This window comes from Quercus robur, chromosome 7, assembly GCF_932294415.1.
Source record: "Quercus robur chromosome 7, dhQueRobu3.1, whole genome shotgun sequence".
Taxonomy (NCBI): domain Eukaryota; kingdom Viridiplantae; phylum Streptophyta; class Magnoliopsida; order Fagales; family Fagaceae; genus Quercus; species Quercus robur.
In genome coordinates, this window is record NC_065540.1 from 5,671,434 (window position 1) to 5,815,612 (window position 144,179).

Below are 144,179 nucleotides of genomic sequence, written 5' to 3' on the forward strand. Positions count from 1 at the left end.
GGTTGGGAGTTTCTGGTGGGGAAAGAAAGAAAAGGCCCGGAAGATTGCTTGGGTTTCGTGGGACAACATGTGCAAATCTAAAAAGGAGGGCGGCATGGGGTTTCGTGACTTGAAAGCCTTCAATCTTGCACTCCTTGCTAAACAAGGGTGGCGAATTCAACAAAATCCTGGCTCCCTTCTCCATAGAGTGCTGAAGGCGAAGTATTTTGTAAAGTCCTCTTTCTTGGAGGCACAGGTGGGGAAGAGACCCTCCTATATTTGGAGAAGCTTGATGGCAGCCATCCCTGTGCTAAGGAACGGGATTAGGTGGTGTGTGGGTGACGGAAAGAGCATCAAAATATGGAATGACGCTTGGCTTCCTTCTACGGGGACAGGCAGAATTATCTCTCCCAAGTCTGCTCTAGTCTGTGGGGAGAATGTAGTAAACCTCATGGATCACGACAATGCTATTTGGAATGAGAGTTTGGTTAGGAGTCTCTTTGTTCCTTTTGAGGCGGAGTCCATTCTGAGCATCCCTATTAGCTCTATGAAACCAGCTGACTCTCAAATTTGGGCAAAAACCCCCAATGGCCTTTTTTCCGTCAAGAGTGCTTATAGGGTGGCAGTCCAACACTTGGAGATTTCTAAGAGCAACAATGGTGGCCCGTGCTGCTCCGATACATCAAGAATGGATGCTATTTGGAAGCTGGTTTGGAGTTTAAAATGCCCAAACAAAGTTAAGCATTTCTTTTGGCGGGCTTGCAAAAATGCTCTTCCCACGAAACAATGCCTAGTGCACCGGAAGGTCATTGAAGAGGATAAATGTGACTTTTGTGGAGAGTGTGAGTCATCGGGCCATGTTTTGTGGGGGTGCAAAGTCGCAAAAGAAGCTTGGAGCGAGACATGCTTCAAGCTGGACAGTGTTGACAGCCCCCTAAAGGAGTTCCTTGATGTGGTTTGGTTGCTAATGACTTCGCCAGGCGAGAAGGATTGGGAGAAGTTTGCGGTTACAGCGTGGATGCTTTGGAACAACAGAAATACTGTCAGGTTTGGGGGTAAATGCAAGAATGGGAGGATCATTGAAGGGGAAGCAAGGAGGTATATGGAAGAATACCGTGCGGCTTGTCTGAATATGAGCAACAAAACCCAGCCAACCACTCGGGACAAACATTGGTCCCCGCCTCCTCAAGGTAAGTATAAGGTGAACGTTGATGCAGCGGTGTTTAAGGAGCAGGGGTGTTGTGGTCTTGGAGTGGTCATTAGAAATGACAGAGGCCAGATGATGGGGGCGTTATGCAAGAAGGTGGCTGCTCCCTGGAGAGCCTTAGAGGCCGAAGCAAAGGCTGCTGAAGCAGGAATTTTGTTTGCTTGGGACCTGGGTTTGAGGGACATTATGGTGGAAGGGGATTCTCAGCTGGTTATGTTGGCGCTAAAGGGCTCCAGTCTCCCTGCTTCGGTTATCCAAAAAGTGGTTGAAGGCTCTCAGCGGTGCCTTAGCCTCTTCAAGTCTTGGAGGGTTGATCACACCAACAGGAATAATAATAGGGCTGCCCATTTTCTTGCTAGGAATGCTTTAAATGTTGATGATTGTGTCATATGGGTGGAGGACACTCCCCCTGTTATTGAACTCCAAATTCAAAATGATGTACTTCTAATGGACCTTGGTCCGAATCAATGAGCTTTGTTATATGTTTGGAAATCAAAAAAAAAAAAAAAAAAGTATGTGGTTAATTTTTGAAAAAAATTACCCTAAAGCTACACACTATTGCAGATAATAATAGTTAAGACGGAAATTGCATAGATGGCCCAGGTAGCGAATTTGAAGTAAAGAGGTAATGGAATGGTAATGGCCATGAAAACCGCAGTAACGGCGAAGAATATGCCAAATTTCTGGAGCACTTGAGCTGTCGCCAAGAACTTGGACTTTATGAATCGGCTCACAAAGAAGCAAGCAAAGGCGAATCCGATTGCTAGAGAAAGCCAGTGGAAGGTTGCAGAAAGCTGTTTCTCGATTTGAGCGGATAATGAAGCCCTCTCAAGGGCAACTGACAAACAAAAACCAATCATTAAATCGGCCCAGTCCTGTACATGGACTGGGTCGACGCCGTCATCCCTAGCTGCCAGATCTGGGTCGACAGCATCACCAGAGGAGGAAGGCTGTGGGTTCAATTTTGACAAGAGTAGAAGCAATTTTGTGATAAATGGAAAGAATTCCTTGAGAATATTCATATCCGGGACAGTTGAAAGCTCGCTTTTTCTCAGTCACTCTGTGGCTGTGGAATTTGATGGAAGTTCATTCACAAGGGAGGAGAATTTAAAGGGAAGAAAAAGAGCCAAACAAAGCTGACCAGCTGAGTTCACTCAGTAACACATAAGTTTTGACAGGTCTAAAATGAGTCATGTATTAAGAAAGAGCTAGCTGTGTAAAATACTTTTCCAATTTTACTATTTCAACATCTTATTTTAATTTTCTATTCAATAAGGGCTTAATTGGAAAAGTATTTTACTTCAATAAGGGCTTAATTTTCCCTTTAAGCTTCTTGGTCTCAAAACCCCTTTAAATTCTCCTCCCTTGTGAATGAACTTCCATCAAATTCCACAGCCACAGAGTGACTGAGAAAAAGCGAGCTTTCAACTGTCCCGGATATGAATATTCTCAAGGAATTCTTTCCATTTATCACAAAATTGCTTCTACTCTTGTCAAAATTGAACCCACAGCCTTCCTCCTCTGGTGATGCTGTCGACCCAGATCTGGCAGCTAGGGATGACGGCGTCGACCCAGTCCATGTACAGGACTGGGCCGATTTAATGATTGGTTTTTGTTTGTCAGTTGCCCTTGAGAGGGCTTCACTATTCGCTCAAATCGAGAAACAGCTTTCTGCAACCTTCCACTGGCTTTCTCTAGCAATCGGATTCGCCTTTGCTTGCTTCTTTGTGAGCCGATTCATAAAGTCCAAGTTCTTGGCGACAGCTCAAGTGCTCCAGAAATTTGGCATATTCTTCGCCGTTACTGCGGTTTTCATGGCCATTACCATTCCATTACCTCTTTACTTCAAATTCGCTACCTGGGCCATCTATGCAATTTCCGTCTTAACTATTATTATCTGCAATAGTGTGTAGCTTTAGGGTAATTTTTTTCAAAAATTAACCACATACTTAATTGGGGTTTGATGAGGATGCGTATGTCATATTATGTTTGAAACTTTGCCCCAGGTAATGATCTCATGCATTGGAATTACCGAATTAGGCTTATTCTTGTTTCAGTTGTCACATGTACTAAAACAAATTGTTAAAATTATTATCTTGTTATTTTCTTGGAGAAGTTATTATACCTGGATGTGAATTTTGCGTACAACTCTTTTAAGCCTCTTGTTATGATGCAACTACTTTCAAAGACCTGCAACTGGTATATTTACTTGGATAAATGATCACACGAATCGCACCACTAAACATGTCCCAAATAATAAATCCACAAGCAAGAAAATTGCTTGATCTGTTTATTGTTCTGCATATGATTATTAGTTCTTGAACGAGGCAGGTAAATATGCAGCAGTAACTGTAGCTCTCTCGCAAGCACACCAAAGTCATTACCTCTCCACTAGGGGGTGTTAAATGAGTAGGTTTGGGGTGGGCATAATTGGGTTGGGTGTATAAAATCCATTTACCTATTAAAACCCATTTAATTAATTGCTTCTAACCCAAATTCAACCCAACCCAATTATTATGGGTAAACCTCAACTCACCCAATTACCCAATTATCAAAATGCCATTTGATGGGAGTGACGAGAATGCATTACCTTGACAAAGTCAACCTAGTGACGAGGTCATCCCTAGCGACGAGCAGCCATCACTGACGAGGGAAGGAAAGTCATTCAATGATGCCAGCAAGTAGCCTGGACAATTACGAAACCAGCAAAACAGACCGTTGGGAGCCTAATAAAAGCCCCATAATTGGGTTGGAGGCGTTACTAAAGAGAGGCATTAACACTTCAACGGCTAGCAATCAAGATCACATATATAAAGCCCTTACATTGGCAGCACAAGGTACACATACTGATACTCTAAGAAAATACCTATTACTTTCTAGTTTGGCGAATTGCTTTATTGTTCTAACTTTAGCATCGGAGGCGTCGTGGCAGGCATCACACCGGTGACCCTTTTAGAGGATACACTGGTGATGACGGGGAGTTCCATCTGTCTATTTCGACTGACGAGTTTACACTTCATTAGTTTGGCGTCGTCTGTGGGGAACGACATTCTCAAATTCATATTTGAAAACGTAGTTTCCATGAACCCTCTACATTCAGATGGAATCCAACCCAGATTCAGCAGCCTTGGCCCAGCAAGTTCAAGCCCTTGCAGCCACCATTGAAGAACTCACCAAACAAAACCAAGAAATGAAGCTACGGCTCCAGCAAGTTCAACAAGAAGAGAACCGATCCAAGGGTAACCCGGAAGGAGAAGGGGATAGCCACCGGAGAGATACCCCTCAGAGGCCAACTACTCCAGACGAGCAGAACTCGGATCTCCTTCGAGAAATGAGGAAGGAAATGGACGAACTAACTTGCGCCATTAAGGAGAAGACGGACCGAAGCGTAGACAAAATGGTAAAGGCTACGGATTCGCCTTTCACCGCAGCGGTACTTGAATGCCCTGTACCGTCAAAGTTTCGCTTACCTCAACTTGAGCCATTCAACGGACTAAAAGACCCTTAGGATCATCTTAATACCTTTAAGACGACTCTAGGTCTTCAACAACCACCTGACGAGATACTATGTCGTTCCTTCCCAACCACTCTCAAAGGAGCTGCAAGAGAATGGTTTATGAAGTTGCCAACCTCGTCCATAGACAACTTCGATCAATTAAGTAGTGCCTTCTTGCGCCATTTCATAGGGGGGCAACGTCGAAAGAGGCCAGAAGACTACTTACTCACCATAAGACAGGGAGAGAAGGAAACTCTAAGGTCGTATGTCAAACGATTCACCCGGGAGACTCTGGAGGTGGACGAAGCCGATGACAAGGTGCAGCTGATGACCTTCAAGGCGGGGCTGAGGTCTAGAGATCTCGTGGCCTCCCTCACAAAGAACCCCCCAAAGACGATGGCAGAAATGCTCCTGAAGGCACAGAAGTACATGAATGTTGAAGATGCTTTAACTGCCATAAAGGATGCCGAGAAGCCAGGCGACAAGGCCAAGAGGGAAGACGACCGTAGGGGGCAGAAGAGAGATCGACCAGATCGTCGGAACAATGACGGGAACAGGAGGAAAGATGATAAAAATTCTCGGACGGTCAAATTTACTTCTTTGGTTATGCCTGTTGACAAAATTTTCACGCAGATCAAGGACGAGCACTATCTCAAATGGCCCAAACCATTGCACTCATCCCCCAATGTCCGTGACAAGAACAAGTACTGCCGGTTTCACAAAGATCACGGCCACAACACGGAGGATTGCAGAGACCTAAAGGAGCAAATAGAGGAGTTAATACGGAAAGGGAAGTTACAGAAATATGTGAAGAAAGGAGAATATAGCAAGTTCAGGGATGACAATAAAATCCAGCATGAATCCTTCTCTCGGGATGACGACCGTCCGTCCCAGCCTCCACACAAGGTGATCGGGGAGATAAACACGATTACAAGAGGGCCGTTTTCAGGAGGATCGTTTAAATCACTCAAAAAGGCATACCAGAGACAGGTGAACAGCGTCCACGCCATACCTCCGTCCAAGCACCGACGAACATACTAGGACATGTCCTTCAGTGAAGGAGACGCCGTGGGAGTGAAGCAGCCCCATAACGATCCCTTGGTCGTAATGCTGAATATAGAAGGGTTCAATACTAAGAGGATCCTCATCGATAATGGCAGCTCCGCGGACATCATTTACCTCCCAGCCTTCCAGTAGCTGAGACTAGATCCAAAAAGACTGCGCCCTTTTGACTCTCCACTCGTCAGCTTCAGCAGAGATAGGGTCTACCCCAGGGGCATAGTGACATTGACGGTGACGGCGGGGGCCTACCCAGTGCAGTTGACCTGACAAGTAGACTTCCTGGTGGTAGATTGTCCCTCATCCTACAATGTCATCATTAGGAGGCCCACGCTCAACAAGTGGAAGGTGACGACGTTAACCTACTGTTTGAAGGTAAAATTCCCAACAAATAATAGCGTCGGTGAAGTGAAAGGAGATCAAGTTCTGGCAAGAGAATGCTATCAAGCCGTCCTGGCTGGGAAGGAGAACCACACATGGATGATTGAAGAAAAGGAAGAAGACAGGATAGAGGCCCTAGAGACGGTGGAATTGGTAGAAGGAGAAGCGAACAAGACGACCAAGATAGGAACGACGTTGAGCCCCGAGATGAGAACAAAACTCATAAGGTTCCTTAAAGAGAATCTAGATGTTTTCGCATGGAGCCACGAGGACATGCCGGGCATATCTCCAGAAGTCATCCAGCATAAGTTGAATGTGGACCCAGAACGGAAACCCGTCTAGCAACGACAAAAAACCTTCGCCCCAGAACGAGATCAAGCAGTTGCAGAGGAAGTTACCAAACTCCTGACGGCAAGGTTCATCCGGGAGGTGTATTATCCTGAATGGCTCGCAAACGTCGTCCTGGTAAAGAAAGCAAATGGGAAATGGAGGATGTGTGTAGACTTCATCGACCTGAACAAGGCATGCCCAAAGGACAGCTTCCCTCTACCAAGAATAGACCAGCTCGTGGACTCCACAGCCGGGCACAAGTTACTGACATTCATGGACGCCCTCTCAGGGTACAACCAGATAAAAATGGCTGAGGAAGACCAGGAGAAAACCACCTTCATCACAAGTCAAGGACTCTACTGTTACAAGGTAATGCCTTTTGGGCTGAAGAATGCTGGAGTTACGTATCAGAGGTTGGTGAACAAAATGTTCAGTCAACAGATTGGCAGGAACATGGAAGTGTACGTGGACGATATGCTCGTCAAGAGCAAGGAAGAGCTCACACATCTGGACGACTTGAAGGAAACGTTTGTAACCCTTAAAAAACACCAGATGAGGTTGAATCCAAGTAAGTGTGTTTTTGGGGTAGCTTCGGGAAAGTTCCTGGGATTTATGGTGTCCCAGAGAGGAATAAAAGCAAACCCAGAGAAAGTGTGAGCCATCATTGACATGGCCTCATCCAAAACCGTCAATGATGTTCAAAAACTCACAGGAAGGATAGTAGCTTTAAATAGGTTCGTCCCCAGGGCTACAAACAAATGCCTGCCCTTTTTTAAGACCTTGAAGCAGGCTTTTGCCTGGACCGACGAGTGCGAAGCAGCATTCCAGGAACTAAAGCGCTACCTGAGCAGTCCACCTCTCCTAAACCCATCTAAAGAAAGGGAAAACCTATACTTATACCTGGCAGTGTCAGCCTTGGCAGTAAGTGCAGCCCTGATCAGAGAAGAGGGCAAGAAGTAGCTCCCGGTTTACTACCTCAGCCAAGCCTTCCAAGGAGCTGAGTCCAGGTACCCAAGGATCGAAAAGATCGCGTTTGCGCTAATAGTAGGCTCGCGCAAGCTAAGGAAATACTTCCAGGCAAATCCCATTCTTGTAATGACGGACCAACCAATCAAGAAATCAATGAACAAGCCTGGAGCAGCAGGAAGAATGGTCCAGTAGGCGATTGAACTTAGTCAATTTGACATTGAGTACCATCCCAAAACGGCGATCAAGGCGCAAACTCTAGCGGACTTCATCGCAGAATTCACTCTTCCAGACGAAGACAGGATTACCAATGAGGTAGATAGATGGACAATACAAATTGATGGTTAGTCAGCCCAGAGGAAGGGGGGAGTAGGGGTCGTCATAACCACCCCTGACGGAGAAGTGCTGAAATATGGGGTCCAACTAAAATTCCCGACCACCAACAACGAAGCTGAATACAAGGGGATACTGACGGGACTGAGGCTTAGAAAGGCATTTGTTGATTTAAAGTGATTCAAAGCTAGTAATTGGGCAAATTAAGGGAGAGTACGAAGCAAAGGAAGAAAGGATGCAGAAATACCTCAAGCTGACGAAACATCTAACTCAGGAGTTCGATATAGTGGAGTTCGTGCAAATCCCAAGGAGTCAGAATATGGGGGCTGACGAAGTCTAGAAGCTAGCGTCATCAGAAGAAGAGGAGATTAGCACAAATCTGGCGATAGAGGTCCAGAAACACTCTAGTATTGAAGAAATTGCAACATTCACCATCCAGAGCACAGACAGCTGGATGACACTTATAATATCCTACCTCTAGGACGGGCGCCTCCCTCAGAACACAGAAGAAGCTAAAAAGATCAAGAAGAGGGCGGCCAGGTTCACGATCCTTAATGACGCCTTATACAAGAGAGGCTTCTCTATGCCTTACTTGAAGTGTGTTGACGAGGAAGAAGCTAGATACATCCTGGAAGAAATCCACGGAGGAATTTGTGGCGACCACGCTGGCTCCAGATCCCTAGTGAACAAGGTAGTACGAGCAGGATATTTTTGGCCAACCATGCAGGTAGACGCTGCTGAGATCGTCAAGAGGTGTGACAAATGCCAGCGATACAGGAATGTGCAACGACTTCCAGCAGAGAGACTGACGACTATAGCTTCCCTATGGCCATTTACATAGTGGGGAATTGACATTGTCGGCCCACTACTCCAAGGTAAAGGTCAGGTAAAGTTCCTACTTGTTGCTATTGATTATTTCACGAAATGGATTGAAGCAGAGGCTCTAGCAACGATCACTGAGGCTCGAATTCAGAGCTTTGTGTGGAAGAATATAATCTGTAGGTTCGGGATTCCCTTGACGATCATATCAGATAATGGGAGACAGTTCGACAGCCAAGGCTTCAGAGAATTCTGTTCAAACCTTGGGATCAAGAATCAGTTCTCGTCCCCAGGGCATCCTCAGGCAAACGGGCAGACGGAAGTGACGAACCGGACGCTACTCAAGATTATCAAAACCAGGCTGGACGATGCGAAGGGTGCCTGGCCAGAAGAATTACCAAATGTCCTGTGGGCTTACAGAACCACAGCCAGAACCCCAACAGGAGAAACCCCCTTCAGGCTTACCTATGGCACAGATTCAGTAATCCCAGTTGAAGTGGGGGTAACGAGCATCAGACGAGGAACATTCAACGAAGGGATCAATGATGATGAACTACGACTCAACCTAGACTGTCTGGACGAAGTAAGAGATAAAGCATCTAGCAAGATGACGAAGTATCAGAAAAAGATGGCTGAGTACTACAATAAGAGGGTTAAACTCAGACGACTGGACATAGGAGACCTCGTCTTGCGCAAGACCACCACAGCAACTAAAGACCCTACCCAGGGAAAGCTGGGTTCTACGTGGGAAAGACCTTACCGAGTCATTCATTACTCAAGACAAGGAAGTTACCACCTGGAAACCATGGACGGACAAAGGCTCCCTTGACCATGGAACATTGAGCATTTATAAAAGTACCACCAGTAGATGTAATAGACGAATGCAGTCATTCTTGAATTTAATAAAAAAATTATTCCTCTGATGTCTTTGTGCAAACAGGTCTAGTCAATCATGAGGCATACAAAAACTAAGTAACAAGATTCCGCATCGACAGATGTAAGTTACTGACGACAACCCCAACGGGTATAAGACAAACTAAAGTAATAAGATTCCGTCTTAACGGATGTAAGTTACTGACGACCCTTATAACGGGTACAAAGTATATAAAAGCTAAGTGATAAAATTCCGCTAAGACGAATGTAAATCACTGACGAAACCTGAAGTGACGAGATTCCTTAAGTGGATGTAAGTCACCAAAAAATGGCCAAGTGATAAGATTCCGCTTTGACGGATGTAAGTCACTAACGAAGACATAAAAGAAGCAAATGTCCCTAGAACAAGCCAGTGACGAAGACAATCCTTAAGCATACGCCAATGGCAAAATCCCGCTTGACGAACTCAGGATACTGACGAATCCGCAAGAGAAAGGATAAAGAGAAAAAGAAGAAGGAGAAGAACCCTCTTTAAGGATAAAGAGTGACGAACAAATCACTGACACAGCTAAGAAATTTATGCTAAGTACAAGGTATGGACGAACTTAAACATCACAAACACATGCATGGTCATAAGCACAAGCATAGTCATAAAAACAGGTAAGTAGAAAATCATAAAAAGCCCAAAAACAACGGGAAATTATCCTTGTTCTTCCTACAGACCCATGAAACAGAGGGCCAAGAGACATTGTTCTGAAAATAGATAAAAAATATATATATATATATATACATCACGAAAAAGCCCAAAACATAACGGGCATACATAACAGATAAATTTTCCTAAGTATCAAGTTCGGGTGTCAGAAGCGTCAGTAACGAGATCGTCAGCATCAGCAGAAGCGTCATCAGCAATAGAGGCGTCATCAGCAATAGGGGCGTCACCTTCAGGTGCCGATGACTGAGTAGCCTCGTCAATAGCCATCTCTTGATCTACCACTTCTAGATCCAAATTCGGCAGATCAACCCCGGTAGGATGCTTGACGAGGTACCTACGTAGGAGCTCGAAGCCCTTGAAGTACCAGCTGAAGAGCACTGTGGAGTACTCCTCGGTTTGCTGGAAGGCTTCGACGGACCTAGCAGTGATCGTCTTTAGCTTCTCCTTTGCCACCTGTAGCTGGTCATCCTTCTCCAGGTTCAGCTGATGCTCGACCCTAAGATCGGAATTCAAAGCCTTGACCTTCTCCTTCAAAGCGACAGCCTCGTCCATCGACTCTATGAGGTCCTTCTTCAGCGTGGATTTCTCCTTCTCCAAAGCCTCCATCCTAGACGCCAAAGAAGCCACTTTAGCCTCTTGAGGGAGACACTCAGAAGCAAGGTGAAGGCTCTCCCCCAACACCTGACAAAGTAAATTAAGTGCGTTAGTAAAAAGAAGGGGTGGGGAAATTTATGTGAAAAGAAATCAAGGAAAATGCATAAGTGGTCTTACCTGCACGATCTTATGAACATGCTAGCTCGCAACCACGTTGAAAGGCACTCTAGAAAAGACCTTAAGGTCCTCAGCCTTCACAACGTTATGTGCCTGCTCCACGGCCACACCCTTGTCGTCCCAAACAGACGAACCCACTCTTTCCTTCTCCTTCTCTTTGGCTGACAGTTTCTGCCTTTTTGATGACGGGGTGGGGATCTCCTCAACTGAAGTGGCCAGCGAAACCACCCGTAGACTCTCAACTCCCGAGACGATGGGAGTGGCATCTGCAGAGGGGAGGACGGACGGACCCTTCCCCGTGATGCGAACTCCCTTTTTATCAATGTTCGCCAAGGGTTCGTCCTTCTTGGATCTCATCTTAGCATACATATCTTTGTTGAACCTGGTCGTCATCTCTAAAAAAAAAAAATTTGATGAGAGAGAGAAACTAAGAAATCCAAAGTACACAAGTGAAGACCAGTACTGACGAGGAAAACACTTACTCTTCTTCTCCTTGATGTTAATGCTGTGCAAAACGTAAGGAGATGGGTCCGGGCCTATGCAGTAGAAAGCAAGTGTCCGTGGGTCAACGAGGTCGTCCCAACTCTCAATCGACTTTGCGTATTCTATTGCCTTCTCAAGACAACCCTGGTACTTGCTCTTTAGTTTGGGGCGTCTTTTAACTGCAAAAGAAAGTGAACAAGTGGTTAGTGACGACCAAATATGCAAAACGAAAATAAACAGACGAGGAGAAACATGGACGCACCTAAGTTTGGGGTTCCCCACCGACGAAGTAACCTTGGGATATCACCCAAAGCCTCACTAGATGGGGTCTCAAAATCATCCCCGGACACGAAAAAGAAACGTGATTTCTAGTACCTGAATGACGAGGCTAAACCCTTAATGATTCTAGTCCTCCTCATCCAAGGGACTAGTTCATAATACCCATACTCTTTCGATTCCTTTAAATGGTAAAGGTGGATGAGCTCACTCACTTTGATCATATCTTTGTTGGCAGCCAGCCAAATCTCCATACAGTTGATAACTATCCTCCAGGAGTTAGGCATGAGTTGCCCGGGGGCAATGCCAAAATAACCCAAGAGCTCCATCACCAAAGGATGGATGGGTAGCCTAAGCCCAGAAGTGAAAGCAGCCTCGTAGAAGCATACTTCACCAGGAAAGAAGTGGCAGGCCCGATCCTCAGGACTAGGCTGACGAACGCGGACTCGCGTAGGAAACTGGAACTTATCCTTGAATCTAGCCACGGTGTCAGCATCCAGCCCACACTCCTCATTAAGAGCGTAAAAAGCCCTAACTTGACGAGGGGTGGAAACGGCCGTATCACCCTTAACCGGGCCGCCACTAGACGACAACCTAGTGTCTAGTTCACTGGATCTCACCTTCGACATCCTCCTCGTCTCTCCCTCAAACCAAGCCAGTGACTGGCCTAAAATTGGAGACAGTTCCCCTAAAACTACACTCAACCCACAACCTTCAAAAAGATAGTCCCCAACCAAAGGAAAAAAGTCCCCGGAAACACCCAAAGCTGCCCTTAAGCGAGCAAAAAAGAAAGAAACTGAGGGGCTAGCTACCCAAACCTCAGAAGAACTAACCATGAAAAGGGGTACACAATCCTAAATGCCCACATATCAAACACAAAAACAACAAAAGCAAAAGACAAAGGAAAAATCAGGAATTTATAAGGGGACCATTAAGAAAAAGGATTTGAAAGAAATCAAAGGAGTAGCGTACCTTGAAAAGTGGAACGGTCGAAGCCAGAAAAATTCGTCGCCGGAGCAAGGTCGAAGTTGCCGGAGCGAAATCAGAATAATCGCAGAAACAAGCAAGAGAGACAAACACTTGGAGCAAAAAAAAATCAAAGTGAAGGAAAAAGAAAAGTTTTTGAAACCAAAAATCTAAGGAAACTGAAAAGTAACGGGAAACCTAAGGGTCATGCCATCAATGCCTTCAATCAACACGTGCCACGTGGCCACATTGCATACCGCGTCGCCATTATGCATTAAATTCAAAACAAAACCCCAAGCGTCATAAACATCTCAGGAAAAGACCTTTCACCTTCTGTGGCCCTTATGACACGTCACTAACGACCACAGAACCTGGGGGGCAACTGATGGGAGTGACGAGAATACATTACCTTGACGAAGTCAACCTAGTGACGAGGTCATCCCTAGTGACGAGCAGCCATCACTGACGAGGGAAGGAAAGTCATTCAATGATGCCAGCAAGTAGCCTGGGCAGTTACGAAACCAGCAAAACAGACCGTTGGGAGCCTAATAAAAGCCCCATAATTGGGCTAGAGGCGTTACTAAAGAGAGGCATTAACACCCCAACGACTAGTAATCAAGATCACATATATAAAGCCCTTACATTGGCAGCACAAGGTACACATACTGATACTCTAAGAAAATACCTATTACTTTCTAGTTTGGCGAATTGCTTTACTGTTCTAACTTTGGCATCGGAGGCGTTGTAACAGGCACCACACCGGTGACCCTTTTAGAGGATACATTGGTGCTGACGGGGAGTTCCATCTGCCTATTTCGACTGACGAGTTTACACTTCATCACCATTAAAGTGAAAACCCCAACATTTTCTTGAAACGTCAAACCCAGAAACCAATAGAGCATAAGCAGTGAGGAGAGACAGAGAGAACGAGAGTGACGGTGAGGAGAGGCGGAGACTGGAAAGCTTTGAGAGAGAGAGTGACGGTGAGGACTGAGAAGAGGCAGAGAGAGTGTGAGACTGGAGAGAGGTTTAGGGTTTTTTTTTTTTTTTTTTTTTTTACGTGTCGGGTTTGGATAATATCCATTCCCTACTCGGTTAACCTCTACTTATGAAGAACCGGGTATTACCCAAAACATTTGGATCGGATAGGGTTGGATATCCATTACCCAATAAGTATGGCCATCCCTAACCTAAACTATCAGTCTTTTCTCTCTCTCTCTCTCTCTCTCTCTCTCTCTCTCTCTCTCGCTCTCTCCTTCAAAGCAAATCGAATTGGTAGAGTCACAGGAAATCACGTCAGTCACTGGAAATCATGTCAGTCACATCTTAAATAAATATAAAAGTGTATGTATGACGTCAGTGGGCCAGGTCGGCTGGATAGTAAAACTCCACCCATGAGCAATGCCAATTTAATTTTTAGTAGGCTGGGCTAATGAGGTGGGCTTAATGGGCTCTACTTATGGGCCATTTTAATGGACCTTCAATGGACTTATAAAAATTTAACCCAAAAAATTATAATTATATATTATTGTAAAATACAAATTATCAAATTGAACAATTGTATCTACTAAAAAGATTATAGAAAAAAACTACTAAAAAGATATTCTTAAAAAGGTAATAAAATAAGATTAATTAGCTTGTATTGATTAGAATAAATAAGTACATTGATATATTTGTGAATATATTAGAGTGAAAACAATTGCGTCACTACAAATTGTGTACATCCCAACTAGGTTGGCACCTACACACTTGTCTATCATATGTAATTCCCAATCTATTTGTGTTGGAACATCAAATAATTTTATCTAAGAAAAAATTACAATAACTTGTTACATAAATTTTATAACAAATTGCTAATCATTTACCTTGAAGTAGTGGATTGTTGGTCATGTGGTGGACTTCTTGGCATCCACTCGAGCCTCACTAATTTCAATCGCTCAAATGCCTCCGCTAATTCTATTTCTTGTTCTGCTTCTTGTTGTCTTGTGCCTACTATATTCCAATCCTTTAAGCACACAAGTGCCTTAATAGTCTCAAGACTAAGACCACATTGCTTGTCAGATACAACTCTACCACCTACAAAAAAATCTACTTCCGATGCTACAGTGGAAACATGAACATATAATATTTCACAAGTCATAATGGAAAGTACAAGATACTTACTTTGATTTGTTTTGCACCAACCCAATAAATCAAATTATCCTTCTTCATTGATTTCAAGTAAATGTTGATTTAAATAACGTTGTAATTTAGATAAGCCACCTAATGTTACTGAAGATGCTTGTTCTCTTCTTCTTTTAACCATGTGATAAGCATTTTGTTCTTCTTGGCCACCTAGAAAACTAGTGGAGGACAAAGAGCTTTTTGTGTTTTGTGTTTGGGCACCAATTAAATAATTTTTATAAGCATTTCCATAACAATCAAATAATCGTGTCATTGAATATTGAAATGATTGTATGGTCTCTTGAATGTTTTTAACATCATCATTATAAATTATTTCTAAAAAGACATTCAAATCTTCAACTTTAAACCTAGGATCAAGAAAAATAGCTATTCCAAAAATTGTAGGCAAATCTCCCCACTATTTGTCAAATTTTTGTCTCATTAATTCTAACATTTCATCAAATATTTCAAAAGTTTGCCCATAAAATTTTGAAAATTTTGCACAGATATGAGTCAACTGAATTATAACTCTACAAGATGTTGGATAATATACACCACACAAGATTTTTGTTGAATCATCAAAAACCTTTAAAAAATCTCTTAACAAGTTTTGCTAACATCCAATCATGTTCTTCAATTTTTTCTAAAGGACAACATGAATTTGGAGAAAGATGAGAATGACATAAATTTAACACATCTTTATATTTTGTTGCCAAATCTAAAAGAAGAAAACTAGCATTCCACCTAAGAGACACATCAATATATATATATATATATATATATTTTCAATTCCATATAACATTTTATATACAACTCATATCTTGCTTGAGAACTATTAATATTAGGAGCAATATCTTTTATTTTTTCAACAAGTGAAGATAAATTTGATAAACCATCTTGAACAATTATATTTCAAATATGTGCACAACAATGTATTCAAAATAATGTACCATATAATTAAGGTAAGCTTAATTTTTCTTTGGGAAAAAAGCATTTTCCTCCCTCTATGTTTGAGGTAGTTCACAATATCCCCCTTATCTTTGAAACTAACTAATTTCCCCCTCTATGTTTGGAAAATGAGAAAATAACTTCAATTCGTTATTTTTTCAATTAAATCTAACGAAATTAAAAAAATAAAATATTAGTTGTACACCACAAAGAAGAGAAAGAGTTGAAGATTGCATTATTGTTTTCTTAGATTGTATTTGTAATCATTGTAATTTCATTGGATTTAACAGAAAAAGTAATGAATTGAAGGTTTTTTTTCTCATTTTTCAAACATAGAGGGAGAAACTGGTTGATTTCAAAGATAAATTGGCAAATTGTGAACTACCCCTATTATTTCTGCCAACTTATTTTACTATTCAACTTATTTTTGCTACTATTCATGGGTCTCACTGCACTTTTTGGTACTATTAATGAGTCTCACTGTACCATTTCAGCTAAATTTTACCTTTATCTATAGTACATTCAGCAAAAAGTTTTTAATTTTAGTAAAATAAGCGGATTCTAAATAGACCTGTAATAAAGAAAAGATGGTGTGTTTGAAAAGTGAGAGAATTCATAGTTATCAAAATGTGAATTGTATTATGGATTGATTTTTTATTTTTTATTTATATCATATATCATATGATATCATGTATCATGAGATGCACAAATACATAATAAAATTTATAGATATGCATACATAAAAAGTATATTTATTATAAATTTAAAATATATTCAACTAATGACTAATTTAATCTTCACTTATATCATATTATTTAACAAAAATAATTAAATTAATATATGATTGTGGGGTCAGAGAATTTGTGACCCCGACCCACTTTACAGTAGGGCGCAAGGCCCGCGCCGAGGAGAGACATTGCTGAGAGCATGCAACGAAAGTCCAAATGGCCTAAAAATGTAGTCGAGGACGATTTTGTCCTCGGCATCCCAAAACCTAGAAGGGAAGAACGGCATGTCATCAAAAACAGCCCCCAAAGCGCTCCCAGAAGAAAGGGCGAGTACAGTAGAACGTGCACGGGAGTACAGTGTAGGATTGGTTCAAGGAAAAACTGTCACTTCCGCATTGAATGCGCCAACAAACGTCTTGGCTGCATTAATGGGAAAGGACCCCTGAACAGTATGATTTTGGTTACTGCAACTAACAGAAGGTGGGGGAAGGCGGCTGATGGGACGCGCACTCAAGTAGTTACCTGCTTGACCAATAGATGGAATGTCAAGATCAAATGAGAAGGGCTATATAACATAAGAATCCCTCCTTAGAAAAGAGGGAGAGGATAGACCCAAGAACCGGAGCCATGCAGGCCGTGTCAAGGAGAAAGTCTTCTTGGCTAAAGTTTAGCTCACTTCTGTGCAAGCATCTTGAACACCATGACCAACAACCGTTCATTCACCAAGGCCTAGCCTTTTAACCCACTCTCTACAAATTTATTGTTTGGGCCTTTAATGTACGAATCCAATACGAATTGGGGATCGTTACAAATTGAGTCCTTACAATGACATATGAGCCAAAATTATTTATTTTCATCACATCCATTATCTTGCCTAAACAACTCAATCTAAATCAAAATTATCACGATGTTCATCATCTTGCAAAATTATTTATTTACTAATATTTTCTTCATCATTATCAATATTTATAATCTTTTCTTGTTCTTTTATATTAATAATTTTTCTTTATACTTCTTCTTGGTATTCTAACTTCTTAGACTTATAACAATAATAACAATAAAAAAAATAATTACTTAATATCTTACTTATAGTATAGAAAGCAATTTACAAATATGAAAGTGTAATGTAGCATGTTGTCCAAATTTTGTAGGAGAAAGAGAGAAGGGGGGAAAACGAACCTCATGAACATGTTATTTTATTGGGTTCAATCAAGTAGCTTAATAATTTCGTAAAAAATCTAGTACCACAAAAAATGTACAATTTTTGCCACAACTCCCTCAAGTGGTTGACTATGATTGGTAAAAATAAGTAATGAGTTTGTATAAAAGTAATAAGCAACCAATTACAGTTGAACATATAGGAAGGTTGTGGCAAAATTTGTGAATTTGTTTGTGGTAGTAGAAGAACTCATAATTTTATGTTAAAAACAAGTCTAACAACTTGTATGACTCAATAAAAACACAAAATTTAATAAAAAAAACATATTTCAAATACATGTGTTTATATATCATATGATTCATGAACACTTTCGATATATCCTTATAACATAAAACTTTTTGTATATGATATGATATGTATCGTGTGTGTACGATACTAAAAACTATGAGAAAAATAATAATAATAAATGAAAAAAATCTTATTTAAATAAATAAGATTCAAAATAAGGAATTTACTGTGGTGAAAAAGAAAAATAGTTTGCTCTTCTTCTTTTTTCTTTTTTCCTTTTTTTCATAGAGAGAAAAGTAGTCAGCTAAAATTGGAAGGTTTTTATCATAAAATAGGAACACATTTTTGTGTAAGCTGATACCAATACTTCAATCAGTCCTATGGCCCCCAGCGAGGTTGTTTGTTGTGTGGAGTTTGATATATTGGAAACTATTTAGTAAATGAGTCAGATACCTTTTACAAACATATCTCATAACTGTCAAACCATTTTGCAATTGAGTTCTATCAAGGATATATACAATCCTATTTTTAAATCATGAAATGGTACAATCGATGGTTTGATCCCTTGAGTATGAAGTTAATTGCAAAATAAGTGCCAAATGCACTTTGAATCTTTGTTTTTAGATATGACCCGATCAAACCTAGCCAAACTCGGTGGGTTTGTGGTAACCGAGTAACTTGAATGGGTTTTTATAATCTCGTTGAGTTTGTGAAATTTGTAAAATTACATCTATAGGTCTACTTTATTGGCTACTTTATTGTTTAATATGTTATAATATGATAATATAAAGAGTAAAAAATCTAAAGATTTTTTTTTATATATAAAAAAATGCAATTCTCAGTGTTTGTTTGGCAAAGATTATTTTTGCCAACTTATTTTATTATTCAACTTATTTTTGCTATTATTCATGAGTTCCACTGCACTTTTTGATACTATTCATGGGTCCCACTGTACTATTTCAGCTAATATTTATCTTTATTTATAATACTTTCAGCAAAAAAATTTCAGTTTCAGCAAAGTAAGTGGATTTCAAACGGACCCTCAATTTGTCTACCTACCTCCAAGATTCACATCCTATCAAAAGTCCACTTTATTTTTGTGAAACCATGATTTTGAATTATAATTGCCAGTTTAATTTAGGCATATACCTATTTTTTTAATTTACATATTTATGTTATGATTTTTCATAGATAGATATATATATATATATATATATATATACACACACACATATATATTTATTTGACCCTATCGTTCAACTAGTAACCCACTAGTTGAACGGTGGTCTAGGTCAATGTCAGAGCCAAGATTAACTAAGGGTTGAGTTTTTTATTTCACAATTTAGCTAAAATAATGTTTTCAAAATACTAATTTAATTGACATGGCACACACATTTCATACACACCAATTTGTAATAGTCAGCGCTCATGATGATATTTCAAATTACATCTTAGGTTTGTGGTTTCGACTCTTTATATTATTTTTGCTTTTTTTTTTTTTTTAGATTGTATGTAAGACCAAAGTGATTTGCTTTCCTGTTCCTAAATTGTGTCTATGACCAAAGTGAGAAAGCTAGAACTATTGTTGCCTATAATTTATTTGTTTGCTTAGTATGCAATGAACAATAAAGCTTTTTATTTTTTATATTGTGTTTTCCTTTTCTTTTAATTGATGCTAAAGTTTAAAACCATGAATAATTTGTTCTGAATTAAGGAAATGTTTATTGGTAAACTTTTATATTTATTATAATATATATATATACATACACCCACACACATGCATACATACATACATACATACATCCATATATATATATATATATATATATATTTATTTATTTATAAATATAAAAAATAACGATAAACCCAAAATAGTACACCGATATTTACCGGTACCGAATATATCGTTCCACTGGTCAAACCAATACAACTTTTGGTACGAGATTGACTCCCTTGGCCTGTACATGTGCTTGCTTGGCTTTAGACTAAATTGATCTATATGTGAAACAAAAACAGTAGTTTTTTGCTTGTACAAGTTAATTGCACAATTGCTGGTGAGATTATGTAAACCGATAAATTTTTAATAGTTGTAGTTTGGGTCCATCACTATCATTGGCTAATTTTTCCATGTGTGAGACTTATTACATCATGACCAGAGGCTTAAAATTGATCTGTTTCTGATTTTCTGTGTTGTATGCAAAATTCACATCCAGGTTTCATAATTTCCCCTAGAATAGAACAAAAGAATACTTTTAGCAAATAGGCGAAACTATAATGTTGGTCCCTCAAGTTTATCCTGTGTGCGTAATTGGTCCCTCAAGTTTGAAGCGAGCATAATTAGTCCCTCAAGTTTTAAAACTGTGTTGTATTAGTCCTTTTACTAACTGTCATTAACGGTGTTACTTACATGGCTAACGGAACAATGACTTGATATTTTTTTTAATGATGTGGCATTTTTTTTAATGATGTGGCATTTTTCTATTGAAAGAATTACAAAATAGATTTACACAAACAATAATTACAACCCAGGTTTTCCTCTGTCCTCGTCCTCCTCCTCCTCCTCCTCAATGTCTCATATGATATCATATCTCTTTCCTTCCTTGTTTAATTTATTTATCACTATACATACATACAATTGATCTCTTATCTTGATTCTTTTGAGTTACAGAAACAAAAGAAAGGGCCAAGTCCAATGCAACGCAATATAAAAGTTAGAAGCGTGGTAGCAAGCTTGTTGTGTTCAAATCGAATACTAGTACTACATAATAATCGTCTCACTCCCAGAGTAGAAAATCCATTATACCCGAGATCATTCCTATCCCAAGCAAAAAGAGACCCACGACGTGGTAAGTTTTGTGTGGTTGCTCTGACTGAAAGTTCTAAAGAGTCAAGCAACAAGAAGACTGAGGAAGAAGAAGAAAGTAAAATCCCTTCATGGGCTAGGCCAGATTCGGATGAGCCTCCTCCTTGGGCTCAGAATGAAAGTGCATCTCACCAGCGGCAGCTTAATGCTTTGTACAGTCAGTAAAAAAAAAAATATATATATATATATATATATATATTTTTAATTTGGTACTGTGTCGTAAATATTGTTTGTGTAAATTTATTTTGTAATTTTTTAATAAAAAATACCACGTTATTAAAAAATGTCAAGTCATTGTTCCGTTAGCCATGTAAGTAACACCGTTAATGATATTTAGTAAAAGGACTAATACAACTCTGTTTTAAAACTTGAGGGACTAATTGTGCTCACTTCAAACTTGGGGGACCAATTGCGCACACATGGTAAACTTGAGGGACCAACATTGTAGTTTCGCCTAGCAAATATTTAGTACATGTGACTGATGTGAGCAACAATAAAAAGAGAACAATGGCTTTGGGGGGCAAGCGAAAGAGTGCGGTACAACTAGAAACAGCAAGGAACCATAATCCGTTCAAAGTTTTATTACACGAAACACAAGACAGTAAGCATTCACGCTGGGGTCTTTCAAAGTTTCAAATGCCATAGGTTGATATATTTTAGCATCTAAGCCCCAAAAACCTCATTAGTCATTACCCAGACTTGTAAACTCAAAAAAATTTACAATTGTGCTATAGTATCATCACAAATTTGTGATGGTGTACAATTGTAAAACTAAATGATACTTTTTTAATGTGTAGTAAGAGAAATAGAGATTAGAGAGAGAAGTGAGAAATATTTTTATATTATTTTAATGTGTAATATGATAAAATAAAAGTTAAGATGTTAGGTGTATTATAAAATTGTATGGTATAAATGATAAAGTAGCTTTTGAGATGATAAAATAAATTTTTTTTTTTTTTTGGTAGAAATCGAATGTAAATGCTACAATAGACATGAGTTTTGTCCTTTAATGTGAATCCCCTTTTGCCAATTTATCAGTACGTGAAGTTAAGCCTGGAGGAGTCACGGTCGACTCCATGTTCTTAATTACCATTGCCCATCAAATACAGGTAACAAAAAAGAAACATTTTTTTTTTTTGGCTAAATTATAAATTGCACTATTTTTTTTTTAGAGAGTTTCAATCTATGGCGTCCGTTACTGATAATAGCTCTTTATTATCAAACCCAGACACTAATCAGTTTTTGGTGTAGACGGGAATTGAACCTCAGATCTCTTATATAACCATCAAAGACTTTACCCGTTGAGTTAACTAAAACCAACATAAATTGCACTATTTAATTGTCTAAAATTTAATTCATTTTTCTAACTTCACTTGCACTTAATTCAATTCTTTGACTTTTGACTTTGTTTAATTTAGTCCTCCAGTTACTCTATCAAAATTGACGAGCCAGTTACTCTCTATTAATAGCACAATTTTGACTAGAGTCTAACAGGAATACTAAATTGAACACAATTAGAAGTTAAAAAACTGAATTAAAAAAAATAGAAAACTGAATTAAATTTTAGACAAATTAAAAAGTACTATCTGTAATTTAGCCCCCTTATTTTTTTTACCACCCGTAAGTTAAAAACAACTGGAGATTAAAATGGCAAGAGCGGAAATGGCACATACATTTCATACACACCAATGTGTAATTGTCATTGCTCATGATGATATTTCAAATTACATCTTAGGTTTGTGGATCGACTCTTTATTATTTTTGCTTTTTTTAGATTGTATGTAGGACCAAAATGATTTGCTTTCCTATTCCTAAATTGTGTCTATGACCAAAGTGAGAAAGCTAGAACTACTGCTGCCTATACATGTGCTTGCCTGGCTGTAGACTAAATTGATCTATATGTGAAACAAAAAATAAACATTTTTTTAAGGCTAAATAACAAATTGAACTATTTGATTTTGTTTAAAATTTAATTCATTTTTCTAACTTCACTTTCACTCAATTTAATTATTTCACTTTTAATTTTGTTTAATTTAGTCCTCTAGTTACTCTTTGTCAAAATTGATAAGCGAGTTACTTTCTATTAATAGCACAATTTTGACAGAGTCTAACCGAAGTACTGAATTGAACACAATTAAAAGTTAAAAAATTGAATTGAAAAAAAAATAACTTAATTAAATTTTTGACAAAGTTAATAAGTACAATTTATAATTTAGCCTTTTATTTATTTATTATTATTACCCATAAGTTAAGAACAATTCCAGATTAAAATGGCAAGAGCGGAAATGGCATAGACGGCCCAACTAGTGAATTTGAGACAGAATGGAAAAGGAATGGTAATGGCCATGAAAAACGCGGTTGCGGTGAAGAAAACGCCACATTTCTCAAGCACTTGGGCTGTCACCAAGAACTTGGGATTTATGAATTTGCTGACGACAGTGGAGGCAAAGGCGAGTAAGATTGCTAGAGAGAACAAGTGGAAGGGTACAGGGAGTTGTGAGTTTACTTGAACAGATAGTAAGACTATATCAATGGCCGAAGCCAAACAAAAACCAATCACAATATCGTCCCATTCCATGTGGTGCACCAGTACCAAGCCAGCTTCTTCATCTGGTTTTTCAGCACCATTCACAGCTGCTTCAGTTGGTGCTTCAGCTTGATCAACAGCGTTGCCCCCAGCTGCCAGAGGAGCTAACCCTTCTGAGTGGACAGCATCAGCAGAAGGTGAAGGCCGTGGAAGTTGTAGTTGTGGGTAAAATTTGGAGACGAGTAGGATAATTGGAACAAAGAATAGCTTGAAAGGATTTGTCATTTTATTTTGGCTGGCAAATTCGTATTTGCTCTTCTTGTTTTAGCTTGTTCTATTGATACTTGCTAATTAGTCTTGAATTATTTATATGGGAACAGGTTACACTTTAATGAATCCCTCCCAGTAAATTATGTGAAACATTTGGCCATAAATTTTCGCAATCGCAGTCATATTATATTTTTCGCGCGGTGACTCTCCCAATTGTTTGACATAAATTTTCGCAATATTCCAAAATATTATTAAAAAAAAGGAAAACGCTAACAAGTATAAAGTATTATTAAACAATAATAACATATATGCGCCTCCAAAACAAATATTATTAAACAATAATAACATATATGCACCTCGGCTTCAAAAAAAAAAAAAAAAAAAAAAAAAAAAAAAAACCAACATATATGCACCTCCCAAAACAAATATTATTAAACAATAATAACATAGACGAACGAATCCCACTTTACCATGATTTTCTCACGAGGTCACATAACTCACATTGCCCCCTCACAGTCCTCCCATCACCTACTACATCACCATCAAATGTTAAAAAAAAAAAAAGTTATTTTGAGATTTTTGAGACACCAAAAGCCTACTTTATTATTTTACCATATCATTTTACAATATCTCATTCATCACATGTTTTATACCTTAATTCTATACATTAAAATAATATTTATAACAAATTAAAATAATATATTAATTCTTCCCTATTATCATCAACAAGACGACAACAACAACAACATCAACGACACAACCACCAGCCACCAATATCCACTATCACAACAACACCAACAGCCACCACTGGCACAAACCCACATCCACCAATGCCACCTTAAAAAAAAAAAAAAAAAACAAACAAACAAACAAACAAACCAGAGAATAAAACGCTGACCCAAACTCAACCAACAATCAGCCTAAAACCCCAGCCCAACCGACCCAAAACCTCGACCCACAAATTAGCGGCGAGATCGGCGACGAGTTGTGGAGAATGAGGCGGTGAGATCAAAGGCAAGGACTGGCAAGATTGGCGGCGAGGACTGGAAAGTGAGGCGGCAGGATCAGCGGTGAAGACTCGAGAGTGAGGTGGCGAGATCGCGGCGAGGATTGAAGAGTGATCTTAAGCAACTTTCTTAAGCAGGGAGGTGAGGGAAGAGATAGAGAGTGACAAAGAAAGAAGAAATGAGATAGAGTCTGAGAGTGACAGAGAGAGAGAAGACAGATGATCGACGATGTCTAGTGGTGGCCTTTGGTGATTGGCGTGCTGTGGAAGAGGAATAGAGAAGATAGAGATGAGAGAGAAGACAGAGCTGAGAAGACGGAGAGAGAGAGATATCTGTGATGAGGAGAGAGAAATATGCAATAAAATAAGAATATTTATTTTTGCAATTGTTGTCCGTACCGTCTCATATTTGAGACGGTACTGTAGCAATGTGCCAACATTTTTGGCATTTGAAACACCTCATGAGGCTCATATTTTAGGGTTTGGTGTGCCAAATGCCAAAAATTTGGCATATGATACACCTGCTATGGATGCTCTAAAGAGCTTGTTTAATTGACCAAAGATTGAATCTCTAAAATAATCACTTGTGAATAGTACCTGATCATTTAAGGGAATGAATCTTCGAGATGTGATTAGCCAGACTTGTTGAGTTTAAGGAAACTGTTCGGACAAATAAGAAATGAGGAGTTTCCTTAGAGCATTGGACAAACTAATAATGACTAATTTAGTATATTATGCATTATAAATTTAAAATACTAATTTAATCATCACTTAAATAATAGTTTTTTTTTTTTTTTTTGGAGAAAACTAAAGTCAAATTAATATATGTTTATAATAGAAACGTCCAAATTGATCAAACCCAAAAGACGACACATGAACCAAAATTATTTATTTTTATCACATCCATTATCTTGTCTAATCAAATCTGTGGGGCCCAATAATTTGTGGCCCTGGCCCATTTTTATATTGGGGCCCAAGGCCCGAGCCGAGGAAGGATATAGCCGAGAATGGGTAATAAAAGTCCAAATAGTCTCGAGATACAGCCGAGGATGATTCTGTCCTCGGCATATCCGAGGCCCCCTAGGAAGAAAGGGCAAAAACGGTATAGGAACAGTTTGGAAAAAATCTAAAATATCTATGTCAATAGAGAAGGAGACGCTGGATAGTATAACAACTAAAGACAAGGGGAAAGTTGTCATTACTGCCATTCAATACTCTGCACCTGATAGAGCCATGCTCTTCAGCTTTTACAACCACCCCCAACCACTCTAGGTATGGGCTGACAGGACAGGTCATAAGTCCTGGGAAGTTGAGCTTGTACGTGGACGCTGGTGAGAGGATAAATGCTAGTATAAAAGGATAAGAGAGGCAGGGTGAGAAAGGGGGGGGGGGGGGGACAACCCGTCCTCCCAGCCATGGTGTCCTAGAAACAAGGAGAATAAGAAGAGCATAGAGCTCCCCAGACTCCTCGGACGAGATTCATTGACCGGAGTCAACCCAAACTACCGTCCGGTGACCAAGACCTAGCCTTTCAAACCCACGCTCTACAAATGATATTGTTTGGGCCCTCTTTACGTACGAACCCAATATTATCTTTGGGTCGTTACGAATCGAGTCCTTACAATTGGTGCCGTCTGTGGGAAATGCTTGTGTCTTGGCACAGGTGGTGGGTTGAGACAATCCCTCACATCATTTCCAACAGTCAGATTTAGTGTTCTAGCGTAAAATTCCACTAGGAGCTACGTTTCTTCACTGGGGGCTGCGCTTCGAAGCGTCAGCAGCACGGATGGTTCTAGGGGCTTGGCCGAGGAGCTAATCCCCCTAAACCAAGGTCCCACGCCATAGCCGAGGGGTTAATTCCCCCAACTACTTAAAAAATCAAGTTTTGGACAGAACCAAGGTATTGCATGGTCCTCGAATTCAAACCTATAGAGAAGCCAACTACTTAAAAAATCAAGTTTTGGACAGAACCAAGGTATTGCATGGTCCTCGGACTCAAACCTATGGGGAAACCAACTACTTAAAAAATCAAGTTTTGGACAGAATCAAGGTTATGGCTATGAAAGTTATTAAGAAGATGGCGAAACGCCTTATTACTCAGCAACCTGCAGAGGATGTTCATTTTGGGTTATATATCCTCGGATGATTACTTTCTACACAGCATCGAGCATTCAGCTTTCATCTCGTTCAAGTTTAGGGTATACAACCCATTTTCAGGTCGATCTTATTGTACACGATACCTCTAATAAGTTCATAATAACATCTTTTTTCTTGGTAAGGGATTTCGACCCTAGGTATTGTTTTCTCAGGTCGGCGTTATTATGCCAGACAGCTCTAATAAGCTCATCGTAATATCTTTTTCTTTTCTTCTTAGTAAGGATTTCTGCCCTAAGTATCATTTGTTCAAATCGGCATTATTATGCCGGATAGTTTCAATAAGCACAGAGCAAGGTCTTTTTATTAACTGGGATTTCGGCCCTAAGCATTGTTCAGAGTATAAAAATAAAAAAGAAGTCACAGGATAGTACGTCTATTCACGGCATAACCATTTCAAAAAGAAGAGATAGAATATACGAAATAAAGCAATGATGACTTTTATTAATATAAAGAGGTATTACAGCGTACAATGAAGGGCTTAAACAGGCCTATATAGAAAACGAATTACAAAAACAATAAAAAAACAAAACAAACAAATAGCCAGAAGTCTTTTTAAAGCTCTGCTCCCAAGTCTTTCTAAATTCTGCCCCAGTAGCACCCATATTGAGAGGAGGACCTTCCTTGGTGGAAGAGGAGAAGAAGAGGAAGAAGGAAAAACACCAGGATGGATCTGGTGATGGGAAAGAAGAAGAAGTGGAGGCAAAAGGAGGCACCAGTGAAGGAAGAGAGGAAGAAGCAGGGATACTTTGTCCCTGCGTCAGTCCTGACTTCTAACACGCTGGTGCCATGTTAGCTATACTCATAAGGGAGCGGCTGGTACTGATAATAGGTGACCCCAGCTCAATCGCACCAATAGTTTGACGCGACGAGTCCCTGTTTTGGATTTTGACTGAAGGGAGGATGAGAGGTATCTTGAGTCTCTGCCATCCCTGTCCTGACCGAGCTATCTTAAGCTTCGGAGGGACAAAACGCTTCTGAGAAGGATATGATCTTTTCATCCCCACTTCTATTTCTAATGTGTCACACTATAAGCTGTGACTATGCTGATAAGTAAGACTTAGACCACAGCTTGAGGGTTGAGGCTTTAGGAAGGTTAAAGAGTCTTTACGCGAAAAGAGTACCCTCTCATTTGGCTTCTTATATGGAAAGTGAATTTAGTGGCATTTAATCTGTATATATCTCCAAGAAGATTTGCAAGTAAGGTAGCGTCTGTTCAACTCCCCAATGTCATCTGTAATTGTGAAATTTGATTGACCTCGTAAAGGCAATTTATTAAAGACGTGCCTCGTACACTGAAACGACGGGAGCGCATCGTGTGTAAATCTAGAAGAATGTCTCGTAACCCGGCGCATTTCTTAAGTAGATGAAGAGACACCAAAATTAATGAAGGGCAGAGCTAAACGAGCTGTAATAAAGGCTTGGCATTACCAAAACCCTCATCTCCGACCAAGAGGTCGGACAACAGGATTTTGAGGGGCTATTGTGGCCCTGGCCCATTTTTATATTGGGGCCCAAGGCCCGAGCCGAGGAAGGATATAGCCGAGGATGGGTAATAAAAGTCTAAATAGTCTCGAGATACAGCCGAAGATGATTCTGTCCTCGGCATATTTGAGGCCCCCTAGGAAGAAAGGGCAAAAACGGTATAGGAACAGTTTGGAAAAAATCTAAAATATCTATGTCAATAGAGAAGGAGACGCTGGATAGTATAACAACTAAAGACAAGAGGAAAGCTGCCATTATTGCCATTCAATACTCTGTACCTGACAGAGTCATGCTCTTCAGCTTTTACAACCACCCCCAACCACTCTAAGTATGGGTTGACAGGACAAGTCATAAGTCTTGGGAAGTTAAGCTTGTACGTGAACGCTGGTGAGAGGATAAATGCCAGTATAAAAGGATAAGAGAGGCAGGGTGAGAAAGGGGGGGGGACAACCCGTCCTCCTAGCCATGGTGTCCTAGAAACAAGGAGAATAAGAAGAGCATAGAGCTCCCTAGACTCCTCGGACGAGATTCACTAACCGGAGTCAACCTGAACTACCGTCCGGTGACCAAGACCTAGCATTTCAAATCCACGCTCTACAAATGATATTGTTTGGGCCCTCTTTACGTATGAACCCAATATTATCTTGGGGTCGTTACGAATCGAGTCCTTACAAAATCCATCTAAGTTAAAAAATAAACCTTCCCCCCTCTCATCGTGTATGCGTTAAAAAATACTTAGTATTCTTAAAAAAAAAAAAAAAAAAATCATCTAAGTTAATGTTATCATGATATTAATCATCTTGCAAAATTATTTATTCCTTGACATTTTTTCATCATCATCAACATTTATTATCTCTTTTTTTTTTTTTATTGTAACAATTTTTCCCTGGTATTCTATCTTCTTAGACTTATAACAATAATAAAAAAGTATTTTCATCTAATATCTTATTCATAGTATATAAAGAAATTTGCAAATATAAAAGTTTAGTGTCAAGTGTGTTGTCCAAATATTGGAGAAAGAGAGAATGAAAAAAAAAAAAAAACTCATAGACATGTTATTTTATTGGGCTCAATCTAGTAGCTTAATAATCTTGAAAAAAATCTAGTACCATAAATTAAAATGTTCAATTTTTGAAAAAATAACAATCCTTGCATCTAGCTTTATAACATCATAATTACCGAACGTCATTAGAAGCATCAGAATGGACAGTGGTTTAGAAACATGGGGAAAAAAAATTAAATATAAAAAGTTCTTGAATGCATCAATAAGTAACCCATTTTGATCTAAACCAAGGTGCAAATCGAAATGAATAATAAAAGGATATCAAGGATTCAAGAATTTATCCAAATGGCTTAAAGATAAAGCAGATTTGTACAGAACTAACATTGAGACAGGCCTACTATTCTTCAGCACCATCAAAGTTCCACTGATACAGACAAATCGATGAAGCAGATAGTACAGAACTAACACTGGAAGTAAGAGTTGAACTATGTAAAATTGAGTCTGCCATATGCACTGGGTTGCGTGTCAGACCATTCAGGGAATTAACTGGCCCAACAGTTTGGCGCATATCAAACACCAAAAGTGAGCCATTCTACAAGAAAGGGAAAAAAAAGTAAAAGATCAGCCCATGTTCGCAAGATACAAAACTCACAAAGTTCAGACCTGAATTCCAGCATTACATGTTCAGACCTGAAGTCCAGCATTTATGTAATGCAAGCTTCTGAAATCCCATGTACACGACCAACCAGCAGCCTGGAAGTACATATTCTTCTGTTTTAGTACCAATAATAACAATTTTTACAGAAGAAAATAGTGAAAGTCCTAGAGTACACACATTTGAGGTGTGTACAGATAGGGTGAGACGAAGAGAGGGTGTTACATAGAGTACATTAAAAAAAGACATTCTACAGATTATGAAAAAGAACGAAATTAAAAGCCCAATTTAGCAGCATCACCATAGCACTACAAGCTCCATTATAGCACTTGAATTAGACAACCCACTAGGGCTGTGCTGGCAGAATCTAAAGACTAAAACGGCTTGCCCAAATTAGAGCCTGTCAACCATTTTGCCTAATTTGGGCTATGCTCAGCTCAAGCTAAACTTTCAGGCTAGAAGGGGCCACCCAGCCTAAAAGGCAATAGTACTTGACTACTGTTTTTTCAATCATATTTCATCCTAGTAGCATTATGCGTTCATATTCAAGCAATGAGAATAGCTCCGTGCCAAGGTTTCATCGTCTAAAAATCTAAGGATCAAGATCCAAGCCTTCATTAAGCCCATTTAAGGAACATGGAATGAATGATGGTTTCAGTTTTGCAAAGGAGATACAGTGAAGGAGCAGTTTACAGTTTTACAAACTTGCTAGAATGATCGCACCTGTCAGTTTATTTCCATTTTAAGTGGCATCATGCCATCATGTATTTGTTCACCTCTGGCCTCAAAGCAGGCTTTATCCAACTCAAATAGATCCATCCGACCAGGCCCACCTTTAATCCCAACTCCTAGTCTCTATAATTGATAGGGATTGTGGCATGCACTTCCACCAGTCCAAACGTACCAAGATACCAGATGGAAACTGAGGTATGTCCAACATATTCAGTTTAAGATATTAGTGTGACATTTGGTGGATTAAAAGATATAAAAAGTGGGAAAGAAGTAAAGAACCCAATGACTAGGTGAGCACCAGTTGAAGAAATACAGAATTTGGGGGGGATGTTGAAACAGGATTTCATGATTAAATAGAACATAATTAAGTCAGACGCAATAGAGATCATCAAGTGATAAATCCTCCCAATTAGACACAATGAAAAAAATTCATAGGGGAACTTACCACCATGCAGTTTGTATCCATGTCCATGTAGAGTATAATGTGCACTGGATCTGTAACTGTTACTGCAACTATCAGCAACATGCCCAGAACCAAGAATATCACATAAATATGTAGCTACCCACTCAACTAAGGAACTCTGTCATTAGTGTTTGGGAGGTTTCCACATAGTAAAGATTTAATAAGGGCCTTTATCTTCTTGAAAGATTTATTTTATCTCCCTTAAGAAGTTCTCCACGCTTAAAATTTTGGGTTGGTGCATCTATACACATGGATATGACACAAAAAAAAAGCTATGTCTATTAAAAAATTGCAAGGCAACAATGAGTTTCAGAGAATTTTTAACAAAACAAGTTTGCAAAAATTACCTAAGAAAACAGTTGCTTGATTAAAAGCACAGAAGATGACGTTAAAATAATTAAATTAATAAAAAAAGAGGGGCGAGGGGAGTAAATCACACCATCTCATAGATTATGTTTACAAATATTATTTACCACCTTGAACAACAAACAAAACAAGAAAGCCCATAAACTTCATGTTTTCAGCATCAATTGCCAGTCCATCAAGTTATTGATTTCAGCAAGGGAAACATATCTTGTGCTTGTAACCTGATAACAGGCAGTACAATTACCATGATGTGCCTCGCAATTCCATACCTTGCAGTCTACTTGTGGAATCTTTCCCATGCTTGAATCCAAATCTTGCATATATTTGAATTTGGTTGTAATTTGATATTTATTCATGTTCTTGGGCTGGATATATTGTGCATTACTGATTCTAAGTTGCTCGAAGAGAATCGATTGGTAAGAATTAGGAAATATGAAACAAGTTCTTATATGACAACTGACAAGCACATACTATATTTCCTAATTTCAATTAATGGCAACTTTGCATATAGATTATTAACACTGAAAGAAGTTGAAGGGATTTAATTGCTGAATTTCATAGACTATAAAAATACTAAATATCACAACCTTAAATAGAAAATTCTGAACATAGCTAACAAGCCACGTAATAGTAGGATTTGCTCCATATGATCGTCAAAAGAGAAAATAATAACAACATTGAAAATGACATAAATACATTTGTCCCATATACATTGGGATACAATGGTTATGCTTCAAAAGTAAGTTTCAGTCCTTATGGCGAGAGAGAGAGAGAGAGATGTCCAAAGAAACATTCCAAAACAAATAAAAGCACAGAAAAATAAAGAAGATGTTATATAAAGATTAAGAAAAATAAAAGTCTGAAAACATTGAAAGTCTGCAACCTGGTCAAATGGAAAACTCCATGTATGTTGAATAAAATACATCTGTAATTTCTTACTAGTTATAATTTATAGTGTAATAACTCTGGTTTATGTTGAAAGAGGATAGGGAACATAGCATAACAGAAAACAAAAAATGGCACACCTGTAATATGAAACTGTATGGAGATCCTAGTCCACAAAAAGTTGAGCCAAAGCTGTATCCTACAAGAAATATTGAACGTACATGTGTGTTTACACAATTCTGTGGATAGAAAGAGAGAAAAATGCTTTTGATACTTGACAGAATGAGAAAGGGTATCCAAAACATAGCTCCAAAAAATCACAATGGCAAATGTCAATGACCTAACCATAAAATTTACATTGGAGAGTGTGTGAATATATATATATATATATATATATTAAACATATAACACTGCAAATGAATTTCATAGATGAATGCCAAAAGATAATTACCAAATACAGGTCTTCCTTGACAGTGCCCACCAACATTTGCTAATCCTGATTCTCTGCTCTGCATATCTCCTAATGTATGCTTCAAATAAGTTGTCCTCTACAAAGCAAAAAGTTTGAAAACATAAGTGGTATAGAACACACAAAGAAATGCCTTTGACAGCACATCTTCACTATACTGAATCCAGTGACACAATGAACCCAAATGGGGTACATATAGGAGGCTAAACCCTTAACTAACCATACAAAAACTATGGTTAATTGACTTGTAGTACAAGTAGCATTCTTTGCTTGCATACCAATAATTGGGCTTGATACCTTTAACATCCCCCTGAAATTCAAGGTGGAAGTTTGAAGACAACTTGAGTTTGGAAAGTGAACTCATGAAGATGCCTAGAAGACCATGAATGACCAACATGGATGAAGAATGGATCTTGTAGAATGAATGTACAAGGTGCAACTTGTTGATAATAACAGCGAACAATGATGATAGATTGTAGATGAATGCCAAAAGATAAAAAGGGCCTAAGAAGACTGCATCAGTTACCAAGGAGGGACCACTAGACAAGGAATGACATTGTGATGAAGCATGAGAATGAATCAACAGATGCATAGGTTGAACCCAATGAGAGAAGGGTCAATTTGTGTGATTGGGTGCCTCAACGGGAAACCAGACCCCAAAATGGAAATTTATGGGAAAAACAAGCGGGACACACCCAATTTGAAAAGTCAACTCTGGTCATATGGCCTAGTTTGATCTGATCAACTGTTTTGGTCAATGGCTGAATCGAGCTATGGTTGACAGTAAGCTACATGAAGGTTAGATGTACATGATCATTGAAGCTTGAATGACGGGCACAATGCATATATACTCGTAGAGACTATTGTCTAAGTAACGTGATTTGAAGATGATGAAGACATGTGATCAGAAAGAAAGCTGATAGAGGAGGCTATCGATTAGTGTGGTCCGTGATACTCGGCCAAGATGATTGAGAACAATTGATCAAATGGAATGCCTAAAACCAGGTATACAAGGAAGATACACGTGCCAGTTGAAACTGCCTAGATTGTCTTGTGAGAAAACTAGTGGATCTTAAAGACTCAAATAAGGTTGTCCAATGCTGCCCAGTCGGGAAAAAACTAAGATAATCCTGCAGGGTGGTTAGCAGCGGTGGCAAGAGAATGAATTGAAGTCTATTTTCCTCAAAGCAGCAGAAGCAAGCAAGCAATATTAGAACTTTTGGATGTCAAAATATTCTCCGAAAAGTTAATGTAAGACTTTTGACCCAAGTTGTTCACTTTGTCCAAATATGGGGAAGGTTTTTTTGTTTTTTTGGTGACAAAGCCAAATGATTTCAAGAACATCTTCTTGAAGAAACCATCATTATATAAATTGCACTGCATAATTTCACGAAGGACTACCACACCACAAAAAGTTTACTTTCAATAGTCTTTCCAAGTCTTCCTAGGAAAACAAATGGCTGAATCAGGTAGCGAACCCAGGCAGTAGAAACTAGAAAGATCAAACAGACACGAAGAGAGAAGAGAGGAGTTTTTGGATAGCTATGTCAATTGTTGGCAGCAGCTAGTTATTTATTTATTTTTTTTTTTTAAGGGAAAAACCTGGCTTTGAGACAGTTGTCTTGAGGAAGTCAATGTTCTTGTGACGGTGACAGCCTTTTGATGACAACAACAAAGTACAAATAGGGGTGAATGTTGTGCCACCCCAACACCAGAAACTTTTGACAGTGGGCAGGAGATGGTGGAGGGACCGGAGAAATGCCAAGGAAGACAAGGACTAAACTTGAGACAACCGAAGATGAAAGTTGTGATTCTAATACCATGTTAGAGTATTTGAAAATATAAAGAGAGCTATAGAGAGTGAATGCAAGAATTTCGTAGTTTGGCTAAATGGCCTACATGCACAGAGAAAAGTCCTTGATAGCTACAACTTCACTATACTGAATCCAATGATACAATGAACCCAATATGAGGTATTTATAGGAGGCTAAATTCTAAACTAACCATACAATTAACCACGGTTAATTGACTAGTAGTACAAGTAGTATTCTTTGCTTGCAAACCAAGGACCGGGCTTAGGCCTTAACTATGATTGGGCTTGATATTTTAACACCTACAAAGAATGGATGAAGTTTTCAACCTCAGTTCTTTTTATTTGAATAGAGTGATACACTCAAAAATTCCTAATATTAAGGAAAAATGCACATAAAAATAGACAACCACAAATCTCACCACAAGAAACATTTAAAATGCATATTGGTAAAAGATGTCAAAATGAAACCAAGGGTTTGACATAACTTCTGCATTTTTCCTCCTTTTGGTAAGTAATAAATAATCATTTTATTAGAAAGAGGAAAATGATCTGTTACTCTAGAAGCTCCTAAAGGAGTACATTCTTTAAGTTTAAAACATCAATAACTTGTATGGAAGAAGTGGAAATGAAAACTGCCTAAGGCAAACATCCAATCATACAGAGTTCTCATGAATAACTGCTTCCTATGGCAATGATAATGATAATTGTTTATGACAAAAACTACAGAAGTATGAAAAAAGAGATGGAGAATTTGGGCAATGCCAACATTGTGATCAGTGAATGCAATAAAAAAAAATTGTGAGTAGGCTAAAGGTTGGAGCAAAATTGGAGTAAAACCCTAGAATTGAAGGAAATGAAAATTCATCAAATATATAGGGCTCAAAGAAGAGTAAGAATTGGGAGGCGAGTACGAACCAGATATAATGATCACCGTCGTTGGTCCAGGATTTCATGCAAACAGGATAAAAGAGACCGTCGATTTCAGTCCGATTCACTCATTATCTTGTGAGCCTTCGACGCTCGTCACCCCATTCGATGAACAAGCTTCTCCTCCGCTTGCAACGCTCAGCTTCTTCTTTTTCTTCTTCGTGTGTGCGTGAGAATAGTGACTGTAAAAAGTTTGGTCGTTTTTCTATGAGTTTAACTTCTGTCCGGAGGTGGCGAAAAAGAAGTGTTTTACGACACCCAATGAATGAAAGCCACGTCGTCATTTGACAGAAAAATCAATATACCTCATAACACACAATCATAACTCATTAAATCTACAATTCACCTCACACACGATAGTTTCAGATCTGGAGAGCTAAACCCCAAATCTCCTATCCTCCTCTCTTCTTAGCACCGGAGCTCTGCGCCGCCACATACGCCGCCGCACGCGTCGTTTCCGGCGTTTGAAAAATTATGTTGGAGCCTTCGCAAGTGTGGTGTCACTACCTCAAGGTGTGTTCTTTGAAGATTTGTTATTTCCCCAAATTTTGGATTTCGAAATATTGATGGGTTTGGGGTATTTTTTGGATATCAATCACTTGATTTGGTATGGGTTTTCCTGGTTTTTGGTATTTTCATGGGTTTTGATGGGATTATTAAGTGGTAGGTTCAAACCCTAATAAAAATCTGATTGTGGTTTTCTGTGTATTTGGTCCCCTGTATTGCTCTGCCATTGTTCTTTTGAAAGGATTCATTGAGTTAGTTGAATTGTTCTTTATGTTAATAGTTAATACTTACATACATACATACCATTCATGTTCCTATAATATATACAGTGGGAAATGATATTTTTTTTTATTCTTATATGTTTTAAAAATGTGATATGAAATTTACTTAAACCAGATTAAATAATAAAAATTTGGTAGAATGCTATGGTACTCCTTTCTTTCTCCTCCTTTTCCTGCTTATCCCAACCAAACCATAAATGGTGCTTCCAGTAACTACTTCGTTTGTTTGAGCATCAGTTTGCTGAGGGGATGTGAGTCAGTAAGATTGATTAAATGCAATGAAGTAAAACCAAGGTAGCACCAGCTTTGGTCTAATTTTGTTTCAGCTCTATAACCACGTTTAAATCGTTGGAGAAAAAGAACAATGAAACAAAATTAGACCACAGGGCAACAAAGGGTATCGAGATTGGTAGAATGCAAATAATGCAGTATATTTAAGGTGGGGTAACTTGCCAGTATTATTGAGCCTAACAATCACATTTGATATCTGTCTTGCTAACACAAAATAGTCTTGCATTGAACCTACTTTCATAATAAGGATGTCCTTATCACTTCATTTTAGTTTCTACAAATGGAATTCTAGATTTGTACATAAAGATTTATGAAGGCTAACTTTTGAGTGTGTTAGCTTATCTACGTCCATGAATGATAAATCATTGACTGAACTGCCAAATGGGTGCTATCATATGGCTTTGTATCGGCTAAGTTCACGAGTTAGCCAACAAAGTTTTTGTTGATGGTTACGCGTGTTCTCAAGATGTATATGACTTCTCATTCCTTTTTTTTTTAAATGACTTCTCAAGATTCAAGTGGGTTTTTAAGTGTTTATATTGTCTGATTTCTTTTGCTAATGTTAGCTGCAACTTATTATGTTTTTCTTTTTTCCCAGCTATGATGCAGACAGGTGGTTTTGAATATTTTAAGGAAAATTTCCCTACTATCTTGATTGAAATCTTGGCGTATGTGGCTAGAGTTAGTGAACACTCTGTCATCCAATGCCAGCATGGAAATGAAGCCTAAAAATCATTTATTTTGGAGAACAATTGAATCAGCAAAAGTCACTTCCTAGATTTGGTTTTCTATTTAAATAACTGTGGAGGGGATAAAGCCCTGAAATGAGGAAATTTTATATTTGAACTTTCTCTACTTCTTGCTCTTTTCTCAGCAAAACCTTTTATTTTTTTAGAACAATTGAATTTATAAATCATGCAAATGGCATATTGCAATTGGTAATTGACTTATTACAAATGTAGTGTAAATAGTACCTTTGGCATCACGGTCTAATCTATTAGAGATCTATCTAGTGGCAACTATTTCTCTATTGAATCTCATCACTAAAATAGACTTCCACCAATAATTTCTCTATATTAAATTGTTGAAGGAATCGGCTAGTTTACAGGAAGGTGAATAAAAGTTGAAATTTTTATCAACACATCTCAAAAACTTTTAATCATTTCTTCCAAGTAATATAATATAAAACCTGTCACAATTTAATATTTAACAGATCATGAGATTGATAAGTACTCAATACAATTATTGAAAAGTTTTTAATTTTATTATTTAATCTAAAATATAACCTATCACATAGGTTTGAGAATATATTTGAAAATAAAACCTACCACAATTCTATTTAACTGTCTCTAATTCAAAATACGTGAAATAAATAAAACATGTCATGATATATTGTACGAAAAGAAGATCACAAGATTGGATATACATTTGAAATGAAACCTGTCGTGATATATTGTACAAAAAGAGGATTACATGATTGGAAATACATTTGCAATAAAACTTGTCACGGTTTCAGTATACAAAAGAGGATCATAAGATTGGAAATACATTTAAATCGAACCTATTACAATTCTTTCTAAAAGTTTCTAATTCACAATACATTCATATGAAAGTTTCAGAAAGTTTTGATGATTCAATTGCTCTCCAAAAAACAGGATTTTTAGGATTCATTTCCATGCCGCCATTGGATGACAGATTGTGCACTAATCCTAGCCACATACTCCAAGAATTCATTCAAGACGGTAGGGCAGTTTTCCTTTGAAGTATTCAAAACTATCCATCTGCATCACAGCTGGGAAACAAATTGAGAATAAGCTGCAGCCAAAATTAGAAGAAAAATCCAGACAATAAAAACACTTCAACACAACTTGAATCTTGAGAAGTCATTACAAAATGAAGGGCACAACTACACAACAAAGCAATAGAAATATCAAACCTCATGGTGAACTTTTAGTCATACTTGCTATCATCAATCTAGTCTGACAATTTTTTTTTATCATCAATCCTAGTTTGACACTCTCACCAATAGATCTGGAACATTTAGAAAGATAGCAGCTTTTTAAAAGTATGTCATTAGCATCTGCTGATGTACTTCAATTTTTGTTATGAAATTCTCACAATCAAATTTTTAATATTTATTAAAATGTTAATTAACTTTTCCTTCTTGTAACAGAATTTTATCAAACATGATTTCTTCGACATTACTGTATGGGGCATAGTACTAAACCCAGATCAATTGACCCACGTTAATGATTTACTAACTTTCAGGATCAGGATCCTTTTTGAGGACATGTTAAAATTTCATTAACTTTTCCTTCTTGTAACACAAGTTCATCAAACATGATTTCTTCTACATTACTGTATGGGGCACTAGTACTAAAGTAAAAGCCCACCCAGATCAACTGACCCACATTAATCAAATCCGCAAGGTCATCATGTTAAACCATGAAATTGTTTAATTAAATTAAAAGAGATAGCATGAAAAAGCAAGCCAGTGAAAATTAAGTCTGAATTAGATGGCATGAAAAAACAAAACTATCCGGCCAGGGAGAGGGGAGTGTGGCCAGTAGGGGGGCATATTGAGAGCGATTACTCATTCAGTTATCCTCTCAAATGAGAGTCCCCTGTATTCCCCAGGCCTTTCCAGTAGAATGCAGTTCAAAATGCAACTTGATAGCAAACTACTTAAGGGCCAAATTTACAAAACTCCTATGGGCTCAGGGGATAGTTAAACACTTAATATCACAGATGTGTAATTGAGAATGAGAGAGAGATGCAAACATATTGACTAATAATTCATATTATTTAAACTGAAGGATGAGTACCATAGCATTCTACCGAATTTTTATTATTTAATCTGGTTTAAGTAAATTTCATATCACATTTTTAAAACATATAAGAATAAAAAAAAATCTCATTTCCCACGGTATATATTATAGGAACATGAATGGTATGTATGTAAGTTTTAACTATTAACATAAAGAACAATTCAACTGACTAAATGAGTCCTTTCAAAAGAACAATGGCAGAGCAATATAGGGGATCCAAATACATAGAAAACCTCAAAAAAATTTCATAAATTAAAAAGAAAGCACACAAGAATCATGATTTGGAGCTGAAACATAATAAGTAAGAACCCAAGCTAGCTGGAAAAAAAAAATGAGGAACCACAATCAGATTTTCTTTAGGGTTTGAACCTACCACTTAATAATCCAATCAAAACCCATGAAAATACCAAAAACCAGGAAAAACCATACCAAATCAAGTGATTGATATCCAAAAAATACCCCAAACCCATCAATATTTCGAAATCCAAAATTTGGGGAAATAACAAATCTTCAAAGAACACACCCTGAGGTAGAGACACCACACTGGAAAAGGCTCCGACAAAATTTTCAGGCGCCGGAAACGACGCGTGCGGCGGCGTATGTGGCGGCGTAGAGCTCCGGTGCTAAGAAGAGAGGAGGAGAGGAGATTTGGGGTTTAGCTCTCCAGATCTGAAACAATCGGGTGTGAAGAGGATTGTAGATTTAATGAGTTATGATTGTGTGTGCTGAGGTGTATTGATTTTTCTGTAAAATGACGACGTGGCTTTCATTCATTGGGTGGCGTAAAACACTTCTTTTTCGCCACCTCCGGACAGAAGTCAAACTCTTCAAGTTAATGTGAAACGTTGAGTTAGGGATGATGGAAATCCTGGAATTAAAAGGTGATTTACAGGAATTTCTTATTAGTTATGTAAGACTACTTTTCCTCTCTCATCTCCTTCTACAGGAATTTCTTATTAGTTATGTAAGACTACTTTTCCTCTCTTTTCTCTTTTTATGCAATTTGAAATGCATTCATTTTTCTTGAGCTCATATTAAATTTTCCATCTCCTCTTTTTCTTTCTTAGGTGGATTCCAATTATTTTGAAGAGGGAAATGTGCAATTAGATGCAAAACATGAATATGAAGATTCAACAACATTTTAGGTTATTACATATTTACATGTTTATCAACATCTTTTATGACATTAGTTTTAGTTATTATTATTATTATTATTATTATTATTATTATTATTGTTATCAAAGTCTATTGCCACATCAATTTACAAATGACCCATGTGGACCTTTTGCTTTTTTCTTCCCCTACTACTTACGACTTCTCATATGAGAAAATTGTGAAAATAGTTGTGGTCTTAGACATACTCTATTTGGGAACAATTTATTTATCTTTTTGCTACAAGTTTGATAAAGTATACTTGTTGTAAGGACACGATTCGTAACGAGCCGTAACAGTGTTGGGTTCGCACGTAAAAAGGCCCAAACAACATCATTTGTAGAGCGTGGGTTTGAAAGGCTAGACCTTGGTCACCAGACGGTGGGTTTTTCGTGGTGTTCATACTTGGTTAAGTCGTTTTCGCCCTAGGAGTCTGTCTTCTGGAGGCGGGCTGAGAGGCTCTGGTTTTTGGCCATTTTTCCCAGCCCCCTGTCTGGACTGCTTACTTTTCCTTTTATACTAGCCTGTGTTCATTATCCTTTGTCCACGTGTAGGATCGGCATTCCAAGACTGATACTTGTCCTATCAGCCCATACCCAGAGTGGTTGGGGGTGGTTGTAAAAGCTGGAGAGTATGGCTCTGTCAGGTGCAGAGTATTGAATGGCAGTAAGGGCAGCTTTCCCTGGTCGTTATACTTCCCAGCGTACCCTTTTCTATTGACGCAGATATTTTAGATTTTTTCCCAAGTTGTTTTTATGTCGTTTTTGTCCTTCCTTCCTGTGAGACCTCGAACATGCCGATGACTGAATTGTCCTCGGCTGTGTCCCAAGGCTATTTTGTACTTGTATTACCGATCCTGGGCTATAACCCTTCTCGGCTCGGGCCTTAGGCCCCAATGAATAAATGGGCCAGGGCCACAAACTATTGGGCCCCACAATAGCCCCTCAAAATCCTGCTGTCCGACCTCTTGGTTGGAGAGGAGGGTTTTGGTAACGCCAAGCCTTTATTATGGCTCGTTTAACTCTGTCCTTCATTAATGCTGATGTCTCTTCGTCTACCCAGGAAACATACCGGACTACGAGACATTCCTATGAACTCATTCACAATGCGCTCCTGCCGTTTGATTATCTGAAACGCGCCTTTAATGATTTCCATTTACGAGACTATTTAAATTCGACGGTTTGTTGACGATGTGGGGAAGTGGAACGGGTACGTTCTCGTTTACAGATTTTCTTGGAAATCTGGACAGATTAAATACCTTTCGTTTTGCCCTTCATATAAGAAGAAAAGCAAGAGGTTATTTCTCTTGCACAGAGACCCTTTTAATCCTTCTGAAATCTGAAACCGTTAGCCTCCTCCAGAGTTTACTTTACCCGCTAGTTACACCTTAAATTGTGATACGTTTCGACACAGGAGTAAGTAATGAAGGAACCATACCCCTCCCAGAAACATCATGTTCTAATGAAGCTCAAAATGGCTCGGTCAGGGCAGGGATGGCGGAGACTTAAGATCCTTCTTACCTTCCTTTCAGCCAAAATTCGAAGCAGGGGCTCGTCACGTCAAACTTTCGGCGCGACTGAGCTGGGGTCTCCCATTATCAGTACCAGCCGCTCTCTCATGAGCATAACTAACATGGCACCAGCGTGTTAGGAGTCAGGACTGACGCAGGGATTAAGTGCCCCTGCTTCTTCCTCTCTTCGTTCACTAGTGCCTCCTTTTGTCTCTTTTTCTTCTTCTTTCCACCATCAGATCCATCCTGGTGCTTTTCCTTCTTCCTCTTCTTCTTCTCCTTCTTTCTCTTCTTCTCCTCCTTCTTCTTCTGAAGAAGGTCCTCCTCTCAATATGGGCGCTACTGGGGCAGAGTTTAGAAGGACTTCAGAGACGAGTTTAAAAAGACATCTGACTGCTTATTTGTCATATTGTTGTTGTTGTTGTTGTTTTTTTTTTTTTCATTGTTTTTGTAATCCACCTTCTGTATAGGCTTGTTTAAGCCATTCTTTGTACGTTGTAATATCTCTTTATATTAATAAAAGTCGTTATTGCTTTATTTCACATGTTCTATCTCTTTATTTCTGAAATAGTTACGCCGTGAATAGACATACTATCTTGTGAATTCTTTTTATTTTTACACTTTGACCGACGTCTAGGACCGAAATCTCAGTTAATAGAAAGATCCTACTCTGTGTTTATTGAAACTATCCGACTTACTAATACCGAATCGAACAAACGATACTTAGGGCTGAAACCCATATTAAGAAAAAGATAATATCTTGAATTTAATAGAGTTGTCTGGCACAATAATGCCGACCTGAGAAAACAACACTTACCCCAAAATAGCCGAGATGACTACTGAATGCTCGGCGCGGTGTAGGAGGTAATCATCCGAAGACATATAACCCAAAAATGAACAGCCCCTCCAGGTTGCTGAGTAATAGGGAGTTTCAACATCTTCTTAACAACTTTCATAGCCTTAACCTTTTTCTGGTATTTGAGCCGAGGATTGAGCAACTTAAAATTTTTATTAAGCAGCCGACCTTTCCATAGGTTTGAGTCCGAGGACCATACAATACCTTGGTTTTGTCCAAAACTCAGTTTTCTCATCTAAGTAGTCGGTTTCCCCATAGGTTTGAGTCCGAGGACCATACAATACCTTGGTTCTGTCCAAAACTCAATTTTCTCATCTAAGTAGTTGGTTTCCCATAGGTTTAAGTCCGAGGACCATACAATACCTTGGTTCTGTCTAAAACTCAGTTTTCTCTTCTAAGTAGTTGGTTTCCCTATAGGTTTGAGTCTGAGGACCATACAATACCTTGGTTCTGTCCAAAACTCAGTTTTCTCATCTCAGTAGTTGGTTTCCCCATAGGTTTGAGTCCGAGAACCATACAATACCTTGGTTCTGTCCAAAACTCAGTTTTCTCATCTAAGTAGTTAGTTTCCCCATAGGTTTGAGTCCGAGGACCATACAATACCTTGGTTTTGTCCAAAACTCAATTTTCTCATCTAAGTAGTTGGTTTCCCCATAGGTTTGAGTCTGAGGACCATACAATACCTTGGTTCTGTCCAAAACTCAGTTTTCTCATCTAAGTAGTTAGTTTCCTCATAGGTTTGAGTCCGAAGACCATACAATACCTTGGTTCTGTCCAAAACTCAGTTTTCTCATCTAAGTAGTTGGTTTCCCCATAGGTTTGAGTCCGACGATCATACAATACCTTGGTTCTGTCCAAAACTCAGTTTTCTCATCTAAGTAGTTGGTTTCCCCATAGGTTTGAGTCCGAGGACCATACAATACCTTGGTTCTGTCCAAAACTCAGTTTTCTCATCTAAGTAGTTGGTTTCCCCATAGATTTGAGTCCGAGGACCATACAACACCTTGGTTCTGTCCAAAACTTAGTTTTCTTTTCTAAGTAGTTGGTTTCCCCATAGGTTTGAGTCCGAGGACCATACAATACCTTAGTTCTGTCCAAAACTCAGTTTTTGATATGGGGCCTTGGCTTTAGGGGGATTGGCTCCTCGGCCAAGCCCCTAGAACCATCCATGCGATTGACGCTACAAAGCGTAGCCCCTAGTCAAGAATCATAGCCCCTAGTGGAACTCTATGCTAGAATACTATAACCGGCTGTTAGAAATGACAAGGGAAGTCTCTCGACCTACCGCCTATGCCAACACACAAGCCTCCCCACAGACGGCGCCAATTGTAAAGACACGATTTGTAACGAGCCGTAACAGTGTTGGGTTCGCACGTAAAAATGCCCAAACTACATCATTTGTAGAGCGTGGGTTTGAAAGGCTAGACCTTGGTCACCAGACGGTGGATTTTTCGTGGTGTTCATACTTGGTTAAGTCGTTTTCGCCCTAGGAGTCTGTCTCCTGGAGGCGGGCTGGGAGGCTCTAGTTTTTGGCCATTTTTCCCAGCCCCCTGTCTGGACTGCTTACTTTTCCTTTTATACTAGCCTATGTTCATTATCCTTCGTCCACGTGTAGGATCGGCATTCCAAGACTGATACTTGTCCCATCAGCCCATACCCAGAGTGGTTAGGGGTGGTTGTAAAAGCTAGAGAGTATGGCTCTGTCAGGTGCAGAATATTGAATGGCAGTAAGGGCAGCTTTCCCTAGTCGTTATACTTCCCAGCGTACCCTTTTCTATTGACGCAGATATTTTAGATTTTTTCCCAAGTTGTTTTTATGTCGTTTTTGTCCTTCCTTCCTGTGAGACCTCGGACATGTCGAGGACTGAATTGTCCTCGGCTGTGTCCCAAGGTTATTTTGTACTTGTATTACCGATCCTGGGCTATAACCCTTCTCGGCTCGGGCCTTAGGCCCCAATGAATAAATGGGCCAGGGCCACAAACTATTGGGCCCCACACTTGTATTTTGAAAAAGTGAAAAAAATATTTTTAAAAATAGTTTAAAAAATTGAAATTTTAAAAAAATGACAAAATTTAGTACAAAATTAGTTGTAGCCTAACACCACAACCTTATTTAATAAAATAAACATTACTACATATTTTAAAAATTTAACCGTTAAATTACATGTTCTTTATATTCTTAATACACATGTCAAGTTTTATGTCAATCGAATATACTTTATTATATGATTTATAAACTTATATTTTTTGCATAATTTTAAATTACAAAAACTTGCAATTTAAACAATTTATTGATGACATAGCTATTGATATTTAATTTTCTAGAAATTTTGCAAGTATGGAGGGTATAAGAAGAAGATGTAATCTAATGACGGATTTGTCAAAATTTGCCTCCAATACAAAGATACTAAGTAAGATTGTAACTTTAGGTTACAACTAATTTTGTACTAAATTAACTTTGTCCTTTAAAAATGGCATATTAAAGCAAAAAAATAAAACAAAAAAATCGCCTATTGACATTTCCTGCTTTAACTAACTTAGAGCACTAGCATCAGGTGTGCTAAATGCTAAATTTTTAGCATTTAGCACACCAAATTTGATATTTGCTACAAGAACATTCCAACTATAGCATTGTATGGATAAGTACTGAAAGGATATTCTCTAACCCACTTCTTTATTTCTCAATTATTTCAAAAACTCTCATATTCAATCCTTTTTATCATCCTCATTTGCAAGACTTTTCAAAAACTTAAAGTCCTCTGCACCTCCATGTATTAACTTCTCAACTATTTTGAATATTTCAAGCTGCATGAGTCTAGAAACTTTTGAAATTACTGCATGTATCTCTTCACCAAAAGTTTGAAACCACTTCATGTATCTCTTCACCAGAAGGTTGTGGTTGTTCTTGATTTTTCTTTGTTGAGAAGTACTCTTTTACAAATGAACAATACTCTTTAAGAGAGGAACCAATATTCGTAACAACTTCAACGTGTGGATCTTTCCTATTCCTTTTTCTTTGGTGAGGCTCAGCTGCAGAACTTGTTGATATAGAATGTTGATGTGGTTGTTGTGCAATGAGAGAATTCACCTTATTTTCTTAAGCAAACTTTGTGTCTTAAACTTGGTCTTCAATTATAACTTTAAGACAAATCAAAACTCAGTAAAAAGACACATAATTTGGCATGGTTTGACAATACCTAAACACATGACCCTAACAATCTCCCCTTTTGTCAATCCATGACAAAACCTCAAGTCCAAGAGTAAGCCCAATACATTAATAGCCCGAATACAATAAATGAACTCATATTTAAATAAATTAGTCTATCTAAAAACAACCAATCCTGAGAAATCTTAGCACGAATTAGGATTGACTGTTTTGATTGATTTCATACCCGTCTTTTCTCAAAGCACCTAACAAACATGTTATGTGCACCATGTGGAAGACAATGACAGATAATAAACAAGTAAAGTACGTTTTATCATAGGATATGCCAATTACATACAAATGTGAACCTAACACTAAAGAATTACATTCTTAAGTTTAAAACGTTAATAAATTGTATAGAAGAAGTGAAGTGAACACTACCTAAGGCAAACATCCAATCATACAAAATTCTCATGTATAACTGCTTCCTAAGGCAATGAGTTATAATGATAATTGTTTATGACAAAACTACAGAAGTATGAAAAAGGAGATGGAGAACTTGGGCAATGACAACATTATGATCAGAATGTGACATAAAGAAAAGTAGCGGAAGCGCAGAAAACGTGACTGCTAATATTTTCTACTCAAGAAGCACCAAATCCATAATGACCTATTCTAATACACAATTTGTTGTACAGTGAATACAATTAAAAAAAAAAAAAAAATTAACTATATACAAAACTGGCTTACTTTCATATGCAACTCAACTTCTCTTTTTTTCGACGAACAAAGCTTCTCTTTCTCCTTCAATGCACACATCCACTTCAATTAGTTTTTTTTTTTTTTTTTTTTTTTTTTTTTTTTTTTTTTTTTTCTATAAATTTTTTTTAAAACTATTTCCTAAATTAATATTCTTAGGACATCCATTAATTTTTTCCTTTAAAAAAAAAAAAAAACTGATACACTACATAATATCTACTATTCATAAATGCCTTGGGGGGTTTTAACGTGTTATAATAATAAAATGTTTTTTAAAATTTTGGATAAATTGATTAATGGGGAAAAACCAGTCACATTACTTTCTTTATTTGACGTTGCCATGTGGCTTGGATACATAGAAATATTATTCGCGGTGAACAAAAGGAAGCAACGCTGCCACAAGCAATAGAAAGCAATGTTTATTAATCCATTTTAGTAGGTGGCGGTGTACACTAGGTATCAAAAAAGGACGCTTTCTCTCACCCATTTCTATGTGAGTCATGGTAACTCAAAGACTTAGCATGTGACTTTATTGTCCACTGTGGACACATCATAAATTGGAAATTAATTTATCACGTATATTTGATAATGATCAATCGGAGTTGTGAATATATCATAAAATTTTGATGTCCACAGTGAATTTTTGGTTGTGATGGGATTTCTGATAGTGGTGTCGTGGTGCATGGTTGGGTTTTAGTTTATTCGATTTTCTATTGAGTTTTTTATTTGGGTTTTGTTGGTGTAGGGTCGCAATTTGGGGCCCAAGCTCAAAAGGTATGGGGTCTTGGTCCAAGGAGCCCAGAAACAATGAATTTGTAGATAATGAGCTGTAGAACTAGGTCTTAACGAATTGGACAGTGGTTAATATTGGGCTATACAACAGTTGAACACAAGTGAAGCACGTTAATATCCATAGATCCTCAGTCCAAGAAGATAAGATGAATATATGCTGGTCCCTGTTCGAAGATTACGGTTGTTTGTACTGCTCCTCTATTCTCCTTTCTTTTTTCTGCCCCCTTTCTTCATGGAGACTCCCTTTCTTATATAGTCTTCTTGAAGCCATCGTGGCGTTACATTTGTTGATCATCTGGACCCTTACTTGAGTGCTTGTCTCATTGGACACCCCCTTTCAGTCTTCTGTGAGTTGCGGTGGCAAGGCAGCACTGTTCACAGGTTCCCTCCACATTAATGCAGCCAGAAAAGTAGCTGCAACGCATTTAATGCGGCAACAGCAGCCTCTCCTTAGATATCTTACGGTTCCTTCTTTCCTACGAGTCTGTGGGACGCATCCCTGCTACTAATTTCTGTTGGGGTGGGTTCTTCTAGTAGATAGGGTGCATATTTGAGTCATACTCATCACGTTCGAGGAGGCATTCCTCCTCGGACCATCCTTTAAATGTCTCCCTATCCACGAGAGTTGGGTTGGAAACCCTTTTGGCATCCACTTCCTCTCCTCAGACATGGCTAATCTTCCCGTATAGGGCCTAAGGCTTGTTACATGATTTTGGGCCTTTGCCCCTACAGTTGGCTTTGGGTTTGTTGGGTTTTTGATGGTGGTGCCATGGTGGTGGTGCTATGATGGATGGGTTTGGGCTTGTTTAGTTTTCTTATAGATTTTTTGATGTGGGTTTTGTTGGGTTTTTTATGGTGGTGTTGTGGTTTTGGTGTATATGGTGGTGGTGGTAGTATAATAGTATATGCTGAAGGAGGGAGGGGAGAGAGGGAAAAATTAATATTTAAATGAAGTAAAAAATAGAGTATTGAGTCTTATATATGTATATGGAAAAAGTAGATAGCTAAATTATAAAAAGTAAAAAATTTTAGGTTAATTTAGCTCAAAATCTAAGGAGATTAATGTGAATGCTCATAAAAGTTAATTACAAACTTATGGGAGTTACACTACCCAATATATATATATATATATATATATTTTTTTTTTTTTCTGAATTCATATTTTAGAAATCTCATCATTGGATTACATTATTTATATGTTCTTAACGTGCATGCTAATTTTCATTCCAATTAGATGCTATTTACCATCTATAAACTAATATTTTATGCATTATTTTAAACTACAAAAACTTGAATTTAAAGAATTGATTGATGACACAACTATTGATTTTTAATTACCTGAAATTTTGCAAACATAGAGAATATACAAAATTAATGTAATCTAACGATAGATTTGTCAAAATTTACATCCAATTAAAAATATTGAGTAGTTTAATATTATTTAAAGTTACACTGAATGTAACTTTACATAGCAGCCTATGAGTGGAGCCCGAAATAATCAATTTGACATGTTGAAGTACCTCCATTAATGATATGATACTACATTGGAAATTTGTTTGTTTGCCAAATCTCTAGTCGAAATCAGGTAGCATAGTAAAGTTCATAGTTAACCTGAAATTGCATATATGTATGTGATGGGTGTTACATTAAGTAGGAAATCTACTGGTTATTAATAACTATTCCTTTTTGGTTCTGTCTATCTATTGTATTGTTGTAAACTATGCCGTGGTTGTGAAGAGGTAATGAGTTTGGAGTGCTTGTAAGGAGGGATTACTATTAATCTAAACCATCCGTGTTAAATACGGGCATACTTAAAAAAAAAATGTGGACAATATATAGGTGTGAAATTATGGACACAGCTAATAACGAATGTGTAAAATAGTATTTGCCAGTGTGAGAAAGTAGAACTACTGCTGCCTATGTGCTTGCAAGGCTTTAGACTAAATTGATCTATCTATGAAACAACAAAAGTTTAAATTTTTTGCTTGTGAAAGTTAATTGCACAATTATTAGTCGGATTATGTAAATTGATAAATTTTTATAAGTTCTCAAATAATTTTATTCACACACGTACAAGACTTATTGCATCATGAAAAGAGGCTTAAAAGTGATCTATTTCTGACTTTATGTGCCGTATGCAAAATTCACGCCCATGTTTAATAATTTCCTCTAGCCTAGAATAGAATAAAACAATACTCTCAGCAAAATATTTAGTACATGTGACAGATGTGTACAACAATAGAAAGGGTACTATCAGAAAAAAAAAATACAATAGAAAGGGTACAATGGCTTGCGGGCAAGCGAAAGAGTATGGTACAACTAGTAACAGAAAGGAGCCATAATCCCTCCAAAGTCGTTATTACACGAAACACAAGACAGTGAGGGACATGAGCTTCATCGTATATCAGTACATGAAGTAAAGCCCGTCTACTCCATGTTCTTAATTTACCAATATTGCTTATCGAATGCAGGCAACCAAAAAAAAACAACTTTTTTTTAAGGCTAAAATACAAATTGCACTATTTAATTTTGTCTAAAATTTAATTTAATTTTCTAATTTCACTTTTGATTTTGTTTAATTTAGTCCACCAGTTACTCTTTGTCAAAATTGATGAGTCAGTTACTCTCTATTAAGAGAACAATTTTGACAGAGTCTAACAGAAGTACTGAATTGAGCACAATTACAAGTTAAAAAACTTAATTAGATTTTAGACAAATTTAATAAATACAGTTTGTAATTAAGCCTTTTTATTTTTTATTACCCACAAGTTAAACACAATTGCAGATTAAAATGGCAAGAGCGGAAATGGCATATACGGCCCAACTAGCGAATTTGAGGCAGAATGGAAAAGGAATGGTAATGGCAATGAAAAACGCGGTTACGGTGAAGAAAACGCCACATTTCTCAAGCACTTGGATCGTCAGGAAGAACTTGGGATTTATGAATTTGCTAACGAGAGTGGAAGCAAAGGCGATTAAGACAGCTAGAGAGAACAAGTGGAAGGGTACAGGGAGTTGTGACTGTTCTTGAACGGATAGTAAAGCTATATCAGTGGCCCAAGCCAAACAAAAAGAGATCACAATCTCAGCCCATTCCATGTGGTGCACCAGTGCCAAGCCAGCTTCTTGAGCTTGTTTTTTAGCACCATTCCCAGATGCTTCAGTTTGATCGACAGCGTTGCCCCCAGCTGGCAGAGGAGCTACCACTTCTGAGTCGACAGCTTCAGCAGAAGTTGAAGGCCGTGGAAGTTGTGGGTAAATTTTGGAGAAGAGTCCAATAATTGGACCAAAGAATAGCTTGAAATGATTTGCCATATTCGGATTTTTTTTGGCAGGCAATTCGTATTCACTTGCTAATTAGTCTTGAATAAATTTGTCAAACTATATAGGAAAAAAAGTTCATTTTTTATTGCCTGACAGAATAATTGCGACACCAAGATCCCTATCACTGATTTTCTTATTATAAATCCTTGTACGGTTTTTTAATAAAACCCAAGCTTCTTACGAAAAAATCCATAAAAAAGTTCTAGGTAATTGAAACAGAAAGGGTGGCACTAACAATTTTTTATTCTTTCAGGCAATTCAATAAAAAATTGTGCTTGGTGGCACAATATTTTAGGCAATTCAATAAAAAATTGTTTGGCACCAATTTTTTTCTGTCAGGCAATAAAAAATGAACTTTTTTTTCGTAGTTTGACAAATTTATTATAGACTAATTAGCCAAAAAAATACCTGAATATGGCAAATCCTTTCACGCTATTCTTTGTTCACAAACATTTTGTTCCTAGGTTGACGCACCCACAATTTTTTATTCTTTGGTACATCAATCTAGGTTTAATTCTTTTCTTCTTCTTCTTCTTCTTTTTTTTTTTTTTTTTTTTTTTTGGGGGGGGGGAAGAAATCTAGGTATATTTCTAAGCCTATCTCAGATTACCACTTCTTGGCGAGTGTCCTTTTGTTGGGGGTTTCTAAGATCCAGTGACTTTCTTGATTTGGGTTGAAATTTTGTTTTAACAGACAATACACCCCACCCTCAACTACTTATTTTTAGAGGGGATGATTTGAATTTTTCCAAATACCACTGGAAGTCATTTTCTACTTGCTTTTGAAATGTTATTTATTAATCTGCTTTTGAAATTTTAATAAGCAGGATTTATTTCTTGTCCTATCTGCTCCCCACTGTAAGTTCTTCATAGCTTCACCCCCACCCCCTCCAAAATAATAATAATAATAATAATAATAATAATAATAATAATAAATTCAGCAAGTTAAGTTTGAATGTAAAAGGGACTGAGATGTGTATGATATCCCATAAGAATTTTTACAAATTTTTGTCAACATGTAAAAACCATATTATGGATGTATGACTTTACTTAATATAAATTAAATAGTCATTTCCTATTTTAATTTTAAATAAAAGGCATTTTTTCCACAGAAAGCTGTTTTGTCAATTAGGTATTTATTTTGTCCAACATTAACATGTGTCTAAGGGTCCGTTCGGATACAGCTGAAAACTGAAAACTGAAACTGAAAACTGAAAATCACTGTAGCAAAATAATTTTTAAATGTTTGAATAGTATCGTGGGACCCATTTTTAATGAAAAAGTTGCTGAAAAGTGAAATTTGTGGGTCCGTGAACAGTACACGATGTGCTGTGATTGGTCCAAAAAAATTTGAAAAGTCAAAGTTTGCGGCTACTGTTCATTGAACAGTGCATGAACACTAGCCGCAACACCCAAAACGCTCCAAAACGCGTGAAAAAAAAAAAAAAAAAAAAAAAAAAAAAAAAAAAAACAGACAAAACGCAAACGCAGTTTTTTTCAGCCGAATCCAAACGCGCTCTAAATGGTTTTTGATTGTTGAAATACTTTGAATTTGATTTTTTATTTATTTATTTTTTATGTTAACATGTATTGGGTTAAACAAGACTGGTTTGAGCAATATCATGAGTGGGTGATTAAGAGCCTGTTTGGGTAAGCCTTTTTTATCACTTAATTTCCGTCATTCAATTTCCATCACTCATCACTCATCACTCATAACTCATCACTCATTTTTTCACACTCATTTGGCAACATCACTTTTATTTTCATCACTTAATTTTTTCACACTATTCATGGGTCCCACACCTGTCAGCAGTACAGTTTTTTTTTTTTTTTTTTAGTACCCAACTCACCGAAGCTAATATATATATATATATATATATATAAAACACTGAACGGCTAACCCAGGAAAAAAAAAAAAAAAAAAGGGAACAGCCAACCCAGGAAAAGAAAAAGAAAAAGAAAAAAAAAAAAAAAGAACAACGCCAACCCAGAAAAAAAAAAAAAAAAAGAAAAAAGAAAAAAAAAAGAAAACACTGAACGGCTAACCCAGGAAAAGAAAAAAAAAAAAAAGTCAAAAGGTGGTCAAAAGTTGCGGCTGTGGGTCCCTTATGTGTGTTTAATTACAATATTGTCATTGAGTTATGAGTTATGGAAATTGAAAACAGCCAAAAGTTGTTTTCAGTTTCCATAACTCATAACTCAAAAATCAGAGAATTAAGTGATGGAAATAGAGTTATGGAAACAGAGTTATTGTTTGCCAAACAAACTTTTTACTATGGGTCCCACCATTTTTGAGTTATGAGTTATGGAAACAGAGAATTGAGTTATCAAAAAACTCAATCCAAACAGCCTCTAAGGTTGAGCATATGATACTGAGTACTCTAAATTTTGAGCTTAATGTACAGCATCCATATGCTCCTCTTTGCTAACCTAATTTGTTAGAGAGGTTTTCTCTATTATTTTGCCTACTAGTTTAGTGTTCTTGTAGAACTTAGGTTTCGTGGAAGAGTTGTAGAAATTGTATGTTACAGATTTTGCTTCTACACGCATATGTTGCATTACTTCTCCTCTAGTTGGAGTGAATTATTTTCATATATAGTAAATTTATTAGCATAATCTATTTGAAAGTGTGTTACATGAAACCTTTTACAAGACATTTTTTTCCCTCTCTCTCCCATATACTTCGTTTCTTATATTTTTAAAGGACAAAATTTGGTTACAAACTTTGATGTAGCCAATAATTACAACTCATAGTATAAAAATTAACATAACTACATACTTTGAAAACCTAACAATTGCATTGCATGTCTTTTTTGTTTTTAAGACACATGTCAAATTTTGTGCCAATCGGATATTATTTACTATTTGATCTATAAACTTATTTTTTATGCATAATTTTATACTACAGAAACTTGTAATTTAAACATTTGATTGATAACATAATTATTAATCGTTGATCTTCTGAAATTTTTGTAAGCATGGTGAGTATAGAAAGAAAAATATAATCTATGGGTAGATTTGTTAAAATTCATATATACTAAAAATATATCGAGTAAAGTTGTAGCCACTAACTACAACCTACTTTGTAGCAAAACTTTTTCAATTTTTATTGGACAAAGTTTGGCTACAAATTTAGTTGTAGCTCAAAGCTACAACTTTCATGAAAAAAATTAACATGACTACCTATTTTAAAAATCTAATAATTAGATTATATGTTCTTTATATTCTTAATATATGTCAAATTTTGTGTCAATCAGACGTTATTTACTATATTATCTATAAACTTATTTTTTATGCATGATTTTAGACTACAAAAACTTACAATTTAACCAATTGAGTGATGACATAGCTGTTGATCTTTAACCTTTTGGAAATTTTACAAGCATGGAGAATATAAGAAAAAAAATATAATCCAATTCAACGGTAGATTTCTCAAAATTCACATCCAATAAAAAGATATTAAGTGTAATTGTAGCCATAATATTACATTATTGTAATTTTAAATTAATGTAATCTCAATACAAGAATACAACATTACATTGTGTAGGAAGGTAATGAGATTAAGGTGATATGATATATTTTATAATTTTAGATTATGATAATGTTATAAAAATAAAATAAACAAAAAATCTTAATGTCATATTATCATTATATGTATCACATCAAAGGCACATAAGAGCAAACCAAACGCCCTTTAGGCTATAATAGCATTACGGAAATGGTATAAACGGCCCAGCTAGCGAAATTAAGGTAAAGGGGGTAATGGTCATGAAAACGCTGTTACGGTGAAGAATATGCCAAATTTCTTAAGTACTGGGGCTGACACCAAGAAGTTCGACTTCATGAATTTTCTAACGGAGGAGTTAGCAAAGGCAAGTAAAGAATGCTAAAAAGAGAGCAGCAAGAGGGGGCAAAAATGGCCCATTACCATCAATTTTCAAAATAATTTGCCCAGAAACACTGTTTCCAAACTATATAGCAATATACCACTTTTTTAGGTACTCGAGCTTGGCAAGCTCGAGTACCATGTTTTTTTAACCCACTATCGCCCCATATTCAAGGAGCCCTATAGTGGCGTTTTTAAGCCCTATAGTGACGTTTTCGGGCCAAAAAACGCCACTATAGGGCCCTTGAACCTGTTATGGGGACTTATAAAAAAATTTTGCAGGAAAACGTCGCTATAGGGTCCAAAAACGTCACTATAGGACTTAAAAACGCCACTATAGGGCCCCTTGAACCTGTTATGGGGACTTATAAAAAAAATTTTGCAGGAAAACGCCGCTATAGGGCCCGAAAACGTCACTATAGGGCCCCTTAACCTGGTATGGGGGCTTAAAAACGCCGCTATAGGTCTGAAAACGTCACTATAGGGCTTAAAAACTCCACTATAGGGCTCCTTGAATATAGGGCGACAGTGGATTAAAAAAACATGGTACTCGAGCTTGGCAAGCTCGAGTACCTAAAAAAGTGGTATTTACCTATATAGTTTGGAAACAGTGTTTCTGGGCAAATTATTTTGAAAATTGATGGTAATGGGCCATTTTTGCCGCAAGAGGGAGTTGTGAGTGGACTTGAAGGGATAGTGATTAAAGGCTTAAAGCTATATCAGTGGCCGAAGCCCAACAAAAACCGATCACAATCTAGGCCCATTTCCCACCTCTTCTTCAGACGGCCCAGATTGAATCTCTGAAATTACCGCGTGTGAAAATTACATGATTAGCCGACTAGCTGAGTTTCCGGAAAAAAGTTTGACCAACAGGAAATGACGAAATAAGGAATTTTCTAACTATGGATAAATTATTAGCCACAGCAGAGTACCACATGGATGTGTTGAGGTGGTCCTTTCAGACAATGATAAAATGCCATTTGGACAACTAGCTGATGTCAGCTTTAACCTCACAATAAATAAATGTGGGCAATATCTAGGTTTGAAGAGCTACTGCTGCTATGCGCTTGCCTGGCTTTAGTCTAAATTGATCTCTGTGAAACAAAGACAGTTTTAAGTTTCTGCTTGTGGAAGTTAATTGCACAATTGTTAGTGGGATTATGTAAATTGATAATTTTTTACTAGTGCTTATTTGGGTTGATATTAGATAATTTTTTCACATACGGGACTTACTACATCATGACGGGAGGTTTAAAAGTTATATGTTTCAGACTTTTTGTGCGGAATGCAAAATTCAGGTCCAAGTGTAAAAATTTCCCCCAGAATAGAACAACATAAATTATATAATTTTTAGCAAATATTTAGTACATGTGAGTAACAATACAGAGAGTCCAATGTCTTGGGAGCAAGTGAAGGAGTACGGCACAACTAGTAACAGCATGGAAGCATAAATTTTTAACTTCTAAAGCTAAGCTGCAAATTATAGTTTTTAACTTTACTTAAATTTCAATAAGTTCTCTAACTTTACTTTCACTCAATTTAGACCTCTAACTTTTAACTTTCTTTAATTTTGTCTTCCAATACTCTCCATAAAAAAATGAGCCATTAATGACCTCCAAAACAACGTAATTTTATAGTGAACAAAGTTGAAAGTTAATAGTGTAATTTTAACGGAAATTAAATATTTATTAGGTCCGAGTGTGAACAACCTCCTCCAATCAAATGTAAGGGGAATGAATTAATCTTCAAGGAACCAAACATTACTTGATTAGCTGCCTTGCTGAGCTTCAGGAAAAGGTTCGACCAATAAGAAATGAGGAAATGTGGAATTTCCTTTATCTATGGCCCCCAGTGAGGCTGTTTGCTGTGGGGCTTCAATATACTGAAACTTAGTAATTTGATCGGATACCTTTTCGGTCATAATAAGACTCAATAACTCGTAACCGTCACACCATTTTCTATCAAAGATGAAAATCCTAATTCTAAATCATGAAATGATACAAATGTTATTTGAACTGTTATGATTTATGGATATAAAGTCAATTACAAAATAATTAAGTGATGGATGCAACAATGGGATCATTCAATCAAAAGGTTAATTCACATTAAAAGTTAATGGTTAATATGCATTCTTGCAACCTATGATTTAAACCATCTAATTGTGTTTAATTTTGCTTCTTCTTTTTTTCTTTTTTTCTTTTTTTTAAGAAGGTGGTTAATTTTGATTGGTTCTTAATTAAAATTAATTATATTTTTATTCTCATAAAGTGGCTTAAAACTTATAATTACTCAAATAAATCAGAAATAATGAGTAAAAAGTGATAACTTTTATTTTCTTAGATTAGTTGATTCACATATTCATGCATTTAATAGTATATATTTTATGTAGGACCAAAGCGATATGCTTTTTTATACTTAGATTGTGTCTATGACCAAAATAATAACTTTTATTTTCTTAGATTAGATTAGTTGCACGTCGCAGGACATACATAATAATAATCACTATTAAACAAACTCCTATGAGAAACTGATCCCACCTGCCAGAACTAGTTACCAGGTAATTCATGGTCTTTTTACCTCTGACAGGCTAAGCAGTTTATCCTCATGCCTAGGAGGGACTCACCACAAGAAACATTTAAAATGCATATTGATAAAAGAGGTCAAAATGAAACCAAGGGTTTGAGTTTGACTATCAAAGTCTAGATCAGAAAGGAAGAAAGGAGGAGCTGGAAATTAAGTATGGGGATATAAATGACGGAAACAGCATCTAAATGACAAGCTTCAATAAAGCTACATGTATTTTAGTGTTAATGTTTATTCTCACACATGTACATACACGTGGCTTGTGTTCACACGTGCTATAACTAATTTAGTAGAGTTTGTTTCTGGTATTTAGTGTATATAAGCAGAGTAATCGCTGTAGAATCTTCTTAACGCAAATACGGATATTTTTCAATCCTTCCATTCTAAATTTCTCTCTCTTTTTCTGTTAAGATTCTGTAATTGACATAACTGCTGCTTTTCCACTCCTTTTGGTAAGTAAAATAATCATTTTATTAGAAAGAGGAAAATGCTTTGGTACACTAGAGCAGCTCCTAAAGAATTACATTCTTAAGTTTAAAGTCAATAGAGTGTATAGAAGAAGTGGAAATGAACACTGCCTAAGGCAAACATCCAATCATACAAAATTCTCATGAATAACTGCTTCCTAAGGCAATGATAATGATAATTGTTTATGACAAAACTACAGAAGTGTGATAAAAGAGATGGAGAACTTGGACAATGACAACATTATGAGCAGAATGTGACATAAAGAGAAGTAGCGGAAGCACAGAAAACATGACTACTAATATTTGCTACACAAGAAGCACTAAATCATAATGATCTATTTCGACAAACAATTTGTTGTACAGTAAATACAATAAAACAAATTAACTATATATATATATATATATACAAAACTAGCTTACTTTCAGATGCAACTTAGCTTCTCTTTTTTTTGACGGACAAGCTAGCTTCTCTATCTCCTTCAATGCACACATCCACTTCAATTAGTTTCTTTTTATTTTTCTATAAAAAAATTAATTGATACACAACACAATATCTACTATTCATAAATGCCTTGGTGGGTTTTGATGTGTTATAATAATATTAAAAAATTAAAATTTTGGATAAATTGATTAATGGGGAAAAACCAATCACAAAATTGAAGAAAGTGTTCTTAATTTGAATAAATTGATAAGTGGAGGAATTTGTTTGTTTAAATTGTTAGAAATACTGAATGATTGTATTGTATTTCTCAAGTAATAGAATACACATAAGTGCCTTTATATAGGAGGCAAAGTGTGTAGTACAAGTAAGTGTGCTATACAAGTAAATAAGGTGGGCCTAAAGCCCACATACCCTAATACACGTTAACAGCCCCCCTCAAACTCAAAGTGGATGTGAGACCAACTTGAGGTTGTCAACCAAAGTGCGAAAACGTCTCTTAAGATGTGACTTGGTGAAGATATCTGCAAGTTGATCTTTAGAAGAAACTGAGATCAGCTTTAGAGCACCATGGACAAGATGATAACGGATAAAATGACAATCGATCTCGATGTGTTTAGTCCGTTCATGGAAGATATCATTGTGAGCAATATGAATGGCACTTTGGTTGTCACAATAAAGAGGAGTAGCAGAGGATGTGGATACACCTAAGTCTTTGAGAAGCCACTGTAGCCAAATGAGCTCAGATGTGGTATCAGCAAGGGCACGATATTCTGCTTCAGTACTGGAGCGGGCCACATGAGTTTGTTTCTTGCTTCGCCAAGAAATCAGAGAAGAACCAAGAAGAAAGCAATAACCAGTGGTGGACCTGCGATCAGTGGGATCTCCTGCCCAATCAGCATCAAAAAATGCACGGAGTACAAAAGGAGACTGAGCAGAGTAGAAAAGACCATGGAAGAGAGTGCCCTTTAGGTATCGAAGAATGCGCAGAACAGCAGCATAGTGAGTCGATCGTGGAGCAGACAGATACTGACTCACCTGGTGAACAGCATAGGAAATGTCTGGACGAGTAACAGTGAGATAAACTAGGCTGCCAACTAAGCGTCTGTAAAGAGAGGGATTAGACAACGGTTTCCCGCCTGACGGAGTCAGATACGCATTAAGCTCAACTGGAGTGTCAATAGTCTTGCTATCAGTGAGTCCAGCTCAAGACAAGAGTTCAGAGGCATACTTGGCTTGAGTAATATAAAGTCCATCTGTAAAATGAGTGATTTCAAGACCCAAGAAGTAGCTGAGATGTCCAAGATCTTTCATCTCAAATTGCTGACTGAGAAAATCCTTGAGTTCTTGAATGCCACTGAGGTCATCACCAGTTATGATCATATCATCCACATACAGGAGAAGTAAAATAGTGCATTTGTCAGTGCGACGAAGAAATAAGGCAGAATCATAATGACTGGCCATATAACCTAAGCGAGAGATGGTAAAGCTGAATTTGACAAACCAAGCTCGTGGAGTTTGTTTAAGGCCATAAAGAGCACGCTGAAGGTAACAAACCTTATTTGATTCAACAAAGAGACCAGGAGAGGTTGCATATAAACTTTTTCACTTAAATCCCCATTAAGGAATGCATTTTTGACATCCATCTGAAAAAGGTCCTATTTTCTGGCAGCAGCAACAGCTAAGAGAGCTCGAACAGATGAGATACGAGCAACCGGAGCAAAGGTCTCTTCATAACCAATCACATACTCCTGTGTAAAACATTTTGCAACAAGACGAGTTTTGTAGCGCTCAATGGACCCATCAGAGTGAGTCTTAATCTTGTAGATCCACTTACAACCAACCACAGATTTCCCAAGGGGGAGAGTCACCAAATCCCAAGTATGGTTTTTAGATAATGCATCAAGTTCCTCTTTCATTGCAATCTGCCATAAAGGGTCAGTGGAAGCCTCACGATAGGTGTGAGGCTCATGCAGTGTAGCAAGGGCAGTGTAACAATGATAATCAAGTAAATGTGTAGGAATGGATCTTACCCGAGTTGAGTGACGAGGTGGAATGTCTTGTGCAAGATCTTCAGGCGGAGCAGGAGCAGGGGACCCAAGCTCAGGGTTGGGTAACTCGTCTTCAACCTGTGCATCTTCCACCTGTTCATTAAAGGGTGAACTAGGAAAGGGATCAAAGGTATCTGGTGGTTGGATAGAGAAGTCTATAGGAGGATCAGGAGCAACTATAGGAGGATCAGGAGCAGTTACAGAAGGAATATGTGCCTCATCTGGAAAAAGATCTAAAACAGAGGAGGAAGATAGGGCGGCACGGAAATGAGAGAGCTCGACAAAGGAGCGATGTTCCCAAAAGACAACATTGCGGGAGATACGAAGACGATGAGAGACAGGATCATAACACCGATACCCCTTTTGAGTTTCGCCATAGCCAAGACAACAACAAAGCCTTGACCTAGGCTCAAGTTTGTTATGCTCATGTGGCTGAAGAAGAACGAAACAAGCAGAACCGAAGGAGCGAAGGTGGTGATAGTCTGGAGGTGACCCAAAAAGGCGCTTATATGGAGTTTGATTTTGAATAACAGGACTTGGAATGCGATTAATAGCATGAACAGCATGAAGGGCAGCTTCACCCCAAAAAGGAGCAGGAACTTTGGCAGAGAGAAGAAGAGCACGAATAGTGTCAAGAATATGACGAAGTTTTTGTTCGGCTCTACCATTTTGCTGAGAGGTACCTGGACAAGTTAGTTGATGAACAGTGCCATAGGAATGCAAAACAGTTTGGAAAGCATATTGAGTGTACTCAAGAGCATTATCAGATCGAAAAATTTTGATACGTTTGGAAAATTGAGTTTCAACCATTTTTGCAAAATTAGAATATACTTGCAATAACTCAGAACGATGTTTCATATTAAAAATCCAGCTATAGCGAGAGTAATCATCAACAAAGACAACAAAATATCGAGACCCACCAATACTAAAGACAGAGGAAGGCCCCCAAACATCAGAATGAATAAGGTCAAAGATATCAGTAGATATTGATTCACTAGTATTGAAAGGCAAAGCTGGTTGTTTTCCTAACTGACATTAAACACAATCAAAATTTTTTGTAGACACTAAACCTAACAAACCTCTAGAAGCTAATTGTTGTACACGAGAGGAAGATGCGTGACCAAGTCGAGTATGCCAAAGTGCAAGGGAAGGAGTAGAAGAAACTGCAGCAGCTGCAACAACAGAAATAGGAGCAACAAGTGGAAGAAGAAGGTTGTCCACGGGAAACATACGCCCAACTCTGGGACCGGTCCCAAACTCCTGTCTCCTCCTTGGATCCTGCACAATACATCCAGAATAATAAAAAATAATGCGATAACCTAACTCAGCTAATTGTCCCACAGAAAATAAATTGTAAGAAAGGTCAGGAACATTAAAAATACCAGGAACCGAGAGACTAGAGGTCGAAACGGAACCTATATTATGACCAGACATAGTGGAACCATTTGCTGTGTGAATATTAAAAGGGTGTGGTGCAGGTTTAAGTTCAGAAAATAAGGACGAGTGAGGAGTCATGTGATTGCAACAAGCAAAATCCATAAGCCAAGAGGAAGGAGACATACCAGATAAAGCTAAGAGAGAAGAGGAATAAGATGCATTACCAACCATACGAATGACATTAGCGATGATATTTTTAAGGTCATCTGTGGACATGGTGAAAGTGCGTCCTGAAAACTTAGACTGTGCAGAGACGGGAGCCATTGGTTGGACACTCTCAGTATTAGCAACAATAGCAGCGGAAATTGACACAGCTGATTTGTTGCAATGATAGCAAGTCTCAATATTGTGGCCAAAACGTTTGCTGGATTGTTGGCGACGATTATTGCAACAAGAAGAAGACCTGTCCTTATTTCTCATTTAGAAGCAAAATATGCAAAAATGGACTGCAAAAATGAAATCTACGCGAAAAACTGGGTAAGGAGCACCTGGACTGCAAAAAGTCAACGATCAACCTGGTCAAGGGATGACGTCAGCAGGCTGACAGGGAATGACATCAGCAGATGATGAAGCGCTGATGCAAGCAGGTGATGAAGCGCTGATGCAAGCAGGTGACGACGTCAGCAAATGATGAAGCGCTGATGCAAGCAGGTGACGCAAGCAGATGTGTGTTTCTTTTTTTTGAATCATTTGTTTGAATACTGCATGTAAGTTTCATTTGCATTCATTTCAGTTTATTTTTTTGGTTGATTCTTTACATTGCAGCGATGGACTTTTTTTTTTTTTTTTTTTTTTAATGAACTGGTAAGATATTCAGCGATGGACTTAAAGTTTAAATAATCACTTTGACATGTTGTATCAGCTCCTCCATTAATAATATGATACGCTGAAAATTTGTTGCTTGCCTAATCTCTCCTCAAATGAGTCAAATTAGGCAGCATAGATTTGTAAAGTTCATAGTTTAGCTGAAATTGCTTTAATGGTAGCGTCACATCAATTTGCAAAACTACTGGTTTAGACAAAAGCTTTTCTTTTTTGTTTTGTCTCTAGTGAATTGCTGTACGCAATGTCCTGGTTGTAGAGAGGTAACGACTTTGGTGTGCTTGTGATAGAGCTACAGTTACTGTTGCATATGTGCTTGCCTTGTTCAAGAACTAATAATCATATGTGAAACAAGAAACAGATCACGCAATTTTTTTGCTTGTGGATTTTTTTTTTTGGACATGTTTGGGGGTGCGATTCATGTGATCATTTATCCAAGTAAATATACCAGTTGCAGGTCTTTGAAAGTAGTTGCATCATAATAAGAGGCTTAAAAGAGTTGTATGCAAAATTCACATCCAGGTATAATAATTTCTCCAAGAAAATAACAAGATAATACTTTTAACAGTTTGTTTTAGTACATGTGACAAACTGAAACAAGAATAAGCATACACTTGTATTTCTTTTTTCTTTCTTCTTAGTTTATTTATTAAACTCCTATGATATTGAATTTAAAAACATGTCGGGGACCACCGCACCAACCTTTACTTTACAGCTTTTCCACACAGACAGAAACTTGGGGTAAAGTTTCAAAACAAAACACAATTTTAAAGTAATAATTATGTAATATATTGGACGTACGCATCCTCATCTAACCCTAATTAAGTATTCAGCAAAAAAAAAAAACCCTAATTAAGTAATTATATAGTTAATTTTTTTATTTTTGAAAAAAATTACCCCAAAGCTACAAACAGTGGCAGATAATAATAGCGAAGACGGAAATGGTATAGATGGCCCCGGTAGCGATTTTGAAGTAAAGAGGAAATGGAATGGTAATGGCCATGAAAATCGCTGTGACGGAGAAGAATACGCCAAAATTCTTGAGCTTTTGGGCTTTCACCAAGAACTTGGGCTTTATGAATTGGCTAACAAAGAAGCAAGCAAAGGCGAGTAAGATTGCAAGAGAAAGCAAGTGGAAGGTTACAGGAAGCTGTGATTTGATCTGGAAGGTTACAGGTTTGAAATATTTTAGGGGGTGAAATTGTCTTTTGCTGGAGAAATTATTGGTTTCACATCAGCTCCAAAATGCTTAAATCTCATCCGTTTTACAGGTATGGCTCTTAAATGTAGACGATTTACAGGTTTGAAATATTTTAGGGGGTGAAATTGTCTTTTGAAAATATTTCAAACCTGTAAATCGTCTACATTTAACAGCCATTGGATTAGATGAACGGATGAGATTTAAGCCATTGGTTTGGAGCTGATGTGGAGCTGAATCACCAAAAAAGACACGTGTTACTTTCCTATTGGTTGTCAGGAGCAGGGAGGACCACATCAGGTCCTCCTGGAGGAACCAATAATTTCTCCTTTTATAGCGCAGTAGTCTATGACTCTAGAATGGACGGTGCAGAGAAACTTTGAGGACTTGGGAAGCTTGTGACGTCACAGTTTTTAGCTCACTCCTTGTGTGTATGCTAGCTGCACAGTTTTGTTAAATGAATTTTACTAATGTATATCCACAATAGTATACTAATTTTAGAAAAAGTTTTTCTGGGAATTAAAATTTTTCTAAAAATAGATTTGTTAACCGGACCCTTGTTAAATAAACTTATATAATTTATTATTTATTTAAGAAACAAAGTGATGTTACTATGGGTAAAACTCATCTTTGAAAATCGGCTTGCAATGGGAGGGTGCTTAAGAACTTATAAACACATGGTTAAACTTACACTTAACCAATGTGGGACATTAAGATTATAATATACCACCACGCTCTGCAGCTGACGTCCACAACGCCCTCTAGCAACATTGACCCGTTGGTTGCCCTTTCTTTTTTTGGTGGATCCACTTAACTATCAGAATTTTTAATCTAGCCTCTCTCTCTCTCTCTCTCTCTCTCTATATATATATATATATATATGAGATTAATCTATAATTAAGCTATATAGTTTAGCTATAAAATTTTAGGTTACAATTTTACTTAATAAAATAAACATTACTTCATATTTTGAAAATCTAACCGCTGAATTGCATGTTCTTTACACTTTTAATACATATGTTAAATTTTGTATCAATCAAATATTATTTACTATATGATCTATAAACTTATATTTTATGCATAATTTTAAATTACAAAAACTTGTTATTTAAATAATTTATTGATGACATAGTTATTGATCTTTAATTTTCTAGAAATTTTGCAGGTATGGACAATATAAGAAAAAATGTAATCCAATGGTGAATTTGTCAAATTTTACCTCTAATAAAAAGATAGCGAGTAATGTCATAGCCTTTGCTACAATCAATTTTGTAGCTAAATTTTATCCATATTCAAATAGCCCACTTTTTTATATATAGAAATATTCCACATTTGGGATCAATTTTTTTTTTTTTTCAATTATTCTTATCACCATCTTAAAAAGTTTTTGGAACCGTCTGTTTGTTTGTTTTTTTTTGTTTTTTGTTTTTTTTTTTTTTTTACAGTTTTACCCCTCTATATAGATATAGATGAAAAACTTTTTAAAACATTTTGTGTTTAACCAAATAAATGATAAAGCAATATATGAAATCAAGATTTATATATAAATCATATTTACTAAAAGAAAATTTAGTAGATTGAGTTGGTGAAAAACTGATAATACGAGAATAACAATTAGTATTTTAGTTGTAGGGACACGATTTTGGTTAACCCGGTCCTGGATGGTCAGGCCTTGGCCCAAAAGGTCCCACACAATGAATTTTGTAAAGAATGGGCTGAAGAACTTGGTTCCAGTTGGCTCAAACGGTTCGTTGCATGTCCTTAGTAGATATAGAAACGAGAATGAAGAAAATGGATGTGAGAGTGGAAGTTTTATTCATGGTCATGTATTCATACAATGAACCCTTGCTCCCATGTCTCCTCTCTCCCCTTTTTTCCGTCCCCCACTCTTGAGAGACTCTTACATATTATATAGGCCCTCTTTTATCATCTAGGTCTTACACTTGTTGATCATCCAAACCTCCACTTGAGCACCTGTCTCATTAGACGCCCTTACCAGTTCTTTGTGAGTTGTAGTGACCAAGGTAGCACTGTTCAGGGGTCTTCTCTTCATTAATGCGGCCAGGAGAGTAGTTGTAGTGCATTTAATGTGGTGGTGACAGCCTTTGCTGGGATATTTTAAGTCTCCTTTCTTTTTACGTGTTTGGAGTGAGGACTATAGTAACTGGGATGCATCATTGACCTGGACTTTGGAATGTCTGAGGAGGAATTACTCCTCGGACGTGTTTTCTTCACCCCAGTGGGCCTGAGCAAGGATTCTGGGCCGCAACATCTCCTCGGACAGAATGGTCCTTGGACGGGCCCAAGGCCCAGCCAACTCGTTATTCTAGGCCGGTTCCCACATTAGTATTTTAAGAAATACAAAAAGTTAGAATAGAGTAACTAATCATATATGAGTAACTAATATACAACAATTTTGGCCTAAAAAAAAAATAGTAGAGTTGATAAAGAGAGACCTACATGAGAATTGAATTGTTGTCCCTGATAGTGTTGAGTATTTCTAATCAAGTTAGTTAATTTTTTTTTCTTAAAAAGTCTAGCTAAGTATCCTCCTTTGTTTTCCATGCCTAATTAATAAGCAATACTATACTGAAAAAGCATTCATATAATTATTTAGCTCATAACAAGTAACAAGTAGTCAATCATAGTTTAACATAAGAGAGTCATGGCAAAAATTTTGAACTTGTTTGTGATAGTAGAAGGAACTCATAATTTTGTATTAAAATGAAGTCTAACAAATTATAGGACTCAAATATAAAAATTAAAAATTGAAGAAAAAAATAACAAAAAAAACCTATTTTAGACCCACATGTTCATGTATCATACGATTTTACGATACGATACACACTTATGTATTATAAGATTCATGAGCACTTTTGATACATTTTTACGATACAGAATTTTTAGTATACGATATGATATGTATCATGTATTGTATAATACTGTCAACTATAAAAAATAATAAATAAATAAATAAATCATATTTAAATAAAATAGGATTTAGAAAGGATAGTTTAATCTAATTGAGTGAAAAAGAAAACTAGTTAACTAAAATAGGAAAAATAGGTTTTTATTCTAAGATAGGGACAAATTATTTTGTAAGCTAATTCCAATGCTCCTATAGCCCCCAACGAGGTTTTTTTGTTGTGGAGACTTTGATATATTGAAACCTAGTAAATGGATCAAATATCTTTTTCAGACATAACTCATAACTATCACACCATTTTGCAATCAAGATCTATTAAGGATGTATGAAATCTTAATTTTAAATCATGAAATGGTACAAACGATGGATTGATCCCCTAAATATGAATTCAATTGCAAAATATGCGTCGGATGCTATTTGAATCTTTGATTTTACAATTTAACTATAATCATGTTTTTAAAACACAATTTCAATTGACGTGGCACACCACATGCACATTTCATACTTACTGGTACATATTAATTAACACTCATAATGAAATTCCAAATTTTCCTCTGTATATATATATATATATATATATTTGAAATTCCAACTTACATTTTTGGTTTGTGGACTGATCATTTATCATTTTTTTTTCTTTTTTTAGATTGTATGTAGGACCAAAGCGATATGCTTTTCTATTTCTAGATTGTGTTTATGACCAAAGTGATGACTTTTATTTTTTTAGAATATTATATATAGGACCAAAGCCATATAATATATATATATATATATATATATCAATGATGTAATCTCAAAGTTGTTCAATGAAGTTTTTTTTTTTTTTCATTCAATAATATAAATGGTGACTCCATTTATTAACTCTCTATTTAGGGAGTAACGTATAACCGAGTAATCACATTGAGTGTTTGGACCTCTTTTGAAAGCAAATCTTCACAGTGGCAACTCGATTGGGAATGTTGAGGACAAAGTTTCATGTGAATTAATGGCCATTTATATTGTGCATGCTTGTCATTCATATTTTAGGAACAACTAATAAGAAAGAATAAATATATAATTAAAAAAAATTAATAGAGCGGTAAGAGAATAAAGAATATGATATAAGGTGTAATGTTAAAATAGTCGCATAAAATAGTTATGAGTGTCTTCTTAATAATGCGAAATTTATTTTTTATGCACAATTGGGTGTGAATGCTCTAATTAATTACTTAAAAAACAAGGAAAAGGGAACCTCAAAATCTAAGTTATAATTCTCTTGATCTTTAATTATTTCAGGAGTTTAAAGAAGAAGGTAAAATTATGGCCATTTAACCTACTGCTACTGGGCTACTACTACTATCAAAATTTGATCATCACAACAACTTGCCATGCGTAGGATAGTCACTAATTCCTTTCTGGTAGATGCATTTTTTTTTTAATGAAATCTGGTAGATGCATTTTAGGCTACGTTTGAATCGACTTCAAAGTGATTCCGGAAATGATTTTCCGGAAAATGCATGCGTTTGGCTGTCACGGAAAACATTATTTTCCGGAAAATGATTTCCGGTTGACCACAAATTTCCCCTTTGACCACGGAAATCCATTTTTGCCTTCATTTTCACTTCAATTCACTTCCGGAAAAAGAGAGAGAGAGAGAGAGAGAAGAGAGAGCCCAGATTAGAGAGAGAGAGGGACGATCGCGCCGACGAGCACACCGCGCGAACGAGCGGCGCGGTGCACGATCGCGATCGTCAATCGAGCGGCGCGATCGACGAGCGCGCTCGTCGATCGACGAGCGCCGCTCGTCGGACGAGCGTTTTGCCGGATTTGATGCATTTTCTGGTAAAATGATGAAATGAACCAAACACCAAAATTAATTTTCCGTAAAATGAATTTTGTGACAGCCAAACACATGAAAACGTTTTCCTTTTCGGAAATGATTTTACGCGAACCAAACACAACCTTAGCCATATATGTTATGCATTTCCTTGTATTAGTTGTTTTATAGACATACACAAGTGTACCCTGCTTTCCAACGATCGTGTCAGACACACCCTCCCCTTGTCCATGAATAGTGAAATGTAATTATCTTTTGAATTATAGACTTATAATTCATTATAGGTTATAGCACAACTGACAAACTTTTCATTCTCTCTCTCTCTCTTGCTCGTTGTATAAGCATGGACTGAGCCAGGATTTCTATCCGGGGGCCAAAGTATGAATTATTTTTTTTTTATGATGATACAAATTGGTATCCATTTATTAACAAAATATCGACAAATTAATGAAAAAAACTAGATAACAATTTTTTAATACATTTCAATTTAATTATCTATCAAAATAAAATTTGACGTTATTTTAAATCTTGGAGATCATAGATAATTAATTTCATACTAAATATAACAGCAATTTCCATTTTAATGTATAAAATCAAAGAGTGTGTTAAAAATCATCTTCAATTAATATACAAAATCTAAGAGTTCATTAAAATATCATCTTCCATTTTGTTGTGAAACCTAGTTTTGATAATATTCATGGTTGAAAATACACATTCCATGTAGTGGAAATTGGAAGATTAAGTATAAGTACAACTGTACTCTATAAAAAAAAAAATGGCAAGCTACTAATTTTCTAGCACTTAGCAATTTCAGGAACTCCAAATGTCAAATTATGTTACACTTGTAATGGTGAAATTCTAACGTCAATAGTAGTTTTTCATGATTTATGAATCTTGTTGCTAAAACTTGTTGAAGCATAAAAAATATCTAATGGATAATAGTCTTCAATTGTAAAGTCAATTTACTAATGAGAAATAAAAATTCAATGCTCGTAAACATGTCTAAGACTGAAAATCAAACAATCTGTAGCCTTTAATCCCAAAAGGGTAATCAGTGAAGATACAGGGTCTAGATCTTGCATCAAATTTGTCCCATTCCTAGATAAGGTCTAGGCATAGCAAAGATAACAAAATACTCGTAAATGTAATTAATAAGGGGTTTGTGTAATAGTCTCTCAGAAGGAGTAGGATTCCCTAAAATAGGACTTGGGATTTTATTAATCAAATAAACTGTCAAGACACAATCACCCCAAAATTGAAAGGGCAAATTGGCTTGAAACCTAAGGGCTGGAGCCATATTTAAATGTATTGATACTCTCTCCATCACTGTATTTTGTTGTGAGGTGTCAATACAAGTGATGAGTTGGTACACATGTACAACACATTTGGAAGCAAAGAATGAAGGCCGGGCAAACTCAAGACCATTGTCTATTCCAATGGTATAAATTTTGGTATGAAACTGAGTTTCAATAAAGGTAAAAAAGGACTGATCAATCAATGCTATCGTATCTGACTTCATTTTCATTAGACATGTGCACTTACTCTATATGATCATCTTCAATGGTAAGAAAAATAATTATGACCCTTTAATGTAGTAAATAGTAATTGACTAGGGACCCCGGATATCACAACGCACAAGATCAAAAGGATAGAACGAAATAGTGATCTGTTTCTGACTTTCTGTGCTGTCAGGGGCGGAGCTACATGTTAAGGTGGGGGGCCATGGCCCCCCCCAAAAATTTTGAATTTTTTTTTTACTATATAGAAATATTTAATATTTTAATAATTAGCCCTCAAAAATGGGACTTGGCCCTCCCAACTATTTGAGTTGGTCCAATAATGTTCTTAAAAAAAATTGTCCAATTTGTCTAGTAGTTTTAGAGAACATATTGTTTCTCAAATTCATTTTTTATGGTAATATGTGTTCTCCTATTTTTTAAAGTTTTGGATCATTTATGTCTTTAAATACTTCATTAATTTAATTGAATTTTCTTTTTACTCACAACGGTAGACAATTTGGTAACTTATATTGAAAATGAAAATTGTAAGGATTTTACTATGGAAGATGGTGAAAGATTAATTTAATTCTATGAAACATTTAATTTTAAGGATTCATTATGAAAGATACTAATTTTTTGTGTGTGTATAGATATATGTGTTTGTGTATGTGTATAAAAGTTTGTATAGACTAATAAATTAGCAACACAAATCGGCCCCCCAAACAAAAATTTCTGGCTCCGCCCCTGTGTGCTGTAATCAAAATTCACGTCCAGGTGTAACTATTTCCCCTAGAATAAAACGAAATAGTACTTCAACAAAATTTTAGTACATGTGAATGGCAACTGAAAGAGTACAATGGCTTTGTGGGCAAGTGAAAGAGTACGGTACTACTAGTAAACAACAAAGTCGTTATACTGGAGGTGTGGCGGTCGATGCCATGTTCACTATTGCTCATCGAATGCAGGAAACAAAAAAGGCAAAAAAAAAAAAAGAGAGAAATGTAACCGTGCGTCTTTGGAAGTTTGCTCTCTCTCACACACACAAACGCTTCTTTCTTTTTTAAACTACCCTTAAGTTAAAAACGGTTGCAGATTAAAATAGCGAGGGCGGAAATGGCATAGATGACCCAACCAGCGATTTTGAGGCAGAATGGAAATGGAATGGTAATGGCAATGAAAAACGCGGTTACGGTGAAGAAAACGCCACATTTCTCAAGCACTTGGGCTGTCACCAAGAACTTAGGATTTATGAATTTGCTAACGACAATGGAAGCAAAGGCGAGTAAGATTGCTAGAGAGAACAGGTGGAAGGGTGCAGGAAGTGAGTGGCCTTGAACTGATAGTAAAGCTATATCAATGGCCGAAGCCAAACAAAAAGCAATCACAATCTCCGCCCATCCCATGTCGTGCACGACTACAAAGCCAGCTGCTTGAGCTTGTTTTTCAGTACCAACCCCAGCTGCTTGAGTTGGTGCTTCAGCTTGATTGACAGCGCCGTCGTCCCCAGCTGCCAGAGGAGCTACCAGTTCTGAGTCGACAGCATCAGCAGAAGGTGAAGGCCGTGGAAGTAGAAGTTGCTGGTAAAATATGGAGAAGAGTAGAAGAATTGGAAGAAAAAATAACTTGAAAGGCTTTGTCATATTCTTTTGGCTATTCGCTCTTCTTGTTTTGTTCAGTCTATAATTTGGCGTGTGTATATATATATATATATATATATATTAGTTGACACATCAAATAAAAAAAAAAAAAAAAAGAGTATTTTTCCGGTTTCGTAATTATGGTCCCCAGCGAGGTTGTTTTCTGTGTGGACTTCACCTTAATTAGAGGCAGGGGGCAGAGGGCAGAGGGCAGGTGCCCCTGACCTTTCAAATTTTTTCACTAATAATATTATATTGACCTAAAATGCTTTATTTGCCCTCCCTTGACACAAAAGACACACACAAAAAAAAAAAAAAAAAAAAAATCTCAATTCACGATACTTTTCTTAGAAGACTTCGTCCTCCTGTTACAATTCCAATATATAAAACCAATGAGTCCCACTTAGTAATGATTAAAAAAAAAAAAAAAAAATCTCTGCATTGAATAGGATAGGAGTCTGAACACACACTGCAGTCATTTTTTTTTTGATACCTACGCAGTAATTTAATGGACTTTAAAAAACAAAAACGTACACTGTCCAAAAAAAAAACCAAAAACGTACCATTATAATATAAAACCATGGGCCTCACTTGGTAATGATTAAAAAAATAAAAAATGATGTTTCATATCCATTGGTTTATTCATGATTGACTTTGGCATTAATCTTATTAGTTGCAATAATTATTGTTTTTTTGAGAAAGTGCAATAATTATTGTTGAAAGAGCCTTTTCAGCAATATATATAATTAAAAATTGATTATGAAATTGAATAGAAGATTAGGGGATGAATAATAGCTTAGTCATGTATATTGAAAAAGATATATTCAAGACTATTGAGTGTGAAGAAATCATGCAACAGTTTCAAAATATGAAAAATTGTCGAGGGCAATTGAGTAAAATAAGCTAAGTGTGAAAAAATAAATTAAATTTTACATTTTATGTTAGATTTTGTATGACAATTACATTATCATATAATAGTTTATTTATTTTGTTATTAAATTTGATTAAATTTTTTAAATTAATTTTTTACTTTCAATCTTGTCTTTTAATCTTCCTCCCAGATCTAAATTTTTGGCTCCGTCACTTATTAAAAATACCTCTAGTAAACGGATGGGATATTGAAATATCGTTTTCCGTCATGGGTAATAGCTCTTGCATGCTAGTTATTAGTTACTAGACACTTATTTTTTATTTTATATATATAATTTTTATTTTGAGAATTTAATTTATAAGTGGATAAATTAATTTGAAAATCAATACGAGAGTGGCTTTATTTTTTAGGTAATGTTTTAATAAGAGTTAGAGTTGTATTTTTACCTAATTGTTCTTTAGTTTTGTCTCTACTTAAATATAGGGGTGTAGGGGTATTTTTTTAATAAAAAAAATGAATATCCCAAATAAAGGAAACCTCTTATATAGTAGTATAGATTACACACTTATGTTTTTAAAATTGAAAAAGTGAACTTTTTTATTTTTTATTTTATAGAAGAATTGAAAAGGTGAATTAAAGTCACAATTTCAATTTATAAAAACATGGAGTAATAAAGTGAATCATATTGCATTTTTGTTATATATATATATATATAAATAAATAAAAGAAGAAGAAGAAGAAGAAGAAGAAGACCGTGATTTTAAGTCATAAAATGGTACAAATGTTTCTTTTTTCTTTTCTTTTTTTGATAGATGAATATGAGTGAATTACTTGATAAGTGCTGGATACAACAACTGGACCATCAAATCAATCTATCAGACCACATTAAATTTGCCAGTTATTAATATGCTTTATAATTATTTAATTTTGAATGATCCTTTAAATGATTGATCAAAATCAATTATATGTTAGAATTCCATTGGTTTCAATTTTAAGACTCATTAAAAAAAAATACAATAGTTTAATTTTCCTCTCTATAATAACCTAGTGAATGTAGGAGGGGCGATTACATACACCTGAAAGAATAATTAAATACTCGAAATGGACTAGACACCTTCATTTGTTAAAAAAAAAAAAAAGTATTGGATATATCTTAGATATAATTATGATTTTTGAATTTTAGTCCCTTATCTTGTAAGATTGGTGGTTGGTTTAAATTTATAAATCCTTAATATCCTATGGTGTAAATTAGTTATTAAGAGTTGAGATAATAAAAAAAGACTTAAAACTCATAATTATACTTGAATAATTTTTTTTATAAAAAAAAAAAAAAAAAAAAAAGCCTAAAAATACACAAATTTTGAAATTGGAGCCAACATGGTCAAATAATCATAGTGCCAAACAACAGTTTGTCACAAAGGACTTGGTGTCGCATGACACTCTCTCAAGAACCTCGAATTTCAAAATATGGTGCCTTTGAACTTCCTTTTAAACATTTAATAGAGTACGAGTACAAAAACTCCTAGATATAGAGAGATGGAAAGGAAATTTAGGGCTCATTTGGTAATGTTGTTCTAGTAATATTGTTTAAGTTTTTTAGAAATACGTGTGGATGAAAAATTAGTGTGAAAATACGTATTGTGTTGTTTAAACAACAAAAACTGTTGTTTAAATACCCCTACCGAACACCCCCTTAAACTTATTAATTTGTTCCCCTCTAAGCATACTTCATTCAAAAAGAGATCTTGAAATCATATTGAGATGAGAAATTCTGCAAAAATATTGAGAGAGCTTCTTGAGAAAGAAATTAGGTTTATTTTATGCAACGTTACTCTTCACAAGTAGCCTGACCTAGACAGACTTAGCATCTATTTTTCACTCAAACATTATTTTCACATCATGCAAATCATCTGTTCACACCTCATTTTACAACTTGAATTTAATCTCATCTAGAGGGCAAAAGGGTAATTTTGGATAGCATTTAATTCCAGCCTTTGGATCCTCACTCAACTATTCTTAAAATGATCTTGATGTCATGACGATCAAAATGATAGGTCATTGGTCTCAATCGAAACACTAGATCAAAAGATATTGTCAAATCAAGTTCAAACGGCTTAAGATGCATCAACACTAATGAGTCTAACCCCACAAGATTATGAAAAATTAATTTCAATTGCTTTATCCTAAGTCCAATTTAAAATTGTTGAAGTGTCAAAACTTTATTAGATAAGGGCTTACATTTTTTGTGAGTATGCATACACATGATCAATTTTAATACAACTCATTAATTTAAATCTTGATTTGTGTTCCTATGAAAAAAAAATCTTGATTTGTGCTAAACTCATTTTAGTTGGACCTAATTAAGATTAATTTTATAACCTTGGGGAACAAGCACATTTAAATAGCTAAAATCACCACACACACACACACACACACACAAAGGTGAATTAAGTGCATTAGGGCTGAAAAAGAGGGTAAGAAAATAAGCTAACAAAGCACTTGGACTAGGCTTTAATATGTCAATTGGCAAGTAAGTCATGTCAGGTCAACTCACTTCATTAATATGTCTTGTTAGAGTTGAAAGATCATAACACGATTATTAAATGGATCGGGTTCAAGTTAAATCATTTAGCTAAATACCCCTATCTCGACACAGCAAGAACAAGACATGCTAACCTGAATTGTCACTCTTATACATGACCAACTAGCAGCCTGGAAGTAGATATTCTGCCGTTTTAGTACCAACAATAACAATTTTCACGGAAGGAAAAAAGTGGAATTCCTAGAGTACACACATTTGGGGTGTGTTTAGATAGAGTGAGACAGAGAGGAAGATGTTACAATAAGTATATTAAAAACAGCCTCAAAAAAAAAAAAAAAGTATATGAAAAAGACATTATACAGATTACGAGAAAGAACGAAATTAAAAGCCCAATTTGGTCGCATCACCATAGCACTACAAGCTCCAATATAGCACTTGAATTAGACACCCCACTAGGGTTGAGCTGGCATAATCTAAGGACTAAAATGGCTTGCCCAAATTTGAGCCTGTCAACCATTTTGCCTAATTTGGGCTATGCTCAGCTCAAGCTAAACTTTCAGGCTAGAAGGGGCCACCCAGCCTAAAAGGCAATAGTAGTTGACTACTGTTTTTAAATTACATTTCAACATAGTAGCATCAGGTGTTCACATTCAAGCAATGAGAATAGCTCCATGTCAAGGTTTTATTCTCTAAAAATATAAGGACTAAGATCAAAGCCTTCGTTAAGCCCATTCAAGGAACACAGAATGAATGATGGTTTCAGTTTTGCAAAGGAGATACAGTTAAGTAGCAGTTTTTTACAGTTTTATAAACTTGCTAGAATGATTGCACCTGTCAGTTTAATTTCCATTTTGAGTGGCATCATGTATTTGCTAACTTCTGGCCTCAAGGCAGGCTTGATCCAACTCAACCAGATCTGTCTGACCAGACCCACCTTTAAGTCCCACCTCCTAGTCTCTGTAATTGATAGGGATTATGGCATGCACTTCCACCATTCCAAATATACCAAGATACCAGATTTAAACAGAGGTATGTCCAATATATTCAGTTTAAAAAGTTGGAAAGAATCAAAGAACCCAATGACTAGGTGAGTACCAGTTGAAGAACTACAGAATTTATTTATTTATTTTTTTTTGGGTTTTGTGGGGGGGGGGGGGGGGGGGTGGTGTGAAAGGGGGAAGTGCCAGTTGAAGAACTACAGAATTTTTTTTTTTTTTTGGGTTTTGTTGGGGGGGGGGGGGGGTGAAAGGGGGACGTTGAAAAAGGATTTCATGATTAAATAGAGCATAATCAAGTCAAACGCAATACAGATCATCACGTCAAATATCCTCCCCATTATCCACAATGAAAAAAAAATTCATAGAGGAACTTATTACCATGCAATATTTATCAATGACCACAAAGAATATAATGTGCACTGGATCTGTAACTGTTACTCTGCAACTATCAGCAACATGCCCAGAACCAAGAATATCACATAAATATGTAGCTATCCACTCAACTAAGGAACTCTGTCATTAATGTTTGGGAAGTTTCCACATAGTAAAGATTTAATAAGGGCCTTTATCCTCTTGAAAGATTTAATTTTATCTCCCTTACAAAGTTCTCTATGGTTCAAATTTTGGGTTTGTGCATCCATACACATGGACATGTCACATAAAAACAAGTTATTCCAAGTAAAAAATTGCAAGGCAACAATGAGTTACAGAGAAATTTTAATGGAACAAGTTTGCAAAAAATTACTCAAGGAAACAGTTGCTTAATTAAAAGCACAGATGTTACGATAATTGAGTCAACAAAAAAAGAAGGGGGGCGGAGGGGAGTAAATCACACTATCTCACAGAATATGTCTACATAAATCATTTACCACCTTGAACAACAAATAAAACAAAAAAGCCCATAAGCTTCATGTTTCAGCATCAATTTCCAGTCCATCAAGTTATTGATTTCAGCAAGGGAAACATATTACATGCTTGTTGCCTGATAACAGGCAGAAGCACAATTACATTGTACTTCAAAATTCCATACCTTGCAGTCTACTTGTGAAATCTTTCCCATGCTTGAATCCGGTTCTTGCATATATTTGAATTTGGTTGTAATTGGATATTGATTCATGTTCTTGGGCTGGATATATTGTGCTTTACTGATTCTAAGTTGTTCAAACAGAATCATTTGGTAAGGATTAAGGAAATACAAAACAAGTTCTTACATGACAACTGACAAGCACATGATATATTTCCTAATTTCAATTAATAGCAACTTTTCATATGGATTATTGATGCTGAAAGAAATTGAAGGGATTTATTTGCTGACTTTCATAGACCATCGAAAATACTAAATATCACAACCAAAAATATAAAAGCTTGAACATAGATAACTAGCCATGTAATCATAGGATTTGCTCCATATGATCATCAAAAGAGAAGAAAAATAAATAATAAACATTGAAGATGAAATAAAACATTTGTCCCATATACATTGAGATACAATGGTTATGCTTCAAAAGTAAGTTTTAGTCCTTACAGCACAAGAGAGAGAGAGAGAGAGAGAGATGTCCAAAGAAACATTCCAACACAAATAAAAACACAGAAAAATAAAAAAGATGTTATCTAAAGTTTAAGAAAAATAAAACTCTGAAAACATTATGAAAGTTTACAACCTGGTCAAATGTAGAACTCCATGTATGTTGAATAAAATACATTTGTAATTTCATACTAGTTATAATTTATAGTTTAATAACTCCGGTGCATGTTGAAAGAGGATAGGGAACATGGCATAACAGAAAGCAAAAAATGGCACACCTGTTAACATGAAACTGTAAGGAGATCCTAGTCAGCAAAAAGTTGAGCCAAAGCTGTATCCTACATGATATATTGCATGTACATATGTGCTTACACCATTCTGTGGATAGAAAGAGATAAAAATGCTGTTGATACTTGATAGAACGGGAAAGTGGAAAGGGTATCTAAAACATAGCTCCAAAAAATCACAATGATAGACGTTAATGACCTAACCATAAAATTACATTGGAGGGTATATGTGTGTGTGTGTATATATATTAAACATAAACACCACATGAATTTCACAAGCCAAATGTCTTCCATTCAAAAAGATGATTACCAAATACAGGTCTTCCTTGACAGAGCCCACCAGCATCTGCTAATCTAGATGCTCTGGTCTGCACATCTCCTAATATATGCTCCAAATAAGTTGTCCTCTACAAAGCAAAAAGTTTGAAACCATAAGTGATAAAGAAGACACACACACACACACACACACAAGATAAACTCCCTTTTACCTAAACATTCTAGTAAGCTATATGCAACTTAGCTGATGAAAAAACTATTAGAATATATGAAATTCAGAGAGAGAGAGTGAGTATAGGGAGAGAAGAAAAGAGGCAGAACACAAGAATTACTTGGTTCGGCCTAGAGGCCTACATCCACAATGAAATGCCTTTGACAACACATCTTCACTATAATGAATCTAGTGACACAATAAAGCCAAATGGGGTATATATAGGAGGGTAAACCCTTAATCAACCATAAAATAAACCATGGTTAATTGACTTGTGGTACATGTAGTATTCTTTGCTTGCACACCAAGAACTAGGCTTGATACCTTTAACATCCTCCTCAAATTCAAGGTGGAAGCCTGAAGACAACTTGAGTTTGGAAAGTGAACTCATGAAGATGTCTATAGAAGAAGATGACCATGAATGACTAACATGAATAAAGAATGGATCATGTAGAATGAATGTGCAACTTGTTGATAATGACAGCAAACAATGATGACAGATAAAAACCAGAAGATAATAAGGGCCTAAGAAGACTGCATCTGTGACCAAGGAGGGACCACTCGAAAAAGAATGAAGTTGTGATGAAGCACATGAATCAGTCAACAGATGCATAGTTTGAACCCAATGAGAGAAGGGTCAATTTGTGTGATTGGGTGCCTCAATGGGAAACCGGACACCAAAATAAAAATTTATGGGAAAAACAAGCAGGAGACACCCAATTTGAAAAGTCAACTCGAGTCATACGGCCTAGTTTGATCTGATCAACTGTTTTGGCCAAGGGCTTAATCGAGCTATGGTTGACAGTAAGCTACAAGAAGGCTAGATCATTGAAGGTTGAATGATGAGCACAATGTATATATACTTGTAGAGACTATTGATGATACACATTGTTTGAGTAACTTGACTTGAAGATGATGAAGACACATGTTCAAAAAGAAAGCAGATAGAGGAGGCTATCGATTATCGTGGTCCATGATACTCAGGCCAAGATGATAGAGAAAACTCGATCAAAAGTAATGCCGAAAACCAAGTATACAAGAAAGATGCATGTGCCCATTGAAACTGCCAAGATTGACTTGTGAGAAAACTAGTGGATCTTAAATAAGGTTGTCCATATGCTGTCCAAGTCAGGGAAAAAAATTAAGATGATCCTGCAGGGTAGTTAGCAGTGGTGGTGAGAGAATAAACCTTCATCATCTACATCTATTTTCCTCAAAGCAGTAGAAGCAAGCAAGCAATACTAGAACTTTTGAATGTCAAAATATTCTCCCAAAAGTTAACGTAAGACCTTTTGACCCAAGCTGTTCACTTTGTCCAAATATGGAGAAGATTTTTTTTTAGTTTTTGGGTGACAAAGCCAAATGATTTCAAGAACAGCTTCTTGAAGAATCCATCATTATATAAATCGCACTGCCTAATTTTCACGAAGGACTACCACACCTCAAAAGGCTTACTTTCAATAGTCTTTCCAAGTCTTCCTAGGAAAACAAATGGCTGAATCAGGTAGTAAACCCAGGCAGTAGAAACTAGAAAGATCAAAGATTTGAAATCACGCTTACCTAGGGTGAATGTTGTGCCACCCCATATAGCAGCTGTCCATAGGATCTTTGAACAGTGACAGAGAGACACGAAGAGAGAAGAGAGGAGTTTTTGGATAGCTTTGTAAATTGTTGGCAGCGGCTGGATTTTTTTTTTTTTAAGGAGAGAACCTGGCTCTGAGACAGTTGTCTTGAGGAAGGCAATGTTCATGTGATGATGAGAGGCTTCTTACGACAACGAAAAAGTACAAGTAGGGGTGAATGTTGTGCCACCCCTACACCAGAAACTTTTGACGGTGGGCAGGAGAAAGTGGAGGGACTAGAGAAAACCGAGGATCAGAGTTGTGACTCTAATACCATGCTAGAGTATTTGAAAAGGAGAGAGAGTATAGAGAGAACGCAAGAATTACGTAGTTTACCAAACAGCCTACTACTTGCACAGAGAAAAGCCCTTGACAGCTACAACTTCACCATACCGAATCTAGTGATACAATGAACCCAATATGAGGTATTTATAGGAGGCTAAATCCTAAACTAACCACTCAATAAACCATGGTCCATGGTTAATTGACTTGTAATATAGGCAGTATTCTTTGCTTGCAAACCAAGGATTGGGCTTGATATCTTCAACACTAACAAAGAATGGATGAAGTTTTCAACCTCAGTTTCTTTTTATTTGAATAGAGTGAGACACCCAATAATTCCTAATATTAAGAAAACAATGCACTCAAATGCAAATTGATAAAAGAGGTCAAAATGAAACCAAGGGTTTGAGTTTGATATAACTGCTGCTTTTTGCCCCTTTGGGTAAGTAAATAATGATTTTATTAGAAAGAGGAAAATGCTATGGTACACTAGAGTAGCTCCTAAAGTTTAAAAATTGTATAGAAGAAGTGAAATGAACACAGCCTAAGGCAAACATCCAATCATAAAAAGTTCTCATAAATAACTACTCCCTAAGGCAATGATAATGATAATTGTTTATGAAAAAACTACAGAAGCATGAAAAAAGAGATAAAGAACTTAGGGCAATGTCAAAATTGTAATCAGAATGTGACATAAGCGCAGAAAACATGACTGCCGTTATTTGCTACACAAGAAGCTCCAAAGCATAATGAAATATTCCGATACACAATTTCGTTGTACAGTGAATATTGCAACAAAATTGCGAGTTAACTGAAAGGTTGGAGCAAAATTGGAGTTAAACCCTAGAATTGAAGGTTATGAAATTCATCAAATATAGGTCTCAAAAGAAGAGTAAGAGTTGGCAGGCGATCGAGTACTAACCAGATATAACGGTCACCCTCGTTGGTCCAAGCTTCCATGCAAATAAATAGGAAAAAAAGAGACCGTCGATTTCACTCCGATTCCACTCATTATCTCGCGAGCCTTCGACGCTTCCCACTACGTTCGACGTTCAAGCTTCTCCTCCGCTTGCAATGCTCTTCTTCTTCTTCGATTTCGGAACCGGATTGGCCGCTTATCGGGGCAAGTTGATCAACGTTTTGGAGATAGCGAGCGCACTCTTCGTCGTGGTATGACATTAGAGTTTCTTCGTGTGTGTCTGTGTGTGAGTGTGAGAGAGAATGAGAGAGATTTTGTGAAATTTTGAACTACAAGTTAATTGGCTTTTTATGCCGTTACGTGGCCGATTTTGAAATATTTGTAGTCTCTACATCTTGGTTTTTATTTATTTATTTATTTATTTTATTCGTTACATTTTAATTTCATCATTTTTATTCTCTAAATCAATTAATGCGTATTATTTTAGTACTTTTCGTCAATCAACAATCATGGCAAACGAAGGACTTAAATATTGGAGAGAGTCTAGTGCCACAGAAAAATGTACAACTTGTGTCATAACTCGCCATGAAAAAGTCAATATCACAGAAAAATGCACAACTTGTACCATAACTCTTCACGTTACACGTTAGTATATAAATTTAAAAAATTAATTTATTAATTTTAACTAAATAAAAAAAATTAAAACAGAATTAAAACAAAAAATTTACGTGAATTAAGATCTAAAAATTTCTTGAATAAGAAACCAAGAACACCAACCCAGATTTAAAAGATTCACCCATTGTTTCTCTTCATGCATTTTTTTAGCAACCAAACATGCAAAACACGTAGCAATCTTCAAATGAGACCAAAACCCAACAATCACAAAAATACCAAACACACAACATCTCAACCAAAATACTAAAACATCTCTATCGAACCCAACCAACCAAACACCAAACATCAAAACTCAACCAAACACACCACTGATTCACCACCTTCAAACCCCACCAATGGCCAAAAAATCCAGATCTACCCACCACCTCTGAGCCCAGCTGACCACCGCCACCCAGACCCATAAAACCCAACCAACACCATTGATCTCCACCTCCACCGAGCTGAGTCTGTCTTTCTCCACCTCCATCGCTAGTCTCCACCGTCGATCTAAGCCCCTCCATTACCTTACTACCGATATGCCTTCATTCTCTCTCTTTAACCCAAATCAAACCCATATAGGAAAAAGAGAGAAAGATAGAAAACTGAAAAAGAGCTAAGAGAGAGATCGAGAGCCGACTGCCGAGAAAGAGGGGAAAATGAAAATTGATCCACCGTCGAGAGAGAGAGCAAAGAACCGATATGAGCGAGGAGCTTGAGGCACTTGGGTTTGGGTTTGAGCAAAATCAATAGATAAAGAGAATGGGTCAGTTAGAGAAAGAAAAAAAAAAAAAAAAAAAAAAGCACCACAACCATTTGTCGTGGTGGCGGTGGCAATGTGCAAGGAGGTAGGGCTCGAAACTTTCGGCCATGAACATGGTTTGAAAGAGAGAGATCTCCGTGTTTTGGAAGAGAGATAGGAAGCTTTGAGTTTTGGAAGAGAGGGGAAGCTTGGAGAACGTTTTAGAAGGATTGGGGGAATTGGCTTTTGATAAGGAAGTTTTGGGTTGAAGTTTTTATTCTGATAGTGTGAATTTTTTCTGGGTTTGTGATAAAGTTTAACTTATTGATCTAAGAATATGATTCATGTTTTGGGGATGAACCCAAGCAACATGAACATGTTCTTCAGACAAAATAATGAAAGAAATAAATTTTTTTTAATTTAATTATCTTATTTTATTTTAAAAGAATTTAGAAAAAAACATGAAATTTTCTTTTTTTATTATTATTTTATATTGACTTAGTATTTATTAAATAAAAAATAAATTTTATTATTATTATTTTATTCGTCACGTTAGTATTTATTGTATCAATAGTGCATTTCATTTGTCACGTCAGATATTTTCAGCTGTTGATTAATGGAAAGGACCAAAATAACACACCCTAATTGATTTAAAGACTACAAATGGTGAAATTAAAATGTAAGGACCAAAAAGAAAAAAAATTAAAATATCGGGACTAAAAATGCATTTACGCTTTTTAGTTTCTTATGAAACTCAAGTTCCAAAAGTGATCAAACAAAAATTACTTTGAAAAAATCAATCAATCGTAGTGTTCTTTATTTGAATAAATTACAACAACATGAGCATGTTAGGCGTGATGATCACTTTATAAGTACAAATATTTATAAGTGTGCCTCTTCTATACTTATATGATAGCTGATGGTCCATTGACTGATTTTTTTTCCTTTTTTTTCCAGTTCTTTTTTCACTTTTACTTGTTTGAAGAAGTATATCTTATTTAAGATATATACTTCCTCCCTCTCACAACTAGTGAGACCCATGTCTTCTCATGACAAAAAGAGTCTACATGCAAAAGGAATCAAATCCTTGAAGAGGCCGAACCTAGAACCATCCTCCAGCCAAAAAGCTCTCCCGCCTAAGGGTAGTCTTAACGCTACAAATGTCTCATTCCGAGCTCCCCTTTCTCCCTTTTCCTTCAACGGGGTGGGTGATATGGCACAGGAACAAGGCCATAGCCATCCCAGATGAGGTAATAGCTCAGATCAGAGCTGCTCTGACGGACACGCTGGGGTGGTTCGACGAGGAGTTGACTGCAGCCTGGAAGCACATTCTTCCAATAACCCCAACAAGTGTAAGAACTGGGAACTTGCGGTTGGACCATCCGGCATGGGAAACAACCCCGAATCAATGGTGGAAGTTTCTCACGGATGCGCCTCTAATCACGATGAAGGAAGCACAAGAGTTGAACGAGCTCAGAAGGCCATTGGTAATGCCTCACTTGGACGAATTCGGATGGTTGATACAGGAGAGGAAAGTGATAGACTTCAGGGGCTTGGCTGTATCCCACCTGGGGAATTTTCCAACATTGAAGTTGTTCTAAACTCTCAACCAAGCCAAGAAGTGCGATCTGCTCTTGTGTTGCAGAGAGGACATACAGGGAATCCTGACTTATATGACAGTGTGGAAGCCGGAATGGGTGGCATCCAAGGACCTGCTGAGGAGGTTGGGATGGAACATGATTGCCACAGCCAGAATGGGAATTGAACCAGTGGAAATTCCTAACAACCACTGTGCAAAGATGAATATATTACTGTGGAATTGTAGAGGTGCTCTAGGATTGGATTTCAAGAGACGTGTGTTAGAAATGATGGTGAATCACTTTCCATCTATCTTGATCATCACAGAGACCAGAGTTAGTGGTGACCGTGCAGCTAGAATCATTGAGGATCTTCCTTTTGATGGGTTCTTCACTACAGAGACTATTGGCTATGCGGGTGGCCTTTGGCTCTTGTGGAAGAGAGAGGAGGTTGATATAGTTGTGCTCTCAGCAACAGAACAAGAGATTCATGCTACTGTACAGGTACACAATTCTAATCTTACCTGGCTAATTTCTCCTATTTGTGCTAGTCCCTGTTTGGCTGAGAGGAAAATTTTGTGGTCTAATCTATCTAAGGTTGCACAACTTCATAAATTGCCTTGGTTATTACTTGGTGACTTTAATGAGGTCCTCTGTGGTGAGGATAAATTTGGGGGCAGGAGGGTTAATCTAAATCGAGCCCTTGAATTTAAAGATTGTCTAGATGATTGTAATCTTCTGGACCTTGGGTTTTCTAGGCCTAAATACACTTGGTCAAATTTAAGACAAATCACTGACCTGGTTTTAGAGCGCATTGATAGGTGTTTTGCTAATTCTGAGTGGAGGGTTCTTTTTCCTGAAGCTTCTGTTACCCACTTGCCTAGGGTGTTTTCGGACCATTGCCCGGTTCTCCTTGAGCTATATAGACCCCCCCCCCCTGCTGAGCTTGATAAGCCATTCAGGTTCCAAACCATGTGGTTACACCATCCTGAGTTCCCTGAGGTCGTGAAGGGATCTTGGGGGTTGCACCTAAATCTAGGGCAGGCCATAAAACTGTTCACAGAGAAAGCAAAGATATGGAATAAAGATGTATTTGGAAACATTTTTGCCCGTAAAAGAAGAGTGTTGGCAAGGTTATATGGTGTTCAGAAAGCCCTGTCTAATGATCCAAATCAGTTCCTTGTCCAGCTTGAAAAGAATCTCATAAGGGATTATATTGAAATTATACAGCATGAGGAGGAATACTGGGCCCTCAAGTCTCGTCTTAACTGGGCTTCATGTGGTGACCGCAACACGTCCTTTTTCCATGTCTCAACTCTTGTTCGTAGACACAGGAATAAGATACGTAGCATTAAAAATTCTGTTGGAGAGTGGATTACTGATGAGGAGGGAATTAAAGCTTTTATTCTCTCGGAGTATCAAAAACTGTTTAAGACTGGCCTTTATGATTCTATTTCCCCTACGGCTCTTGACAATTTCCCTTGCTGTATCATTTCTGAAGAGGATAAGGGCTGCTTGTGTTCTCCTGTTACAGAGGAGGAAATTAGACAGGGCTTGTGGTCTTTGAAGCCCTTTAAAGCTCCGGGAGTGGACGGGCTCCATGTAGGATTTTTTCAATATTTTTGGGAGGATGTTAAAGGCCCAGTTTGTAAGGAAGTTAGGGATGTTTTTGAGTCTAAAGTGGTTCCGGATTATCTAAATGAAACTTTGATTGCTCTTATCCCGAAGTGCCCGAATCCGGAGAGTTTCAACAATTATAGGCCGATCAGCCTATGCAATACCATCTACAAAGTAATTACTAAAATCATAGTGGGGCGAATTAGGCCTCTTCTTGAGAAGTTGATTGCCCCTAACCAAGCAGCCTTTATCCCTGGGAGAAGGGGGTTAGATAATTTTGCTATTGCTCAAGAACTCATCCATTCCTTGGATAGGAAAAAAGGCAAAGTGGGCTTCATGGCCATTAAAGTTGATCTTGCTAAGGCTTATGACCGCCTTGAATGGCCTTTCATATATAAAGTCCTTAAAGCTTTCAATTTTCCTCATATGCTCATTGACTTGATCATGGAATGCATTTCCTCTACAAGCATCTCAATTTTGTTTAATGGGGGGAAGTTAAATTCCTTTAAACCTTCAAGAGGGCTTCGGCAGGGGGACCCTCTTTCTCCATATCTTTTCATTCTGTGCATGGAGTATCTTGGCTTCCTTATTAATAAGGGTTGCATGGAGAAAAAATGGGTTCTTATGAAAGCTTCTAAAGATAATGTGGAGGTCTCACACTTATTTTTTGCCGATGACCTAATGCTTTTTGCTAAAGCTAATGATGCAGGAGCTAAAACCATTAAGGAAGTTCTATCTAAATTCTGTCTGGAATCAGGACAAATTATCAGCATAGAAAAATCACGGATTTACTTCTCACCAAACATTCAGGAAGATACTAAGGATAGGATCTGTACTTCCTTGGGCATTCAAGCAACTACTTGCTTAGGAAAATATTTGGGAATGCCCTTAAAGCATAAAGGTGCAGCCAGATCTCAGTATAACTATATTGCTGAAAGAATGCTCTCTAAACTCGCTGGTTGGAAAGCCAGATTCCTCTCATTTGCTGGAAGATGCGTGTTGGTTAAATCTACTCTTACAGCTATACCCAATTATGTGATGCAAGGGGCTGTTCTGCCAGTCCATTTATGTGAGAAAATTGATAAAATAAGCAGGGACTTTCTATGGGGCTCTACCGTAGAAAAGAAAAAACTTCATCTTGTTGGCTGGAACAAGATTATCATGCCAAAGGAGGAAGGTGGACTCGGCATACAACAAGCGAGAGCAAAAAATATCGCCCTCCTTGCTAAGCTCAACTGGAGACTTTACCATGAAAAGGATGCGCTATGGACAAAAATTATTCTGAATAAATACTGCTCACGGACAAGAAGAAGTTCCAAAGATCCTAAAAAGCTTCCTTGCTCCTCTGTATGGTCTGCCATCAAGGCGGGCTTCCCTGTTTTTGAAAAAGGGGTTGGTTGGATTGCTGGCACCAAATCAAAGCTTCTCTTTTGGGGAAGTAAATGGATAAAAGGAGATTCAGTGAGGGAACTGATTGAAGGCCCGCTCACTCAATCTGACCTTGAGCTAACAATTGCAAATGTGTTTCAAGAAGGAAGATGGTGTTGGGAGAAACTTTCATTTGTTTTGCCAAAGGAAGTGTTGGAGAAAATCCTAGCTGTACCTATGCAAATGTTTGGTGAGAAAGAGGACACTCTAGTATGGAAACTTTCACAGAATGGGGAATTCAGTGCAGCCTCAGCGTATGATCTGGCGCGTGATGATGGAACAAACAGCATCGCCTTTTCTGGAGGCTGGCTGTGGAAAATTGACACCTTACCAAAAATTCAACATTTCATTTGGCTTTGCTTTCACAATAGTATACCAGTGCGGAAGACTCTTGCAGATAGAGGCATTATCTGCCACACGACATGCCCCATTTGTCATTGCCATGAGGAGTCCATCATCCATCTCTTAAGAGATTGCTCCTTTGCTCTTACATTTTGGAAGAAATTGGGTATGCCCTAGATTTTCTCTAACTTTCTGCAGTTAAATCCATTGGACTGGATCAAGCAGAGCTGTGTTGGCAGTAACCATATCCTCGCTAATGGATTTCCCTGGAATATCCAATTTCCATTTGCAATTTGGTGCTTATGGAGGCATAGAAATAACGTAGTCTTTGAAAATGCTCCTATCAATCCCAACCTTCACCTGACGTGCATCCAGCTTGCACGTGAGTTCTTCTATTGCGTGAGTAGGAGGCATAAATTAAGGCATTGCACTGTAAATCAGATCTGCTGGAACAAACCAGACCAAGGGTGGTTTAAACTAAACTCTAATGGGGCGTCAAAGGGGAATCCGGGAAGTGCTGGTGGGGGCGGTATCATCCGTGACCATAATGGGAAGTGGGTTATGGGATACATGAGAAATATTGGGCTGGCTACAAGTGTGGCTGCTGAATTTTGGGCCTTGAGGGATGGGCTGTTGCTTGCAGTCCAACTTGGTATTAACCACCTGCATGTTGAATTAGATGCCCAAGTTGTTGTAAATCTTGTGCAGTCTAAGAAAGATATTAATAACTCATGTGCTGCTCTGCTCAATGACTACAGGTACCTCCTGAAGCAAATCCAGCATGTCAAGATCACCCATGTGTTTAGAGAGGCGAATAGATGCGTCGATAACCTCGCTAGAGCTGGCTGCTCCTTCTCTAGAAATTTTGTTGTACTTAATGCTCCGCCTAGTGATGACTTTTGTAATATTTTAAATGCGGATGCTAATGGTTTGTATACTCTAAGGCTTTCAGCCAGAACATTGCCGTTTATGGCTAGCTAATTTTATTGCAGCTCCTCTTTAACCAAAAAAAAAACTAGTGAGACCCATCAGCTATAAAGGGGCAGAATCATACCCTTAAAATAAGGTGTTTTTTCTCCTACTTGTCTTACATGCACATGAGAGATAAGACGACTAAGAGATTGATGTGTGAATGCTTGTGTTATAACTTATATGATTGTTGATGGCCCACGACCATTTTTTTTTCCATTTTTTTTTTCTTCTTTCTTTTTCTCTCATACACACCTGTCTCATTTTTTTTTTCTTTTGTTCCAGCTCTTTTCTTACTTCTATTTGTACTACATGCATATGGTAGACAAGACAATAGGGACGGACCAAGGTGGGGCCCCCTGGTCCAATTTTTTTTTTTTTACTTATTATATACTATATCATTTTTGTAGTCTCCCTTCCAAAACCTTAAATCCCTCTCCAACTGGTAACTATCTAACTCAAAAACTTAATAAAAACAATAAAAATATTCATAATGATGATTGTATTTTAGGGAAAAAAAAACTATTTTACCATCAAAAACGCCAAAAAAACCATGTGTTATTAGAGAAGCTAAAACTAAATTTTTTGTAACTATAGTATAAATACCAGTTAACTGTAGAAAGTTATTAAAAATAAAATATAACACATTATTAAGATTATTTCTCTACCTTCAATTAAAAAACTCAAATTCTCTCTCTTCCTTTATTATTTTAATGAGTTGTTTATACTATTTTAAATGAAGTGGTAAAAAAATAGAACATTTGATGTTGATGTATTGTAAAGTGAGGTGGCAAAAAAGATAAATTAGCCTTTTGTGGTATTAAAAGCTAAATTTTTTAAGTACCACTATTATAAATGCTTTAACTTCAACAACAACAAAAATAAATAAATAAATATATCCTAACAAGCTTAGTATTAAAAAAAAACATTATTTTGTTTTTTGTATTTATTTGTATATGATTACATCTTAATGTATTAAGAAACAACGATTTTGTGTATTTATAATTTGTTAATATTCTATGGGTGCCTATTTAGAGCTTTTTTTCTTATACTCCAACCCCTCTAACTTGAAATCTTGGATCCATCCCTACAAGACAAGACTAAAAGATTGGTGTGTGAATTCTCTCCTTGGTTGGATCACGTGGGAGCTTATCTTCCACTTGTTCCTTTTATTTTATGCACAATAGCTAAGGATGTTAACTGAGATAAGACAACAAAAGAAACAAAATTGAAAGTGTTTGGAACTCACCCACTTGTTCAAACTTTTAAAGAACTCAAGGTTTGTTTTACATTACAATGAACTTGAGTTTATGAAACTCGAGTTTCACGTGGACTTTTAAATTATAAAATACCAGAGCAATTTTTGCCAGCGTGTCACTTTTTTTAGAACTCGATTTTCATAAACTCAAGTTCTATATATAACTCAAGTTTCAAAACAATGATAAATTGCTAAATATTTCGCAAATAGTGATAGATTACTAATTATTTTGCCTAAAAATGGTATTTTGTATTTGGTCATTTTTGCCGTGCCTTTATTTTAGAACCTCATTCCCTCTTCTTTGTGTGTGTGTGTGTGTTTGTTTGTTTGTTTTTTTTTTTTTTTTTTTTATTGTTTTTTTTAATAACATAAATAAAATAAAAACCTAACTAACTAACTAACCGCATGTATGTTTCATTTGCAACGATGGACTTAAAGCTTAAATAATCACTTTGACATGTTGCACCAATCAAACTCCTTTTTTTTTTTTTTTTTTTTTTTTTTTTTCTAGTAAATTCTAGGAAGTACAAACACTTCATTTGAGGCATTGTACTTGTGTTGAACACTTGACATGCTTGGGACACTTCTACACGTGTGTTCTTTTAAAAAAAAAAATGCAAGATACGACCAGGACACACAAGAGAAATTAAATACCCTTTCACAAAACAAATGAGCATTTATGCTTTAAATAGTAATAGTGCATTGGAAAATTAGTAAATATATATCTTTATTTTTGGTTTGAATTCAAATTTTTGTACATCCTTTAATAGACGTAGATTAGTCTTATTATCCATTATTGCATTTAATTTGATATATATATATATATATTTAACATTATATGAAAAATAAATGCTTACTAATATATAGAAAATAAAAATAAAAATATTTTAATATACGTGTACCATTATACTAGTGTCTTATTTTTTCAAAAATTACTGCCTCGTTGTATTATTCTCGTACCCATATGCGTGTTGGTGCTACTTAGAGTACTAGTTTGGGTGGCACGTGCCTACCTCTTTGAGTAAGAAAATTGAGAAAATAATTATAGAACTTCTATTTAAAGAAAAATGAAACCATGTATTTAAACTTTGAGTAATTATTTTAATATATGAGTATTTATTTGCTATGATAATTTCTTAAAATCTATTTACTAAATGCAGTACCCATTCACTAAAAAATGCAGTACCCATTCACTAAAAACTTCTAAGTGTGATAATGAATATCATCTTCTTCTGATAATAAGCAATTGAGTTTTGCTAAGACATTGTCGAAAGATAACAAGCTTGAAGCTTCAACATGGCAGATTGAGACAAAGCAGAGAGAGAAAAATGACGAATCAAGAAACGATATCTATTCAAGCTTACTTAAAATGAATACAACCCACACACCCTTTATTTATACATTACATAAATGGTAACCGCTCTGGAAGCTTCTAGAAGATTCTAATCTAACAACCTGTAACAAACTCCTACCAAACTAACTAAAGATTACAGCTGTACACCATAGATAAATATCTATTCTATTCATAAGTGAACACAGGAGAGGAGAAATAGAGCATGTCCAAAATCTCAAGAGGGAAGAGAGTTTGATTAAACAACACCGTCTGGTTTAAAGGTATAATGTGACACGCGTGTATAAGTGTAAAACAATGCTGTGTCTCATTAAAGTGAAATGCTCCTGTTTAACTCTCACAAACTAGTTGCTGCAAATATAGCCGTTATTTAAATTTTCGCAATGAATTATGTTATATACTACAATTAAAGGTCTTCATCAAATACTTGCAATTATCCACAATAAAGATTTTGTTATTCATACTTCATTTTCTATTATCTTACATTTTATGAGTCTAGCCACGATATTTAGCTTAATTTTTAATGAACACACTTTTAAGTAAGAAGATAAATAAAAAGAAGAAGAGGATAACAAGAGGCATGTGTCATTGAATCTTCCATTAGATAAAATTTTAATTAAGTCTAGAATATTTAAACCTAGGAAAATCAATGTTCTCTAGGTAACAAATAGAACACCATATATCACCATTTCAACTTTCCAAGTATGACTACTACATAAAACTCAAAATACACAGAAAATTTTTTGGGACATTAAAATTTAGTAAGGGTAATTTAGACATTCTACAATGGAACATTTTAAGAATTGTAAGATTTCAAAATGGTTTAACTAAGAGAGTAACAATTAAGGGTATTTCCTCGGTTTTAAAGTTTAGAGAGGAATAAAATTATCCCAAACCTAAAGGGGCCCAATTTTATTTTTTTACTTTTGGTGTAAAATTGTCTTCTTCTTCTTTTTACTTTAAATTTTAAAGTGTGTAAAAAAAAAAAAAATGAAACCAAGAATTGTGATTGAAAAAGTGAATTTTGGCTTACCAAATTTGACTAAACCAAAAAAATAAAAATAAAAATCTAGGAACACAACAAAATATCAAAACATTTTCAAAATACCTCTATTTTCAACTGTGGTGGATCCCAATCTAATTTTTTAATATCTTATTTTGACTTATAAGGAACTTTCATTTCAATAGTTGTGAAAATATTATGAAACGAATAAAATGTCACGACATTTTCACAATACAATACCTTTATTTTTAGTTGTGCTAAATCTCAGTTTGATATTTTATTATTTTATTTTATTTTATTTTATTTTAGTTTGACCCAAAAGAAATTGACATATGTGTCACAATATTTTCACAATATCTTTATATTTACATTGTACTTATAATGTAAATTTATATTATAGACACACAAAAATTGGCAAATGCTGTACACATTTGCAAAATGTGTACAATATTTACCTTTTTTTTGCAAATATGTATAATATTTGCCACTTTTTGTGTGTCTATATTCTACGTTGTAAGCTTACTTGAAGGGAAAAAAAGAAGAAAAAAGAAGAAGAAGAGCAATCAACAATTCTCCTTAATTTAATGCTTTTACATCTACATTAATATTTCTATAACACTTTTACAACAAATTTTCGATGGTAAGTTATTAATGATTCTAATTTGAATCTACCATTCAAATTACTTTTTCATCACCAATAATAATTAATAATAACTTGCTACTTAAAATTTATTACGAAAATATTGTTGACATAATATTTTTTTTATAATTAAAAATTTTTCTTTCTCATCTAAACTCACCTTTTTGGCCCATTAAAAAGACAATGTTGTTAAAAAAACGAAAGTTAAATAAACCAAAAGTTAAAAAACAAAGTTGTGCTTAATTGGTTCAATAATTAATCAGTTGTGAAACAAGAAACAGATCAAGCGGTTTTTATTTATTTTATTTTTTTGACATGTTTGTTGGAGCGATCCAAGTGATCATTTATTTGGATAAATTATAAATATAGCAGACGCAGGTCTTTGAAAGTAGACGTTGCATCATAACGAGAGGCTTAAAAGTATCTTTCCAAGGTAACCAGATTATACTTTTTAACAAATTTTTAGTACGTGTAACTTAGAGCATTAGCATCAGAAGATGCTAAAGCCATATCTAAGGGTATTTTAGCATAAATGCACCAAATAACCACTGCATCAGAGAATGCTATAAGGAAGTATTGCAAAAATATTTAGAATTGTGCTACAATACAATTCTAAAGGTAGAATAGTACTGTAGCACAATTGTATAAGATATATTAATTTTCTATTCCCTTTCTTCTGACTCTCTCTCTCCCTTTGTTTCTCTTTTCATTCCTCTCCCCAACGGCTCTCTCACCACAACGGTTCTCTCTCTCATCACGTCTCTCTCTCACCACAACGGCTTCTCTCTCTCATCACGTCTCTCTCTCACGGTGGGCTTTTCTGGCGTGGGTCGTGGGTCCGGCGTGGAGGTGAGATTGGGAAGTCCGATCGGCGTGGTATGGTGGCGATTTCTGGGTATTTTTGATTTGCAGCGGCGATTTTTGGGTTTCCAGTGTGGTTTGCAGCGGCGAGATCGGTTTGTAGCTGGGTTTGTGTAAATTTTGACTTGATTTTTTTTTGTGGGTCATCTTGTGGATTTGGAATTTGCTATTGGTTTGATTTGATTTTGGGATGGATTTTTTTTTGGTGGGTTCATGGTGGTGGTGTTGGGGGTTGCCGTGGTGGTGGAAGGGGGTGGGGTTTTTATTATGGGTCATATGTGGGTTCGTGGTGGTGAAGGTGGGGGCTTGCCGTGGAGATGGTGGTGGCCATGGGTTTCTGGGGTTGCCGTGGGGTGGTGGAAGGGGGTGGGGTTTTTATTATGGGTCATGTGGGTTCATGGTGGTGAAGGTGGGGGGTTGCCGTGGTGATGGTGGTGGCCATGGGTTTCGGGTCTGAGGTTTCTGGGTTGCTGTGTGGGTTGCTATGAGGTTTCTGGGTTGCTGTGAGGTTTCTGGGTTGCTGTGTCTGGAAGAGAGCTGAAAATGGAAGAGAGGAGAGAGATGAGAGAGAACAGATATAATTTTGATATATATTATTTTATTTTGTAAATATATTATTTTAATGAGTGAAAGAGGAAAATAGAAGTTTGGGATGTAGAGATATTGTAAAATAAGATGGTATAATGATAAAGTGAGGTTTTAGAATTGTAAAATAGAATAGCATTAGCATTGGGAAATGCTAATGCTCTAACAACTAAAAGACTAAAAAAGAGTACAAGGCTTTATCTACCCAAAAAAAGAAAAGTACAAGGCTTTTGGTGTGTGTAGCCTGTAGGCAACAAAGATGACGGTACAACTGGTAATTAATACCAATGAAACCTAATTAAATCCTAGGTATGAAAATTGTTATTGGCGCGTGTGAGAGAAAATTGAAGAGTTTGGGTCCCTCCAATTGCAATAGGAATTGACAAGATTCCGTCCAAAATCTAAGGAAGTGTTTGGTTTGTGTTTTCAAATAATAATTGTTAGTTCTTAAATAATATTTTATATATTTTTATATACTTTTTCATTCCTATCTCTTTTCACAAATGTTTTCAAACAATAATTTTTAATTTTTAAACACATGTACCAAATAGATCCTAACTTTTTAAAATTATGCTAGTGGCATAATCTTTGACATAATTTTATGCCATAACTCGCAACATGATGAGCTGTGATTGGTAAGGATTTGTCCCCACATAATCCACTGACATACCCTTACCAATCATAACTCGTCATGTGACGAGTTGATGTGGTACAAAATTGTGCCAAAAATTGTGTCCATAGCATAATTTAACTTTTTAAGACATCATTTATTCTCGCTTTTCACTCGTCAAAACAGTTAATCATTTTTTTCTCATAAAAATTTTCCTAAAATAATTAAAATTGAAGCATTTTAATATTAATTAATTAAAATAAATAAATATTGCAACATAAATATAACGATGTGGGAGTGAATTTCGAAAATAAGAGTGAGTGAAAATGGGCTAATATGAATGGACTCATATATTGAGTTAGAAACTCTTTATCTCACTATTAATTATGCAACTTCAGTATATCAAATTAATATTCAGCAATTAATCTTGTAACAATGGATATAATTAATCAGAGTTCATACTATTGATTATTGATTATTGCTTATTTTACTGAAATTAAAAACTTTTTGATTAAAAATTAACCTAAAGCTACAAACAACGGCAGATGAAAATGGCAAAGACGGAAATGGTATAGATGGCCCAGGTAGCGAATTTATGGTAAAGAGGAAATGGAATGGCAATGGCCATGAAAAACGCAGTTACGGTGAAGAAAACGCCAAGTTTCTGAAGCACTTGTGCTGTCACCAAGAACTTGGACTTTATGAATTCGCTAACGAAGAAGCAAGCAAAGGCGAATAAGAATGCTAGAGAGAGCAAGTGGAAGGTTGCAGAAAGTTGTGCGTGGACTTGAACTGATACTAAAGCAATGTCAATGGCAGAAGCCAAACAAAAACCAATCATAATCTCAGTCCAGTCCATGTGGATTTGGTATCGGTGCACAACTACCAAAACAGCTGCTTCAGCTGGTGCTGCACCACCTGGGTCCACGGCGTCATCCCTAGCTGCTGCTTGATCTGGCACTTCTGAGTTGACACCATCACCAGAAGATGAAGGCTGTGGATGCTGTGAGTGAAACTTTGAGATGAGTTTGAGCAATTGTGTGATGATTGGAACAAACAACACCTTGAGAATATTTTTCATATTCATATTCGTGGCAGTTGAAAGTTCTGGTTTGGAGGCTATTGCTTTTTTATGTTGCTAATTGTTTTTTGGATTTGAAGTTTGTATTAAACGTGTCCATCGTCTACTAATATATGGTGATCTACTGCATCCTTATTTTTCTGCGCGACGGATCGTTTCTCACTAGAAAGACAAAAAGTGCGGCTCTGTAAAAAGACAGGAATATTGGGAAAGGCATTTAACTTATGGGAAAGGCATTTAAGATTGTCAGAACTCGTCAAACTCAAGTACAATAATTTCTTTTAATTTTTACATTCCACTTTAAATTAAATAGATCAGATTATATCGTACTATTAAATTATTAATCCGTTAAGAAAGACTAAAAATTAAATTGACATGTCAGATTTTGAGGTTTAAAAAAAAAAAATTATTTTAGTCATTAAGGTGCCATTTGGATTCAGCGTTTTCCGCTGAATCCAAGCTGCGTTTTTCCCTTTTTTTTTTTTTTTTTTTCCTCACTTCACATGTTCCAGGGACAATAAGCACTGTAGTGTACTGTAGTAACACTGTTTATCACTGTTCACGCACTAAAAAATATTAAAAATGGGTCCCACGATATTATTCACACATTTTAAAATTATTTTGCTACAGTACTTTCAGTTTTCAGTTTTCAGTTTCAGCAACAATAAATTCAATCCAAACAGACCCTAAATTGACTGATGTGGTTTTTCCGTCGGCCAATCCATCCCCTTTAGTACAGGCAGTGGTTGGGGGCAGTCGGGTTTGCTGTTGACTTTGGCACTCCTTCGTCCTCACGGTTGTAAAATAATGGACTTGGTCTTCAGGGTTGTAAAATAACGGAAGTTCAAATTATTAATGTTGACTTTGAAAATATTTTAGACTTGTAAAAAATTTCCAAACTAATAATAAGAACGAAGAAAATTAATTCAAAAGAAAATAGACATAAAACACCAAAAATTACGTGGTTCGGCAATAGCCTACATTCACGGGCGACGACGAACAAATTTCACTATATCAAATTTGGGATAATACAAATTGGTATAAAGACACTCTCACAAACTCAAATCTCAAATACACCCAAATGGCTCTCTCTTACAAATACAAAACCAAAGAACCAAAAATTCACAAATACCAAATATGAATATCAAATACCAAATGCGAATTGCGCACAAACCAAAGAGAGAGCCACAAAGCAAATCCAAAAGTTGCAACGTACCAAGAGAGAGCAAATAACCAAACTGCAGAACTAAGTAACAACAAACTTCTCTCACTATTCCAAATTGTAACCCACAAATATCAAAAGAACCAAACAAAGGAGAGCCTCCTTTTCTCACACCCACCCACTTTATTTTCACACTCTTCAATTGCCGCAACACGCTGCTTATATAGGAAATTAAGTCGGTGAAGATACAAGTCCTTCAATCAATAAAATTGTATTCCTTCACGTGCAAAATACTAATTCAAGTAAAGACAAAGTCTACTTAAAGTAGAACTCTATATCTCATATCGACTTTGCTACTATTCCAAACCAGCCAAAATACATTGAGCACCTGAGGTCCAAAACATCAATTCCAAGTTGAACTTGGATATCTAAACCGGGTTGGGAATTCAATGGGCAATTATCCCAAGTGACGTGGTGCACAATAATATTCCAAGCCATCAAATATAACACTTATAGCATTTCCAGCAGTTTGTCTAAATTTTTGTACTGTTTAGACAATAAACAGTGATATTTACCTTTGACCTACCCACTTTTTCAAATACACATTCCAACAAATTCTCTATCATTTCTCTATCTCATTTAAATATTATTTCTTCATTCATTCTTTATTCTTTTTTAATCTTTATTTATTCTTCCTCTATTCATTCTCAAAAATTATATTTTTCAACAAAAAGTGTAACATCCACAATATTTTTTGCAACACTTTCACAAGAATCATTACAAAATCTTATATGAAAAGTTGTTACTAGTTCTAATTTGAACCCACCACTGAAATTATTTTTTTACTCATCAATATTAGCTAATAACAATATGTTACTTAAAATTTATTGTGAAAATATTGTGGTAGCATTTCTAAATTGTCATTTCTTATTCTTTATATTATTTTTCCTTTCTTCCATCCATACGTTCTTTTTCTTTTTTTCTCTTTCTTTTTCTCCACCACACACGTATACCCACTCCTATCTTCATCCTCTCCTTTTTTTCTCTACTTCTTTTTCTTTTTCCACTTGATTCCAGAACCTCCCCCTCTCTTTCTTTCTCCAGTTCTCTCTTTTTCTACTTTTTTTTTTCTTACTTGATTCCAGAACATTCTCTAGCTCTCTCTGTGATAAGAAACGGAGAAAGAGGTAGAGAGAGAAAGAACAGATGGGTTAGATTGCTCCACTCCACTCCGTTGCGCCTTCTGCTCCGCTCTCTGTGCCGCGCCTTCCGCTCCACCGCCGCCACTCATCTTTCTTAGGAATGGCAGCGGGTTGGGTTCGGGCCGGGTTTTTGCATATCCGAACCCGACCCGCGGGTCTGGACCCGCAACTCATACCCGGCCCAATTATTAATCGGGTTTTTTTCTCGGGGCCCAGACCCACTCTGCCAGGCCCCACAGGCCCCGTTTAGCCCGCGGCCCAAATCATGGCCCAACCAAAAAAAAAAAAACTTTTGAATGAAGCCCAAATTCATTTTTGTCTCCCATCTCCGTTTAGGCACTGCATTTACGACAAACACAAAACACAATATACACAATTTCTTCCACAATATATTATAGTTACACCACAAAGTCTCAGAATTTCAAGTCTTTAAACTACAATAACTAGAAGTAGCACAACCCATCTGTTGAAGTCCATAGTTTAAGTAGAAAAGACCAAACAAAAAAATTGAAACAAACATCTCATATTCTCAAAGACTCATATTAAAAAAAAAAAAAAAATTTGAAGAGAACTAGAGAACAGATCGGCGGTGAGAGCTTGGGCCGACGATGAGATTGAGAGTGAGTGAGAGCTTGGACCGGTGGTGGTGAATGCTTGGAACGGAGGTAAGAGGATGAGATCTTGGGCGGCGCTGCTTGAAAGTGAGTGAGATTGAGAGTGAGTAAAAGTGTGAGACCGTGTGAGTTGAGATTGAGAGAAAGAGAGAAAACAACCTGATCGAAGGTGCACGTGATGGCCAATGGTGACAGAGATCAGAGGTTGGGGAGAGCAGAGTGATGTGAGGAGAGTGACAGAGATCAGAGGTTGGGGGTATTTTGGTATTTTACCCTTAAACGGGTCGGGTCCGGGTCCGGGTTCGGGCCGGGTATGGATAAAACCCGGACCCGCTTCAGGTTTTTTTTTTAAAACCCATACCCGACCCTATAATTTATTGGGCCGGGTAAAATCCGGCCCATTAGGGTCGGGCCGGGCCAGGTATCTGCGGGTCGGATATAAATTGCCATCCCTAATCTTTCTCCCCAACGCAGCCCAGATGGGTTAGATGGCTTGTGTCTTTTTTTTTTTTTTTTTTTTTTTGCTTTTATTGTTATGATTTGATTAATTTTAAGATTATGTTTTTGAGTTTGTATTTTGATTATGCTTGAGTTTAGAGATGTTTGAGAGAAAAGATTGTTGTGTTTGTAGCCATTGTGAATGTTTGTAGCCGTGGTGAGAGGAGAGAGAAAGAATTGTTTTTTTATTGAGTTGTGTGATTTTTTTAAGCAGAAAATTTCATTTGGAGTTGCTATAGTCTTCTCTAGATAAAGAGAGCGACTGTAGCAACTTCAAAAAAAAAAATTGGAAAAGTTCTGCTTTTAGAGAAGCTGTTGGAGTGAGTTTTTGGTGTGTTTGTTCTCCAAAATTGGTTTTAGAGAACCTATTGGAGATGCTCTTACGCCTTGAGCTATTTTTGAAAGGCGACTATGAAATTGTGAACAGAGCTCTCAAGTCTCAACACTGGCCGACAATGGCTAATTTATAAATTTCTTTTTTTTAGAGTAATTGATGATGCCAAAAATCAGCAATTGAGTTCCTCGTCTTTGCCAATGGATGAAGGGAGTTCACTACGTCTCTCACATAAAACTTGCAATAAGATTCAAATTGGAAATGGAATACACTGGTGTAGTGTTTGCCAAAAACCCTCCAATGATGAAGTCGGAAAGAAGTTTTAGAAAGAGGATTTGACTTGGGAATAGTTTTCGGATGGGATTTTTTCTATATCTCTATGCTTGGATCTTTCTCTCATTTTATAGCTAATTCCGCATTGATGAGCAACAAATCTTTGTATTTACTTTGCAACAACTAGTGTGATACAGGTCGATATCTTGATGGATATAACTCTGTTACCGTTGTTCTGTCCGTTAATCTTTTGCTTGAATGCCCTTAATAAATGTGTAACGTACCTTAGCTTCATCAATGCATGTGAGACGGTTTCAAGTTTTTGGACTTATCGGTAATCATTCAAAAAACTTTTGTATGGCGTAAAGAGCCCCAGGCCCACTTGGGCCCTGAACTTCGACCCAACGGTATGGCCTATGACCTCAACCCCTTTGTCCGACTCCGGGCCTTAGGCCCTCTAAGGCCATAGGCCCAAGCCTCATGCCAACCTAGAGCCCATTGGGCAAATACTCTTAATCTGTGCACATTGTGTTTCATCACCTGGGCCTTGCTCGGTCAATTATATCCCAAACAAGACAACGATTGCTAGGGGTACCACCTTTCGGCTGCCCGGCAGTACCTTGGGGAGTATCGCCGCCGAGCGGCTTTTTTGAGGTGGGAGGCAGTTCCAATGCCACTCCTCCCACTCCCACCTAAACACCCACTTAAGGATAATAACATTGGACCTCCTTTCCACTCACCACAAGAGTAATCATAACTCCTCCACTAATTTTGGGCTATAAATATGAGAAGCTAAGGGAGAAAAGGTACCAGAAGAAACTAAGAATAGAGGGAGTGAGAGAGCAACAGAAGAGCAATAGTAATAAGAGTAGAGGAGTTCATAAGGAGAGGTTGCTTTGTTGAGTCTTTGTGTTAGGAACTACCCAAGGTAGGAAATCCAAAACTCACGCTACAAATAGATTGTGAGCCCAAGTGAGGGTCGGCCCATTAACCTCATTTTTGGCACGCACAACTTTAATTATACAAAATCTAATAAAAAGAGAAAATTGAAAATGCTAAAATTAGAGTAATAAAGTGAGAAAGCCTGAAGTGATGATAGAGAAAGAAAAATGGAGAGATAGAGAGCCAAAGAGCGGCAGATGATACCTGCTGCGACTATGAGCCAAGCTGCTAAGGAGAGCAGATCTGCAAAGCTGAGTTGTGTAGAGGGTGAGAAAAACTCACTGTCATAGTATCGTTTTTTAGGAAAAATGAAATTTTAGATTATTTTATGGAGTTGAAAATTGATTTTCGGTTTTAATTTTTTGTTTCTAAGTTGGTGTTTTTGTTGAATATATAGATTCAACAAAATATTTATATCAATGCATATTTTTATACATTGTTGAGGACAAATTTTTCATACCACATGGCTTCATTTCATTGGCGACCCGCACCACATCAATATTATCATAGATTTTGGGAGAATCTATTTTAAAGCCCAAAAGAGTCCTTATTCACAAAAATGATGCTGAAGCCCATGGTCCAAAACTCATGGCGATATAATCTCATCAAGGCCCATAGTTCGAGCTCATGGCACAACATCTCATTTTTGGCTCATGATCCAAGCTCATGAGTCTCATTGGGGGAATTTTGGGAGTCGTGATTTGGAGGGCCAAGAAGTATGTTCAGTAAAGCTCCAGTGGTTCAAAGTTGATAAAGGAAAGCATGTTGCTTGGCATGTCTTCCCCAATTTCCTGAACTCTGATGGGTCAGTGTACAAAAGGTAATATTTGGGTAAGCCTCCCATATCACATAAGCACTTAAAATGATAAAACTCCCCATGCTCTTTACATAAAAATTAATGTCCATCATATAATATAAGTTTCAAAATATAATCATATCATTCCATATTAATTATTTTATTATTTTCATATAAATCAATTCCAAGCACATGGCTAAATATATATTAACATCTCATATCTAGCATTAAATGCTCTCTTTACTCTCCAAGATTTGGTTAAAATACAAAAAGATCATATTTATATCTCTAAAACTTCATCAAATATCAACCAACTAGTCTATTACTTACCAAAATTATATATGGACTAAACAAATAATTTTTCCAAGAGAAGAAACTTAGCCGAAAACACCAAAAACGGCTCCAGCGGAAGTTGCAACAGCTTCTGCAGAAGCTGAAACAGCTCCAGCGGAAGCTGCAAACAGCTTTTGCATAAGCTGTAACAGCTCCAACAGATCTGTAGTAGCTCCAGCAGGTTGACACATGTCCTAAAATGATGTCATTCGCCCATAAATGCCCAATCCTAGCAACTGTAGTACCAGAAACAAGAGGATCCCTTAAAGATCATCTCACCATCTTTAGTTAAATCATGAATTTAATGCCAAATATTTTTTCTCCAAGCAAAGGATGTCATCCACATGACATCATCCAGCTGTGTCAGCAACATTTAAGTCTTAAAATTTCTTCTTTTGGTTAAAAAACAAAAGACCACTTACTTTGTCAAAGATTTTCCCTTATTTGCTAATTTTCCTTCAACTAAATTCTGATCTAGTTACATAGCTTGGCTCTATATAAAGAGGACCAAGCTACACACTACAGACATCATCCATCCCCCCCTCTATCTGAACCCTCTCTCTGATCTTCAATAATTCTGAAACTCCATTCATCTTGCTGCCATATCTCTAAAAGATCTCCATGTCTTTCTTCATCCCTCTCTCATCTTCCATTTTTTGAAACTCTATTCATTTTGCTGCCATATCTCTAAAGATCTCTAAACTCTTCTATACTTCTCCATCTCCCTTACAAAAATATATCTTCCTAGACAGCACCATTACACACTATCCATCTCTCCCACACTTCAATACTCTGAAATTTCACTCATTTTTATTGCCCAAAACACATCTCCATCTCGTTCTTTATTTCCCATACAAAATCTCCCTTCTTAGAAAGCAACATAACCCATAACACGAATAATCTCATGCATTTACTATATTCAACCTTTATATTATCTATCTCACACTTCCATATATTTTATAAACACCTTCCTCACAAAATACCCATACATACTCATCATATATCTCAAACTCCATGCCTCACATAGCATACAAGATCGATGTCCAACAAAGTATCTACATACAATTCCTATACATATTACAAACACCATATCTCACAATATATATATTTCTTACCATCTCTACACATCTTAAAACGTATCAAAATATTCTTCCAAGAACACATCACAAAAGCCCTTTCTCATGGAAGACATATATTTATAATGCTAAAAGCCCTTCTTATGGAAGGCAAAAACTTAGAAAAATTAAAAGCCCTTCTTATGGAAGGCAATATCACTCATGCTTGACTAAAAAACTAAAAGAGTATTACATGGGGAAAATCATTTAAGTGCATGATTAAGAGGACAAACTTAACCAACCGATGCACACGGCTGGATATGCTCTCTCTCCCTCCAGTTGCACTCATTTTTCCCTTTTCAAACATGAAGTCACCATGAAAGGATTCACTTCACCATGCTGCTGAAATGTTAAGCTCACTGGTGTTGTACGGCTGAAGCTACAAAGTCTGAAGGTTGCTGAAATGACTAAGTCCACTGATGTTACAGCTAGAGCCCCAAATTATAAAGATAAGTCATTATATTTTACCTTCAAACTTATATTATTAAGTATATTTTATTCACTATCATTATACCACTCAACTAATGTTATTATACTGTTGGAATGTCATCAACCCATTATTGTTACATGGCTAGGGCCACAAATCATATAAAGAACAAAGTGATGCTATACGGCTGGAGTCAGAAACACACAAGATAAGTCAATCTTTCTCTATTTTCAAGATCACATTATTAAGTACATATTAATTCATTATTATTTTACCGCTGGATGTAAGTTATTTTAATATCATCTCACTAATACTTCATTAATGAACATACATATTAATAAATCGATCTACCATCATCTCACATATATTATTTGGACATGAACCATCCTTGGACACATATCTTTTTTGGAAATGAACTACCATTGGACATTTATTATTTGGACAGAGACCATTGCCGGACATACCTTATCATGTTGAACATGAACCATGAACCGCAACTAGACATGGACTATCGGACTCATCCCATTATTGTACATTGGACACCTAATTAAACACTTTCTAATATTGGACATCACTTAACAAACATAATAATAACGTATCAACTCACCATTTAATCAAAGCTATCATGCTAAGCATATTATTTATTTATTTCAACCATTATCATGATTCTAAGACTTTGGGTTTTATCTATTTTGTAGGCTTAAAAAATACACCGGTAGCCATTGGTGTATGCGGCCCAATGTCGAGTTCTGGGTTGACCTCCCTAAAACAATTCTGGGCCTAGCAAAGTCACACCTCCAAAAGGCACGTGGCTACGTGCAAAAAAACCGCCCCCAACATACATCACTAGGAAAAGCCAAATATGAATAAGATTCAGGATTTAAACATTAAAATATCCACACACACAAAATTATATTCTGATTTTTTTAAAATCTACCTAAATTCGACTAAATTTTTATGAATTTCTTTACACAGATTTAATCCAACTAAATATACAGCCAAAAAAATCCATCACTTTCTCATCCATCAAACAACTTACTTTCATCACTTTTTCAACAACCTAACAACTTCCAAATCACAAAAATTTCTTGATTCTATAACAAAAGAAAATTTTTACGGCTAAAACTTACAAAATCTATAACAAGAGCCATATAAAAAAGGAGGTATGGAAGCAATAGAATATGAAGCCTGCTCTAGAGGACTAGCAGCAGGATTTTTTGCTGGTACAGAATCACACTAGCAGGTGGAGGTTGATAGTCAACAGCTACAGAATTTAAAGGAGGAAACAAAGGAGGTGCTAGGACAGTATATGAGGGAACATTAGACAAATTATGAGACCAAGAATGAAAAGGAAATACAAACTTATGAAAGACTACGTCCCTAAAAATGAAACATGACTAAGACTGCAAATCAAACAATTTGTAACCTTTAATCCCAAAAGGGTAATCAATGAAGATGCAGGGTTTAGATCTTGCATCAAATTTAGTCCTATTCATAGATAAGTTGAGGCATAGCAAAGATAACAAAATACTTGTAAATGTAATTATTAAGGGATTTAGTGAATAGTCTCTCAGAAGGAGTTGGATTACCTAGAATAGGACTAGGGACTTCGTCAATCAAATAAATTGCTGTCAAGACACAATCACCCTAAAATTTAAAAGGCAAGTTGGCTCGAAACCTAAGGGCTTAAGCCATATTTAAACGTATTGACACTTTCTCTCTATCACTGCATTTTGTTGTTGGGTGTCAACACAAGTGAGTTGGTGCATAACACATTTGCAAGCACAGAATGAAGGCATGGCAAACTCAAGACCATTGTCTATTCTATTGTATCTGACTTCATTTTCATTAGATAAACACAAGTGCACCTACTATGGTCATCTACAATGGTGAGAAAAATAATTATGCCCCTTTAATGTAGTATTGACAACAGACTCTAGATATCACAATGCACAAGATCAAAAATTGAATAAAAAACATGATTATTATTATTGAATGAAACCCTTTTTTGTTTAGCTAGAGGGGAAACTGTACAGGAACTACAATCAAGATTGCAATGGGTGATCTCTGGTACTGCAGAAGCAAGAATATTGAATCTACTTGTAGATGGATGACCTGATCTATTGTGCCATAGATTTATACACACAGCATTGCAAGATTTATTGCAAGGAAATGATTGAAAAGAACTGTGACTTGAATACACACCACGGTGTTTCAAGAATTCGAATGGTAAAGAAGGCAATTGAAGTGACAGAGAAGCCTAATTTGAAACATTGCACAACTACAAGATTTAAAGATTTCCATGCTTCTTACACATCTCAATCATCCTCCACTACTGCGTGTCCAAGTAAAAAAAGGATGACCAGAAAATCCAACAACAAGGTATGTGCTTAGATGTAAATGATGAGTGTTACATTAATTTGGAAATCTACAGGTTATATTAGACTTTTTCTTTTCTGGTTCTGTCTAATAAATTGCTGTACGCTATGCCCTGGTTCTGAAGTGGTATGACTTTGGCGCGCATGCGAGAAAGTTACAGTTACTACTGCATATGCGCTTGTCTGATTTTAGACTAAATTGCACATTTGCTGATGGGATTCACGTGATCATTTGGATTAATAAGCCAGTCGCAAGAACTGTTTTTGAAAGTAGTTGCATAATGATGAGAGGCTTAAAAGTGATCTGTTTCTGACCTTTTGTGCTGTATGCAAAATTCAAATCCAGGTGTAATATTTCCCCTAGAATAAAATAAGACAATACTTTAACAACTTTTTAGTACCTGTCACAGCTTAAAGAGTACAATGGCTTTGGGGGCAAGTGAAAGAGTACAATGGCTTTGGGGGCAAGTGAAATAGTACGGTAGTACCAGTAACAAGAAGGAAGAATATTTCTTTAAAGTCGTTGTGCGAAACTTTGCACAAGACACATGAGCTTCTTCTTTTAGGTGAATCCTCTTTACCAGTTTATTAGTATGTGACTATGAATAGTAGAGACATGTTTTAATTCTCTATTGCTCATAGAATGCAGGAAACAAAAAAGCCAAAAAATAGAGAGAGAAATGCAATTGTACATCTTTGGAAGTTTGCTCTCTCTCTCTCTCACACACACAAACACTTCTTAAATTACCCGTAAGTTAACAAGAAGTGTAGAATAAAATGGCAAGGGCAGAAATGGTATAGACAGCCCAACTAGCAAATTTGAGGTAAAGAGGAAATGGAACGGTGATGGCCATGAAAAACACGGTTATGATGAAGAATACACCAAATTCTCAAGCACTTGGGCTGACACCAAAAACTTGGACTTGATGAATTTGCTAACAACAAAGGAAGCAAAAGCGAGCAAGATTGTTAGAGACAGCAAGTGGAAAGCTGTGGTAAGTTGTGAGTTTACTTAAACGGATACCAAAGCTATATCAATGGCCGAAGCCAAACAAAAAGTAACCATAAGTTCAGTCCATTCTTTGTGTTGCACTTCTACCACACCAACTGCAGCTCGAGCTGGTGCTTCAGCTTGGTCAATAGCATCAACTGCAGAAGGTGAAGGCCTAGAAAGCGGGGGGTAACAATATTTTGAGAAGAGTTGGATAAATTGTGTGATAATTGTGACAAAGAATAACTTGAAACGATTTGTCATATTCATACTCGATCGGGACAGTTGAAAATGAAAGCTATTTTGTTTTGTTTTATCGACTGATTTAACTGTTAATTGTGTCTAGTACTGTTGTGTGTACTATATATACTCGTATATACTCCTGCGGCTTCGAGGAACCTTCCTAACAGAACCTTCCTAGTAACATGATAGTGCAACCTTTTGGTTTTGTTTGCTACTTTAGGACTTTGGGACTATGAAGAACTAGCTAGGATGGGGCTAAGGTCTACATCAACAATGGTGTCGTCTAATAAAAACCCAAGCTTTTAGAAGAGGATTTGCTATTTAACTAACAAAACTTCTCTTTCTAGAAAGAAGCTTTTAGCTTTCACACCTAAGATTTGATTTATATAAATCTTATTCAAGATCCACTCCTAGTGGATCCTCCAATTTCCTATCATTTTTTATAATTTAAGACATGATTAAATATATAAATGTCACGTGTCACACATCAAACTAAAAATATAAAGGAATTAGAAAATCATTTCCCAAATCTTGTGGTTCGACCTTTAAAACCTATGTATGCAAGTGCAAGTATAAACTAAGAGAAAATTACACTAAAAAGTAGGAAGATTACAATAGTAAATAAAGACATTATCACATAATCCAAATATCAAATACAACAAAATAAAATCTTATAATTAATAAAGACTAGAGAAATTTTGTTTGCTAACTCTAGTTGGGAACTCTGTTTTGGGAACCAATAATTCAACATATAACACATGTGGTCAGATAGTCATTTGCAGATTTCAATCAAGCAACATATAACAATTTTTTATTTTCATTTTGTCTTAGAATTTGGTCAAACCTTACTTGCGAAATTCTTTTATAGTCCTTGCGCACGTATCTAGCCCGATATCTGAGACAATTCATATTAGCCCATTAATCACCACAATTAAAAAGAATAAAATAGTCTTTCTCCTTTTCAATGTGGGATTAAACATTTTCACTAACTCCTCATCTTACATATTCAGTACTCTCATATCTTTACACTTATATTGTAACATTTATTCATTTTAATTAATTAATATTAAAATGCTCCAAAACTTGGTCATCTTGTTTCATGAATTATTTGCAATCCCAATTTAAAAAAAAAAGAAAAAACATAATATTTCTCCCATCAACAATTTCACTAACAATGTAGAAGCGAACATTAATATAATTGGTTTGAAAGTGATAGGCTCACTTTTTCCCTAGTTGTATTGCATTCTGACGGTCACAAAATGCACAAATGTGGTCAATGAATCCTTAAGTTTTCAAGTAAAATATGTAACCAAATAGCCTACTTGATGGCTTTTGTCACAGGCGTGTATTCAAACTTAAAGATTGACAATGCAACAATTGATTGAAAATGTCGACCTCTAACTCACTAGTGCTTTAACAAATATAAAGAAAGCAATCTTCATGTCAAGAAGCATCAATTCAAAATTAAATTGTGCCATGAAAGCTAGCTCAATAAGAATGGAGGAATGCTTAAAAACAAGAGAGAATACCTAATTGTATTCAACCCTTTCTCTTTAAGCAAAACCTTACAAATCTAGCCTTAGATCGCATGCTATATTTTTCTGTAGTTCATAATTCTTTTTGTAATTCTACTTACACCTTAACATTAGGAATTTGTATTAAATCCCCCTATCATTTGATTAAGGACTTCAAAACCTTTATCATTTCGCACTTAACCAAGAGTTGAAGAAAATAGATTTCATGGCTCTAGGATATATTTTTGAATCCTTTGCATGATAATATGTAGGGTGTAACTAAGGAATCATAATTAGTAACAAGAGATCCATTCCATACGTCTAGGGGATCTAGTAGATATCTATTGCACCGCCCTGAACAGTCAAATGTCGAAACCAGACAAGGCACATTGAGGCCACCCATTGGCATAATAAATGTCATTCTTGCCGCACCTAGGAGGACCGGTTCCAGCCCTTTCAGAGTAATGTCAGTGGGCAGGTTCCCAACGGAGCCAGACGAAAGGGAGTCCAAGAGAGCCAGAGTGAGTGCCACGCCATTAATCGGGTTCACGGAGGAAGACAAGTAAGGAACTTTTCAACCCCACGACGATGCCCTAGTCGTCACGCTCAGAATAGGAGGTTATGACGTGAAAAGGGTGTTAGTTGATCAAGGCAACGCCGTGGAGGTAATGTACCCTGATTTGTATAAGGGGCTGAACTTGAAGCAGGAAGACCTGTCGCCATACGATTCCCCCCTGGTTAGCTTTGAAGGAAAAATCGTCATCCCGAAAGGCATGATTAGGCTGCCTGTGCAAACAGACTCAGACGTGGTAGAAGTGAACTTCATTGTCGTAGATGCATACTCCCCTTACACAGCTATTGTGGCCCGGCCATGGCTTCATGCACTAGGGGCTGTGCCGTCAACCTTGCACCAAAAAGTGAAGTATCCGTCAGGAGGTCAAATCAAAGAAATAATAGGGAACCAGGGAATGGCTAGACAATGCATGGTATCGGCAATCTCACGACAGCCAAATAGCAAACCTTCCACTTCAGCCGAGAACGGCTTATAGCAATCAACGACCCCGGTCCCAACCGCGGGTAGTGGAGGACCGGCCATGGAGGTGAACTCTGAGAAGCTGGAGAAAGTACTTGTCGGATCAGACCCTGAGAGGTTTTTTCAGATCGGCTCGGAATTACCAGCACAGGAGAAGTCAGCGCTAATTGATTTTCTTCGACGGAATGAGGACGTATTCGCCTGGGATCCCTATGAAGCCCCCGGGGTTGACTCAGATCTCATATGCCATCACCTTAATGTTAACCCGGCCATAACACCAAAGAAGCAACCTCTTCGGCGGCCGTCAAAAGAACATGCAGACGCTGTGAGAGAAGAGGTCGCAAAATTGAAGAAAGCTAGGGCTATCAAGGAAGTATTCTACACCGAATGGTTAGCAAACACAGTCGTGATAAAGAAGAAGAGCGGGAAATGGCGGGTCTGCGTAGACTTCACGGACTTAAACAAGGCCTGCCCGAAGGATCCTTTCCCAATGCCGCGGATAGACCGATTGGTAGATACGACTGTCGGACACCCCCGAATGAGTTTTTTGGACGCTTTCCAAGGCTACCATCAGATATTCCTGGCTGCCGAAGACCAAGAAAAAACCGCTTTTATCACCCCAGTTGGAAACTATCATTATAAGGTGATGCCCTTTGGCCTGAAGAATGCCGGGTCGACCTATCAGAGGATGATGACTAGGATGTTTGAACAGCAAATGGGTAAAACCGTTGAAGTGTATATAGACGACATGATAGTAAAAAGCAAATTGGTGGTCGACCACACCAGATACCTCGGTGAAGTCTTTCAAATTCTGAGAAAGTACAAGCTACGACTAAACGCATCCAAATGTTTATTTGGGGTGGGATCAGGAAAGTTCTTGGGCTATATGGTGACCCACCGAGGAATAGAAGTTAACCCTGACCAAATAAGAGCCATTCATAGCCTGCAACCTCCTCGGAATCCCAAAGAGGTCCAGAAGCTTACCGGCATGATAGCTGCTTTAAACCGTTTCATCTCCCGCTCAGCGGACAGATGCAGGCCTTTCTTCCTCCTATTGCACAAGTGGAAGGGCTTCGAGTGGACTGAGGAGTGTGCTTTAGCTTTCCAACAGCTCAAGGAATACCTCGCCCGACCACCGATCATGTCCAGTCCCGATGCCGACGAGGTGTTGTTCGCATACATCGCAGTAGCCTCTCATGCGGTGAGCTTAGTGCTAATCCGAGAAGACAACGGCACGCAGTGACCCGTGTATTACGTAAGCAAATCGCTGCAGGAGGCAGAGACCCGGTATCTCCCCCTTGAAAAAGCTATATTGGCCGTCGTACAAGCCACGCGGAAGCTCTCCCACTATTTTCAGGCACATACAGTAGTTGTGCTAACTCAACTTCCACTGAAATTAGTCCTCCGCAGCACCGACTACACAGGTAGAATAGCTAAGTGGGGAACAATCCTGGGCGCCTTCGACATTAGATACATGCCTCGCACCGCCATAAAAGGTCAGGTCCTCGCCAATCTAGTAGCTGAGTTTGCGGAGCCCACCATAGAAGGGATGGAAATGTCGGGGTCACCAAGTGCTGATGGGAAACTGATCAGCACGGTCTTTCAGCATGAACACAATTGGTGGAGAGCACACATCGATGGTGCAACAAACCAAAGGGGCTCAAGGGTGGGGCTCGTTCTAGTCTCTCCCGAAGGGATAACCATAGAAAAGTCGTTGAGGCTCGAATTCTCTGCCACGAATAACGAAGCCGAGTATGAGGCACTGTTGGAGGGGATGTCAATGATCCGGAAATTGGGTGGAAAATGCGCAAGCATATCCTCGGATTCGAGACTCATTGTGGGACAAGTAAATGGGGAGTTGGAGGCGAAGGATGAGAGAATGCAAGGGTACCTGGCCTGGGCTAAACACCTGCAGACCCATTTCGATGACTTCTGTTTAACGCATATACCCAGGAGTGGGAACACCCATGCTGATTCTCTCGCAACACTGGCCACCTCCTCGGCTCAGCCCCTTCCGCGGGTTATTTTAGTTGAAGATCTCTGCCGCCCAACAACAGAGAAGGCCAACGGAATTCGGGTACATAACGTCGGGGCAGGACCTAGCTGGATGGACCCTCTGGTGTTGTTCTTAAAGCACGACACCTTGCCGGACGATAAGGTTGAGGCTGACAAGATCAGGAGGAAAGCTTCTCGATTCTGGCTGTCCGAGGACTCCAAACTTTACAGACGCTCGTTCTTGGGGCAATACCTGCTGTGTGTGCACCCAGAGGCTACAGAACTCATCCTAGAGGAGTTACATGAAGGGATTTGTGGAAGCCATACGGGGGGCAGGTCCCTCTCCCACAGGGCCATGACGCTGGGTTACTGGTGGCCGAGCATGCATAAAGAGGCTCTGGGATACGTAAAGAAGTGCGACCAATGCCAAAGGTTCGCCCCGAACATACATTTGCCGGGCGGAGAACTTAACCCGCTGTCCAGCCCTTAGCCATTCGCACAATGGGGCCTAGACATACTAGAACTGTTCCCCAAAGCGGCGGGGAACAAGAAATTTCTCCTCGTCGGCACCGATTACTTCACAAAGTGGGTCGAAGCTGAGGCGCTGGCAAACATCAGGAACGTCGATGTCAAGAAGTTTGTTTGGAAAAACATTGTCACTAGGTTCGGTACCCCGCACACCCTGATCTCGGACAACGGCCTCCAGTTTGACAGCAAAGCCTTCAGAGAGTACTGTAATGAGCTGGGAATTATCAATCGATACTCCACCCCGGCCTACCCACAGGGTAATGGGCAGGCGGAAGCCATCAATAAAACCATAGTGAACGGACTGAAAAAGAGGTTGGATGATGCGAAAGGGAGGTGGGTTGAAGAGTTGGCCCACGTCTTGTAGACATATCGCACCACGCCTCATAGGTCCACGGGAGAAACCCCCTTTTCATTGACCTACGGGGCCGAGGCTGTCATCCCACTGGAGATAAACTTCCCAACCTAGAGGACTACTGCCTTCAACCCCATCGCTAATAGCAGCCTTCTGGAAAAAAGCTTGGATCTCCTCAAAGAAAAAAGGGAAAGTGCAATGGTTCACCTAGCATACTATCAGTAAAAGCTCAAACAGGGCTACAACGCCAAGGTGAAGTCAAGGCCCTTGACGCCCGGGGATCTAGTGCTGAGGAAAGTCCTGGGCACCGCGAGGAACCCTGCATGGGGAAAGCTTGGACCAAACTGGGAGGGCCCATACCGTATCACTTCCGTAGCCGGCATTGGGGCATACTTTTTGGAAGATTTGGATGAACATGTAGTACCACGTCCATGGAATGTAAATAACCTGAAAATGTACTGTTATTAATGAAAGACACCATATTTGACGCCGTGCTACAGTACAGCTACTTGGGCTAAGTGTTAATGAAAGACACCATATTTGACGCCGTGCTACAGTACAGCTACTTGGGCTAAGTGTTAAACAGAACCCAAGTCCTGCCTGGCTCCTCGAACCACAGACTTGGGGAAAATTAACCTCAAAGCGACTTTCACTAAGTGTTAAACAGAACCCAAGTCCTGCCTGGCTCCTCGGACCACAGACTTGGGGGAAATTAACCTCGAAACGACTTTCACTAAGTGTTAAATAGAACCCAAGTCCTGCCTGGCTCATCGGACCACAGACTTGGGGGAAATTAACTTCGAAGCGACTTTCACTAAGTGTTAAACAGAACCCAAGTCCTGCCTGGCTCCTCGGACCACAGACTTGAGGGAAATTTACCTCGCAACGATTTTCACTAAGTGGTAAACAGAACCCAAGTCCTTCCTGGCACCTCGGACCACAGACTTGGGGGGAAATTAACCCCCCAGCAACTCTCACTAAGCGCTAAACAGAACCCAAGTCCTGCCTGGCTCCTCCAAACGCGGACTTGGGGGAAATTAGCCTCGCAGCAATTCTGTCTAAATTATTGACTATCATTCTTTACACATTCATTCATTCACGCTTGGTTTTCAGCAGTTAATGGTAGAATAAACATCCATTTATGATAAAAACAGAAGAGAAAGTAAAACAACAAAAATAAAAGGAAACGACACCATTCATTAAAATCCCCAAAAGTGATCCTTTTACAACCATTAAACAGAACAAAATATGAAAAGTCTAACAAGAAAAATCCTACACTACTTTCCTAAATCTGATCCCTGAGCAGGCCCGGGTTGGTCATCTGCTGGCTGTGGCCCCGGAACAGTCTCCTTAGCCTGTGCAACAACCTCCTTGATTGAAAGACTGTCCTCGGGCAACTTGTCCTTCACGGCCAGCTGCGCATCCTCAGCTTCAGACATAGCAGAATCCGAGGCTAAAGCCTTCGTTGGGAAAGGTTTTTCAGTCGCGGCCTCATCGGGGATCTCACGAACTTCCTCAGGAAAAAAGATATTCTCAGCTTTCCTAAGATCGGAATCCGCTGGGACTGTCGCCTGGTCCAAGGCTACACCTCAAGATAGGGTAATGTATTCCCTACATACAGTAGCTACCTCCTTGGCCAACCTGACCTCAGTATCCTTGACCCTGCGTTCATATGAGGCTGCCACTGCCTTCTCGGCCGCCTCCCTGGCTAGACGGGCCTCCCCCTTAACCTTTGCAAGCTCGGCCTTGAGATCTGAAACCGCCTGCTTCTCTGTCCCAAGATTTTCCTCGGACTGGCGGAGCTGTAGGCGTAGATCCTCAGCCTGCTTAGTGCATTTTTGAGGCCGGCTTCCGCACTCACCCGCCCCTTCTTTGCCACCTTTACTTCATGGCTCAGGCTATCGTTTTCCTTCTTAAGGTCGCCAGTAGTCCTCTCGGCAATGCGGCGAGACTAAGCCTCATTATGAAGGTCCTCACGTGCCTTTTTGGCCCATTCCTCAGCAACGAAGATTTGCTGAGTGACCTGCGCCAGAAAAATAAAAGCTTAATCAAAGAGAATGGTGAATAAATGGATGCGTAACAAGAGAACGAGATAGTAAAGTTTTCGTTTACCATTGCCATGTCCCTCTTCAGCGACATGAAGAGTTCTGGTTGTTGAGTATCCCGGAGCCCCTTCATGTCGCGAGGCAAAAGAAGAGGCTGCTGCAGGGCCTCAGCCAAGAATGACGCCTCCCGTCGTTGGGATTCCCACAAGGTTGCATCCCAAGAAATTGGAGCGCCGTCCAGTTCGAGCCGCAGCGACCATATTCGTTGTTCCCTCCGAATAGCCGCCTCGTCTCGGCTATCAATGGACTTGGTCCTTTTCTCTTTGGGCTCCTTGGTCTCTTTGCCCTTCTTTTGAGGTTTGGTTTTTTCTTGGCCAACCTCACCCTCCTCCAACTCCCCCACAGGCCTTTTTCGCCTTAAATTGGGCATAGGCTGCAATGCCGCATCCAACGTGGGAGGAGGAGGAAGAGGAACCTTGGAGGACGGCTGCTCCTTCGGGACGTCTTTGGAGGACTGCCCTTTGTTTCTATTGGAGAGGAGGCCCCTGAGACCAGACCTTTGTTTTAGGTCCATTCCTTCTTCTTCAAGTTCCTGGCTGGTACCAACTTGTGCGGTTACTAAACCAAGGTCAGGGGCTGCCGAGGCGCGGTCTAAATCTGAATTAGAATCCGAGAGCTCTACTATCCTAACCGACACCTCTCCCTCCTCGGCGAAGTGGAACTGGTCTATCTGATCCTCCAAGGACGAGTGCGAGGAACCAGCTTCTTCCGCTGGGGCAACTACTGCGGGAAAGGCACGCTGAGCAGGCAGCTGAACGGGAGGTAAATCTCTCGAAGCAAGGAAACCTGGAACGGAGACGTCGATCCGTGCCAATCACGGACTACCAGCCCTGATTGCTTGGCCGGGCTCCACTAGAGCGCGAGTAAGGGGCACGTAGTCCAAAATCAGAGGAGCAGACCGCAGTTGTCCGACTGCACTCACATATATCTCAGACCTTAGAAGGAAATTAAGTGCCTGGACGTTGACCAAACTTAGCCGAGGAGTTGTACGTGCCTTGTCTGCAAGATCCGAGGAGAGGGTTATGTTAATCCAAGGAGGCAAACAAACAAAGTCAGAATCGAAACAATAAAAAATGGGGGGGGGGGGAAAGATCAAAACTAAAATCCTTTCCAATGGATCTAACTCTATGGTGCCCCACCTAGTTTTCCTGCCTTGACTGGGCAGTGAAGACCGTCATGCCACTGTCCGGAGACGATCAAAAGGTCGTCCTTCAAGCCTTTGTTGGACTTGGGAAGGCAGGATATCAACCTCACCTCATCGGACCTGGACTTCAAGTAATATGAGTCGTCGAGGCTGTGCAGTTCATATAGATGAACCACATCATGCCATGAAAGGCCGAGGTTCATCTGATTGTTCAGGACCTCTATGCACCCCAGGATCCGGAACATATTCGCAACACATTGGTGAGGGGCCAACCTATGACCACACAAATAATCCCTAGTTATCCTCCCCATAGGGATGGTCATTCCTCCTTTCATAAAGGCTATCACCGGAATGGCCACCTGCCCCATTCTTCTCTTGATAAAGAGCTCCTCCAGATGACAATACTCTAGACCTACCTCCGGCGGAATACGATATTTGGCCCTGAAGCCTTCCATACCGGCCGGGGAATCTACCAACTTGTTAAGCTTACCCATCCCCCTAATCCTAGGTGACGCGAAGACGATTTACTTAAGGAATAACGCCGGAAAAAGGGCAATGGAAAAAGGAGTGCGCACTTACGGGTGAGGAACTGGCAGGAAATCTTCAAGGGGACAACTGCGAAGGCTTGAACGCTTTAAAAGGGAGAGTGCGAGAGTGCTCTAAGTGCTCGAGTGCTTGTCCAAAAACGAGAAGGAAATGCCTTTGAAAATCTTATGTATCCAGGAGAAGCCGGACAGACATCTTCCCGCCTAAGGAAACAGAAATGATCCCAACCGTTGATCTAGCGTCTAACCGTCGGATTAAAATGTATAAAACCGCTAAAAGCAGTAATTAGCGCCACATGGGTCATCAACCACCTCCGTCATTAATGAGGCACGTGAGAAGCATACCTCCGCGCGAGTGAAGCAGGGACCCACAGTAAATAATCCTATGAATGTCAAAATCCCGTCTTTCCTCCTCGGACAAGAGAGAAGGAGCCGGAATTTTGAGGGGCTATTGTAGGGGTGAAATTCCCAAAATCAACAAATGGGCCTGGGGACCCACACAAAGACTAACCATGACCCAAAGGGGAATAGGGGCCCAAGTGACTTCTGGCCCAACCCTGTTGAGCCCGGTTTGATCTAAAAGACGTTCGAGGAGGAATGCCTCCTCGGACACACGAATATGGGCCAAATGTGCATCCCCTCCACAGTGAAGAACCCATCCAGGTGAACGTGGGTAGGAGGGTGAGCCTCACACAACAGGAAAGAAGAAAATGTAAGACATCAGGGAGAAGCCACAACTGCTGCATTAAATGCAAGAAAGCTACTTTTTCAGCCGCATTAATGTGGAGAAGACAAGCGAACAGTGTTACATTGGCCAGTGCAACTCACAAAAAGATAAAGAAGATGTCCGATGAGACAGGCACTCAAGTGAAGGTCCAGATGGTTAACAAGTGTAAGGTCCTTATCAATTTAAGGAGGCTATATAAGAGAAGGAGATCCCCATGAAGAGGGGATCGGAGGATGGATAAAAAATAAGGAGAGAGAGAGAGAGAGGGGAAAGAATTCTGTAGTCTGTGACCAAGAGCAAGAGGTGCACTTATACGTCTCCTCGGATTGTTACCCTGTGAACTAAAAAATGGAATGTTCTCACGTTAAATATGCCGCATGGCACATTTCTAACTGACGTTCACTTCGTCTAGCCTTAGTTCTGTAACCCGCTCTCTACAAATTCATTGTCTGGGGACTTTTGGGCCAGAACCACTTACTTCCTGGGCCTCAAAAACCGCCCCTACCTATAATATTTGCCACTTTTTGTGTGTTTACATTCTACGCTGTAAGCTTACTTGAAGGGAAAAAAAGAAGAAAGAAGAAGGAGAGCAATCACCAATTCTCCCTAATTTAATGTTTTTACGACTACAAAATTTCTATAATAATTTTACAACAAATATTTAGTGGTAAGTTATTAATAATTCTAATTTAAACTAACAATTAAAATTATTTTTTCATCACTAATAATAGTTAATAATAACTTGTTACTTAAAATTTATTGTGAAAATATTGTTGACATAATATTTTTTTATAATTAAAATTTTTTCTTTATCCTCTAAACTCACATTTTTGGCTGGTTAGAAAGACAAAAGTTATTTAAAAAAAAAAAAAAAAACAGAAGTTAAATAAACCAGGGTACTGTAGCGAGAGCCAATGGCTCTTTTTATATAGTTATTATTAGTAGAGATTGTTGTACGCTATGTCCGGGTTGCGGAGAGGTAATGATTTTGGTGTGCTATTTTGCTGACTTTGGTGTGCTTGTGAGAAAGCTGCGGTTACTGCTGCGCATGTGCTGAACTGGTTCAGTAATTAATCAGTTGTGAAACAAGAAACAGATTAAGCGTTTTTTTTTTTTTTTTTTTTTTGACACGTTTGTTGTGAAACAAGAAACAGATTAAGTGATCATTTTATTCGGAGAAATATACCAGACGCAGGTCTTTGAAAGTAGACGCTGCATCATAACGAGAGGCTTAAAGTATCTTTTGAAAGTAACCAGATTATGGTTCTCTTTACTACATTCATTCAAATACATGTTTTGAGTTTTTAAACAATATTATATGTATTTTTATATATTTTTTCATTCACACAAATTTTCACATATATTTTAAAATATATTTTTTTAATTTTTAAATACATGTACCGAACATTTCATATACTCTTTAAAAAAAAAATTAGTACACGTAACAACTAACAACTAAAAGAGTACAAGGCTTTGGGGTTGTGTATCCTGTAGCGTGCATTTATCACAGAACGAGGAATGAAAATTATTTATTTATTTATTTAATTTATTTTTATTATTATTCATAAATTTTATTGTATTTTTTTACATTATTTATATACTTTATTATTCTATTTTAACTAATTTTTACTTTTATTTACCGTACTTTCAATAATAATTTTTTAATTTCAGTAAAATAAGTGATCTCTAAACACACTTATAGAATGTGCTATTGGCTCCAACTTAAAAAGTCAGTTTATTTTACAATTTAATTTATTTTTACTATTATTTATGATTTCACTGCACTTTTTGATATTATTTATGAGTCTCACTGTATTAATTCAGTTAATTTTCACCTTTATCAACAATACTTTTAACAAAAAATTTTTAATTTTAATAAAATAAACGGATCCTAACATGTCCAGAGTAAAAAAAAAAACATGCCGTGGGCTCACACATCTGACACTGACATCTCCGTTTACTACACAATACATGTCTTCTGCAAAAATTTTAAATAAAAAAAAAATACACAGCAATTTACCCTAGATAAAAAGTTGTATATTTATTTGAAAATGGTAAATAATAAGTCAAAATTTGTCACCAAGAAAATTGTGACAAAAATTACTCCAAAGCTACAAACAACGGCAGATAAAAATGGCAAAGACGGAAATTGTATAGATGGTCCAGGTAGCGAATTTAAGGTAAAGAGGAAATGGAATGGTAATGGCCATGAAAAACGCAGTCACGGTGAAGAAAATGCCAAGTTTCTGAAGCAGTTGGGCTGTCACCAAGAACTTGGAATTTATGAATTCGCTAACGAAGAAGCAAGCAAAGGCGAATAAGAATGCTAGAGAGAGCAAGTGGAAGGTTGCAGAAAGTTGTGCGTGGACTTGAACTGATGCTAAAGCAATGTCAATGGCAGAAGCCAAACAAAAACCAATCATAATCTCAGTCCAGTCCATGCGGATTTGGTGGCGGTGCACAACTACCAAACCAGCTGCTTCACCTGGTGCTGCATCACCTGGGTCCACGGCGTCATCCCTAGCTGCTGCTTCATCTGGCACTTCTGAGTTGACACCATCACCAGAAGATGAAGGCTGTGGATGCTGTGAGTGAAACTTTGAGATGAGTTTGAGCAATTGTGTGATGACTGGAACAACCAACACCTTGAGAATATTTTTCATATTCATATTCGTGGCAGTTGAAAGTTCTGGTGTGGAGGCTATTGCTTTTTTATGTTGCTAATTGTTTTTTGGATTTGAAGTTTGTATTGAACGTGTCCATCGTCTACTAATATATGGTGATCTACTGCATCCGTATTTTTCTGTGCGTTTCGACAGATTGTTTCTCACTAGAAAGACAACAAGTGCGGCTGTGCCAAAAGACAGGAACATTGGGAAAGGAATTCGAGATTGTCAGAACTCGTCAAACGAAGGTGCGTTTGGGACAGCGGCTACGTTTGCGTTTACAGAGGTTGCGTTTTTTTTGCTTTGCGTTTACAGCTGTGTTTTTTTTTGCTGGTCTATGATTCTGTTCATGGACCAGTCACTTGAGAAAAACGCATAATTAGTAATTTGCAATAATAAAAAGTAAATTTGATTACAGTATTTTTGATAATAAATTTCAGTCTTTAACAAAATAAGTCGTATTTAAATTAACACTCAAAGTACAATAATTTCTTTTAACTTTTACATTCCACTTTAAATTAAATAGTTCAGATTATATCGTACTATTAATCCGTTAAGAAAGACGAAAAATTAAATTGACATGTCAGATTTTGAGGTTAAAAAAAAAAATTTATTTTAGTCATTAAATTGACTGATGTGGTTTTTCCGTCGGCCAATCCATTCCCTTTAGTACAGGCAGTGGTTGGGGGCAGTCTCCAGTCGTGTTTGCTGTTGACTTTGGCACTCCTTGGTCCTCACGGTTGTAAAATAACGGACTTGGTCCTCATGGTTGTAAAATAACCAAAGCTCAAATTATTAGTGTTGACTTTGAAAATATTTTAAACTTGTAAAAATTTTTCCAACTAATAATAGGAATAAAGAAAATTAATCCAGAAAAAAATAGACATAAAACATCAAGAATTAGATGATTCGACTATAGCCTACATTCACAGGCGACGACTAATAAATTTCACTATATCAAATTTGGGATAATACAAATTGGTATAAAAACACTCTCACAAACTCAAATCCCAAATACATCCAAATAGTTCTCTCTCACAAATACAAAACCAAAGAACCAAAGATTCACAAATACCAAATATGAATATCAAATACCAAATGTGAATTGCACACAAACCAAAGAGAGAGCCACAAAGCAAATTCAAAAGTTGGAACGTACCAAGAGATAGCAAATCAACAAACTACAGAACTAAATAATAACAAACTTCTCTCACTATTCCAAATTGCAGCCCACAAATATCAAAAGAACCAAACAAAGGAGAGTCTCCTTTTCTCACACCCACCCACTGGCGGAGCCAGAGGGGGGCGAGGGGGGGCGCCTGCCCCCCCTGACTTCTCCTAAAAAATTTTAGTAATAGTAGGCTAAAGTTACATTTTGACATGGAGGAAAAAAAAAATTGAAAAAAAGGACTTCTACTTGGTTGAAAGTTACCAAACCATTGCTTTTGTCTTGTCCTACTGCAACTTGCACCTATTTCACTATTTTTTATTTTTTATTTTATATCATTATTTACACCATTTTTAATATTTATGATACTTTTCACAGCATTTTATTCTTGAATGATACTAAAGATATTACAAATTTTACTACTTATATCTTACAAATTGGCATGTCACCAATTACAAAAAATAATTTCTAACATTTATTCATTATATTTTTTAAGTAACACTAATCACATTCTTACTCCATCAGTTTATAAATTTTTTAGTAGCTATGAATTGGTTATTTTTGTTTATTTATTTTAATAATATGAAATATATTCATATTTGCTTACAACTGTTTATTTATTTTGTTATTATTGTTGGTTAATATTTTTTAGATTAATTTCACTTTTAATATCATCTTTTAATTTTGCCACCTCTAGACTAAAATTCTGCCTCCGCCACTGCACCCACCAACTTTATTTTCACACTCTTCAATTGCCGCAACACGCTGCTTATATAGGAAATTAAGTCGGTGAAGATACAAGTTCTTCAATCAATAAAATTGTATTCCTTCACGTGCAAAATACTAATTCAAGTAAAGACAAAGTGTACTTAAAGTAGAACTCTATATCTCATATCTAATTTGCTACTATTCCAAACCAGCCAAAATACATTGAGCAGCTGAGGTCCAAAACATCAATTCCAAGTTGAACTCTAAAACATCAATTCCAAGTTGAACTTGGATATTTAAGCTGGGTTGGGAATTCAATGGGCAATTATCCCAAGCGACGTGGTGCGCAATAATATTCCAAGCCATCAAATATAACACTTATAGCATCTCCAGCAGTTTGTCTAAATTTTTGTACTGTTTAGACAATGAACAGTAATATTTACCTTTGACCTACCCACTTTTCAAATACACATTCTCACAAATTCTCTATCATTTCTCTATCTTATTTAAATATTATTTCTTCATTCATTCCTTATTGATTCTTTATTCTTTTTTAATCTTTATTTATTCTTCCTCTATTCATTCTCAACAATTATATTTTTTAACAAAAAGTGTTACATCCACAATATTTTTTTGTAATACTTTCACAAGAATCATAACAATATCTTATATGAAAAGTTGTTACTAGTTCTAATTTAAACCCACCACTAAAATTATTTTTTTACTCATCAATATTAGCTAATAACAATATGTTACTTAAGATTTATTGTGAAAATATTGTGGTAGCATTTCTAAATTGTCATTTCTTATTCTTTATATTATTTTTCCTTTCTTCCATCCATACGTTTCTTTTTCTTTTTTTCTCTTGTTTTTCCTCCACCACACACGTTTACCCATTCCTATCTTCATCCTCTCCTTTTTTTCTCTACTTCTTTTTCTTTTTCCACTTGATTCCAGAACCTCCCCCTCTCTTTCTTTCTCCAGTTCTCTCTTTTTCTACTTTTTTTTTCCTACTTGATTCCATAACATTCTCTAGCTCTCTCTGTGATAAGAAACGGAGAAAGAGGTAGAGAGAGAAAGAACAGATGGGTTAGATTGCTCCGCTCCGTTCTTTGTGCTGCGTCTTCCGCTCCGCCGCTGCCACTCATCTTTCTTAGGAATGGTAGCGAGTTGGATTTAGGCCAATTATTAATCGGGGTTTTTTCTTTAGGCCCAGACCCACTCCCCCAGGCCCCACGAGCCCCGTTTAGCCCGCGGCCCAAATCGTGGGCAACCAAAAAAAAAAAAAACTTTTGAATGAAGCCCAAATTCATTTTTGTCTCCCATCTTCGTTTAGGCACTGCATTTACAACAAACACAATATACACAATTTCTTCCACAATATATTACAATTACACCACAAAGTCTCATAATTTCAAGTCTTTAAACTACAATAACTAGAAGTAGCACAACCCATCTGTTGAAGTCCATAGTTTAAGTAGAAAATGATAGGCCAAAAATAAATTGACCCCTTGTGATTGAAATTAATTAATTAATTAGCCAAGTTATTAATTAATCAATTTATCATGCAAAGCATGGTAGCACAAACAAATCACCAAACAACTAATTATGCAGTGGAAAATAAATGACATGGTGATTTGTTGGCTAATGGGGAAAACCTACATAGCAAAAACCCCACCGGGTGATTTTCAAGTCATCACTCTCGAAACTCCACTATTATCACAACAAGTGGTTACAAGTAAAGGAATTCCAAGTACCTTACTAATCTACAGTTGAACCCTTACCCCAATACCCAATTAGACTTGTTTTATAGTGACAATTCCCATTTCGATGCACGGCTCCCAAGTACGTGACTAACTAATTGTGCAGATCCCAGTACGCTACTTTAATCACCAACTAAGAAGGTTGTTGGCTGCAAAGTTTTTCAGTTTATCCACATGATGAAGATCAAGAAGATGCTTAATTACAAAACCCTATGGTACACATACACAACAACTTCTTTAAGAGAAAGAGATGAACTAGGGTAAGAACTTCGTCTCCGGTCACAATTTGCTTGAACAGAGTTTTCTCAATACTTATGCAACTTGTAAACTATTTGACAGCCCTCAAAATAATCATTTTATATGTCTAGGGTTAGGAGAAAAGAAAGCCCAAAGACACATTCACGGATCCCAAGAAAATCAGATCAGAATTCTGAAATTCTTAAACCTCGATAGATAGGAGGTGTCAAGCAGCTGTCGAGAAGGTGTTGAGCACATGGGCTGAAATAGCTTTCTTAAGCTCGATAGATGCAACTGTTGAGCTTTAATGAATTTGCATTTCTCAGCTTGTTTCTTAGACAAACTTGATGACTTCAACACTTGATCTTGAAACCCTTGTTTCTTGAAGTATTAAAAACACCTAGATTTATCAAATTACAAGTAAAGTGCGTTTTGTCAAAGGATTAGTCAATTACATAAAATAATGACATATGTTTCTAACAAGTGAATCACATATGTCCTAACAAAAAACACCAAACAAAAAAATTGAAACAAACATCTCATATTCTCAGAGACTCATATTAAAAAAAAAATTGAAGAGAAGTAGAGAACAAATCGGCGGTGAGAGCTTAGGCCGATGATGAGATTGAGAGTGTGTGAGAGCTTGGACCGGCGGTGGTGAATGCTTGGAACGATGGGAAGAGGCTGAGATCTTGGGCGTTGCTGCTTGAAAGTGAGTGAGATTGAGAGTGAGTAAGAGTGTGAAACTGTGTGAGTTGAGATTGAGAGAGAGAGAAAACAACCTGACCGAAGGTGCACGTGATGGCCAGTGGTGACAGAGATCAAAGTTTGGGGAGAGCAGAGTGATGTGAGGAGAGTGAAAGGGAGTGAGAGTAGCCGAGTGGGAGAGAAGAGTGATGTGAGTGTAAGAGGGTTAGCGACTGAGTGAAATGGGATTAGGAGAGTAGGTTTTTTTTTTTTTTTTTTTTTTTAAAAAAACTTATATATATATATATATATGGGGGTATTTTGGTATTTTACGCTTAAATGGGTTGGGTCTGGGTCCGAGTTCGGGCCAGGTATGGATAAAACCCGAACCCGCTTTAGGTTTTTTTTTTTTTAAACCCATATCCAATCCTATAATTTATTGGGCCAGGCCGGGTATCCGCGCGTCGGATATAAATTGTCATTCCTAATCTTTCTCCCCAACGTAGCCCAAATGGGTTAGAAGGCTTGTGTTTTTTTGTTTTTGTTTTTGTTTTTTTTTTTTTTTTTTTGCTTTTATTGTTATGATTTGATTAATTTTAAGATTATGTTTTTAGTTTGTATTTTGATTATGCTTGAGTTTAGAGATGTTTGAGAGAAAAGATTGTTGTATTTGTAGCCGTTGTGAATGTTTGTAGCAATGGTGAGAGGAGAGAGAAAGAATTGTTTTTTTATTGAGTTGTGTGATTTTTTTAAGTAGAAAAATTCATTTAGAATTGCTATGGTCTTCTCTAAATAAAGAGAGCGACTGTAGCAACTTCAAAAAAAAAAGGGGGAAAAGTTCTGCTTTTAGAAAAGCTGTTGGAGTGAGTTTTTGGTGTGTTTGTTCTCCAAAATTGGTTTTAGAGAACCTATTGGAGATGCTCTTACTCCTTGAGCTATTTTTGAAAGGTGACTATGAAATTGTGAACAGAGCTCTCAAGTCTCAACACTGGCCGACAATGGCTGCTTTATAAATTTTTTTTTTTTTTTTTAAAGTAATTGATGATGCCAAGAATCAGCAATTGAGTTTCTCGTCTCTACCAATGGATGAAGGGAGTTGAGTACATCTCTCACATAAAACTTGCAATAAGATTCAAATTTGAAATGGAATACACCGGTGTAGTGTTTGCCAAAAACCCTCCAATGATGAAGTCAGAAAAAAGTTTTAGAAAGAGGACTTGACTTAGGAATACTTTTCAGATGGAATTTTTTCTATATCTCTATGCTTGGATCTTTCTCTCGTTTTATAGCTAATTCCACATTGATGAGCAACGAATCTTTGTATTTACTTTGCAACAACTAGTGTGATATAGGTCAATATCCTGGTGGATATAACTTTGTTACCGTTGTTCTATCCATTAGTCTTTTGCTTGAATTCCTTTAATAAATGTGTAACATACCTTAGTTTCATCAATGCATGTGAGACAGTTTCGAGTTTTTGGACTTATCGGTAATCATTCAAAAAACTTTTGTATGGCGTAAGGGGCCCCAGGCCCACTTGGGCCTTGAACTTCGACCCAACAATATGGCCCATAACCCTAACCCCTTTGTCCGGCTCTAGGCCCTAGGCCTCATGCCAACTTAGAGCCCATCGGGAAAATACTCTTAATCTATACACATCATGTTTCATCACCTGGGCTTTGCCTGGTCAATTATATCCCGAAAAAGACAACAATTGCTTGGGGTACCACCTCTTGGTTGCCCGGTAGTACCTTTGGGAATATCGCCGCCGAGCGGCTTTTCTGAGGTGGGAGGAAGTTCCAATGCCACTCCTCCCACTCCCACCTAAACACTCACTTAAGGATAATAACATTGGACCTCATTTCCACTCACCACAAGAGTAATCATAACTCCTCCACTAATTTTGGGCTATAAATATGAGAAGCTAAGGGAGAAATGGGGTTGAAAGGTTCCAGAAGAAACTACAGGAGAGCAGTAGTAATAAAAGCAGAGGAGTTCATAGGGAGATGTTGCTTTGTTGAGTCTTTGTGTTAGGAACTACCCAAGGTAGGAAATCCAAAGCCCACGCTATAAATAGATTGTGAGCTTAAGTGAGGGCCAGCCCATTAATCTCATTTTTGGTGCGCACAACTTTAATTATACAAAATCTAATAAAAAGAGAAAATTGAAAATGCTAAAATTAGAGTAATAAAGTGAGAAAGCCTAAAGTGATGAAAGAGAAAGAAAAATGGAGAGATAGAGAGCCAAAGAGCGACGGATGATACCTGCTGTGACTATGAGCCAAGCTGCTAAGGAGAGCAGATTTGCAAAGCTGAGATGTGTAGAGGGTGAGAAAAATTCATTGTCATAGTATCGTTTTTTAGGAAAAATGAAATTTTAGATTATTTTATGGAGTTGAAAATTGATTTTCGGTTTTAGTTTTTTGTTTCGAAGTTGGTGTTTTTGTTGAATATATAAATTCAACAAAATATTTATATCAATGCATATTTTTATACATCACTAGGAAAAGCCAAATATGAATAAGATTGAGGATTTAAACATTAAAATATCCACACACAAAAAATTATATTCTAATTTTTTTTTAAATCTACCTAAATTTGACTAAATTTTTATGAATTTCTTTACACAGATTTAATCCAACTAAATATACAGCCAAAAAAATCCATCACTTTCTCATCCATCAAACAACTTACTTTCATCACTTTTTCAACAACCTAACAACTTCCAAATCACAAAAATTTCTTGATTCTATAACAAAAGAAAATTTTTACGGCTTAAACTTACAAAATCTATAACAAGAGCCATATAAAAAAGGAGGTATGGAAGCAATAGAATATGAAGCCTGCTCTAGAGGACTAGCAGCAGGATTTTTTGCTGGTACAGAATCACACTAGCAGGTGGAGGTTGATAGTCAACAGCTACAAAATTTAAAGGAGGAAACAAAGGAGGTGCTAGGACAGTATATGAGGGAACATTAGACAAATTATGAGACCAAGAATGAAAAGGAAATACGAACTTATGAAAGACTACATCCCTAAAAATGAAACATGACTAAGACTGCAAATCAAACAATTTGTAACCTTTAATCCCAAAAGGGTAATCAATGAAGATGCAGGGTCTAGATCTTGCATCAAATTTAGTCCTATTCCCAGATAAGTTAAGGAATAGCAAAGATAACAAAATACTTGTAAATGTAATTATTAAGGGATTTATGTAATAGTCTCTCAGAAGGAGTTGGATTACCTAGAATAGGACTAGGGACTTCGTCAATCAAATAAATTGCTGTCAAGACACAATCACCCTAAAATTTAAAAGGCAAGTTGGCTTGAAACCTAAGGGCTTAAGCCATATTTAAACGTATTGATACTTTCTCTCTATCACTGCATTTTGTTGTTGGGTGTCAACACAAGTGAGTTGGTGCACAACACATTTGCACGCAAAGAATGAAGGCATGGCAAACTCAAGACCATTGTCTATTCTATTGTATCTGACTTCATTTTCATTAGATAAACGCAAGTGCACCTACTATGGTCATCTACAATAGTGAGAAAAATAATTATGCCCCTTTAATGTAGTATTGACAACAGACAACAGATATCACAATGTACAAGATCAAAAATTGAATAAAAAACATGATTATTATTATTGAATGAAACCCTTTTTTGTTTACTAGAGGGGAAACTGTACAGGAATTAGAATCAAGATTGCAATGGGTGATCTCTGGTACTGCAGAAGCAAGAATATCTAATCTACTTGTAGATGGATGATTTGATCTATTGTGCCATAGATTTTTACACACAACATTGCAAGATTTATTACAAGGAAATGATTGAAAAGAACGTGACTTGAATACACACCACGGTGTTTCAAGAATTGGAATGGTAAAGAAGGCAATTGAAGCGACAGAGAAGCCTAATTTGAAACATTACAAAACTACAAGATTTAAAGATTTCCATGCTTCTTACACATCTCAATTATCCTCCACTACTAGGTGTCCAAGTAAAAAAAGGATGACAAGAAAATCCAACAACAAGGTATGTGCTTACATGTAAATGATGAGTGTTACATTAATTTGGAAATCTACAGGTTATATTAGACTTTTTCTTTTCTGGTTCTGTCTAGTAAATTGTTGTACGCTATGCCCTGGTTCTGAAGTGGTATGACTTTGGCGCGCATGCGAGAAAGTTACAGTTACTACTGCATATGCGCTTGTCTGATTTTAGACTAAATTGCCCATTTGCTGATGGGATTCATGTGATCATTAGGATTAATAAGCCAGTCGCAAGAACTGTTTTTGAAAGTAGTTGCATAATGATGAGAGGCTTAAAAGTGATCTGTTTCTGATCTTTTGTGCTGTATGTAAAATACAAATCCAGGTGTAATATTTCCCCTAGAATAAAATAAGACAATACTTTAGCAACTTTTAGTACCTATCACAGCTTAAAGAGTACAATGGCTTTGGGGGCAAGTGAAAGAGTACGGTACTACCAGTAACAAGAAGGAAGAATATTTCTTTAAAGTCGTGCGAAACTTTGCACAAGACACATGAGCTTCTTCTTTTAGGTGAATCCTCTTTACCAGTTTATCAGTATGTGACTGTGAGTAGTAGAGACATGTTTTAATTCTCTATTGCTCATAGAATGCAAGAAACAAAAAAGCCAAAAAATAGAGAGAGAAATGCAATTGTACATCTTTGGAAGTTTGCTCTCTCTCTCTCACACACACACACAAACACTTCTTAAATTACCCGTAAGTTAACAACAAGTGTAGAATAAAATGGCAAGGGCAGAAATGGTATAGACAGCCCAACTAGCAAATTTGAGGTAAAGAGGAAATGGAACGGTGATGGCCATGAAAAACACGGTTATGATGAAGAATACACCAAATTCTCAAGCACTTGGGCTGACACCAAAAACTTGGACTTGATGAATTTGCTAACAACAAAGGAAGCAAAAGCGAGCAAGATTGTTAGAGACAGCAAGTGGAAAGCTGTGGTAAGTTGTGAGTTTACTTGAACGGATACCAAAGCTATATCAATGGCCGAAGCCAAACAAAAAGTAACCATAAGTTCAGTCCATTCTTTGTGTTGCACTTCTACCACACCAACTGCAGCTCGAGCTGGTGCTTCAGCTTGGTCAATAGCATCAACTGCAGAAGGTGAAGGCCTAGAAAGCGAGGGGTAACAATATTTTGAGAAGAGTTGGATAAATTGTGTGATAATTGTGACAAAGAATAACTTGAAACGATTTGTCATATTCATACTCGATCGGGACAGTTGAAAATGAAAGCTATTTTGTTTTGTTTTATCGACTGATTTAACTGTTAATTGTGTCTAGTACTGTTGTGTGTACTATATATACTCATATATTCTCCGGCGGCTTCGAGGAACCTTCCTAGCAGAACCTTCCTAGTAACATGATAGTGCAACCTTTTGGTTTTGTTTGCTACTTTAGGACTTTGGGACTATGAAGAACTAGCTAGAATGGGGCTAAGGTCTACGTCAACAATGGTGTCGTCTAATAAAAACCCAAGCTTTTAGAAGAGGATTTGCTATTTAACTAACAAAACTTCTCTTTCTAGAAAGAAGCTTTTAGCTTTCACACCTAAGATTTGATTTATATAAATCTTATTCAAGATCCACTCCTAGTGGATCCTCCAATTTCCTATCATTTTTATAATTTAAGACATGATTAAATATATAAATGTCACATGTCACACATCAAACTAAAAATATAAAGGAATTAGAAAACCATTTCCCAAATCTTGTGGTTCGACCTTTAAAACCTATGTATGCAAGTGCAAGCATAAACTAAGAGAAAATTACACCAAAGTAGGAAGATTACAATAGTAAACAAAGACATTATCACATAATCCAAATATCAAATACAACAAAATAAAATCTTATAATTAATAAAGACTAGAGAAATTTTGTTTGCTAACTCTAGTTGGGAACTCTGTTTTGGGAACCAATAATTCAACATATAACACATGTGGTCAGATAGTCATTTGCAAATTTCAATCAAGCAACATATAACAATTTTTTATTTTCATTTTGTCTTAGAATTTGGTCAAACCTTACTTGCGAAATTCTTTTATAGTCCTTGTGCACGTATCTAGCCCGATATCTGAGACAATTCATATTAGCCCATTAATCACCACAATTAAAAAGAATAAAATAGTCTTTCTCCTTTTCAATGTGGGATTAAATATTTTTACTAACTCCTCATCTTACATATTCAGTACTCTCATATCTTTACACTTATATTGTAACATTTATTCATTTTAATTAATTAATATTAAAATGCTCCAAAACTTGGTCATCTTGTTTCATGAATTATTTGCAATCCCAATTTTAAAAAAAAGAAAAAACAGAATATTTCTCCCATCAACAATTTCACTAACAAAGTAGAAGCGAACATTAATATAATTGGTTTGAAAGTGATAGGCTTACTTTTTCGCTAGTTGTATTGCATTCTGACGGTCACAAAATGCAAAAATGTACAATGAATCCTTAATTTTTCAAGTAAAATATGTAACCAAATAGCCTACTTGATGGCTTTGTCTCTGGTGTGTATTCAAACTTAATGATTGACAATGCAACAGTTGATTGAAAATGTCGACCTTTAACTCACTTGTGCTTTAACAAATATAAAGAAAGCAATCTTCGTCAAGAAGCATCAATTCAAGATTAAATTGTGCCATCAAAGCTAGCGCAATAAGAATGGAGGAATGCTTAAAAACAAGAGAGAATACCTAATTGTATTCAACCCTTTCTCTTTAAGCAAAACCTTACCAAATCCCTTTTTCTAGTCCATAATTCTTTGTGTAATTCTACTTACACCTTAACATTAGGAATTTGTATCAAATCCCCCTATCATTTGAACTATTGCACTTTTTAACCCCAATATCACTGTCTATGTAAACATACTTCAATTGAACAATTAGAGTTTCAACCTCCATTGATTGTGAATTACTATCAATTATGCTCTTCTCCACCTTATTTGATTAAGGATTTCAAAACCTATATCATTTCACACTTAACCAAGAGTTGAAGAAAATAGATTTCATGGCTCTAGGATATGTTTTTGAATCCTTCGCATGATAAATGTAGGTTGTAACTAAGGAATCATAATCAGTAACAAGAAATCCATTCCATGCCTTTAGGGGATCTAGTAGATATCTCACCAGATCTTTTAAACGAAACTCGAGCAATTTATGCCAGCACATGAGAAAGCTCGAAGGAAGAACTGCAACGTCATATGTGTCGGATTCATCAGGTTTCTAGATGTGAAACTTGCTATTTGACAATAAGAACCCACCATCCATTAATCTAGTACTTGGATTGTGCAGACTTTAGGTCTGGTGCCTTTAGGTTGGACGGATTTGTTGGGTTCGAATTAGGGTTAGCTACCCCTAAGGCCTATAATTGAAATGATTTGATAAATTTAAGTTTTAATTGACAAAATTAAAGACCTAGCTCATACTCTAAATCACAGACCCTTGGATGTAATTTCCCACCCTCCCCCAAAAAAAGAAAAATCCCTCACACCAAAATGGAAACCGGCAGAATATTATTATAGGCACGAATGAGTAAAATGGTCCATTACTACACTGTAATAAAAACTAAAAAGGCCCAAGAAATTTGGCAGGGTATTTATCTCGGACAAAAAATTCAGAGCATCAAGAAGAAAAAAGACAAAAAAAAAAGAAAGAAAGAAGGATTAAAGAGAGAAGCAGAGACATGGCTCGTAGCATCTCCTATGTGACAGGCTCTCAGCTTCTCTCTATCAAAAGCCGCCCTAATATTGCTATCATCGATGTCAGGTACAGTCTCTACCACACACTTGTCTCTGCATAAAATAGAATCAGATATTGAGGTAGTTTTTTTTTTTTTTTTTTTGTGTGTGTGTGTGTGTGTGTGTGGCTATTTTGTAGGGATGATGAGAGGAGTTACGATGGGCATATAGCTGGGTCTCTGCACTTTGCTAGTGACACTTTCAGTGACAAGATCTCCCATCTCGTTCAGCAAGTTAAGGGAAAAGATACCCTTGTTTTCCACTGCGCTCTCAGTCAGGTTTCTTTCAATTCTCAGACCCTGTTACGATTTTTTGATGTTATCTTTGATTTTTTTTTTTCTGATTTCCTTACCTGGGTCGTTTTCTATTGGGTGTTTTATTTCGTTTTTGGATTCAATTGTTTATTGGGTTTCTTCAATTCTATCCCTTTCATCTCCATTTTATTTGTTTGTGATTTTCAAAGGTTCAGTGAATTATTGTATTTGCTGCAGTACTCTATTACAGTTATTGTATAGAAAAATATCTAAAGTATAGTAGGTTGATGAAGGATATGCACAATGAAGTTATTGTGCGAGTTTTTATCACCATAAGTTTGCATCAAGGATCAATATTAACTCTATATCTCATTACACTAGTTATGGATAAGCTCACTAGAACTATTCGAAGTGAAGTCCTTGGTGCTTTTTAGAGATGCTATTCAAATTAGAAGTGGAGTTAAGTTAGAAATTTTGAAAGATGTTTTAGAATCTAAAGGTTTTCGGCATGGCAGGATTAGAACAGAATACATGGGATGTAACTTTGGTAAAAGTAGAAACAAAGATGAAGGAGTTGTAAGATTTGATGATCAAGAGATACAAAATAGTTAGTGCTTTAGTTATCTTGAATAAATAATTCATAGGATGGAGAGATTAAGAATGATGTGAATCATAAGATAAGAGCATGGTGGATGAAGTGGAGAAGTGCTTTAGGAGTATTGTGTGATTGTAAAGCAGTAAAATACCTATTAAGTTAAAGAATTTTTTTTTTATGAGACTGCTATAGACTGGTTATGCTCTATGGTACTGAATGTCGGGCTCTTAAGAAGCAATATGTTTATAAAATGAGTGTAGTTGAATGGTAATGTTAAGATGCATAGGTGGAAATATAGGGAATGATAGGATTTGAAATGAATAAATTCACTAAAAAATAGGAGTGGCCCCTATTGATGAAAAGATGAGAGAGAGTTGCTTAAGACATTCATGGTTTGTTCATGTGTAGAGGGGAGTGATTTCTGCACTAGTGAGGAAAAAAATGTTGATTCAACTTGAGGGAATAAAAAAAAGGTAGAGAAAAACCTAAAATAACATTGTTAGAAGTAGTAAAAAATGACATGTCAATTAAATGGGTAATAGAGAGTATAATTTTGGATGAGATTGAATGATGGAAAACAATACATGTAACCAACCCAAATTGGTCTGTTAGGAGTCAACATGTTGGGATTATGTGAAAAAGCCGATGTGGTTCTTACTAACTGATGTGGTTAAGTGAGTGTGTGAGTTGTGTGATGGAATGGCTGACTTCAAGCACAGCCAGGCCTCCTAAAAATAGAATTAGAAAGACTAAGAGAGAGTAGAGAGATGAGACACTAAAGAAGTTGCTTATTTTCATTTATGTCTTCTGAACATTGTATTGTAGCTTATTTGGGCCTAAGCTGCTTGTGTACTCACTCTTAAAAAATATGCAAACTGATTTACTGTTGGCTATTAACAACTTTCTAACTGCCTAAAAGAGTCGTAATTGGACACGTGCAGAATTGTCACATGGCAATAAGCCAAGTGGTTACAGCTTGATAGAGTCGATGCACACGTGGCATCACATCACTACCTGCACACATGCATATGGTAGTACCTAGTACACATCCTTAATGTCAAATAACAACTACACTGGTGTTGTATCAACACAGTGGCAACATCTGCATCACAGTAGAACCTGCATAACACAACAACTACTCTTGCATGACAGCACTGGCATGACAGCAGCTTGAGGCAGCATGACACTATTACACAGCAACATAGCAACAACTAGCACCACTTGACACCTAGCAGCATCAGTTTTGGATTCAGCCACATGATTGCAATAGTAATGAGTAATGACAAGTCAGGTACCAAACAGATTAAGGCTTGATTGTTGTTTTTTATTAGTTAGATTAGTGTTAGAAACATATGTTGAAGCCCTCTAAGCTATTAGTTTCATAATTTTTGTTCAGTCACATAATAATATGAAGTCAATGCAGTCTGAAATCTGAATTGCATCCACAATTTTTGATCAGCTGCTATTGGGGAGTGCTCAATAACTATTGCATTAGGATGTACCAATTAGTTTATGAGTTTGTGGAAAATAACTTAGACTTGTCACCAAATCATTTGTCCTGGTATCAAACCAATCAATTGCAAAATTTGCAATGAAGTAGTGCCTTGTTTCTGCAACTCAAAATTGTCACCAAATCATGGGTCCTGGTAACAAACATGACAATTGCAAATTCACAAGGAAGTAGTGCCTTGTTTCTACAAGATGGGTGTGTGTTATTGAATTGTCCAATGTCGAGGAACATCAAAAGAATTTTATCCAGCTCAGATGGACATGAGAATTGAAACATAATATCACGTCATTTGAGTTAAATCTGGAAGGGAAGAAAGTATATTTGCTGTCTCTGCCCTCTAATCAATTCTTTTTCTGGTATAATATTGAAGCTTGGAAAATTCAAGTTGGTTAGTGAAAGTAGATTATTTTGACTACCTTGTTCGTGTAAGACTTGTCTTGTCTGAATCTGGATGGACTTGCATCAGTTGCATGTTTTCTTGAAGGTGTCTAAGTTGCACGTCAGATTTGAGTCCTCCACATTGACTTTAAGTGATATAGGAAATCATAAATTATTATTTGAAAAAAAAAAAAAAAAAAAATTTGTGGATCTTTACAGTATTGTTTCACATCTAATAAACTAGTAACCTTGTTCTTAGCCGTGTCCAAGCTTGTTTTAAAATAATTGTCCGCATAAAGAGTTAAAGCTCTTTCTGTTAACTGTTGGAGGCCACTTTTTGGAAGTTTTTGGACAGGTAGTGACATCCTAGAAAACCGTTCTCTTTTCATAAAAGACCAGCATGCATTAGCCAGATTAAAATTACAAAGTGTGTGGAGGTACACTAGGGGATCTCTTACAAAAGAATTGTTGAGAAGTTAAAGGCATGGGTAATTAGATGTAAAGGGACTCTACATATTCAAATGTTAAATACATTGATTTACTATGTCTATCACATGTCTCTCAGACCACTTTTGAAAAGAACTTTTTCTTAAATTTTGCACATTTCATTATTTCAAAAACTTCAAAAGCCACAGGGCCTTGCAGATCCAAGGAGCAATGAGTTGGCTATATTTATATTGAGAGATTACTTATTAAAAAAAAATTATATTGAAGAATTAGTGGGAGTACAAATCAAACTCAACTAGTGGAGAAAGCCTATTACAAAGGTGATATGAGCAATCATTCATTGAATGATTAACTGGCTCCCTTTTCCCCTCTCTCATGTAACTCTACATGGATTATATGAGGTGATTGGCAAGATCTTGTCCAAAAAGGCCATGTTTTTTAATGTAGAGACCTATGATGAGATCTTATATCTCTTATCTACTTGCATGGAAAACTGCTCTCTTAAAATGTAATTCTTGTAGAAAATTCTTCAGAGTTATTAATCGAATCTATAGTCTTCAAGATTCTTCTGACTCTATATCCTATGACAGCCAAACTTCTGCATATGCATTTGATTTGATAACTGTTTTTTATTAATCAAAATTGTTGTGATTTCTTATCGCCTTAGCATTTATACTGAAACTGCACTCAAAAATTCTGTTCCCATTCTGACCGAAACTATTACCTAAATTTTTCTTTTTTTTCATACAAAATGTGTACTAGAACTGTTTACATATAGTTGTCTTTTAAATACAGCTTGTATATTTCATTTGCATTTGTTTCAGAATAGTGTTCTGTTTCTTCATTGAAAGTATAAATAAATAATCACTTCAACATTTTGCAATAGTCACCAGCTCCATAAATATTATGAAGCATTGGAAATTTATGTGCCAAATCTCTCCTCAATTTATTATCTATCTCTTTTCTGTAAGTTCAGAAACTAAAATTATATATATACTTGAAGGTTTTCCTGAAAGATTTATTCAATGTCATGATTCTCTAGGTTCGTGGACCAACTTGTGCACGAAGGCTTGTCAACTATCTTGAGGAGATGAAGGAAGATACAGGAATAAAGAATATTATGGTTCTGGAACGTGGCTTTAATGGCTGGGAAGCTTCTGGTAGACCTGTTTGTCGCTGCACTGATGTTCCCTGCAAGGCCGAGAGTGCATGATAATTTGTTGAAATGAATCTCGGATGGGAAGGAAGCATATTCATGCTGTGACCATCCGCATACACTACCGGTTTACAGAATGGATGACTAAACAATTATATACTTCATAATATAGAATGTGTAACCTTTTGTTGGTCCAACATCAAATTTATAGCCTTTGAACTGCTCCAAGGCGGCTGATCCATCTTTTTGCTTAGTTTCTTGGGCAACTTTTCAATCATAATGAATGGAAAAACAATTTGCTGTTAACTATAGGGTACTTATTATTCTTTTTGGGGATGATACTAGAAAAGGAGAAATGTGCATTTTCATGTCACACGCACGACCACGAGCAATTATGACTAGAGTGCCATGGACAATACTAGATATTTCATTATACGTATGGTTGTTGTAGCCGGAATTTGGAGCTCCAGTCCGGTATTCAACCGTTTCGGGAAGTTGGAGGGGATTCTTTTCTATATACTAGTCTTGAAAATTGCACTCTTCTGCTCTTCATGCACCTGATCACCTCCAATATAAAACAGTCTTGACATCTCACCGGCTCTCAATACTAGTTTTGAAACAAAGGTTAAAATTATATAGACATTTAGCAGTAGTGCAGAGTCGCTGATGAAAGAAAAGAAATATTGAACGCTAGTAACCAAAATGTTTAGTAAAATCTGATATAGAGAGAGTATGCAATAAATTTAACCTCCTTTTTTTTCTTTTCTTTTTTTTTCTTTCTTTAGGTTTTTAACTTTTTGGAATTGGACATAAGATAAATTCACTAGGACACTTGGAAGTTTTGGAAGCTTCCTAAAAGCTAGAAGAGTGACAAAAGTTTAAATAATAAGTTTAGACATGTAAAATTACTAATTTAAAACTCCTAAATTTTAGATAATTCTATCCATATTTATATAATAGGGACCAATAATTTTCCCCCTCCCTATTTTTCTTTGTCAAATTCAAATTTTAAAAATAAAACAGCTTTTTTTAGAGTCTCAAACATTTTTTTTTAATCTCTCTCTCTATTTTTCTTTGTCAAATTCAAATTTTAAAAATAAAACAGCTTTTTTTAGAGTCTCAAACATTTTTTTTTAATCTCTCTCTCTCTCATGTTAGTCAAGTATAATACTTCTACTTTTTTATATAAAAAATAAACAGCTTTTTTTTTTCAATCTCTCTCTACTATTTTTACATTTAACACATCCAGAAATACAAAAATCTCATCACACTCTTAGGGATTTTTGGTGATTAGAAAATACTTAAATCACCAAATACAGTGAATGAAAAGTTGTCTTTTAGAAAAGAAAAAAAAGAAGAAGAGTCTTTGAGCATGTGAAAGTGTGTGTAGTGGCCAATGATTATTTAAGCCTTTTTTTTTTTTAATGAATTTTTACTATCAGTTTCAACATCTAAATCCCCCAAAAAAAAAAAACCAATTAATATAAGTTAGATATAGTTTTTCGTTTTTGTTAACATGTGGCCTATTAGCTCAGCTGGTTAGAGCGTCGTGCTAATAACGCGAAGGTCGCAGGTTCGAGACCTGCATGGGCCAAAAATTCTAAATATTTTTACTTTTTTTTTAGTTATGTCGTTTTGCTCGTTTTCCAAGATACAGTTATGTCGTTTTAAAAAAAGAAAATTCCAAAAACGTTATGTCGTCTAGAAATAAACACAGAATAAACTAAAAAAATATTAAAAATATGAAATGACGATCTTACACCCTTCTAATTCTCAACAGAGTCGTTTCCGAAGACTTCTTCTATATAACCATCAAGTACCGCGTACTTTAAGCGTGAAACCGCAAAATCAATCTCCAATTCTCCGTTACTCTTTAGGTAACGCCGAATCGAAGATCCCAATTCTACGATTTTCCAATATGGTGAGTCCTCAGTCTCTGAATCTGAAACCCCAATTCTCAATTATATACTAATTATCGTATAAAATACAGTAAAATTGTTATAATCAATGTTGTTTGTTGTCAGGTTTGCTTGGCATGTCTGTTACCGCTTTTCCTCGTACCCATCGTCAACGTTCTTCCTGTTCTCTTCTATTACTTCATCGTAAGACACACCCTCTATTGTCTCTTCCAATTCATCTATGCCCAATTTGTGTTTTTTTTTTTATTTTTTTTATTTAATAAATTCCAACTTTATTGGGGTATTGATTTTATTTCAATTATCATATCTGTATGTGTAAAATCGACAGGGAAAAGTTTATGCTTTGTTTGGTTGGGAGTACAAGAAGCCCGAGAGGGCTCCTCCGGCTTGTCCTTATAAGCCTTCTGCAACCAAAAAGGATATCAAAGTGAGTCAACAACCAATGCTATTTTTATTTTTTCCTTATAATTTTTATTGATCATTCAATTAAAAAGCATTAGCAGTTTTTTGTTTTCGCTATGCCAAAATACAATTTTGATTCCTTTAATTTAGTTCCTAACAAATTTTAAGAGATGGGTTATCTAAGGGACTAAAATCATTCATAGGCTAAACAGTCCAACCTTCTTGTGATTTGCATGTAATATGTACAGGGTATTGAACTGCATTTGTAAAGAGTTATTATTACTTAGACAGAAAAGAAATTTAGGATGGTTTTAGTTATTGTATGTGATGTGTGTTTGGATCAATACTTAATGTGATTCGCTGATCTCTTTCGTTTATAATATGAAATTTGTGACTTATACTTCCAAATGCTACCATAAAATTTTGGTAGTTTCTCTGCAAATGGGGTCTTTGCCTTATAGCTCCACCCATTAAATGTGTTGTCTTTGATTTGGTGGACCAAACCAATTGGTATTACAGAAAGGAGGAGACTTGTTAATTGGGTTGCTAGCCTGTTCACCACTATGGTGGCCTCTTACGATTCATATTAGTGTCTTAAGAATGTGTAGAACTGAAGAATCCTTTTGAATAAACATATGGATAGTGATGGCTGGTGGGTTGACAACAAGGATTTTGTTCTTTCTTTTTTTCCTAATGTGAAAGATACTTAAGATTGAAGTTTAGATTAGATGGAGTGTGCTATTCTTTATGTTTGGCAGCAAAGAAGTTGAAATTCAAGTTGTAAATGCCAGTTTACATGGTTTTGAGTTTAATGGTTATAGTTATATGCTTAGAATCTGGATTCTGGAAGCGAATATATGTGTGCACCTTCTTGGAACTAAGATCTTTGATTCTTCCTTTTATTTCTATCTCGAGGCTGAAGATTGGGATTTGATGCAATTGTAGACCTTGCGCAGTTGGAAATACATTAGGAAGGAGTTGGGGGGAAAGTAAGGAGGGACAGAATGAGTATTAGATTGCTTATATTCTATGGTAAAAGTAAAAATTAAGCTTAAGTTACCCTGAATAACTGGAACAAGATTACAACAATATACTTTTTTAGACAAAATTAAAGAAAAGGAACTACTTTCTCTATGACTACCAAAATATACTGCCACAACAATTCTTATGAGTTGCCATATTTCACTCATCTTGATTTCCTGGATAGTTATTTGCTCTTGTATAGTCACAGAAATTTAGTCTCTCTCTCTCTCTCTCTCTCTCTCTCTCTTTTAAAGTGATTCAAAGTAAACATAACATTGTACAAGATTTTTATGTACATTAGTATGTAGTGTACTTTTGAAATTTCAAAATTGAGGAAAGCTTGTAGAGTTGGTTTCAAAAAGTGAGAACTCTTTTTTCTTCATTGGAGCAGAATGAAGAAAATAATGTCTGTTTCTTTTTTGTTGTGGTTTCGGGGGGTGGGAGAGGATTTTTGCATTGGAGACCTTGATGGCTATTACTCCTTTTCATCTTGGTAGTGTGAAACAGATGATAAGTTTCAATTTTTATGATTTTAATTTTTGTATTATTTTGGATAGATATGCTTCTTCTGGCTCCTGAACTTTCAAGTTCTGCTTGTGTGGGCATTCACATGCATGCAAATATGGATGTTTTATGGCAGTGCTTGTTTTGGTGGTCAAGGCCTCCTTGTATGCTAACTGTGATAGGATTTTCAATGTTTTCAGGTGGGGGCCGAGGGTGAATCTGGTGCACCAGAGACGGCTTCAATACCAGCAGGAGTAACAGTTGCCAAGCAAGTGGGAGTGACAGATGACAAGCAGGACTGAGTTGGGATCACTTTCTTTTGCATGAACATCAAACATTAAATGTAACCAACGTGAGGCTTTACTTGGGTTAGGTGGCTTTCATTAAACGTTTGGCTTTTTTGACGAAAGCCCTTGCTAAGTAAGATATAGTTTGTTTAATTAGCTGAGCTACACATTTGTTGGAAGCTGCAGAACCTTGTATTGTATGAAACGGTAAAAAATGCATCAAATGATATTGGCAATTATCCTTCCATGTAGAAAATGGCAATTTGCTCTAGTTCACCTTTTTTTCTCTCCTAATAAATTGCTTTTGGTAGAGAACTCTTGGTGCAATCTCGACTAAAAGTCTAAAATATCAAAGGATTAGAATTATTATTATTATTATTATTATTTTACATAAACCAGTATTTTCAAGGGTTTTGGACCTCTTGGTGCACTATTAGATTTTTGTTTTTCGAAGGTTGACATGTAAAATGTTGGGTTTGGTCAAACAGCCCATTGTCTAGCAGTTGTATCCAGGACTTCCAAACCCAGGTCCAAGTCAGTGTGTGCTTGTCTTGGTAATTTGTACTGATTGTTTAGAAGTAAGACACACAACCCCCCCCCCTCCCCCCCCCCCCCCCCCCCCCCCTTCCCTTCCCTAATACACTGCCTCTACATTCTGGATCAAAAATTGGTAACTTTAAAAGCTAGGCAGAAGAGTATGGATTCAATCCAAGGTAAAACTACTAATGAATGGTCCAGCCCATAATCAAATTATATAACTTGGGGCGGCTCACGCATCTCCCTGCTATTCATGCCTCATTGCCACTATGGCTTCTAATTAACTTTTTTGATTATCAAAATTTGTGATTGATCTTTCTATCAAAAAAAAAAATTTTGTGATTGATCTCATTCACATCAGAGATGAGAGTCTAAGAAAGAGAATTCGAAATTATCACGCATGCGAGATTGATATTTGAGAGAAGGTTAGGCCCCTTTTTTGGCCTAATCATTCAAGAAATTCAAAAACCGAATAAAAATCTACCTTTGAGAGAAGTTAAGCCCCCCTTGTGTGGCACAATCATTAAAAAAAAATGTACCATTGTGTATGCGCGTGCATGTGTGTGTTTTTTCAATGAACAAGGTAACTTTTATAATTTTATTCAAACAAAGTTTAACAAACTAAGAATTGCAACAAAGAAACATACTTACCAACAGAGAAAGCCTAAACAGGCATCAAACTACTACTACATACAAGCATCAAACACTGAATAAGCAACTCCTTATAAGAAGCATAAAGCTTTGTTCATAATAGAATTTTTAATACTCCTGCACATAGCCAATCTAAATCTAAAACCTCTTGATTCTTGAAGCTCTAATATCATAATCAGCTCTGCAACTCACTCAATGAATTCTAAAATTCTCTCCATCCACACAATTATAGGCATAGGCATACATGATGAGCTTGCCAAACTTTGTTATCTCCTTGAAAACAATTTATGCATATGCCATAAAATACTGGAAAAGTTAGCATTTTGCTTAAATAATCAAATACTTAATTTATCTTGTAGCGGGTGTAAGTAACTGTGTAGGACCTGAAATGAAGAAAATAAAATTTTTTTTTTTTTTAAAGGCATAGTTTTTGGCACGTGTCATCAACTAAGCAACACTTTTAAAGCATGATGATCAGGGGGCCCTTTGTTTATCAAAATTTTTTGGACATTACTATTAAAATGTCATTGGAGTTTCGCTTTCAATTAACTGGCGAATCTACGGTAAGGATTTTGTGGGACAATTTTTCATGTGGCATTCCTTGTTGATGCCAGTGAAACGCAAGAGAGTTTAGGGCCACACCATTTGATTGAAAATGACACAGAGAAAAAAAAAGAAAAAAAAAGTTACTGCTTGAGCAATCACAGTGGTGGGGAGCCAAATTTTTAGTTTTTTTAGCGCTATAAAAAGTCATTTTATCTATTTTACATTCTCACATTCAACGGCAGTGGTTTTATTTTAACTTTTAATACAATAAAATAATATAAACACTACAATAAAATAATATTTTATTCAACCACCAAAACACAACCACAACTACCACTGCACAGAGAGGAAAAATACTGTGAACACAAAATGAAATGCAGAAGAAAGAATAAAAAATAAGAAAAATAGTGTGAGTGTGACCGCAAAATAAATAAATAAATAAATAAGTTGCACACTGTAACTACGGAGCCAAAAAATATTATTTTAGCTCGACTATTACATATACATTTTAAGTTTTAGTAGTGCTAAAAATAATTATATAACTATTTAGCCTTGCTAGTGATCCTGCTACTATGTTTACGTTTTGTACTTGGTCTACGTATAAGGTTGTTGGATTTGAAGGGTGAAATTGATCTTTGATTACAATTTTGGGATTGAAGCAATCGGATAGAATTTAGATGCAAAAGTCGTACTTGAAAAGCTTTCTGGTAAGTTCAAGCTCTATCTCTACTAACAGTGCTTTTTACTCAATTGTGCAGTCTCACTCAAACTTGAATCAATCATAGTTATTAGAAAACTGTGTTGTACGGATGCTTGGACAAAACAAGGAAGTGGGATTTTGTTGCGTTTTTGGAACCTTCATGTTTTTATTAAACTTAGATATACTTTTTTTTTTTTTTTTTTTTGAGATGAATTAGTTGTTAAGTTAGAACACAGGGATTTGACATGTATGTTTGATTTTGTGCAAACTATATTTACTTTCTGTATAGATAAATTAAAGTAAGGAAATCTTTTTATGATTGGCAATCTGTACAGTGTGTCTAGCCCAAAAGTGTCAAACAGGAATTTAATACGAAAATATTATCATGGACTAAGATAATCCCTCAAACGACTTGTGATTTTGCCGGGATGACTTTATTTATACATATACATATATATATATATATATATATATATTAAAAAGATTGTTGGGATGACTTCATCATAAGATAGTCGATAGTGTTACGTTACAACATAGCAATTAATGATAAGTCTAGTTCCAGTTTCAGGATTCCACCTCTCAAAAAAAAAAAAAAAAAAAGTTCCAGGCTTCCAGCAACTATATAGAATAATAATAAATGTAAAATAAGATTTTTATCCTTGTTTTGTTTTGAGGAATATATATATTTTTTTAGGAAATAATAATACTTATTAGAACACATAAACATGAAAGTAGTATACAAAATTTTTTAAATTAAGATTATATATATATATATATACACACACATAAAACTTAGGGCTGTTTTTTATTATAAAAAAAGTGCAGGTGTCATCTTAGGTTTTTCGTTTTTTTTTTTTTTTTAAGAGATAATTCTATTAAAGTCTATAATAGTCACCTTTATTAGCATGAATTGCAAGTAACTAGTCTGATATATCTCGGTTATGTGTGCATAATAATTATATTATTAATATTAAGACAATAAT

General features: G+C 36.9%; 3 protein-coding genes, 1 long non-coding RNA gene and 1 other non-coding gene across 19 annotated transcripts; 4 read left to right on the plus strand and 1 right to left on the minus strand.

The window, feature by feature from the left end:
* Positions 1-29,503: 29,503 nt before the first annotated feature.
* On the minus strand, positions 29,504-83,066 carry LOC126691910 (uncharacterized). Of its 15 annotated transcripts, none has more exons than XR_007644877.1 (6): positions 35,547-35,748; positions 32,801-32,897; positions 32,490-32,548; positions 31,081-31,130; positions 29,939-30,001; positions 29,504-29,840 (listed from the first exon to the last, which is right to left on the minus strand). XR_007644877.1 is itself a non-coding variant. In XM_050387252.1 (6 exons), the coding sequence occupies exons 3-6, from the start codon at positions 32,862-32,864 to the stop codon at positions 29,646-29,648; spliced, it is 381 nt and encodes a 126-aa protein (XP_050243209.1). In that variant the 5' UTR covers positions 32,865-32,897; positions 81,300-81,576; positions 82,292-83,066; the 3' UTR covers positions 29,504-29,645. The 15 variants fall into 15 exon arrangements, 5 of the variants coding, with proteins under 5 accessions (XP_050243209.1, XP_050243208.1, XP_050243207.1 ...); XR_007644875.1 differs by having other exon boundaries at positions 31,081-31,136; XM_050387252.1 differs by lacking the exons at positions 31,081-31,130; positions 35,547-35,748 and adding exons at positions 81,300-81,576; positions 82,292-83,066.
* LOC126691911 (uncharacterized) lies at positions 35,923-37,501 on the plus strand. The gene is made up of 2 exons (XR_007644885.1): positions 35,923-36,071; positions 37,236-37,501. It is a non-coding gene; the product is annotated as an uncharacterized LOC126691911 (long non-coding RNA).
* Positions 83,067-132,126: 49,060 nt separating the features above from the next.
* Positions 132,127-136,933, plus strand: LOC126691912 (dual specificity phosphatase Cdc25). The gene is made up of 3 exons (XM_050387253.1): positions 132,127-132,315; positions 132,427-132,565; positions 136,514-136,933. Exons 1-3 carry the CDS (start codon positions 132,233-132,235, stop codon positions 136,682-136,684), a joined length of 393 nt encoding a protein of 130 aa, XP_050243210.1. The 5' UTR covers positions 132,127-132,232; the 3' UTR covers positions 136,685-136,933.
* Positions 136,934-138,147: 1,214 nt separating this feature from the next.
* TRNAI-AAU (transfer RNA isoleucine (anticodon AAU)) lies at positions 138,148-138,221 on the plus strand. The gene has a single exon. It is a non-coding gene; the product is annotated as a tRNA-Ile (tRNA).
* Positions 138,222-138,337: 116 nt separating this feature from the next.
* On the plus strand, positions 138,338-141,033 carry LOC126691913 (uncharacterized). The gene is made up of 4 exons (XM_050387254.1): positions 138,338-138,548; positions 138,652-138,729; positions 138,875-138,973; positions 140,676-141,033. The coding sequence occupies exons 1-4, from the start codon at positions 138,375-138,377 to the stop codon at positions 140,775-140,777; spliced, it is 453 nt and encodes a 150-aa protein (XP_050243211.1). The 5' UTR covers positions 138,338-138,374; the 3' UTR covers positions 140,778-141,033.
* The last annotated feature ends 3,146 nt before the right edge of the window (positions 141,034-144,179 follow it).

What these genes read in the sequence shown, in the direction of transcription:
- LOC126691910 (XM_050387248.1), bottom strand. Translation starts at nt 35,584, where the DNA reads ATGAAATCCTGGACCAACGACGGTGATCATTATATCTG. An exon ending in CATACAGTTTCATATTACAG is followed by an intron (nt 31,137 to 32,489) that starts GTGTGCCATTTT and finishes TTGCAGTAACAG; the next exon opens with TTACAGATCCAGTGCACATT. An exon ending in ACATAAATGCTGGACTTCAG is followed by an intron (nt 29,841 to 29,938) that starts GTCTGAACATGT and finishes CCTTTCTTGTAG; the next exon opens with AATGGCTCACTTTTGGTGTT.
- LOC126691912 (XM_050387253.1), top strand. Translation starts at nt 132,233, where the DNA reads ATGGCTCGTAGCATCTCCTATGTGACAGGCTCTCAGCTTCTCTCTATC. An exon ending in ATTGCTATCATCGATGTCAG is followed by an intron (nt 132,316 to 132,426) that starts GTACAGTCTCTA and finishes GCTATTTTGTAG; the next exon opens with GGATGATGAGAGGAGTTACG. An exon ending in TCCACTGCGCTCTCAGTCAG is followed by an intron (nt 132,566 to 136,513) that starts GTTTCTTTCAAT and finishes ATGATTCTCTAG; the next exon opens with GTTCGTGGACCAACTTGTGC.
- LOC126691913 (XM_050387254.1), top strand. Translation starts at nt 138,375, where the DNA reads ATGACGATCTTACACCCTTCTAATTCTCAACAGAGTCGTTTCCGAAGA. An exon ending in TTCTCTTCTATTACTTCATC is followed by an intron (nt 138,730 to 138,874) that starts GTAAGACACACC and finishes TAAAATCGACAG; the next exon opens with GGAAAAGTTTATGCTTTGTT. An exon ending in CAACCAAAAAGGATATCAAA is followed by an intron (nt 138,974 to 140,675) that starts GTGAGTCAACAA and finishes CAATGTTTTCAG; the next exon opens with GTGGGGGCCGAGGGTGAATC.